The sequence below is a fragment of the Lycium ferocissimum genome, unplaced genomic scaffold (assembly GCF_029784015.1).
Source record: "Lycium ferocissimum isolate CSIRO_LF1 unplaced genomic scaffold, AGI_CSIRO_Lferr_CH_V1 ctg2184, whole genome shotgun sequence".
Taxonomy (NCBI): Eukaryota; Viridiplantae; Streptophyta; class Magnoliopsida; order Solanales; family Solanaceae; genus Lycium; species Lycium ferocissimum.
In genome coordinates this window covers 10,673-154,851 of record NW_026719958.1, presented here as the reverse complement: position 1 = coordinate 154,851, position 144,179 = coordinate 10,673, and the positions used below count along the sequence as shown (strand labels likewise).

Here is a 144,179-nt window from a genome sequence, read left to right as displayed (position 1 = left end):
CATCAATCCTTGTAAGAGGATACTTGTTCTTTATCGTCACCTCATTCAACTGCATATAATCGATGCACATTCGTAGGGAGCCATCTTTCTTTCTTACAAATAGGACGGGTGCTCCCCATGGTGATAAACTGGGTGTAATAAACCCCTTCTCAAGCAAATCTTTCAATTGTGCCTTTAGCTCTTTCAATTCAAATTCGTGAGCCATTCGGTAGAGAGGAATAGAAATAGGCTTGGTATCCGGCAACACATCAATAGCAAAGTCAATTTCTCTTTCCGGAGGAAGGCTTGAAAGTTCATTTGGAAATATATCTGGAAATTTATTCACTACCGGAACGGATTAGAAAGTTAGCGACTTTGCTTCGGTGTCATGAACTCGAACTAAGTGATAAATATAGCCCTTAGCTATCATCTTTCTTGCCTTAAGGTAAGAAATAAACCTACCTCTTGGAGATGCCGTATTAACCTTCCATTCAAGCACGGGCTCTCCCGTAAATTGAAATCGAACCACTTTTATTCGGCAATCAACATTAGCATAGCATGAGGCCAACCAATTCATACCCATAATCACATCGAAATCTAACATTTCTAGCTCAACTAAATTAGCTTTTGTCTGGGGGTCGCATATCACAATTATACAATCTTCACTTGTCTAGCTATCACGGGATCACCAACCGGAGTAGATACCTCAAAAGGTTTAATTGGCTCGGGTTTCACCCCAATACGACCAGCAACATATGGAGTACTATAAGATAGGGTAGAACTCGGATCTATCAATGCATAGACATCACGGGAAATATGGATAATATACCTGTAACCACATCTGGGGAGGACTCAAGATCCTGCTGTCAGGCTAAGGCATACATACGGGGCTGAGTGGCACCAGAAGTAGATACTCCCCCTCGCCTACCCGCCCCCACCGGAACTGGAAATACCGCCCCACGGTGCACCGAAGAAGAACCGCCGCCGATCCCGTGGACCGAACCCCAACTCTACCACTCACCGACGGGCAATCTCGCATCACGTGCCCAACCTGGCCACAGGTGTAGCAAGCATCCGAACCCTGGCGACACTGTCCGGAGTGTAATCTACCGCACTGGCTGCACCGCGGTACTGGGGGTCTTCTCTGGCTATAATCTCCCCCAAACTGAGAACCTGGGGCCCTCGAACTCTAACCCTGTCCTGAACGAAAGGAGCGATCAAATCTCCTGCCCATAAATCGTGGGGGTGCACTAGTCACCGACTGGCCTGAGTGTCTAGGATATGACTGCCTTGATCCCCCTCTATAATCACTACCTGCCCCCATGGATCTGGCCCTCTTGTTTTGCCCCTATCAATGTCACTATCACCCCTTTGCGGATGTTGTTGTCCTTCTAGATTCTGGGCATGGGCTTGAATACGGAAAATATCCATCCCATCTTGCAACGAAGCTGTCAAGCAGTCTTTGAACATATGTGGCCCTAAGCCACTCACAAATCTATGCACTTGATCTCCCATGTCAGCCACCATAGCCGGAGCGTACCTAGCCAAAGAATTAAATTGAAGGCTATACTCCCGGGCACTCATATTTCCTTGCTTTAGATTTAAGAACCTATCCGCTCTAGCTCGGTGAACCTCGAGTGGCAAATAGTGGCGGATGAAAGCATCTACGAATTCTTGCCAAACGGGAGGAGGCGCATTCTCTTTTCTTGATGCTATCCAGTTATTATACCACAAGACCGCCACATCCCAGAGTCTATACGATACCAACTCCACAGATTCAGTTTCGGAGGAACTGGAGGCATAAGAGCTGGAGCTGAAGCCCCTTCTTGTTCTTCTGTAATAGGCGAGGTGGAAGAAGCATTAGATGGAGCCTCATTATGTGATTCACCCTCATCTACATTCATGGGTGGCTCCCTTTCTACTCGGATTTTTCATCGTACTCTTGCCCTTCTGGGCGACTTTAGGTTTTCCCTTTGGCGGCATTTCTGAAATCATAGCACACTATTAGGGAGGAGAAAATTTTATAACACAGCTCTATCGCACGATCTCTTAAGATGAAAGATGGTCATTTTTCCTAAATGCCCTGTAGCCTCCTGTTTATTAGCGTGGTGCGCAACACACCATAAACAAGACTCTACTAGACACGGCTCGTAGACACTTCCTAGGACTGAACTGCTCTGATACCACTTTTGTCACGACCCGACTAGGGCCATGACGGGCACCCGGGGCTAACTACCGAGCACCACTCATTCTATTACTCATCCTACGTTCATGCATATTTCTTATGCTCATAATCATAGAAAAAAAACTATTTTCAATTGAAACACGTTCACTTTATATGCATAAGCCCTTCGGCTATTAAAATAATATATATATATATATATATATATATATATATATATATATAATGGGAAACTGTGAGACCATACTACCCACATCTACGAGCCTCTACTGAAGTGCTAGACATAGGGACGGGACAAGACCCCGTCATGGCCAAAACATATATATATATATATATATATATATATATATATATATATACACCAAAGGAATAATCAATAGCACCTCCGGGACAAAGGGGGTGCTCTCAAGTCAGCTAATAGCTCCTACGAGTCTGGATCACCTCCATGTCTACCTGTGGGCATGAACACAGCGTCCAAAGAAAACGGACGTCAGTATGAACATTGTACTGAGTATGTAAGGCATCAACAATAATAATACATCAATGAAATAGCGTAACATCAAATGAGGAGCAATCTGCAACTGACTGTCAATCATAAAAGAAATAATGCATGCTGGCTTACTTCATAATCATCATTATATCATGTATGCATATATGTTACCCGACCATATAGGTACGGTGTGATAATCATTAGCCTGCGTCTAGGCCTCCCGCGTCCGGGGTACCATCTCATGCCGCCCACTAGTGGTGTTTGCCCATGCCATCTAGACATGGTGTATACGCTGCCCGCCTTAGCGGTGTCTGCCCGGCCATATAGGCACGGTGTAATATCATCATCATATACTCATCATAATGCATGCATAGAAACTCAAAGACAACTGTACTTTATCGGGGTGACATAAGGTCGTGAACCCCCGATTCCATTATGTAGCATTCATAAGCATTCTGCCTCACCTTGAAGGAATTAGCATATAAGGTGAGTGTATATAATAAATAACATCAATTGATTATAGATAGCATCATTAGCTTTATAGGAACATCATATCATAGACTCTAGAATCTTTAGACTTAAGCTCATCATCATCATCGTACTCATAATGTATCTCTTATCTCATATGGCTATCTTTGAATATAGACTCTTAGTTTTCCGGAATATAGGAGATTCATGAAGAAGGAGGAAAATCATGCCATAAGATTCATGCCTTAGAAATAAAGGACTAGCCTCACATACCTTTTCCTTTAGCTATTCTATCACTTGATCGTTCTCCTTTAATGCTCACGTCTTTACCTTCAAGAGAATTCGCATTAACATTAGCTAAGCGATTATAAGAACGTGCTTACTAAAGCTGGAGAAAATTGGGCAGCATTATACAACTTCCTCCATATTCCATATCAACTCCCAACATTCGTAACAACAATCACAATATCATAAACAACAATCATCATTCATTTATATTATCCACATTTCACAATTTCACTTCAATTCCTCCATAATTATGACCATAGTTCACTATCACATTCTTTCACATATAATGCTTATCCCATGTTATAAATGTCATTCATAACATATTTACAATCACAACATATCAATATCCACAATTCAATCCAAGCTTCTATTCAAAAATGACACTATTCTTGCATTCATGACCCATTTCCTATTTCCTTCTACAATCCAAGTGTTTCAACTTTTCAATACCTCAAACATCATGAAAATACCATAAAACTCACCTTAGATATTGTAGGAACAAGCCTTGAGTGGAAATACTCTTCTTGCACCAAAACCCTAATTCCCTTCCAATAGGATTTCTTGACTTAGATGAACTTTAATGGGTTTCACACTCTTGATTTTGTTGGTTTGATGAAGTTGATCATCAATTTCCTTTGAATTCTTGTGGATGAAGAGTGGAGAATATTATAGAGGGTTCTTGACTTGTGGAGTGAAAATGAAATGAATTAAAATGAGAGAGAGGTCCTTATATGATTTTAAAATCTGTCCCGACCATGCTCTACGGACCAACATACGGTCCGTATAGTTTATACTGACCGTATGTCTGGCCGTAGATTTGGTCTAGAGAGATGTGCCATTATGGGCTGATTATATGGCCAGACATACGGCCAGTATAATTTATACCGCCAGTATGTTGGGCCGTATAATGCCAGTTCTTCCGAAATCATTCTCGTTGTCTCGTTTGATCTCCAATCCTTATGGAACCTTCTTGGCACTTGTTTAACACCTCAATACCAATCTAAGGGACGTTATAACTCTTCTCCAAAGCATCTTTAAAACATCATTAACTCGATACTCGTAAATCTTGCCCGACACACAACATATAACTTGCTTTCCTTAACAACTTTCTTCCCTTACCTTAAATGTCTTTGAAATCTCGATTAAGGTCATCAATTGTTATTCCTCACTTATCAAAACATCGTATACGCCGTACTCTTCATTAGTCTATTCACTGCACGTTAACGAGAAATTTTCCAAGGTGTAACAAATACATCAAGTATACCTAAATGTTTGGATTGTCGTTTTAGGGTTGTAAAGTGCCCCGAAGTAAGTTTTGTTTGGAAACTTGTTATCGTTAGGTTTAAGTGGTTTATTTTATAAGGATTTGACTTAAGTCTTTTATTATTTAGTCAAGGCATTACATTATTAAGGATATGTCGATATTTTTTTGAGTTTTTTTTTTTTGCCGTTCATAATTCAAGACAATTCGAATACATCAAGAAGAATTAAAATACATGGATAATTCAAGGCAATCTTCAACCACGAGAGGCTCTTTCATTATGAGAGGTTCTTTCACTACGAGAGGTACTTACACCACCACGGACCCGTTGGTTACACAAACGCTTATTATGTCCAAACTCCTTACACGTCGATAACCTTCGAGAGTATATCCTATCCGAAACATCCATTTGATTGGGAATTCGAGTTCGTGCGTTAACATGCATTTTACGGATATACTCCTTGTTAGCAATCGTTAAAAATGGCTTGTTTGGCCAATAAGATTGAGCACCAAGTGGGTAGAAACCTTCGGCATATGCTTTAATATAACTTTCGACATTGTATTCGGATGCCACATAAGTGGATACCATTTTTCCCATTGCCTCGAAACATTTGATGGCATGAGAACACGACATGTGGTATGATTGCCACTTACCACAGCTACACGTTATCGTTCTCTCATAAACGGTATGAAGGTTTCCTCTTCGACCTTGGTAATAACCTGTCCGGACTTCATACACACATTCAAAGATAGTTATGCTCTTCCATATTGTGTAGCTCACATTTTTTCCTATGATACTCGAACATTTGTGTAGGTTTTGGCATCAATTTCCTACCATCTTCTAATATGGCTTTGGCATGTCTTATTCTAGTGGCAAACCGCTCTACAACCTGCTTGAAAGTCATTCTCACGATTGCAATAACGGGCAATCCCCGAGCAGATTTTAGCAAGCCATTGACTGACTCCGAGCTGCTTGTTGTTAGCATCCCCCATCTCCTGCTTCCATCCGCATGTAATGTCCATTTCTTAACCTCGATATCCTTCAACCAATTATATGCTATTGGACTCACTGCCTTGATCATCTCCATCCGCATAAGAGACTTTTTTTTCTTGATGCTCCATTGCAGCCGCCCACATCAGTTTGTTTAGTGTGTTGTTTCTAATTTGTTTGGGAATTTGCCTTTATGTGCCTTAAACAAAAAGCGATGGTAAGCAAAGGGAGTGTTATAGGCTGTGCGCTCACCAAACAGTATATGAGAGACCTGATTGTGTATCAATTCCCTTAGGCAATGCAGTGAGGAAAGAAGGCATGATTTTACCGTGGAAAACCCCTTGCTCAAGGGATTAAAAATCACGACCTACCCTAGTAGGATTTCGACTCCACTACATGAGCAACTTCAGGTTACAACTCTATCGTAAGCTAGGAACTTCAGGTTACAACTATATCGTAAGCTAGGAATTAACTCTCATAATTCGTCACCCTTACAATAACACTTATGCAACTTAGGAACTAAACCGTTGTCCCTCCTCACTTGCAATGCTCCGATTGCAAGCACCTCCACTTGACTAATTCTACCCAAGGACCACTAATACACCTAGACTAACTCTAGCCTGGTGTACCACTTAAAAGCTTGTGGAAACACACTTCGAACAAGCACACTTTGAGAATTTAAGACACCTACAACCAGCTGCTAAATAAGAAGAGTAGGTTTACAGTTTAAGCACAAACGAACAAAGACTTACAACAACATAAAGAACTTAGACTAAATCTGTGTCTGGATCGGGTTCTTCAGTTTTGCAAGTGACTTGTTCTTAAGAGAACTTGAGAACTTGTGACAACAAAGATTTGCTCAATTTTGATTAGGTTTTCAAGTCTACTCAATATGTTTCATCATGTTGTATATATAGTAAGAGCATGTAGGATGGATAGAGACCACTTATTCACTTTGACCTAAAGCACGGACCAACTCACAACTGTACTTATATACAGCAAGTAGTTCGGCTTTATAGCTATCTCTGCCGACAGTGCAAGATGCACAGAGAGCAGATTACAGAACAGGTCTTTGTCTGGTTCTAAAACAGTTTGACAATCATCAAAACACGAATGCACTTGGGACTTATCAGGGAAGCCGCCAACCCATCAAATTAAAAAAATTGTTTAATATGCCTTGATATTGATCAGATAGCACACATATGTCCATACAATCCTTAATAACATATCGCCTTAAATGTGTCAAAAACATCCTCCATGTCTCATTGCTCTCGTTAGTGGCAATGGCGAAAGCAAAATGGAATATCGACCTATTGACATCCATCCCTACTGCAATTAGTAGCTTGATGTCGTATGCCCCGTACATATGCGTGCCATCTATGGATATGACTGGCCGACAATGAGCAAAACCATCAATGCATTGTTTGAATGTCCAAAACACAAAATTAAAAATATTACCGGCAACGAGTTTCCACTCTACAACAGTACCAGGATTGAATTTCTGTAGAGAGCGCCATATACCTCGGCAACTGCTGGAAAGAGCCCTCCCATGTAACATAAATCATCTCAAAAACCCTCCTATGCCCGAAATATCCCCATGCTTATCATTTTACGATATGTTTCCTTAACGTTTCTAATGCAATCTTTGATGGAATACCTGGATAATTTAGCAACGATATGATAATTTAATTTATGTCAAAATTATAATGAACTTGGTCAAATAGCTTACCTTGGGGTTTCGGCAACATGAATAGGTAACATTTGAGCAATCATATTTGTATCTAAATTGAAATGATCTTCTTGATTCTCTCCCATATTACAAGTGTGACGTGGATGGAATTTTGTGATAATCCACATACTATCATGCTTAACAACACCACGAAGCATCCATTCACAACCTTGATACTGTCCGTCTGCAAACTAGTCTCAATATCTTTCGAGTTGAATCATCAACCCTAAACTACCTCATTTCCTGGTAGTTATAAATTTTGACGGCCCTTTGCAATGCCTTTTTGGACTCGAACATCATGCCTTTTGCAAGGTGAACAACATTATTTACAAGATCGACTGGTTCTTTCCACAATTTATGGCGAATTGGATCATCTTCTCTGGTGGAGACAAAGGCATCAGGAAGACCTTGAAGATTGTCAAGATATGGAATCACGTCAGAATACCACTAAGTTGGGGTTTCGGCCATTGGTTCTCGTTGGTGAATTGGACTTTCGGCCATCAGTTCTTGCTGGTTTGACTGACTTTGCATCATTTCTACTAATTGTTGTTCCTGCATATGAGGATTAACATCAATCTCATCATCATCATCATCATCATCTTCGGACTCCTCTGTATTCGGTACATCATCGCTATCACTCGATGATGTCTCTATATGATTAGGATAATCGTCACCATCTAGTAAAGGCCTCTTCCTACATGAAAAATAGGTAACATATTTTAAATACCAACATCAAAATATATATAGATTATTTAATATCAAGGTGATGAGTGTTGACACCTAATTTTTGACCTCCCGTAATTTATTTTAATCACCCATAATCCTTGAATATCAAATGGAGTTGAAATACATATTTCTTGAAGCCAAAATGATTTTTATAAAAATATTCAGATAATATTTTACCATTGTCATTTGGTAAAATAATTTCTAAATATTATAGATTGCTTGGGAAATAATTTACATATTGTTATAAATATTAAAGGCAAGTTCTACAAAGTGGAGGGTAGACCGACTTTATTGTACGGAGCGGAGTGCTGGCCAGTCAAGAAACGCCACATTCAGAAGATGAAAGTCGCAGAAATACGAATGCTGCGGTGGATGTGTGAACACACTAGGAGAGATAGAATTAGGAATGAAGATATCCGAGACAAGGTAGGAGTGGCATCGGTGGAGGACAAGATGGCGAGGCTGAGATGGTTTGGGCATGTGAAGAGGAGAGACAGAGATGCTGCAGTGCGGACGTGTGAGAGGTAGGCTATGGATGGTTTTAGGAGAGGTAAAGGGAGGCCGAAGAAGTATTGGGGAGAGGTGATTAGACAGGATATGGCACAGTTTCAGCTCACCGAGGACATGACCTTAGATAGGAGGGTGTGGAGGGCTCAGATTAGGATAGAAGGCTAGGTGGCTTACGCTTTCCCCATAGTAGTTGCAGTTTCGCTCATTTGTTTATTACCTTTGGTTTATGCATCTGATTGCTGCTTATATTTGTTGGGCCGTTGGTACTTTGATTATTTTATTTATCTATAGTAGTTAATGCTCCTTTATTCCCGGACTGTTCTACCATGACTTTCTCGCTTTTGGTATTCGTGTTATCATATTGTTTTCGATATGCTTGGCCCTATCTGACCTTTTGTCTTGTTTTCCTCTTATCTTCCTCTCTCTCCTCTCTTGAGCCGAGGGTCTTTCGGAAGGGCTTGACACTTTACCTTTCAAGGTGGGGGTTAGGTCCTGCGTACACTCTACCCTCCCCAGACCCCACATGGTGGGATTATACTAGGCTTGTTGTTGTTGTTGTATTGTTATAAATATTAACCGCAAATTATAACACTTATCTTACTGCCTAAATTAGCAAGTATTTGTTTTACTCCATTTAATTCAAGGAAATTGGCTAATTAAAATAAATAACCATTTTACCCCTTAAACTTGGATTTCTGCATAACCAAGTTGTTTGTACAAGTTTCAAATTAATCGTAATTAATTTAAAATTTTGCCTATTGGTGTCTAATTACAACTATATTTGAAATAATCAATTAATTAGCCAATTAGGACCATAATTAAAATAGTTAAAATTCATTATTTAGTTAACTTGAGTCATTTGTTTTTTTATGGTTTAAATTTAATTAAGGCCATCTTTGCAAATTTAGTTTTTAATTGGGTCAATATGGCTATAATTGAAGTGTCCAGCAAATAGACATTTTAGCTATATGTTTAATATGCCCAATATCCTTCCCATATACATATATACACGAACAAACACTCATGTATACATATACATGTGTATACATGTATATTAGGCCCGCCCTTTTTTTTTTCAGACCAGGCCCAGTCCACTTAGGACCGACCCGGCCCAAAACCCCTAAATATAAAAAACCCTTTCAACGAAGGGAAACAGACCCTATAGGGTCATTTGCACTTTGTTTGCTAGGGTTTCTGTTGAAACCTTGCGCCACCAGGCGGCGACCTCTCTCTCTCCTCGTCATATTGCCATTTTCGGCAAGTTTGCAGGTGGACCAACCCTTCTCTAGGCCTGGTGTGACCAGATCGAGTAGAACATTTAATGCTCTACTCGTTTCTCACCAAACACCGCCCAAACAAGGTGTTATTCCTCTTTCTCTCTTACTTTTTTCACTTCAACGTCTCTAAAATTCTGTAAATCTTAATGGGTTTTGTTTGTATGTGTTTGAAATGCTTGGTTTTCATTGGTTCACGAGGAACCTCTAGGATCGAACAAGTTTGGGGTCAAATCTGGTCCTCTATATGTTTGTTGGATCGATTTACGGCCGTGCATACTTTTGAATGTTGAAATCGTGACCCTTGAAACGGTGTGAGGAAACCATTGTTGTTTGTCCCACATCGATTGAAAAAGCTAGGGTTTTGAGATTGGGGGTTCTACCAGATCACATTATTGACCAGTTCGCAACATTGAATATTATAATATGCACGAAAGAAACTCGGAACACTTAAGTTTTTGGCATATTTTGCTTTCAAAAAAACTTTAACCTTTCCTGAGTTAAGTTTAATTTTAAATATTTTTTCTTTTCTTTTGTCTGTGTGGCTGTGAGAAATGAAATTTGAGGTTTGAGGAGCAAGAGGCATCTTCCAAAGTCCATTCTCTACGATAGGCTGCACATCAAAAAGGTATGCTTAGTCCCTTTTAGTTTAATTTTTGTTATTTTCTGCATTTTTGTGACATGTGATTTATTGTTGTTATTTTCTGCATTTTTGGTTATGTATGATTTATTCCGGTCTTTTATGTGAATTTCTGTAAATTCAAATTTGCTTTTTTTTTTTTTAGATAATCTGTGTTTTGCTTAATGTTTATCCCTTTGTTTAGTTTTGGTTCTGATTTAGATTAGTAATTAATTATTTTTTGTATGATTAATTAAGTTTAAATATTCATACTTTGTTAAATCTTGTTTAGGGGATGATTTAACTTAATATGGCACATACATTACTCTTGTTTTAAAATGTATTGATTCTTTGTCAAGCAGTGTAGTATCATTTCATCTTTCCTTACTTATTTATCTGAGAAGTGGACACTCAGTTACGCATTGGAACTTGTTGGTACTTGACTGATTAATCTTGCTCCTATTTTCCTTAATGAGTCATTGACCTTGTTGTTCATCACCCCCTTAATAAAATACATCATTGTAAAACTAGAGTGATACCTATAGTCAATGTTTGATAATTTTGTCCCTGGATACTTTTAAAAGTGATACTTGCTCTACTTAATTTAAAATATGGAAAATGCGGTTCTTTATTCCTGTTTGGTACTGTTTGGTGTTGTTTGGTATATTGAAACATAATAATACCTAGATTCTCTTCCAACGTGTTTCCGCTATTTTGAGACTAAGTACTGCCTCTGAAAACTAAAAAAATGATTCTGTGTGTGTTCAGCCTTTTACTGTTTGTTGTTAGGACCTGCAATTCCTAGCTTGCTCTAGCTAACCTCAGTATATTAACTTTGGAGTTTACTTGTTTCAAACCTGGATTAGTATTCTGTTAAAGTGTTAACTTGTTGAAAAGAATGTATCCTCATCCACTTAGAACTTTGAAACACTGTAAGTTTAGGATACTTAAATATGTGATTAAGATTAAGTCATGTGTGAGAACCGAAGTTATAGTCCTAAGTCGTTATCAAAAATTTGTCACTTGAGGTTTGTTTGGATCATGAGTGTGACTTACCTAGGACTAGAAAGAGAGTGGACAAAGCTTGGAGTTTCTAGCCAAACTCGGCCCTAGTCATCCTCCTTTCAAGTTCTTGGGGTTCCCATGTAAGAACACACCTCATGGGACCCTGAGAGACTAAAATAAGTAGAAGTATGTGTAAAATTCATGATACAACTATCTGCTAATTGGTAAAAATTGCTTAGAGATACTACCTTAAAAATGGTGTTTTGTATGCTTAAAGTAATCTGTTTGGCTTAATCATATTATCACATAGGAGTTTGGTTTAGCACATCAACTTGTTTACGACTGTTTTATCACAATTAGAGTTAAGAAATTTAGTAAACAATAATTTAGGTTCTCAAACCATTCTTAGGATATAAGAGTATCTTCTTCAAATGATTTTAAAACTACTATGCCTTAGGGTATGGATAGCAGAATTTTAACTATGAGTGGTATATCCTATTTGAGTTGGAGTCTCTTTTTCCTGAAACTTTGTATTTTCCTGCTGCTATGTATTGCAAACAGTTACTATTATATGGGGAGTACATGGAATATACTTGTCTTGTATACATACACATACAAGAAGTATACCTCATATATTTCTTTGGGTTGGGTTCTGGCACTTGCTAGGAAAGCCTATGAGTTGGGCCTATTTTCTTTTCTTTCTTGTTCAAACATTTTATCATATGGACCAGTGTTTGAATGTGGTTTAAGTGGAAACTGGGTTTATATGGGCTTTGCTTTTACTGTTTCCAATCTTTGAATCACATTGATTTTCATTTGGAAACTTGTGACATTTGTTATGTGAAAAATATATGTTTCTCTATGTGATGTTTATGTAGGTTTACTTAAACATTCTTAGTAATTTAGACACCCTCTAATCTTTATCCTCTTTGTGTTCTATATGATTCAACGTCGGCCACTTGGGCCGTCTCATTGCATTAAAACCTGTGGGTCCAAAAGGCCCAACCCCATTCTTGATCGAGCCTGGAGGAGAACTAAAAAGGAAGCTGATATTTATGAAGGCCCATCCATGGGTGAAAATGGAGGCTAGTGGGCTTGGTAGGCACACCAGTTCAATCTTCTTCTTTCATTTACGTTTTATATATTGTTATGTATATGTAAACAAACTGTGTAAATAGTGAAACCCCTATGCAGGTGTAGAACCTAGGAAAATCACACTTAGTATTTTAGGAAGTCGCCTAAATCGAATTTCAAACTCGCTTAATTCTATATCCATGCATGAAACTGGTACTGTTTTTCACTATAAAACTGGTTCAACATAAGTGGATTTCGAAATGGTTAAAACGATAAGAATTTGGGCCTTCAGCCTCGCCTTTTTTAAATTCTGACCAAGATAAAACAAATGAATTTCTAGGTTAATTTTGGGCCTTAGGCCTAACCTCTGAATTTTTGTCTACTTAAACCAAATATAAAAATGGGCTTTTGACTCAGAGACGAACTGGATAACAAAATTGTTTTGGTTAAAACTTTTTTCGGGACTTGGAGCTATTTTTGATTTTTAGTTAATTCATAACTTTAAATTTTGCATGATACAAAAATGGACTGATTCTGATTTGGGCCTTGAAAAGATTTTCTGTAATAGTTAGGACGAAGTAAAGACCAAAGATTTGTAAACTGTTGGAGAAAGATATACTTTTGGGCCAGGAAGCCCAAACTTTACATGCGGACCATATCATGACTGATTTGGACTCATTTCTGGAAAAGATTTTGGGCTTGGAAGCCCAACACCTTATTGGACTGAAATAATGAGAGGAATAATTTAGACCAAAATGAAGTATGATGGACTTTGGGTGTAGAATATGATTTGACCTTTATGGGCTTCAAAGATGATGAAATTGGTATAAATAAAAGAAAAACTCTCCTTTTTTATATATATAAAACGTGTATATAGGAGAATACTCCATATTTGCATATAAATTAAAACCCCGTAAGAACTAAACTCATTTTATTAGGACTAGAATAGTAGCAACGCTACTTGGGAGAAATCCCAGGTATGTCCTAGTCCGGCAATAAAGTGAATTGAACACTTACATGGATTTTCAAACCCCCAAAACCCCTTTGGGGACCTTTTTGCCAAAAAAATTCTCGGATTAATGATATGAATAAATGACAACTTTGCAAGAAAAGAAACACTTTAGCAAATATTCACAATTAATCACACATTGAAGCACATCCTTACCTCGAACTTTGGTACTAAAAGATTTCTCTCTTGCTTGAAAAATCTTTTACCCGATTTTTCTAATCTTCCTTAATAAATTAGGTGGCGACTCTAAAAACTAAAATCCAATTTAGAGCACCAACAACCTCGAAGTAGCTTTTATGCACCCGCGTAAAAGTGAACTGTAACAATTAACCTACCGATAGTGTTCAATATTGTCAGGGTTTGAAGAAAGATCAACTGCACCGAAATCAACATTTGGTGCCACTGGCGAGTTTTGTGTGTAATTTTCACTACAGAGACAGTTCAAGTATTGTAAATACTAAACATCAAAACACTTATATTATTTAAATAATAAAAAGTATATCTACCGATAATAATCTGTTACACCTCGAAAAATTCCCCGTTGATGTACAGTGAATAGACTAACGAAGGACACGAAGTATACGGTGTTGCAATAAGTAAGGAATGACATTTGATGACCCTAAGTAAGATTTCAAAGACATTCGATGTTAGACGAGAAAGTTGCCAAGAGAAGGCAAGGCATACAATAAGTATCGAAAGAGAATTACGAGTAACAAGTTAATGATGATTTAACGATGCTTTGGAGAAGAGTTATAACGTCCCTTAAATTGTTAATGAGGTGATAAACAAGTGTTAAGAAGGTTCCATAAGGATTGGAGATCAAACGAAGTGACGAGCATAAGATCAGTGAACTGATAGGTTATACGGTTTGTATAATGTTATACGGTCCGTATAATGGATCGCAGAACCATCACAGTGAAGGTCCCTCACTGATGGAATTATACGGTCACTTATACGAACCGTACAATATGCCGTATAATGGTCACAGAGACAAGAGGCTGAAGGGTCGATTTCACGGTCACTTATACGGACCGTATAAGTGTCCGTATATTTTCCTGACAGATCAGATTTCTAAGTTATTAAAAAGGGGACCAAGTTCATTATTTCATTTTTATTTTTCACTCCTTCTCTCTAGAACTCTCTAGAACACTTCTCCCACAAAATTCAAGAGATATTAGTGATCATCTACATCAAACTAAGTAAATCAAGTGTAAGAAACCCATTAAGGTTCATCCAAGACAAAAAATCCAAGTGAAGGTGAAACTAGGGTTTTGCTCAAGTGAAGTGTTTGCACCCAAGGTTCATTCCTACACCATATAAGGTAAGTTTTATGGTATTTCCATGTTGTTTAAGGTATTTGAAAAGTTGAAACACTTGGATTATATAAGGAAATGAAACGGGTCAGCTAATGTGGGAATAGTGTCACTTTTGAGTAAATGTTTGGATTTAGTCATGATTCTTGATATGTTATGATTATAATCATGTTATAAATGATATTGAGAACATGGAATGTAGGTTGTGTGGCCAGCGAATGAACATAAATCGTGTGTTATGACCATGAATGTGGATGATGGGAAGTGAATTGAGAAGTAAGGTTACTGCAAAATAAAGGCTATTGTTATGATGTTGTGAATGTTATTATTGATGTTTGGGAGTTGATATATGAGATAGAGAAAGTCGTATAAATAAAGGAGATGCTGTCCAATTTTCTCTAGCTTTAGTCAAGTATGCTAAGCTAACGATTTTCTAATGTTAGTATGTACTCTAATGAAGGTAGAAACGTGAGCATTGAAGAAGAACATGCGAGTGATAGAATAGTTGAACGGAAAGGTATGTAAGGCTAACCCTTCTTCATAAGGTACGGTCTTTGTCCAAATACTTATTCTTCTATGAGCCCATGATATCCTCCAAATGATTCTATCTCTAAAAAGCTACTAAGCTCATGATCCTCGATATGTTACGATCAGTATAAATTCTTTATACCAGAGTAATCCTCTAGGATGTATGAAAATGAAAGACGATAGTAATGATGCTAAAGATGCTTATGAGCTTATATGTATATGTGCCTATGTATGGTTATGAAACCCCAAGCCATATGGCCGGTAGAATAAATATGTATATATACGTATATTACGCGCGCACCACCGTAACAGGGTACGGATAACCTCGAGCCTTGGTAGGGCTGGTATGTATAACACCGAGCCTAGAAGGCCGTGTATGAACAATCAACCTTCATGGTCAGGTATGCTATGTAAATGCTATGTATATGATATGAATACGAATATGCTATGAATACATAAATGCTATGAATATGAATACGTAGATGAATACGAGTATTAATGAAAATATGACTACGAATACGAAAATGGATACGTAAATGAGTACGGATACGACTACGGGTACGGACATGGATGTATGTACACGGATACGCAATAGAAATGGCGTGTCCCTATGAAAAGCAAGTAAGTGCTAGACGATGATACTATTATCTCCCATCCTATGTTATTTCATACGTTGTCTACTACGCTTTCATATTGATATTGATCATGCTTTACATACTCAGTACATTCTTCGTACCAGATCGCCCTTTTTGTTGTGACGCCGTCATGCCCCAGGTGGCTGTGAGACAGATTTGATCCATAGCTATATTTCGTGGACTACATGTGGAGCTCCATTTCATTCAGATACAACTTCTTACATTGATCTTTTGTATATATATTATGGGCACGGCGTCTTGTCCCGCCCTATATGATATAACATACTCTTAGAGGCTTGTAGACATGTATATGGTTAGATGTGTTCGGCTCATTTGTCGGCTATATTTTGGAATTTTATTTTCGCTAGCCTTGTCAGTTTTATGTACATCGATACGGGCATACCGAACGACGATATAAATGAATTGTCACCTAATGGGATTAGTATGATTAATGAATGAAAAGTATGATTTATCTATGTGGCTCACCTAGATGTAATGCGAAATTATGTTAAGAGGTGGCACGGGTTAGCACCGGTAAAGTTCGTCGCGTCCTGTTGGGTTCGACATACATCGCACCGAACCGAGATTTGCCCAATATTACTCATATCAGGTGTATAACCCCTAAAAAGATACAAAAAAATATCACTAGTACCATACGTATAATAAAATAAACATGTGCTACTACACAAAATTATAATTTAAAAATGAATATTTACCAATTTTCACTGTAATTTTGATTAAACCGTTTAGAGTTTTCACTGCACTTCGACCACTCAAAATGTCTCCATAAGAACTCAAGTCGTAAGAGGTGTTACCATGAGTAGGCTGGACTTGAGGGATTTCCTGACGACTGTGTCATGACCCAACCCGCCATGACTGGCACCCACACTAACTCCTAGTGGGCGAACCAACACACAAGTCATCTATTCATTCAAGTCCGATTTTAAATTAACCAAGTTAGTCAGTTATTACTCATTCAAGCATCAAACAAACGAAATAAGTGTTACACCCCGTATCTTAAAACTAAGGTTAGACTCGTATCATTAGATTTTATCGTGGAAAATCGAAGGTTTGAACGCTTGCGAAAAATGATTGATGTGCCTATTTCTAGGCAGCCGTAACCCTTGATTAGTTGGGAATTTGGGAAACTACCCTCAATGAAAGTTGTAGTACATAGAAATACCTTTCTAACGATATAAGGATTCTGTGTCAATCGCAGATCGGAGCAAGGATATATGACCGTCACAATATGGCTAATAGTAAGGCGCTTAAAATTCTATATAATCGGCTAAGTTTTCAATACGTCTGCCTTTCAGTCCAATTTAGTGAAAATCCGTTGAGAATTTGAGGAAACTTAAAACATGAAAGTTGTATCCCTTTGAAATATATTTCCAACGGTATATTATGGATCTTGAACAAAGCTATGTATAAGAAGTTATGCCCATTTTACTGAACACTGTGTAGAACCGACACAGGTCGCTTATGAAGGCGCGTGCGATGGCCCAGTATCGCGGGCCAATGGCACAAAAACACCTCTCCTCAATGCCGACCTACGGTGGGTTCTTGCAAAGGCATGTGGTTGCTAAGCATGGCCCGTCGCATATAAGGTCGAGTTTCGGGTCAAAAGTCGGGATTTCGCTTTAAGGGTTATATTTAAGCTTTCAGTTTATTTCCCTAACACCCCTAGTCACGAAAATCACCCTAAAGTCGAGGGAAAAAAAAAAAAAAAAAAAAGTTCCAAGCCTCAAGAACCCTCCAAGCTAAGTTTTATCACGATTCTAGGTTGAATTCAAGTCCCTAATCTCTTTCTAACTTGAGTAAACCCTTCTAATTGTTGGGCGTGGAAACCCTAGAACTCGAGTTCAAGAGGATTGAACGTCAAAAATGTAATGCTTCTACACTCTAATCATTCATAATAATGAATTGATGAGTTCTTGGGAGAATAGTAAATGGGTTTAGTAAAAGCAGAATACACGAACTATAAGAGGGTTTTGGATTGTTAACTTGAGATTCTTATAATCATATGGGTGATGGAGAATGATGTTAATTACACCTAATTGAGATTGTAAAATCATCTAGAAGTAATAGAATGGGAATTGGGTAAGAGAAACACCATTAAAGAAGTCAGGGCGCTTACGCCCATCATGTTTGATAAAATGCTCTGATATTCAAAGCATGGATTTTATTGCTAATATAGAATCTTTGACTTGTATTGATATAGATCAAACTTGAAAGGGTTGACGAACATTGTATTACGCCTCAACCGGAATTAAGGTATGTGAGGCTAACTATCTACGTTGTGAATATTCATGATTCTCCCTACGCCTCATTCTTCATACTTATCAAGAATTTGACCTTTTAATATAGTTTATCCCTAGTTTCATGATATGATATAGAAATGTTATCTTCTAGGGTTGCGTGCCATGCACTCCGGTTTCTGTTGTCACTTTGAACATCATGAACTCAACACGTAATCTTTATAGACTTACGCATTGTTATCATACATAGTCTCACGTTGTATAAACAATTATTTACATTTAGGTCCCATAATCGAAATGCTTATCATACTATCATCTATAGCCTCACTCTTTGTAAATTTTTAATGTTGAACACCGTAGATCTATATTTTTAAATTTAGGGGCATGCTTTTATGATACGTATTTCGCGGGCCCGAGGCCACGCTTTTTGTGCACATTATTCGGCCCTAGGCCGCGCTTATATTCACGCTTTGTGTGATTCTTCATCCGTAACAAGGAGTACTTCACTTTCGTTTTCGCTTAGTTCGGGCCAGCTTCGCCCATTATTTTATCGTTTGCGTTACATACCAAGACAATTCAAACGCGTCGATGTCCCTTTTATCGTCCTCGATCCGCGACGTATAACGATATACAATTGACGCCGATGACTCCAGAGTGCACGTATCGCCCATCGCGAGTCTTGCAAATTCCTTCGGCGCGTTGTCATCTATCCAGCTTATTTTAGTTTATAGACAGCTTTATTATTCAAGATTCTTAGAGTGCCTATAGACACAAATTTGTACCGATATTTATTATGTTAGCCTTGTCGTGCTTGTTTTGGTTTAAGCCATGTTGGCTACGTTAAGATATATTTCGCATTGTCTAAGTATTTTCGCATTATGATTTCAACAAACCTTTAGTATATATCAAGTACGTGTTTAGTTGTTTCCACATTCGCTATGTTTTGATATCACATGTTGATTCAAATGTACCATTGTTCGCTGTATTACACGCAAATGTGCATCGGGTGCCGTGTTATGTCCAAAGGCTGTGTCTGGGCGTGACAATAAGTCATGCCATAAAATACTGAAATAAGTATAAGTTCTAACTATTACAAAATCCCAAAAATTCGAAAGTCATCGTACCAGGACTCTAATCTAAAACATGTCTAAAGAATGAAATTTGTCTAATAAATATCCATAATGTCCGGAATAGAAAAAGAAATCATAAGAAGAAGATCTTCGGGCGGCCTGGCATGGATAGAAGCTCACCCTAAATCTGTCAGCAAACGTCCTCAATGCTAGATGTGAGGGCGGGTAGTAGTTTTTGTATCACAATCGCACTAAAGAATACAAAGAAGTGTAGTATCGACAAAACACTATGTACCTATGAGATATCATAGGCCGACTAAGATTAGTATCATGCATATCTCATAAATCAATAGAATAAATAAGCCAGCCAATGTATTACCGAATATAACTAAACCACAACAAGTCAACCAATGATAATCACAATCAAGTCACCAAGGTATCAAGAATCACAATCAACGGAAGCCACAACGGAAATAAGTTTACCACAATAACCATACTCACTGTATATACATGCTAACTGATGTCATTGCTCAGTAGTCATGACCTGCAGGGGACCCATGGTGTCCATGTACCACTTGTTTCGGATCCACTCCTCAACTCGAGCATAAACCTCCGCTCCGGAACGAGCTCATTTTCGAAACTAACCTCGGACCAAGAGCTCATAATATAGGTCACATTTGTGCCTTTCCATACCTCTTTACAGGACAGTATTTTTTACCTTTTCATTATCAATGCTCAAGTCATTATTTTATATCACAATATCGCCGAGAAGATTATATTAGCTTCTCATCACAAACACATCCGCCGCATTTAACACACAGAATAAGGCACAAAGCCTACACAATCACCCAATCAGATTACATAGGAATTCAACCACACAATATCATGCATGAAAACTAGACATGCTTTCTCCTAAAGAATTCACAAAACATACAATCAACTAACCAAAGTTTAACTCAAGTAGACCGTAACCTACCTCAAATGTAGAGCTGGAACAACGCAAGTCACTCCGCTACAGCTTTTCCTTTCCTGAAAGCCTCAGAACGCTCAAAGTCTAGAAATAGAAATGAGTCACAATTACTCAAATCACAAGTACCAATTCAAAAACACCCTTCACTTTACCCCATTTCAATGGGTGGATGATTTTCTAGGTGTAAAGCAACCTATCAAGGGCCTTAGCAATCATTAATCATCAAATCATAAAAATATGGTATCAACATTCCCACTACAAGCAGTTTTCATGGTCAAGATACCATTTTTATAGAACCCTAGGCCTCAATTCACTTTAGTTTATGGCTCTAAGGATTCAATTCATGATTAAGAGAAATTAACCCAAGCCTTTAGATGATAAATAAGTGATAATAATCATAACCTATCAAGTTTAGAAGGTTCATTAATTTTCTAGGGCTTCTATTACAATTCCACCATTAAAGACCCATAAAGTGGTGATAATCACGAAGATGATACGGAATGGTTAGAAGGAATAAATGGAACTTACCTCTCAAGAGTTTTCTTGCCCTAGCTTGAAATTTCACCCTAGGTGCTTGTGGGGAACTATGTTGGGGTATTATGAATAAAGAATGGGAGACTAATGTTACATCTCGTAGATTCGTATGTTGAGATTCGAGCTACCTTTCAGGAGATATGTGAGCTTATATGTGTTTAACTTATGGTTATAAGGGTTTAAGTGCATATAGTAAGATATGGAAGGATTGAAGGGCAAGTGAATTAAGGAAATTAAATTTGTTGATCTGGAAGAGAATATGAGGGGTAATTTAGCCCAACTTGAGAAAGAATATCTTTTAGTAGATGAGGTGTTTGAAGCAGTAAAAGCCTAAAATAAAGTTCGTGGTGTCTAGTTTCCGAACAAATCGCTCATCGATATGGCATCGAAGTGAAAAATTATGAACGTTTACAAGGTTAGCTGATAGAGCAAATGTCCGTTACAAGAATCGGGACAAAGAATCGGCATAATAATCGACTTGCTAAAGAATCGGCCATGTGCTGACCCGACCCCAAATTTGACCCACTATTTAAGGATCAATTCTGATCCTAAACCTCATTTTTCAGCCAAGAACATTCCAAATATTTCCCAAATTCTCTAGAAAACTCTCCCAACTTCCGTCCACTAAATTTTAACGCAAAGTGAAATCCCCGAATTTAAGTTTGGACAACACATGGCTGCGATTATAATATCGAATTGCGGCAAAACTTGGCTTGGATTCAAGGTGATAATCGAAGATATTGCAATTCTAGTGGGTGAAAGGTATGAATTTTTCCTTATTAGTATTGATTTAAGCTTATCTATGGAGGAAAAGTTACTAAATGAGCGTATAAGGAATTTATAGGTCGAAATTGATAAAACATCGTGTGGGATGTTTATGGAATATTTTGGTGTTGATAATATTGTTGTTGATGTTGGTATTGTTGTTGTTGTTGTTGTTTATTGGCCGAATTGAGATTTTGGGCTAGGCATATAAACAGAGGAGATGCTGCCGAAATTTCGGTAGATTCTAGAAAGATTTATTTTGAGGCTTAGGATGAGTATATAACAACGGGCCTAACAATAGTATGAATGGTTTTATATGTAGATTACGAGACTATAAATGATCTTGAGATTGTACAGGCAAGAAGTAAGTTGGAAAGTGAAATTTAAGCTTCCAGGTATGTAAGGCAAACCTCTCTTCCTTTGGCATGATCCTTGTTGCTATTCATTCTATATGTACCCCATATGATTCCATTCTTAGACAAGTAAGGTCTAAATGCTTTTTGTGATGGTTTATTGATATTGTACTCCTATTCTCATTCGAAGAACACCCATAAGGTGCCACGTTGAGTTGTGTATATGGTTCTACTAACTATTTCGAGGAAATGAGTTTTCTAAAGCGAAACATAAAAGTTTGATTTTCAAAATCACTCACGAAGAGGGTGTGCAAGATTTTACTACTTCATTTCATTTACGATTGATGTTTACATTCCATAGTATCATCCCTTTGTATTGATATGATCATTTATTCTTTGGGTAAGGCAATAAGATGAAATTGAGTAGAATATAGGTAGTAAGAATTTCATAACAATTCTACCCCTCAAACACCTGTATGTCGTTTTCCGAGTCTAGTGAGATACAAATTTGATAACTTTTATGAAAGACTAAGGCTAATAATTGGATTGTGATGAATGGATTAGTGACTTATGATATGATTGAAATTGATATTTGTGGATTGAGTTGTGTTGACATTATTGTGATATTAAGCCGGAAGTGGCTGCCTGAAGGGGCCATCATTATTATGGCTGAATGAAGGGGCCATCATTATTAAGCCGAAAGCGGCTGCCCGAAGGGTCCATCATTATTAAGCTGGAAGCGGCCGCCCGAAGGGGCCATCATTATTACACCAGAAGCGGCGGTCCGAAGGGACCATTCTGTTAACATGTCGGAAGCGGCATGTGTGTTGGATTGCATTATTTACTTAAAGATTGTGTTGAAACTTCGTGTGCACATTTATGTTTCTTCCAGCGAAGGCTGCAGGTGTTGAGTTAGATTGTGATTTCTTCTCTCCTAAGTCTGATTTCTTCTCTCCTAAGTCAAGTTATGATTATGACTTGTTACCACCTTACATACTCAGTACATTGTCCGTACTGACGTCCTTTTACCTGGGGACGCTGCGTCATGCCCGCACTGATTGTTTAGCGGTGTTAAGCGTATAGCTGGGGATGCTTGGACGTGCAAGTTCCACCTCATTCGGAGCCGTGCTGAGTCATGTATAGATATGTATGATTATAGGTATGTCGTGGCCCCGTCCCGACTCATAATGTTCGCCTTACTTCTTAGAGACTTCTGCAGACAGTGTCATGTGGCATGTTTGTCGAGATGTCGACAAAGTGATGTCAGTTGAGTCATTCGTGGACTTTAAAAGAATATGTATTTTAGATGATTTATATTTGAAAAAGTTTTATGTTCTTAAAAGTTTTTGAAATGACAGGTTTTGATAGAGCGAATGTCTGAGGGTTCGCTCGACTCTGATGAGAGTCGGGTGCCCGTCATGCCCTATCAGGATTGGGGTGTGACAACTAAGTCTTTAAAACACGGATTCTGTCCCCCGTCGACTGTTGCGGCGGTCCCGTTATAGCGGCCAAGTGACTGCTATAGGGACCCAAAGAAATTCGCTCACCGCTACAGCGGTCCATCCCCCGCTATAGCGGTATCGCCATAGCGGCCCATCACCCGCCACAGCGGCCACAGGAAAAATGGCTGGCTGCTGGAAGCGGTCAACCCACCTCTACAGCGGTACCGCCGCAGCGGTGCCATTTGGGTAGTAAGCTCGACTTTTTGTCCAATTTTCCCCCCTTCCACTCCATACTTCATCCGAGGCCTCACAGATACAAACAAAACATGCACACAGACATAAAAACATCATACGCATCCACCCATGGCCTCAGAATTTCCAACGGAGTTCTAATTTCCTACGTTACCCCCCGACGGACTCAATCAAAATTAAACAACAATCACAAGCAAGTCAAGTTTCAGCTCTTAAGCTTACAAAATCGAGTTCTACTGGCTCGTTCTACCCTTGGAAAGGTTCTATTTGGTGGGGTGACCCTACATTTTCCATAACGACCGGAAGGGTCGTTACAGACTGTGAGGTATCCTTTCAACATATATTTCAAAAATATTGATGGTGATTAACCCCCTATATTCTTTCGGCGCCTTCAAATAGTCCCTCAAAGAGTCATCATCATTGATAGTCCACTCACCATAAAGCACTAAACCTTGCGGTGCAATGGATGTTGGATATCTACCTATATAGATAATTCATACTCACGATTACTTTTCATTTTTCTATGTAAGGCATTGAGTAATGTTTCGTAATCGAACATAGACGGAAACTTAACATGGCATTGTGGTTTAATACTATAACTAATAGTATTATTATAATAAAGAATCTCTCTATCCCAAAATAAAGAAACCTTAACAGTTGAAGGAGGAGATGACATTTTTTTAAGAACTTTAAAGTTAAGTTTTTTTTTTTTTTCAAGAACTTGAAAAAAGATGACTTAAACTTATGACATGGATGAGTCTTTATGTCACGACCCAACCCGCCATGACTGGCACCCACACTAACTCCTTGTGGGTGAACCAATACGCTTGACTATCTGCTCATTCAAGTCCCTTTTTAGTTAACCAATTCATAACAGTTAAACACAAGATAAATCAATAATTAGTCATGCCATAAAATAATGTAAATGCGGAAGTCCTAACTATTACAACCCCAAAATCTGAAAGTCATCATACAAGGACTCTAATCCAAAACATGTCTAAGGAATGTATATTGTCTTAAATAAATAACCATCAATGTCTGGAATGGAAATAGACATTAGAAAAAGAAGATCTTCGGGTGGCTTGGCATGGATAAAAGCTCACCGTCAATCTGTCAACAAATGGCCTCAACGCTAAATATAAGGTCGGGTAGTAGTCTCTGGATCGCAATCTTCACTCAAAAGAATGCAGCAAGGTAGTATCAGTACAAACACTATGTACCGGTAGATATCATAGGCCGACTAAGATTAGTATCATGCATGAATCATAAAATCAATAAAATAGACAAACCAGTCAACAACACATAATCAAATATCCCAACAACAAGTCAACGAATGATATTAATAATCAAGTCACCCAATGATATCAAAAATCTAGTCAACGGAAGCAAACAACGGAAATAAGTTTACTGACAGCATTCTCAACACTCAGTCACTGACCACTCGTGTACACACATGCTAATTGGTGTCATTGCCCAATAGTCATGACATGCAGGGGACCCATGATGTCCATGTACCACTCGTTCCGGAACGAACCTCGGACCACGAGCTCACAACTAGGCCACATCCTCACCCCGGTCAAATGTGCCTGTTCATATCTAGGACTCATCCTCACCCCTGGTCAAATGATCCTTTCCATATATATACATATTTGTTGTCACATCGCTTTCAATAATCGATTTTTCATTTCGTACCTCAATTTCACCAAGAAGATCATATTAACTTCTCACCACAAATATCATCAACCTGTAGGTCGCAAAATGTCAAATAGTGGCACTAAGCCCGCATAATCACTGAATCAATAGCATATAGGAATTTCAACCACACACATTATGCCTGAAGACTAGACATGCTTTCTCCTATCAATTTCATAATGCATACGATCAACTAATCAAAATCTAACTCAAATAGACTGTAACTTACCTCAATTGTAGAGCTGGAACAATGTGAATCACTCTGCTATAGTCTTTCCCTTCCGTAAAGCCTCGAAACGCTCAAAGTCTAGCAATTAAGATGCTAAATAAGTCACAACATTCTAGTCACAAAATCAATTCAATGAAAGCCCTTCCCTTTTTCCCCATTCTAATGGGTGAATGATTACTAGGCATAAATCATCCTAACATAGGCCTTAGCAACCAAAACTATCAATTTGTAAGGTTATTCAGTCAAGTTATCTCTTACAAACAGTTTCTATGGTCAAGCTACTGTTTTTATAAAACCCTAAGTCTCAATTCACTTAGTTCATGTCTCTAATGGTTCAATTCTTGATTAGAAAGTGATAACCCAAGCCTTTAGATGATAACCCCACAACAATAATCATAACCCACCAACTATTGAAAGTTTATTAAGTTCTAGAGTTACTATTCATAATTCACCATTGTAGACCCATGAAGAAGATGATAATCTTAAAGATGAACGTGCAACGAAGGAAAGAATGGTTGAGACTTATCTCTCAAGAATATTCTTGCCCTATCTTAGAATTTCTCCCTGGGTGCTCCTTGAAAACTGTTTTGGAGTTTAATCGATAAAGAATTCGGAACTAAGTGTTTAAAAACAAGGATTCTGTTCGCGTCGACTGCTGCGGCGGTCCACCCATCGCTGCAGCGGTCCCGCTATAGCGGGAAAGTGCCCGTCATAGCGGAACACACCTAAATCGTCCCTCCGTTGTGGCGATCCTGGTCCCGCTACAGCGTCCAGTGCCCGCCATATCGGACACCCCATTTCCCGGTGACCACGGCGGCAAGAGGGCGGCCCGCCATAGTAGCCCCGGCTGGTACTTCTTCCCCACCGCGTAGCGGTACCCCGAGCCGCAGGGCTCGCTAATTTTCACATTTTTTCACTCTAGCATGCAACACTTCATCCGAGGCCTCACAAACAAAAACCAAACATGCACATTAATGTAAAAACATCATGCAAACTCACCTGTGGCCTCGGAATCCCCAACGGAGGTCTAATTTCCTACGTCACTCCCCAATGGACTCAACACAACCAAACAATAATCTTAAACAAGTCAAGTCTTCAGTTCTTAGACTTCTATATTTTAGTTTCTATTAGCTCGTTCTACCCTTGGAAAGGTTCTATTTGGTAGGGTGATCGTAGATATCCTATAACGATCGGGATGGTCGTTACACTTTACCTCATCCAAAATTCATATTAAATAGAAAAAACTTGAGCGTTTGAAATTGAGCATTTTGCGCATATAAATATTGTGCAATATAAGTGTGTCATATAAAGCATCTGAAATTGAGCATGGTGTTGTCAAATCAAGTATGTCAAAACTCATATTTTGTGCATATAAATGTTGCGCAATATAAGTGTGTCATATAAAGCGTCTGAAATTGAACATGGTGTTATCAAATCAAGTATGTCAATACTCATATTTTGTGCATATAAATGTTGCGCAATATAAGTGTGTCATATAAAGCGTCTGAAATTGAGCATGGTGTTATCAAATCAAAACTCATATTTTATGTATATAAATGTTGCGCAATATAAGTGTGTCATATAAAGCATCTGAAATTGAACATAGTGTTTTCAAATCAAGTATGTCAAAACTCATACTTTGCACATATAAATGTTGCACAATATAAGTGTGTCATATAAATCGTCTGAAATTGAGCATGGTGTTGTCAAATCAAGTATGTCAAAACTCATATTTTGCGCATATAAATGTTACGCAATATAAGTGTGTCATATAAAGCGTCTAAAATCGAGCATGGTGTTGTCAAATCAAGTATGTCAAAACTCATATTTTGCAGATGTAAATGTTGCGCAATATAAGTGTGTCATATAAAACTTCTGAAATTGAGCATGGTGTTGTCAAATCAAGTATGTCAAAAATCATATTTTGTGCATATAAATGTTGCGCAATATAAGTGTATCATATAAAGCGTCTGAAATTGAACATGGTATTGTCAAATCAAGTATGTCAAAACCCATATTTTGCGCATATAAATGTTGCGCAATATAAGTGTATCATATAAAGCGTCTGAATTGAGCATGGTGTTGTCAAATCAAGTATGTCAAAACTTATATTTTGCACATATAAATTTTGCGCAATATAAGTATGTCATATTAAGCATCTAAAATTGTGCATGGTGTCTTCAAATCAAGGAGTAGTATGTGTCATGAATGACGAACAACTAGCATTCACATTAAAACGAGTTATTATGTCATTTTGGATATGTCATTTTGGTACCAATTTTCTGATACTGTTTCTGTTACATAGTTTACCCCAGCAAACATATTCAAAGTAATGGGTAGGACACGGGAACTAGATGAGTATGATTTTTATTACTCAAATAACTCGAACAATGTATTCAATCAAGAATACAATAATAAAATGAGAGATGAGTGAAATTGGCGTGTTAGGAAGGTTGAAATGCTAGAACAAAACTTGAGGGCACTCGGACTCAAACGTCCAAAAAGTCGTGATACGTCAATGCCTCGTAGTACACCACAAGAGTTCAATTTTGCTCTTAACCGTTTTTGTGAACGGAACAATCGGATGAAAACACATTGCCTCAGGGTAGAATATAGTCAACAGGGTTACGTCAGATTCAAATCTAAGTAGGATTCCAAGATGTCCGACGAAGATGAATCCCCATGATCCTATTAATATTTTTTGTAATAAATTAAGTAGGTAGGGTCATAAGGAGGACCCCAAGGGTACTTGGGGTTTTGCAACTATATAAGTAGCCTTTCATTTGTTATTAAACTACAACATATTCAATGTCGAGTAGTAGAAATATAGATTGGTCGGTACTCCCTCCAAATGATTCGAATAACAGTGGTCATGATAGCTCAAATCATAGCAGCTATTCTGATGAATCGAGTTTTCTTGATAACAATGAATTCAAGATAGACGATTTGAAACCCCACCTTCTTATAGAGTGTAATGATGATTTTGCAACGTGAAATATTCAGATCCACGAGAATATTATTTCGGGTTATGCCGAGAATGGGCATATCGGCATGCCGAATCAGAACGTCTTGTTCGTGACTTGAAAAATCTCAACACTCAAATCCCACAAGGTTTTCAATGACCATGCCTCGAACTGATCCACATTCTTGAAAGGCTACCGTACAAAGGATTAGAAAAGAAAACAACAGAATGCTAGCAAGACGTTATAGATTTTACATGCTAAAGTTGGCCGAAGAACAAGTACCATCAACAGGTAGAGAACTAACATCTACAGAAAGAAGATATGTCTTAAGAAAATGAAAATATTGTACTGAGAACGATATTGAGGACTTCTATTCTGATGATGATTAGGGTTTATTTTAGTTCACTATCTTAATTTTGGATTTTTCAATTTTCGGACTCATGATTTAAATTTGTATTTTTAATTTATTATGAAGTCACCAATTTGAAAAAAATTTTTATGTTTTTAATTTGCTTTGATTTTACTAGTCTATATATAATTATATAAACTTCTTAGTATTGCCAATAATTTTTAAAACATGTTCAACAATTCACAATTTTAAAGAAATACAAATAAATTTTTTAAATAAAAGGCATTACATTATCATAATATGTTCCATACGTACAATAGAAAAATAAAATACATCAAAATAACAAAAAAATTAATCATAGAAATAATAAACTTAAAAAACAAAATACATAGAAATAATAAACAACAACAAGATAGCACAATGAATCTTCCAAAAACAATCCTGTTGAGTGTCTCTAAGATTAGTCTTGAAAAAACTTTATTTTTAGCTATACACATCCTAAAATTAGTTGGATTTTTTAGGTAAGACCTCCATTGGTCAATTTTTTCTTGAGCTTTCACATTTGCTTAAACTTGGTTAGTATTCAACTTCTTGAATCTCAATAATTGATAACGTGAGGTTTATTTCTATCAATAAGAGGCTTTTTAAACTTTACCGCCACCGTTTTATCTACGGGAATGCTATCTTCCCATCGAAAACATTTGCAACCATTCATATGAAAATCAGTTTTTGAAAGTAAAATATATAGATAATGTGAAAAAAAAAAAATTAAACCCTAAAAACTTGTAAAAACACTTACTTTGGGCACTTTACAACGCCAAAAACGATGATCCGGATTATCTTGGTTCTTTGATGTTTTTATTTACATATAATAACCGAGCTTCACAAACATCTTTGGGAACTATAGCAAAATCTCTTCTTTCTCTAAATCTTTGAGACATGATTTTGGAAGGGAGTGATTCACTATTTCCTCCAAATTTTAAAATTATGTTGAAAGAGTGAAATTTTTCCAAGTGTTGAGTTTGTATCTTTTCCTTTTAAAGTTTCCTTCAATGGAAAAGTTAACTATCTATTACGGTTATCTACCAATCTCTTTAATTCGAGTAAAATTTGATATTTGGTCACTTTTTTTAGTGGGTATTTATGTTCCAACCCACACTTTGTGGGTCAATTAAGTTGCGGACTCTAAGTTATTGTATCTACATGTGTGGAAATACCAAAGCCTAACAGAAAGTTGGTATTCGCGGCTTGTCCATCAACATTTACAAACATCAAACTTTAGTAATATTTGAAAAAAAAAATTAAAATTGATATGCATTCTAAATATAACAAGAGAAAAGACATCATTTAACCCCTGAACTTAGCACGAAAACTCAGTTTGGAAACTAAACTTAACTTCTATTTATTACCTTAATAACTTAGTTTTAAATATTTTTCCCTGAAATTATGGCCCGGACAACATCCTGAGGGCCCTCATGTTTAGACACGCGCGAGCTAATTGGTTCACGTCATTATCTTAATTCATCGAACTTATTTTTACTCGTCCCACATAAAAAAAGTGACACCTTGTAACACCTCGTACCTTTAACCTAAGCTTTGACCATGATCCTAGACTTAGAAAATAGGTAAAGGATGTGAGGATTGGAATTTTCCTATTCTTGTAAGATGGGAGTTTACGCCCATGAACGATGGAGGTTTACGGGTCGTAAATCAAGTCGTAAATCGTTACCACAGTTTCCGAACATTCCGTTTAACATTTGGGTGTTACATTGTTAAATACGGTTCGTATTTCAGTATACGGCCCGTATTTCAAAACGTAAATTGATACCAAGGATTTCTGAGCATTCTGAAATTTGACATTTGTTTGTTACATTGTTAAAAACGGACCGTATTTCAAAATACGGCCCGTATTTCAAAATGTATTTGGAATTTGGGAAAACTTCCTTGATGAAAGTTGTAGAGCTTTGAAATACCTTTCCAACGGTATATTATGGGGTCAAACGGACATCTGTGCAAAGAGTTATGGCCATTTTACTGAAGAGACGCAAAGTACGGGCCGTATTTCAAAATACGGACCGTATTTCAAAATACGGCCGTATTTCAAAATACGGCCGTGCTGGACGTAAAAATTTTTTTCCAACACTATATATTCGTCCATATCAGTTCAAATCATTATTTTTCATTCCTTCAAGCCCTAGAACGACCTCCTACCCTCCTCCATCATCAAGAACACCAAGGTAAGCCTACTCTAATTATTCCAAGTCAATTCTAATACATATCCTTGTAATCTAAACAAGAAATCATCATTCCTAAAACTAGGGTTTTCAAGAAAACCCATCTCAAGGTTCAAGAATTCAAGATTTTGAAAATCTTCTTCAAAGCTCAAGTCTTTAATTCAAGTTTTGGAGCGACTAAGGTATGTAGAGTTACTATCTACGTGTGGGAACATCATTGTTTCTTCCCCACGCCTCATAATCCATAAATTATGATTCTCTACTAAAACTAGGGTTTCTATACTATGCTCATGATAACCCTAGGTCCATGTCCATGATTATATTATGTATGAATTGTTATAATTCCATCATTGAGTTCTTAATATTTCTTTATGATTATTGAGAATCCATCCGTAATCCATGAAAACCCATATCTTGTATTCCATGGGTTCTTGCATGCATGTTTTTAAATAAAAATGATTATTTCATGAATATCCTACATGTCTACAAGTTTTCATGCAACTATATTATATAATTACTTTCATGCTATGATACAAGATACATACATGCTAAATACAAGTTATTTCATGAAACCATATTTACAAGTTATTTCATGAAACCATGTTTACAAGTTATTTCATGAAACCATGTTTACAAGTTATTTCGTGAAATCATGATTACAAGACAAGTACAAGTTAATTCACGAAAATCATGGGCTTCTTAGCCAACTATATTATGTTCATGTTTTTGGGAGTTGCACGAATTACCGAGAAGGCTCAGATAGCCTGAAACTACGTAGCCACCGTAGGACAAGGATCGCTCCGCCCAGTTAGGACGATACCTTAATTTTACACTGAATGGATCCATCGTACGATACCATCTTATACCCTGGCAAGGTATGAGGGCTCTGCCGGTCGCGGCGAGGACCAGACTCCACGTACCCACGTGGTGATATCACATGTCGGTTTATGAAATGCTCTCCCTACTTATCATGTTTTATATATATATATATATATATATATATATATATATATATATATATATATATATATGCTCATGCTCATGTTCATGTCCGTTTTCGGTTTCGATTCTTATCATGTTATTCCATGTCCCATGTTATTTCATTCGGTTGCTTTACATACCAAGACATTCAATGTCTTGACGTCCCCTTTTATTGCCGGGGGCCCGCATTTCACGATGCGGTACGATATACGGACGACACATACCGCTCGCAGGACAACATTCGTATCAGCTTATTGGTGAGCCCCATCTCATTCGGGGTTTGGTCAACTTTTGTTTTATGATTAGTTATGCATCTAAGGTATGTTGGGGGCCTTGTCCCAGTAAGTATGTTTTCCAGTCAGACTCATGATAGAGGTTTCATAGACTAGACAAGTCAGTTATGTTATGTTAGACATTCGGAGTCGTATAGCCATTTTGGCTCATTCATGTTATTTCCGCACTCATGTTTAAACAAGTATTTTTATTAAGTATTATGACTTATTGCATTTTATAAAGGCTCATCATGCATTCACGTTATATTTCGCTCATGTTATGCCTCATGATGATTCAGCAAGCCATGTGGTTCACTCGGTCACATACAATAAGGCACCGAGTGCCGTGTTTCGCCCGAATGGTTCGGGGTGACAAAACTTGGTATCAGAGCCTAGGTTCAAGTGTCTTAGGGAGTCTATGAAACCGTGTCCAGTGGGGTCACTTTTATATGTGTGTGCGCGCCACACATATAAACAATTGACCACCAAGACATTTAAGATTGTCTCACTTCTTTCAACTCTAGATCGTGCAATAGAGCTGTGTTCTCAGAAATCACTCGAACTCGTGTGTTGTTCCCCATTCTACCAAATACGCCTCATCTCAGTGGATGAGGAAGATGTAAAACTAATCATTACCGATGTGTTGCTTTCGGATATGTGTTATTTTGCTTGCGCATTGCATTCTTTCGAGTCTACTAAGAGAAAGGCATTTCTAACTACGTTGATGCGACCCTGAACGAACTCTCGACTCGAGAATTCTAATTTTTCACATTCTCTTTCCAAGTACCACTAATGTCCCGGCTCGACCAATGTGAGGAAGAAGGTTTTCATAATCCTATTTGCTGCAAGTGTAATAAGAGACATCAAGGGGTGTGCCGCTAGGCACCCAAGTTTTGGGTGTGGCCGGCGGTGGTCACTATATGCGAAAGATTGCCGTGGTGAAACGGATAACAAAGGTTTTTCGCACCCCATTTGCAGTACGTGTGGAAAAAGACATGCAAGAGTGTGTAGGATGGGTTTGGATGTGTGTTATAATTGTGGTCTCCAAGGCCACATGCAAAGAGAATGCCCTTACCAACAATAGTGCATGGTGGTTTGCATCGTTCCCCCGATAATACCAATTCAAAAACAAGTTTTTAGTACTCGGCATGACGGGCACACATATTAGGTTATATCAAGCACGTTATCATGATATAAGTTTATTTGGTCATTATGCCAATAATTTTCCCTCCTTGTCACATATGAGATATTATGCCCTAGATCTATTATGTCTTATGTGGTTAGGATGATAGTTCGATTTAAGACCCTACAAGGTAACATGTTAGAAAGTTAATTGCGGCGAATCATAAATTGTCCATGGTAGTTTTAAGCAGGAAATAGCCTAAGAGCCAACCACCAGTAATACTAGAAAGTCTCGACTTTTTTAGGATATATATATATATTCTTGCCATATGATCTATGTACATGACTAGGAAGGGACTGATGCGATAAGAAAACCACGAGCAGACGATATTGAATTTTTTTTTTTTAGTTAGTTTTAAATTATTTAAGCTTATTCGGATCGTAGACCTAGAGAGTATGATGTTAGTAGTTACTACAAGAAGCGAGATATTACTATGAGATAAAAGATATGACAATTCCCTCTTAGGTTATGTGATTAAGTATTTATCCCCGATATGTATAGTATAATATAATTTTGAACTTGTATAGGGAGTTTGGGATTGGTTGTTTCAATTTCTCATTTGAGAATTTGAGACAGATGAAATTTCCTTAAGTGTGATCCATGTCTATAGTTCGAAAGATAGTATACAACCCCGAATAGAGTCAGATAAAGAGGAAAAGTTAGAAATAACCTTATGCTTCACTTTAGCACTCAGAGAAGAATTAGAGAATATGATGCTAGCAAGAGGTTAACAGAAGCATAGTGAGTAAGTTTGAATAGACACAGTGAATTAGAAATTTTAGCAGAGTTAGTAGAAGTACGATTTGAGTTACTTAGTCAAGTTAGCACTACTAAGGTAACTGTCTGAATACACTGAAGGCGTGTTAGAACCCAGAGGGTTTAAGTTAAATTTGAGGTGTAGACATGGGTGAAAGAAGAAAACCATCTAAGCAGTAAGAGATCAAGCTACAGAAGAAGAGCCTTTAAGAATTATCAGAAAAGAGTTTTCCCCAAGACTGACAAAGCCAAGTTATACCAGTTATGTACATTAGAAACCCGTTCATTTAAGTAATCCAGTTTTCCCAGTAAGTAAGACTTGCTTGAAGTAAGCCGAAAAAAATGAGTCATCAGTATGTTAGAGGAACTTAGCAGAATCACTAGATGACCACTTATCGCTAACTCAAGGGATCCACAGGCTTTAAACGTCAGCTTTTGAACTAAGGGGGAGATCGTGCGATAAGGTTCCGATATAAACTATGTGTTTTGTAAGTTGATAGGTGTTAAGGAGATTATGTCAAAGGATCACAGTTTCATGTAGCTAAGATAAAGTGTGTGGAATTCGTCTTTTGTCATGTCGTTGAGATCAAGTTTTAGGGCGAATAAAAGGTTTAAGAGTGTAACGTTTCCAATTTCGAATAATTCATGCACTATGTAGTACCAATGCCCAAACGTACTCTACACATGCAAAGCATACCTATCTTATGCCCTTGTTAAAGCTTTACACTCCATGTTTAAGATACAAGAATTAAGTCTCCATACGATAGTAAGCTATGCGAGGGAATGTTCTTTCATGTTTCTCACATCGGGTTGTACTCATGTCCAAGGTTAAAGACCGCATTCATGTCTCACGTATCTATCGTGCTTTTATACCCATGACCACGTTCTAGCTTCTAAGTGCTTTCCGAATATGATGTTGATTTTGATAATGATTGAGGAGAAGGTAACACAATAGTTTAAAGACTAAGAATCCTATGGAATGCCCACCGGTCCTTGAACAAGGGAAAAATGCCTTAGGTAAATGATTTATTTCAACTCCAAAGATATGCTACCTACGTTCTCACGTACTCGTGCCCACGACCGACTTCTTTGAGCATCCACATATAGAAATAGCATAACAGTGGGGTTGGTAGGTAATGATAAGAGTAAGTCAAGATGGATGTCCTACCCACGATTCTACGTAACTCATGCTTATGTTCCTCTGAGTTCCTGTTTTAAAGCAGCTCGTAGCTTGGCACAAAGGATGCCATTTTCTTTTCCGAAGTACTTATGCCCTGTTTAAGTTCAAGATGACTTTCTACTTATGCCTTAGGTGCTTGACGAACGAAGCATTTATGCCTATGATCCTTGCCTTCATGAGTCTTATTTTATAATGAGGGTGTCGACTTACAGTAATAAGAGTAAACTATGTTGAACCATGTCCCATTCTGTAAGTATAGCTAAGTTCCAAAAGTGATATCTTATCCATCCCCATGTACGTCTATGAGTACCCAAGAGTGAGCCTACAATTGTACTCCACGCAAATCACGCTTATGTCTTATTAATAGCTCAATACTCATGAAATTAGGTCCAGACGCCACGATATGCATCCATGATGTACTCATGTAAATGTCGGTTGCTCATGGTCCCATGCCCCATGTCATGCTATTCACGTTTCATGCCATATGAATCACGTTCCCATGTACGCATGTTCCACGTTACGTCCTCCATGTATAATGCACCATGTCATGTCTGTTCTCTTAAGTAAAGTATCTTATATGAATAGTACCAATAATTCCTTTTCTCTCAGTCCTCTATAATTCGCTCACGAGAATGAGCAAGATGAGCTAAGGTATTCATAATCATGATTAACAACTAACAAGATAATCAGAAGTAAGGTGCATTCCTATATTCAAATAGATATCTTTTCATGTACCCTATGGTACTTATCTCGGGAGTATTCTACTCAGATTCGACGTATTCATGTCATGCCTATGCTAGAGATTTATGAACACCTATGTTAGGATCATATTCTTGTTATACGACTCAAGTCTGTCGCATTCACATCGAGTTGCGCTTACATTCAAAGCCTAAGTCATACTCCTATCTCATATTACCATGGTGACATACGAACGTCTGTGATTAAGTCTCTAAGTATCCAAATCCTACCCGCGCTTAGTATTCAACCCTCATGTTGTAACAATCATGTTTTCGACATTCAGATCCCATGTTACGATATCCATTTTCACACGTATTCGTATCTCATGACATTTTAGCACTCATGTATTCATGTCATCCAGTCTTCGTGTATTTATGTCCCACGTCATGCATCTCACGCCCAGGTAATCATGTCATGTTCGTGCCTATTTCCAGTACTCATGTCATTCGTGCCTACGTATTTTTTTTTCCAAACCCCATGTATAGTAATCATGTAATCATTCAGCCAATATCCGTGTGTTCAAGCCAGCTCAGTATTTATGTTAGATACATTCAAGATTCAGTAATCACGTTATGTCACATCATGCGTATTAAGATTCTATGTAAGTTGTGTGTTGGTACTTTAGTTAGTTGTCAGGCGTTTGAGAAATGTCGTGAGGATCTGAATTATGAAGGAAGTCTTGTCATAAATTTTGTAGATTCCAGAGTTAGTAGCGATTCTTAACCACTAGTCATAAATCGAGGACAAATGTTTCATGATTCTCATTCATGTAGGCGCTACTCAGTTTCATGTTCCCCATGTACATGTTTCCATGTAATCACGTATTCAGTTCTCATGATCCATGACCATGTTCCCACGTAACCATGTCAAGCTCTTATGTTTTACGTCATGTTTCTTTCATGTTCATGTATTCAAGCCATGTCCAGCCATGTTCTTAACCATGACCCATCATTCGAGGACGAATGATCCCAAGGGGGAGATATTGTAACACCTCGTACCTTTAACCTAAGGTTTGACCATGATCCTAGACTTAGAAAAGTAGATAAAGGATGTGAGGATTGGAATTTTCCTGTTCAGTTGTAAGATGGGAGTTTACGCCCATGAACAGTGACCGTATTTCAGTTTACGGGTCGTAAATCAAGTCGTAAACCGTTACCACAGATACGGGAATTTAACATTCGGGTGTTACATTGTTAAAAGGACGTAAACCGGCCCGTACCAAAACGTAAGATACCAAGGATTTCTCGAGCATTCTGGAATTTGACATTTGTTTGTTACATTGTTAAATACGGACTGTATTTCAAAATACAGCCCTATTTCAAAACATATTTGGAATTTGGAAAAACTTCCTTGATGAAAGTTGTAGAGCTTTGAAATACCTTTCCAACGGTATATTATGGGGGTCAAACGGACATCTGTGCAAAGAGTTATGGCCATTTTACTGAAGAGTCACAATGCGCAGTCCTTTCGGAATACGGACCGTATTTCAAAATACGGCCGATTTCAAAATACGGCCAAGATCTTGTGCTGGACGTAAACCGCAATTTCCCGAACACTATATATTCGTCCATATCAGTTCAAATCATTATTTTTCATTCCTTCAAGCCCTAGAACGACCTCCTACCCTCTTCCATCATCAAGAACACCAAGGTAAGCCTACTCTAATTATTCCAAGTCAATTCTAATACATATCCTTGTAATCTAAACAAGAAATCATCATTCCTAAAACTAGGGTTTTCAAGAAAACCCATCTCAAGGTTCAAGAATTCAAGATTTTGAAAATCTTCTTCAAAGCTCAAGTCTTTAATTCAAGTTTTGGAGCGACTAAGGTATGTAGAGTTACTATCTACGTGTGGGAACATCATTGTTTCTTCCCCACGCCTCATAATCCATAAATTATGATTCTCTACTAAAACTAGGGTTTCTATACCATGCTCATGATAACCCTAGGTCCATGTCCATGATTATATTATGTATGAATTGTTATAATTCCATCATTGAGTTCTTAATATTTCTTTATGATTATTGAGAATCCATCCGTAATCCATGAAAACCCATATCTTGTATTCCATGGGTTCTTGCATGCATGTTTTTAAATAAAAATGATTATTTCATGAATATCCTACATGTCTACAAGTTTTCATGCAACTATATTATATAATTATTTTCATGCTATGATACAAGATACATACATGCTAAATACAAGTTATTTCATGAAACCATATTTACAAGTTATTTCATGAAACCATGCTTACACGTTATTTCATGAAACCATGTTTACAAGTTATTTCGTGAAATCATGATTACAAGACAAGTACAAGTTAATTCACGAAAATCATGGGCTTCTTAGCCAACTATATTATGTTCATGTTTTTGGGAGTTGCACGAATTACCGAGAAGGCTCAGATAGCCTGAAACTACGTAGCCACCGTAGGACAAGGATCGCTCCGCCCAGATAGGACGATACCTTAATTTTACACTGAATGGATCCATCAGGCACGTTACCATCTTATACCCTGGCAAGGTATGAGGGCTCTGCTGGTCGCGGCGAGGACCAGACTCCACGTACCCACGTGGTGATATCACATGTCGGTTTATGAAATGCTCTCCCTACTTATCATGTTTTACTTATGTTATATATATATATATACTCATGCTCATGCTCATGTTCATATCCAGGTTTTCAGTTTCAGTTCTTATCATGTTATTCCATATCCCATGTTATTTCTTTCGGTTGCTTTATATACCAAGTACATTCAATGTCTTTGACGTCCCCTTTTATTGCCGGGGGCTGCATTTCACGATGCGGTACGGATATACGGACGACACATACGCTCGGTGGGGACGGCATTCGTATCAGCTTATTGGTGAGCCCCATCTCATTCGGGGTTTAGTCAACTTTTGTTTTATGATTAGTTATGCATCTAAGGTATGCTGGGGGCCTTGTCCCATTAAGTATGTTTTCCAGTCAGACTCATGATAGAGGTTTCATAGACTAGACAAGTCAGTTATATTATGTTAGACATTCGGAGTCGTATAGCCATTTTGGCTCATTCATGCTATTTTCGCACTCATGTTTAAACAAGTATTTTGATCAAGTATTATGACTTATTGCATTTTATAAAGGCTCATCATACATTCACGTTATATTCCGCTCATGTTATGCCTCGTGATGATTCGACAAGCCATGTGGTTCGCTCGGTCACATACGGTAAGGCACCGAGTGCCGTGTTAAATGGTAACTGAATCTTGTAATTTTTCATTTGTTTTCAATTTTAGGTTTTGTGAAGAAAATGGACGATGTGTTTGTGACTTTCAGGTTTAACCACGGAGGTAATTTAGAAAAAAACCCTCGTATTAAGTATGTTGGAGGTAGTGTGACAGATTATTTTGATGTTGATCTTGATAAATTCTCTTATTTTGAGCTTGTTTACTATGTTAAAGAAATCGGTTATAATGTTTCATCTTGTTGTGTATATATTAGACCACCTAAATGTCGATTTGTAGTAGAAGTTAAAAGTGATAGGGACATTCTTGGTATTGCACCTCAATTAAAAAATGTAGATATTGTTGTAATTTTTGTGACTCATCTTGTTGAGGAACCTATTGTGGTCCCCCACCTTTCTTCACCTATTACCCCCGTGGGTGGGGAATCTTTCTTTGCTTTTGATAACCCCACATGTGAAGATATAAATGAAAAGGTAGGGGCGGTGAGGGTAGTCAAACTTTTGGGGGTAGTGAAGGCTTAGGGTTTGAAGAGGCTTTTGGTCTTGATGAACCCTTGGGTGGGCCTTCGGTACTACTCTGCAGCCTACTACTACTTCGACGGTGATGATGATGATGATTCGACTTAGAAAGTGAGAGTGAATGCGAGGTCGATAATGTAGTGGTAAAGGAAGGTGAAGAAGAAGAATTTGATAGTGATGTCCATGAGGAGGATAGGAATCTAAGGAAAGATAGGGTGGCTGTAAAATCAAAAAAGAAGAAAGAAAAGGCTAAGAGATTTGAAGGGATAGATTTAGGGCCAAAGGGTGTAGATATGGGACATGATGAATATTTATCTAGGAGTAAGAGTACATTTGAAGGAAAATTGGGTGGGGATGAGCCATTTTATGACTCAGATGAACCCAGTAGCTTTGAAATAGAGGAAGATGATGAAGCTGATGACGAAGGTGTGGTTGAAAAGCCTACCGAAAAGTCAAGGAGACCAAAAAGAATTAGAAATAGGGTTATTTTTTATCCTAAGTGTAAAGAAATAGTTTGTGAGACTAGTCTTGCATTTGAAAGTGCTAAACAGTTTAGGAAAGCACTTACTAGGTATGCAGTTCAAGAACATGTAGAGTTGGATAAATATGTCAATGAACCAACTAGGGTGAGGGTAAAGTGTCTTCTTTGTCCATGGTTATTGTTTGCCGATTCTGATTCTAGAACAAATGATTTTGTTGTGAAGAATTATAATCACATTCACAAGTGCAATGGCACAACAAAGAACAAGTTGGTAAATTCTTTGTATATTTCGAGAAAGGTACAAGGATAGAATTATTTACGAACCGGCATTAGAATTTTTGAGCTTCAAAATTTGGTAAGAAAGGAATTGGAGGTGTATATTGGTAGGAATTTGTGGCAAGGAAAGCCGGAAGCATTGTTTTGCAACAAATCATGAGTGACAATGTAGAGGAATTCAAAAGAATTTTGGATTATAGGGATGAGCTTTTAAGGACTAATCCGGGTAGCACATGTGTGGTTAAGTTTGAGTGAAGAAACTTTTGAAGGTGGAATCAAAAGGTTTCGTTCCTTTTATATATGTTTTGATGCCATGAAGAAGGCATTCAAGGCTAGTTGTAGAAGAGAAATTGGGTTGGATGGGTGTTTTTTAAAAGGTGTTAGTAAAAGGCAATTGCTTGTGGTACATTTGTAAGAATGGGAACAACCGGATGCTACCACCTGGCTTGGCGATGGTTGAAGTTGAGAATACTTTTACTTGGAGATGGTTTGTCAACATTCTAAGGCATGATCTTGAGCTTGGAGATGGGACCGATTTGACAACTCTTTCGGATATGCAAAAGGTAATGTATTCTTGGTTATTGATTTACGAATTTTTTTCATTCTCTTTAACTTATCTTTGCTCTCTTGTCACCTAATATTTTTTTTACATGTTATTGTAGGGTCTGGATATAGCCATTAAGGATCTGTTGCCAAATGCAGAACAAAGAATGTGTGCAAGACATGTGCTTGCCAATTTTTCCAAAAAATGGAAAGGCATAGAGATTAGAAAGCGCCGGAGATGTGCTAAGTCCACATATGAGCAGGAGTTGCAAAAAAATTTGGATCATATGGAGAAGTTAGGTGATGGAATAAATGGAGATTTGTTGTATTACAACATAGATAGGTGGTCTAAGGTCTACTTTAAATACCTCAGGTTTGTTGTGATAGTGTTGACAACAACATGGCCGAGAGTTTTAATTCTGGATTTTGGGGCCAAGGCACAAGACCATTATCATAATGCTTGAGGAAATTAGAGTCAAAATGATGAGAAGGGTAGGACAACTAAGAGAGTTTTCTGAGACTTGGATAACAAACATCAGCCCAATGGCTTTGAAGGTATTGCAAGAGAACACATCAAAGTCAATGAAGTGTACTCTTGAATGGAATGGTGAATATGGCTTTGAGGTCAGGGCAGTGGGGTAATAAATTCATAGTAAATGCGAACAGTTAATACTTGCACTTATAGATCTTGGATCTTTGAAAAAGGTATTCCTGTTTGTCATGCCATAGGCATGTACTTCATTTCGAGAAAATTGGAACCTATTGACTATGTTGCACATTGGTACACTAAGGACACTTACCTCAAAACATACAACTCATTCATTCAACTTTGTTACTAATATGGCAATGTGGCCAAATTCAACCAATCCTCACCGTCCTCCCACGAGATTAAAAGGCACCGGCAGGCCAAGGAAGTGTAGAAGAAAGGAGCGGACGAGAAAACAAGACAAGGAAGGCATTGTCAAAAAGAGGTGTTGAGATGACCTGCACGACTTGTGCCATGCAAAGGGTCACAATAAGAAGGGTTGTCCTATGAATCCACAATCTGTGAGAGAGCGAGAGGAAGGGCAAGGGAGAGGACAAGTACTAGTTCAACAAGGTCAAGTGTTGGTTCTTCTACGGTGCCAAGTAATTCCCAACCAAGTAGAGGAAGGGGAAGACCAAGAGGTTACGCAAACGGGTAAAAACTTTCCTTGTTATTTACTACTTGATTAAATATTACGATCTTACATTGAGTCTAACTACTTAAATATGAATTAGGCCATGGGCTGTTTGCACATTTCAATCTGGAAGGAGTACAGGACAGTCGTTTATATCACAGGTATTACTTAGCTTGTTAAATTACCACTTAATCAATTTTACAATTCTAAGTGTTTGACACCTTAAATGTGACTTAGGCTTCTGATGCAAGTGCATCGATTCTTGGAAGAGGGCACCTTTAAGAGGCCAAGAGTTGTGGGAATGGGAGTGCTTCAGACCCAAAGTGGTTTCAAAATTGTCAATTTAAGTTTGCAGCCTCATTAACCATTTACTGTAAACAATCTAGCCTAATGGAGATCTATTTAGCCTAATGGAGATCTATTTTGTTAATATAGCCTGGAATGGCAAATCAGTCTTCAACCATGCCTATGAATTCAGCAGTAGTCACTGGTAGTCTTGGACATCACAAACCAAGACCAGGAGGACTAAAATGGAAAAGTAGTCCAGCTATAACACAACAAGGTCTTCAACAAATGAGTGGACAAAAGAGAATGAGAACAAGGGCCAAAACTGCTGAGTTGAACTCTTTAAGTCAAACGAGTTCATCAACTGCCCAGAAATGAAATGGAAAAAATGAAGTTGAATTAGTTTAGTCCTGTATGTGTATGTCTTTGAAACTGACTGTTATGCAGCAGTGACTGCAGATTTTAATGTTATTTTTGTGAAACAATTATGGTAGATGATGTACATTTGTCAAACAAATATGCACTTAGACTTTATCAATTTTGAAGCTGTGACTGCAATTTTGCCCTGTAGTGACATTCTATTGTTGCAATATTAAGCAGCTGTGACTGCAATTTTGCCCTGTATTGACATTCTATTCTTGCAATATTAAGCAGCTGTGACTGCAATTTTGCTGTATATTTCCTGGTTTTGTGACAGTTCAGTCTTACAATGTTGTGTATGACATTAAATGCATAAAGAAGCTGCCCAGCTGTGACTGCAATTTTGTGTATAACACTAAATGCGATATGATTTGAGCGGTGTTTACACATTTGAGCGATTAATACGTTGAGCGATGTAATACGATTTGAGCGATCACATTGAATGGATGCAAGTAAATACATTATACAGATTTGAGCAGTCAAACACATTGAATCCGAGTTAGTAAATGATGGTAGTTGGTACTTGGGAGTGATGATCAAAACCAATGAATCCGAGACATCATTAACTACTTGATCACACTAACACTATAACTCAACTCAACTATAAATAGGCCTTCTTTCCATCTCACTTTCACTCGACTCAAATAACTCTTAAAACATATAGTGACATTAAAGAGCGGCCTTCATCTAAGATGGATGACATGAAAATGGCCGCATGTTTTGACAAAGAATTGACGAAATCGTACGTCGAAAAAGACGATTTCGTAAGTGTTGTCGTATTATATATTTTCAATTGTTCTTTTACCTCTTTTGGTAATAACATGTTTTTTTTTTGCAGATCCTTCCAACTGACATACTGGAATTTCTTCCAAACACCGACAAGGACGCTGTTGTTCATTACGACGATCATGAGTATAATATGAAATACAAGGTTGGTGTATACACGTGCCTCGCTCAAGGCTGGAAAGCCTTCATTGATCTTCTTAGCCGGATTAGGGATAGGAGATGTGTTGTGTTTTAAGGCATGTTTAGATGAGAACCGCATAGTGTTTTTTGTTCGTAAAAGGAGGATCCGGAGATCGTAATGATGGATTAGGTCTCCAGATTCTCTATGTAAAGTAATTTATAAAATTTCTCGACTTTTGCTATCATTTTCAAGGTAATATTTTCCATAACAACAAAATTCTTCAACAAGAGCATAAAGTTCTTCCATGACATTTACATTACAACAAAAGCATAAAGTTCTTACATTACCTACTACGCGATTACAACATACAATAACATAAATTCAGTTGATTAAGGAAGCCGCCAAAAAGCCAATAAATATTCCCCACGAAATCAAAAGCAACATCCTTGTATTTGCAAGTTTCTCCTCCAAGTTTAGAATTTTTTTCAAGTCAAATTGTTGTTTACTCTTCAAGCCAATTAATTCCTCCTTCATTTTGTTCACTTCAATTAGATGTCTAGCCTCAATGGCAATTAATTCTTCTTGCAATTTGTGCCTTTTGATCTTGACCGCATCTAACGACGACGTCAAATTTTGAACATTATTCCACTGAATCTCAAGGAACAATTCATCTTCCCATTCCCAAAATCCACAAGAATTGCCCTTAGGCCTCGGACATTTGTAGAATTTCCGTCCAGGATTACTAGGATTCGATGAAGTGAGGTGTTTTGCAATGGTTTCACAATTACATTTTACGTGAGATGAACATCTACCTTGAGACATTTATAAACCCACAAAATTTTCGAATTAAAACAGAGAGTGATTATGGACAGAAATTTGGAGGAGAAATTTGATGGAGAAATTTCGTGGAGGAAGAATACATATATGAAGGAGCAATGGTGTGAGCAAGAGGAATTTCATGAATGGAGGAAAAAAAAAATATGGCTGATTGAAGGTGTGATGAAGATGAAGATAAAGTTGAAGAACAACTTAGGGTTCTAAAGGGTGGTGGGTCAGGTTGGGATTAGAAGGGGGAACGGTATTATAACCGTTACCCCCGTCGATTTCTATTAAAAAAAACGTTAACAAAAATTAATTAACGCGCGGGTCAGGCGCTGTCAAACACGCGCCCAGGTTTGGGCCACTAGAGGGGGAAAATAATTAAAACGTAAGTTGTTAAGGGGGGTAAATAAATAGAAGTTAAGTTTAGTTTCCAAACTGAGTTTTCGTGCCAAGTTTAGGAGTTAAATGATGTCTTTTCTCATATAATAATGATATTCTCTTACAAGTTCTTAAAAATAAAATTTATGTCTAACTACAATTTTAACTTTCATTTTTTCCTGCAAATTTAACCAAGTATTGTCCATTGCCTACTTAATGTTAGCAGTTATTAGTATTCCTCTGTCAATTTATGTTATGCACTTTCCTTTTTAGTCTGTCCCAAAAAGAATGGTGCATTTCCATATTTTAAAATAATTTAATTGAAACTTTCCCGTTTACCCTTAATAAAATGATTTACAGCCACACAAATAGTTATGATTTATTTTAAATCACAAATTTGAAAAGTCTTTTTTTTTTAATTTATATTCAGTCAAATTATATCACATAAATTGAGATCAAGGGAGTAACTCTTTTTTCCGGACCACAACTAAGCATTCGAAAGGGTGTAAACATTATTCAAATAGTAAAGAAAAGAAAGTTGAAAAGAGTGATTTACTTGACAAGTTGCATCAAGGCTGAGTCAGAATGGGGCCATTTCACTGACAATTGGGCCTTCAGAAAGATGCTACAGATTATGACGATGGTCTGAGAGAGGGCCCATCCCGACTCACTTGCCACCAAGTTCTAAGATACCTCGAACATTTTCAAACTTTTCCCTTTCTATTAGTAAGAGATTTGAACATTTTTATTTAATCATTTTTTATGTTTTCATATAATACAGGAGAATTGGATCACAAATATAATGGGGAAAGTGCACAAATACTCAATTTTGAAATTACTATTTAGGTTGTGCCTTTGAGTTTAATTTTTTACAAATTTATCCACTTTGAACATACGTGACTGAAGCACATACGTGTGCATTTGAAGTGCAGGTTCAGTTGAACTTGTTTTTAGCCTAGAAATAAAAGTTTATTTTTCGAAGTTTAACAATCCAACACATAATTTGACGTCCGAATCTACGTTAAATGAGCTCAATTTGAAACATAAATTCCAAATATTATAAAAAACAAACCCGAATAATCAATTTATCAATACAAAAACAAATAAACAAACTATTTTACAACAGTGGTGATTTGCTAATGTTTTCAAGTTTTTTTAACAACACAAAACTTACTTTTCCAAATTCAAAATTCAAGACTCACTTCTTCAAAGCATTATACTTCAATTTCTATAAATTCGAAAATACGATTATACATCAGCTGAGAAAAAGAAGAGGAGGAAAGTCATAGAACAAGCAACTTGTCTGAAGTTACATATACTTTAGATACCAATTAAACTTTTCTTTTTAGAAGTGGTACAAATTAAATGGGTGTAACTAAATAGGACACCCAGTGTAACTTTTAGGGAAATTCGCACAAATGCCCTTATACGAGGGTGGTCTTTAATTTTTGTCCCTTAAATTGCTGGTCTTTAATGTTAGTCTTTCGGCACTTTAAGTGGCCGCAAATACCTCTAAGATTCTGGGTTCGAACTCCAGCAAAGTTGTCTTATAAGGCCTAACTTAGAACTACAACATAATTAAGTTAGGCCTTATAAGACCTAACTTTCGAGAAACCTTGCCTTGCGATTTTTTTTTTTTTTTTTTTTTTTTGTGCCAGTGTTTAAACCCAGAACCTTGGGATATTTTCGGCGACTTTTTAGGCGAAAGACAAAACTTAAAGACCAGCAATTTGAGGGACAAAAATTAAAGATCGGCGCATTTGAAGAACAATCCGCGCCAAAAAAATGAGAGAAACATTTACACATATAATTGGTAGAAGTCAAGGCCCAATAAGGATAAACTACCTCATAGTGAAATAATCGGGCAATTTGTAGGATTGTCCTTCGCTGGGGGTGTTCTTTAATTTTTGTCCCTCAAATTGGTGGTCTTTAACTTTTGCCCTTCGCTAAAAATTCCTTGATTTCGGATTCGAACCCCCGCTCAGTCAAAAAAATTTTAAAAAAATCGCAAGGTAGAGTTTGGATTCGCAAGACAGGATTCTGTCGCCTTGCGATTCTAAACATCTGCTTTGCGAATAATTTTTTTTTTTTTTACTGGGCTGGGATCCGAAGCTATAATCTCGAGATATTAGGCGAAGGGCAAAACTTAAAGACCATCAATTTGAAGGGTAAAAATTAAAGACCACCCCAAATGATGGACAATCCGCGCTAAAAAAAACTTTTGCTGCAGCCCAAATAGCAAAGTTGGTGGAGGCGGGGCATTACGTGTGTGTCCATGAGGCCCAATCCAAAGAATACTCATTTATAAAATATTACCTATTCATGAATTCTTTTTACCAAATATCTAGCAGGTATGTACGTTGTATACCTTCAGAGTATACAATTTACATTTTGTATACCTTAACGGTATGCAATAGCTTGATTCAACTATTTGTATCATATGTTGTATACCTCTGTCTCCATTTATGTAAATCACATCTGCTCGTGATTCTGCAGTAATATAATTTGACAATATACCACATATAGTACTTTGAATTACACTTAATTTCAATTCTGAATTGCTCTTAATTTGAATTGGAAGTATATTTTAATTCATTAATAACTAAAATAAATACAATGAGAAAGAAAGAGGAGTAAAAATGGCTGAATCAAGGGAAATGGGGTTGAGCAACCAATCACTCTCATCTTTGGCAATAGTAGAAGTGAAAGTTGGGAACCTCACAAGATCAGCCTTTATCAAAATTCAAATTTGTGTAAATTACGAAATGGGTTTCTATTACAACCCAGCCCCTCATTTTTAGTATTTGCTTTTCATTTTGTATGGGTTAGAATATAAAATAAAAAATGGAGATGGACTTTCCATCCAATAGTGGTTCGTATATTAATGGTATATATTAAAGGTATTTTAAGAATATGGTACAAAATATGTGAATACATTGTATACCTAAATATATTATTATATGCATAATATACATTAATATACCAGTAATTTGCATCAATATACTAGTAATATACAATCATCAAAAATCATTGTCCATTTCTTTTTACTAAAAAATTCCACTACTAATATCAGAATACTTTTCCGTGAAATAAGAAGTAATTATAGTACCAACTACAATCACAAAAATAACAAAGGTAAAGTAAACCGAAGGTAAGATATTAATTGCTTTTGATGGGTGCTCATGGACGAGTCCGGAACCTAAATGACCCAAAAAAAGAAAAAATGAATCAAAATACCCCAAGAAAAAAAAAGCGATACCAAAGTACCCTTAACGCAGTAAATTACTGCGTTAAAGGACTTAACTGTAATGGCTTAGTTAAGTCCTTTACCGCAGTAAATTACTGCGCTAGACTGACTTGTATAACGCAGGAAATGAATTTACTGCATTATACAAGTCAATAATTTCACTGATTTTTAGTAGATTCTACTGCCCATCCGTACTTGATTTAACATAAAGTTGCATGGCGCAATAATTTGTTGCGTTAGATGGTACCTTTAAACTCATTCAAACCTTATATAAAGCGGATTTTGGACGAAAGGAAAACACAAAAATTCATCCAACTTCTAAATTAGTAAAAAATGGAGGATGTTCCAACTGTTAGGGTTTCTTTTTTTTTTTTGAACGGAAAAATTATTTATGAATCTAATAGTTTGCGTTATGATATTCCCCCAAAATACCATGTTAGTTTTCCACTCGACCTAAAATACTCAAGACTACTCGAAGCCTTGTATAGTAAGCTTAAAGTTAGTAGGCGAGAATTTGATTTAACTGCAATAGGGAGATATCCCATATCTTTTTTACCGCAAGGATTAGTTAGTTTTGGCATGTGGAATATCGTAGATGATGTCTCTTTGACTGATTATTTGAAGGCGCAGGATGATTATAGGGAATGTATCACTTTGAATGTCCTTGAGATGTATATCTAGAAGGTCCCCATAAATTGTCTTGAAGTCCCGGCTAGAGCTCCTCTAGAAGCCCCAAATAGAACACGTCGGGAAGCCCCGTCTAGAATTCGCCGGGAAGTTCAACCTGAAGTCACTGATGCGAAGCCTACTCATGTTAACACTTATCCTGACATGGGTACTTATGAAGGCGTTTTGAGGAGTCAAATGTCTCTAGAAGTTTTAAGCCAGCAATTTGATGGAAAATGGTAAATTTTCATTATTATTATTAATATTATTGACACTCAATTTTTGCCCTCCAAAAATTTAAATTAACTAATCAAGTTTCTTGAATTTAAAACAGAGTATAAGAATTATTCAGAAAATCAAAAATACTTTCTAAAACAACATCTGGTGATATTTCTCCATTTCATTGGCAAAATATCCTAATATATGTTACGTATATCTTAAATATTAATTATGTCTATTTTATTGAGTTGAAAATTAATTTACGACCAAAACAAGTGTTTAATTTAGTACATATTTTTAATTGTCAACTTAAACTCATTTATAACTTAATTACCATGATTAATCAATTCTGCAAATAGTTATTTTACTTTGTTAAGTCAAAAAGCTTAATTAGTTAATTGAATAATTAATTCATCTCAGTCTCTTAATTATTTGGTTATTTTATTAACCATTGAAGTACAAGAAGGGCTATGTTCTAAACCTAAAATTTGGCCACAAAGCCGCCCCCTCAACAGATCACATTTTTCAGCCCAATTATTCAACCCGGCCCATTCCATCTTTAAACAGCCAAACCCCCATTCTCATTTTTATTTCCTCAACGAACAAAACCAACCAAACAAACCCTATCCCAAGCACGAAAATGCCATTCTCAACAAAGTTTCTCATTTCCTTTCGGCCACATCAGGAGCCCGTTTGGATTGGCTTATAAGTTGCTTATAAGCTGTTTTTAGCTTTTTTGAGTGTTTGACTGGCCAGCTTAAAGTCATTTTGTGCTTAAAATAAGCTCAAAAAAATAATTGGACCCATTTAACTTAGCTTATCTAAAGCAGCTTATAAGCTGAAAACAGCTTGTAAGCCAAAAAAAATAAGTTAGACTACCCAACTTATTTTTTTTAGCGCTTATAGGCATAAGCCTATCCAAACAGGCTCCAGGTTTTGTTAAGCCAAAATAGCAATCCTTTAATGGCATTTGTCCGCTAGCTCGGGTGAATTGAATTTCAAACGGTAACCTATTCCTTTTTTTATTCTTCTTTTCAATTCTACTTGGCTTCCCCTGTAAGATTCGGATTTCAAATGCATTCAAAATGAATTTCAACTTCAATAGCTGTAGCACATCGATTTTGGACACAAGAAAACCCTAGAATTGGCCTCCTATAAAGAGAGAACCATTTCGTCATTCTGGGGAGGGTTTTTGGGATACCTACAAGATAGGTTTTCTCACAACCACAAAGGATTTTTACACCCTCAAGAGTGAGAACACTCAGAAACTCGGCTAAGCCTTAAGTTTCGAGGAAGTTCTCGCTCATTGTTTAATTTTTGAAGTCTTCCGATTCATTGGAATAGTTGGTTCAGGTGAAATAGTGATCGACTTAACTCTCGTCGCCCCCGTCGCTGCCCGAAGAAAAGGTAAATCTCCTAACTCTTGTGTTTCTTTCTAATTTTCAGTTTCTGTTCGACCAATGTTTATATATTTAACTAAGTTTGGTTTTAGTTTCTTTAAATATTCGATCTCTGTTTGTTTGGTAGTTAGTCTAAATCACAAGTGGCAGGCTTATGACTGTTAGCATGAATATAGTTTTAGTTAGTTATCAATAATCAGCTATGTCCTCCACTTGTTTCTGCTATTAGCTTCGATATGATTGATTCTCGGATGATGTTTTTAGTTAGTTATTATTGTTAGCGAGCTAATCACAATTAGTTAAGATTATGGGGCTTAAGGAAATGATCATTTGGACCATAAGGTGTTCATTTCTTTTTGGTTTGAGTTTTGTATGGAGAATGAGTCAACTCCACACTCATATGCACTCATAAAACTAAATGGACATGACATTAAAGCTTGAAGGTTATGTGTGTTGTTTCCCAATGTTTGGATGGGTTCATGTTTGAAAAACGAGTTGTTGAAGTATATATTTTATCCTTTTTTTTTTAAGAATCTTAATCTGATTTAGATCTGTCAGTAAGTTATTTCCATTGTGTGTTCTAAGTTTGAGTTTTCTTTTGTTTAGTCTTAATAGTGTTTATCAAATATTTTGGAAGGTTATTTTCCCTATGTGTGGTTGATTTTTCCAGAATGGTAGTCCCTTATGAGATTTGCAGGTTAACTAAAGTACGTATTTAGATGTGTTAAGATAACTTGGCATGAAGCATATCTCAAACATCTTGAATTGACCCTTATTTGCTTGAAATACATAGGCTAAAAAAAATCTGGATGCTGAAATGTTTCTCCTGCACTATCTAGGCTCCAAAGTCTGAGATATTTAAAAGATAGTTCAATTATGCCATTTGTCTTAACAGTAACTTCCAGTCCTAGTACTTTTAGATTAATCTGAGTTTTGGTTGCTAAAAGAAGTGGCAGACAAAATGATCTTTTAAGGGCTTATTATGTGATTTTTTAGAGTGTTAGTTTATATTTTCAAAGGGGCTTGAACCTGCTTACTTTCAAATTTGAAGTGTAGTAAAGTAATGATTCAATGTTGAATAAGAATATATCATGTGCTCCCCTGTTCTCTCAAAGTAAGTTGTGGCTGGATTTTGTGTTAACTGAATTTCTTAAAAAGAATGTTGGCTTGGATTCAAGTTTGTTGCTCTCCCCTGTCTTTAATGGATTGAGTTTGTTTTGGCAAAACTTACCGTTTGAAGGCTTAAAGGGGGTGAATATCCAGTTTATCAGTTTCTTGTCTTAGACTATTTATTGAGGCATGGTGAATGATCAAAGTCATAAGGATTTGGTGGTCAGCTCTCGTCCTGATAAGAATAAGTATTAATTGTTGTGTTGAGGATTCTTTAGAAGACTTGCTTCAAATGTGTGTTTATGTATATCCAACACCTCTGTTTTGGAAGACGACCTTAGGATTAGTGCCTTGAGAACTTTAATAGAGAAAAAATGCATCTTTCTAAACATTTGAATTCAATATTGAGTACCATTAGTATGGATGATTTTTTTTTTTTTTGAATAATTAAATGTCTGATTGGTTAATTGAAGAGCAGAATGACTCAAATTTGAGTGATAAGAAATTTCCAATAGCTGAACCTGTTGCCTAAGTTTTCTGTCATCTGAAGACTACTATCTGAACAAGTATGCGTATGTGCCCATCTACTCTTAATATCTGAACTTTATTCTTTATTTGATATGCTAATCATGGCTAAATCATGACAATATTTCAAGAAGTCGAATGTTTTATATTCTATTTATGTTTATTTAAAATATGCTACTGTGTCCTCATTCTTCACCCCTCTTCTTTCTTGCATGAACTGGGGAGTTTACATCCCAAACCTCTTTGAACTTCTGTCTTGATTGTTGCTGCTTTGAGGAGTGTTTTGCTTCATTTTGAGCTGAGTTCTTGCTGTATTTTGAGTCTGCTTTCTGCTGCATTTTGAGGCTGAAAGATATGGCATTCTGAGACAGTTAGAGGCAAAATACTTGCTGTTATGATTATTGCCATGAGTTGCTACCTTGGTTGCTACACTTGATGAGCTCACTGCCATGGCTTGTTGTTTTGCTGCTGAACTTTAAAAAGGACAGAGCATATACCCGACTAAAGAATGGCTTTTGTTTGGTATATGAAAATTTGTTGCCTTTGATGAGAATTAGTTATTGCTCTTTTAAAAGGCTGGTCTCCATTTGTTTCTTATAACAGCTGATGTCTATTGTTGCTGCTTGACTGCACCAGTTGCTACTGGTTGTGCTTTCCAATAGTTCTGACTAGTTGGTGCATTCTCATACCTAAATAAAAGTGCCATGCCTTGCTACCTTGTTCTGTTGCAAGCTGTTTTTTTTGACACAAGTGCTGCTTATTATTTCTGCTTTGTAAGCGTTGCACCTTAGTTTCTGTGGCATTTTGCTAATCTCTAAACATATGCTGATGTTTTTTTTTTCCCTTAAAACAAAACAGATTACTACACTTGGTTAAGGCTCACTGATTGAATATGATACTACGCATGGGCCGATGAGAACATTTAATTTGAGGCCATGCCTTGTCCGAAAAGGTTATCCCTCGGTTTAGGCTATGGTGACCTCATAGTAGTATCACAAGGTAGGGACGAACATGCATTTGGCTAGGCAACTAGAATGGCCACTAGTCTGCAGCCAAGACATGTTTCGGATTCCTTTGCCACATTCAGAAACATAAGTCTGAGCCTCCATAATCAAAGCTCTCAAAGTTTGATACGAGTCCGAGGGATACTATTATTATGTTCATACACGTCACCCTATGGGGTGGCGTGCCATTTTGACTAACTACTCTTCTCTTCATTGTGCGAGGTACAAATAAAACAAGTACGGAGAGCTAAGCTTAAAGACGAAGTAAAAAGGATCGGATGCTTAGAGCTTCGGACGAAGCACTAGAAGAGCATGGGATTTGGGCCCAAGGCCGAAAAAACTAAATTTTCTTCCCTTTCCTTTATTTTGTATAAACATGCCTGCCTATTTTATATGTTTACATTCATTTTGTATGAACATGTATATACTTGCAAATACTTGTGTATAATTGAAACCCTTTAGAACTTAGTTAAAACCTTGCATAAGAAAAAATGATTCAAGTTGTTTTCAAAAATAGTTTTGGGCCTTGACTCACATAGAGATAACAAAACAAAAGAAATCCTACTTAAACCCAAGTTGGGGAAGATGGCTTTGGTATGGAATATGGTTGACCTTAAATGAGCTAAAATGGTTAAATAAGTGAAATTCTTTTCTTTATTTATACTTATAATATTTATGCTATTTTCTAAAAAGGGGAGATGTACTCCATCTTTTTTTCCTAAATACATATGTATATAAATTTATAAGGATAGAATCATGACATTGGACCAAATTAGTGAAAAACTCTACTTAAGAAAAATCTTAAGTGTGTTTTGGTCCGGAAATGAAGTGAATTTAATCAATTATAAACATTTTCTCAAAGAAAAATCAATTTTTTCTTCCTTAAAAGATAATTTTTCCAAGAAGTGGAGTTTTATGATTAGCATGACAGTTTTAGCAATAAAGTAAATATTTTTAGAAAATAATCACATTAATCATATATTAAAGCTCGTCGGTCAATCGTATTCTACGGATCCTTAATACTATGGTGCTTAAAACCTTTCCTAGGGGATCACAAGAACCCTTACCTCAAACTCTGACTTAAAAAGGATTTTTCTCTTGTTTGACAAAATCTTTTTAACTCCGTTTTCCTAATTTTTTTTATAAAATGAGGTGGCGACTCTAAAAATACTAAAATTCAATTTAGAGCACCAATTATAATATTTATGCTATTTTCTAAAAAGGGGAGATATACTCCATCTTTTTCTCCTAAATATATATAAATGTATATAAACTTATAAGGATAGAATCATGACGTTGGACCAAATTAGTGGAAACTCTACTTAAGAAAAATCTTAAGTGTGTTTTGGTCCGGACATGAAGTGAAGTTAATCAATTATAAATATTTTCTCAAAGAAAAACTAACTTTTTCTTCCTTAAAAGATAATTTTGCCAAAAAGTGGAGTTTTATGATTAGCATGACAGTTTTAGCAATAAAGTAAACATTTTTAGCAAATAATCACATTAATCACACATTGAAGCTCGTCGGTCAACCGTATTCTACGAATCCTTAATACTATGGTGCTTAAAATCTTCCTTAGGGGATCACTAGAACCCTTACCTCGAACTCTGGCTTAAAAATGATTTTTCTCTTATTTGATAAAACCCTTTTAACTCCATTTTCTAATTTCCTTTATAAAATGAGGTGGCGACTTTAAAAATACTAAAATCCAATTTAGAGCACCAACAACCTCTTAGTAACTTTTATGCACCACGTAAAAGTGAACCGTAATAATAATAATAATAATAATAATAATAATAATAATAATAATATAATAATTATTATTAATTATTATTATGTGTAGTAGCATATGTTTATTATTTGTATGGTAATAGTGCTGTTGGTTATAATTTTTAGGGGTTATACACCTTATATGAATAATATCAAGCAGTCCTCTCAATCAGGATGGATGAATCAGGATGGACCATCCTCAGCCTATCCAACTATTTAAAACGATGCTCCTTCCTCAAGTTTCGGTGCAATTGATTACTATCGGTAGGTCTGCTTTTTAAACATCAATAGTCTTATATTTTATGTTTAGTAGTTAAAATACTCTATTTTCTTGTGTAGGGAAAATTTTACACAAAATGAGCTCGTTGCACCAAATGTGGATCATTCCTCTAACCCATGCAATTTTTATCGGTTGGTCCATTATTTTTACATTAAATAATCTATATATTTTGATGTTTGGTAGTTAACATATTTTACTTATTTTTTGTAGGAAAAAACTTTTACTGGATGGTGTTGATTATCAGAATTATATAGAATCATTATCGAGTGATAGTGATGACATACCTAATGCGGAGGAATCAGAGGATGAAGTCCCTTTTTCAGTGATTGAAAGTGAGGATGATATTAATCCTCAAAGTCAAGTACCACTGTTAGAAGCGATGATGTAAAGTCCGTCACACCAGGAAGAACTGAATTCGCAGCACCCAGTTCACCAGTAAGAGTCGATGTTGCAAAGCCAATTTCGGTAGCAAGAACCGATGCTGGAAGAAATTTCGATTCAATGGCATTCCTAATATTCACCTCGAAATAGTCAAAGATTGTGGAAAGAGCAAAACAATCTTGTAAAAGGGATGTTCATATTGACAAAGGCATGATATTCACCTAAAAAGTCATTGCATCATTAAGATTTTTTGCATCGGAGGAGTTCAAAGTTGATGATTCCACTCGAAAATATTGGCTACTGGTCTGCAAGCGAAAATATCAAGTTTGTCGATGGATGCTCCATGTTAAGGAGACTAATGATCATATATGGACTATTTCAAAGTACCACCCAATTCACACTTGTGATAGGTGTGAATGCCGAGCAAATCACTTTAATCTAGATATCAATATGATTGATGATGTACTAGTTAATGACATTGGAAAAATCCCCAGGTACCCCTTCACCCAAGTTCAATTTAATTTTGATGTTAATATGAGGCTCCTCGTTGCTAAATGCTGATATTGAAACTTCTCCGGGTTCTCCATTAAAGACTGCATTACAGTCGTTGTGAAAGTATATCTCAAGGCGAAAGGCATATCTTAGGTGTAGGTGTACTTTCAAGATTATCTAAAACAATTGGGAGGGCTCTTTCAAGAGGTTGCCGAGATACATGGCATATCTACAGCACTACCCTACTGGTATTGTTGTTGAATGGAAGCTCAAATCGAAACCTGGTGTGGGCGGTAATAATTTTAATTTTGTGTTTTGGATATTCAAACCATGCATTGATGGTTTTGCTCATTATCGGCCAGTAATATCAATAGACGGCACGCATATATACGGGTTATATGACACCAAGCTACTAATTGTAGTAGGAATGGATGTGAATGGGTCGATGTTCCCTCTGGCTTTTTCCATTGCAGCTAATGAGAGCACAGATACATAGGGTATGTTTTTGACTAACTTGAGGCAACAAATTATTAAGGATCGAATGGGTATATGCATCATATCAGACAGAATTGCTGGCATATTGAACAATATGTTTGGGTTCCATGGGTAGCAGCCGCTTTTGCCCGCCATCGTTATTGTTTAAGGCATTTGAAGGCAAATTTTCGAAGGGCATATAAAATCTGTCCACTGAATAATTGGATGTGGGCGGCTGCAATAGAGCATCAAGAGAAGAAGCTTCTTATGTGGATGGAGTTGATTATGGAGGCAGATGAGGAAGACTACCACTGGTTGAATGCACTGGATGTCAAAAAATAGACATTACACAAGGATGAAGGTAGAAGATGGGGGATGCTAACAAACAGCTCTGAGTCATTTAATGTCTTGTTAAAATTTGCACAGGGACTACCTGTTACTGCAATGGTGAGAATGACTTTTATGCAAGTTGTGGAGCGGTTCGTAAGTAGATCAAAGGAGGCAAAAGGATTTTTGGCAGACGATATGAAATGGATGCGAAAACCAACACAACTATTCGAGTATCACATATTTAAGTGTGAGCAACACTCAATGACTGAATACAACCCAGCACAGCATATATTTGAAGTCACAACAAGTGTGCACCAAGGTCGTGGAGGTAACACTCACAATATTTGTGAGATATCAAGAACATGCACATGTGGCAAGTGAAAATCATACCACATGCCATGTTCTCATGCCCTCAAATGTTTTCAGACAATTTGAAAGAATGCCTCGCAATATGTGGCTTCGAAATATACCGTGAAAAATTATGCAAAAGTGTATGTCGGTCGGTTCTACCCACTTGGTGATGAAATTTATTGGCCACCAGAGCCATTTTCTATGGTTGCTAACAAATAATTTATTCGTAAATTACATGAGCGAGCAACCACCCGTATTCCCAATTAAATGGATGTTCCAGAGGGGAGATACCCTCAGAAATAATCAATTTGCAATGAATTTTGCCATGATAAGCGTAAGAATCTTCTACGGGGTTGTGGTGGAAGTACCTCTCGTGGTGGAAGAACCTCTTGCAGTGGCAGAACATCTCGTGGTGGTTGCACATTTAGTGGTGGCGGAACCTCTAGTCATGGTGATGAACTTATGAATCTTTTTAAGTATTTCTTGGATGATGTATTTTAAGTACTTTCGCTTTGTTATGAATGATGTACTTTAAGTATTTCCAGTTTGTTATAAATGCTTTATTTTAAGTATTTTCAGTTTGTTATGATGATGTATTTTAGGTATTTTCAGATTGTTATGAATGATTCAATTCAGAAATAACTTATCTTAAAAAAAGGATAAAGACTTAACAATGATAAAGTCTCGTAAAATACAATGATTAACTTTCGTCACTTTCTGGGACGACCTCGTCATCATCGTCCTCTTTACTTTCTTTCTCTTATTCATGGGCTTCCCCTGCTTCATCTTCATCATCGTCATTGTAGTCTAGATCCCAACTATCATCATTAGGAGCACTTGCTTGGTTTACGCACTAATATGGCACTCCACAATCTAATGTTTGTGGTAAATATTTTGGAAGGCCTATCCATTTGTGAATAATTGGAAAAACTGGATAAGAAGAATCTCGATAAAGGTTTTTATTTTCTAACAGTTTCCAATGCTCTTCTTCATCCGCTCCACGAAAGTTAAGATCATCCAAAGCATGATACACGTATAGTGCTTTTTGCATTTCTAAAATTTCTTTCATCAAGTGTTGGATGACTAGTGGTTCATCCTTGAATTTGGAGGTTTGAAATGTAGCCAACAATGCTTGTGGCAGGTTTAAATTATGCCAATGATATAATACCTCATAATCACACTTTTCGAATATAATTCAACCCATTGAAGCTTTTCACCCCAAATTTTAACTCCCTGGGGTTTTTAGGAGGTGCATCACCCTCAATGATGTGTCCATCAACTTTTAAATCAACATTGATACAAATAGGTCGATTTTCAAAGGGACGAGCAACACCATACCATTTTTCATTTGATAAATCTGTGAAACATGCTAATATATCTTTTCAAAATAAGAATCAATTGTGTGTGTTTCTGTCCTACCATAAGGCTTTCTTGAGCTACCCTTACTGTTTTGTCTAATTTCTGAACCAACTATTCAATGTAATATGTCAAGGCATTCTGAAAATGCAGGTTTTTTACCGCAATGAATACAATTGTCGTTGTGTTTATAGCGTCATAAATTCACTATGCATAATGCATATAAAATTAGTGTTATATAAGTGTGTCGTATAAAGTGGTCAAACACGTGCATTTTGTTGTCAAAATTAGAGTTGTCATTCAGAAACGTCAAAAATTCACCATGCCTAACGAATATAAAATTAGCGTTATAAGTTTTTCACATATAGTGGTTAAACGCGTGCATTGTGTTGTCAATCAGAGTTGAAATTCAAAAACGTCATAAATTCACCAAGCATAACGCATGTAAAATCAGCGTTATATACAAATAAAGTGCTAGCGAGTATTATATAAGTAATTGACGAATAACTAGCAACCACACAAAATTGAGTTATTATGTCATTTTTTAACCAATTTGAAAATATCACTCGTGTTACATCATTCTGTCCAAGAGACATATTCGAAGCAATGGGTATGACATGGGAATTGGGTGAAGATTTTGAATACTCAAATAACCCGAATGAGAGATACAATCAACGTTACAACAATAAAATGACAGATGAGTGGAATTGGCGTGTTAGGGAGGATACAGCACTGGAACAAAACTTGAAGGCATTTGAACTTAACGCCCAAAAATTTGTGCTACGTCAATGCCTGGTAGTACACGACAAGAGCTGAATTTTGCTCTGAATCGTTTTCGCGAAGAGAACAACCGGATGAAAATACGTTCCATTAGGGCTGAATATAATCTAAATGGACGTCACATCCAAGTGGGACTCGGACTATGAGATGTCCAATGACGATGATTCCCTATGATCTTATAATACAAATTCAATGTCGAAGAGTAGAAATGTAGATTGGTCGGTATTCTTTCCAAAGGATCCAAATCATAGCAGCTATTCCGGTGATTCCTCAACCGATAACAGCGAATTCGTATTACACGATTTGAAGCCCTAACTTTTAATAGAGCATAATGATAATTTTTGAGAGCTGGAATATTCAGATCCATGTGAATATTATTATGGTTTACGTCGCGAATGGACATACCGGTACGCCGAATCACAACGTCTTGTTCGTGACTTGCAAAATCTTAGCACTCCAATCCCAACAAGATTATCAATGAGCATGCCTCGAACTGATCAAGATTCTTGCGAGGTTGTGGTACCGAGAATTAGGAAAGAGAACAACCACATGCTAGCACGGAGTTGTAGATTTTACATGCTCAAGTTGGCCGAAGAACAAGCATCGGCAACCGGTAAGGAACTAACATCTACAAAAAGAAGATTTGTCTTAAGAAACCCAAGATATTTATCTGAGGACGATATTGACAACTTCAATTCTGATGATTAAGGATATTGTGATTTTAATTATATTTTTAATTTATGATGATGTCATTAATTTGCAGAAAATTAGTATGTTTTAGTTTTGCATTTATTCTTATATTTTATTGTTTACTTACTTAAGCGTGTTAGAATTGACACACATTATATACATAAAATTACATACAAAGTGCAACAATTCAAATTTTTATAGAAAAGGCAAAGAAAATAGTACATAAAATGTGTTGGTTACATAATACATTAAAAAGCCATAAAAAATACATAATACATAAACTACTAAAAACAAAAACAAAATACATAGGAAATAATAAATCTAACCGACAGTGCAACATATTAAAATTACAAACAACAACAAGAGACCACAAATCATCTTCCAAATTTCAGTTTCTCTTTCAAAGCATTTGTCTCGCGTTGAGTATCTCTAAGATTATCCTTGAAAAAACTCTTTTTTTTTTCTTCCGATTCTTTTAGCAACAACTCAAGAAGTTCAATTTTTTCTTTCTTCAGCTTCCCTAAATTTACACTAAAAATCAAACTTCACGGTATCTACATTACTTCGTGAAGTCGCGGTATCTCTATCAACCGGTGGCTTTTTAAACTTCACTACCACCGTTTTATTCATGGGAACTTCATCTTCCCACCGAAAATATTTGCACCCACCATTTTCCTAATAAAATAACAAATAAAAATTAAGTTTTTTAAAGTATAATATGTGGACAATGTGATTAAACTTTATAAAAAGTTGCAAAAAAAACTTACTCGGTTGCTTTTACAACTCCAAAAACGACAGCCCGGATTGTCTGGGGTCCTTGATGTTTTGAGCTGACAATAATAACCGCACTTACAAACGTCGGGTTCTACAGCATAAAATGACTTTCCGGAGTTTTGAGACATGACTTATGGGGGGCTAAAGTATGGAAATAGAGTGAAATGGAGGAGGAGATGAAGGAATGGAGAAGTGTGGAAAATGGAGGTTCTGCCCTAATTTTAGTGGCTACCTTAACGCAGGAAATTCCTACGTTAAACAATGACCTTTAGCACAGGATCCTGCGTTAAAGTACTTAATTGAGCCATTACAGTTAAGTTCTTTAACGCAGGAAATTCCTGCTTTAAGGGAACTTCGGAAATTTTTATTTGTGTTCATTTCGTTTTTCTTAGGTCATTTAGGTTCCGGACTCCCGGGGGGGGGGTGGTTAGATCTCGAGATGCATGAGGAAAGGGCTGTAAATCGAGTAAGAAAAATGAAAAAACTGCTATATCAAGTAAGGACGGAAAATATAGGTTAAATGATGATATAATTATACTGGCATTGACATAGGGTGTAAAAATCCAAAAAGATAAGCCGAAGAGGTTATAGATATTTCTTGATAGCTACAAAAGAAAGTGAACTGGGACATCTAACAAAAGTAAATAAATATATAAATTAATCCCCCGACCTCGCCCCACACCCACAAAAAAAAAACACACACACACACACCCCTACCTTGGAACACATTTCAGGTACAAAGCAATGTCAAACAGTGGCAAGTAGACCAACTTTTTCTCTTTATACTAGACAGCGTATGCCCGTGCGCACACACACCTACCTTGGAACACATTTCAGGTACAAAGCAACGTCAAACAATGGCAAGTAGACCAACTTTTTCTCTTTATACTAGACGGCGTATGCCCGTGCGCCCAACACTTTGGATTATAGTGTATCTATGTGTATGTAGTTGTGTTTGGATAGTGATAATATATATATATATATATATATATATATATATATATATATATATATATATATATATATATATATATATATATATATTTTATATTGCTAATAAACATACATAAGTTTATACTGTTTTTATGCATATATATATATACTATGCTCAAAACACGATTAATATAACATTTTAGTTTGTGCTCCGTATCTAAAACTTTATTATATTAGTGTTTGCTATGAATACAAAGTCAACAAAAATTTATTAATACTTTTTAAAAGAGAAGACTTGTTTAAAAAGCAACTATTTTTCTCTTTTTGAAATAAAATAATAACAATATTTAAGCATCGGTTGATACTTTAAATTTTAATTCAGTTAATTTAAAGGTGTAAAATACTTATTATTTTTTATTAAATTTTGATTTGGATAATTCTAATTCAAATTATTAAATTAATTTTACATGTTTAAAACGAAATAAAGTAGATATTTGATTTTCAATTTAACCGAAGAAATACTATTTTTTGGTTCTGGTAAATATTCTCGATTTAGCTCATTTTACTTGTCATGTTGTCTTTTGCATGATTTTTTAAGGAAACGCCAACTAATTCATTTGATATTATTTTTTCTTTTACGACATTAATTTCTTTTCACATTTATTAGAGTGAGAATAAAAATAAAAAAGTAATTAAATTCTATCTTATTTTAAAATATAAATATTTTAAGCATATTTATTTTAGTAAACGTAACAAATAAATGACATGGCTGAATAAAGAAATATAAAAGTTCAATATCTAGATTAAATCTCAGGCTAATATAAAAAATAAAATAAAAAATTGTATGGTTTGGCTACTTAACGTTTTGAAGAAAAATAATAATATAGGGTCCATTTTTTTTTGTACAATAATTTCATTTGCTCCCACTAATGGGTTAATACGCATGTGGCAATGAATCTATCATTATTGACTTAATGGGATACTTTAAAAATTACACGAATATTATTTGATTTTTTAATATGGGGTGCACTTTTTTTTTTGACATTATTTATTTTTTAATATGGGATTCACTTTTTTTTTTTATATTGCTTTATTTTGTTAATATGGGCGGAGATGATGGGTTTTTTTTTTAATTGCTTGGTGTTTAGTACGGGGCTCAACTTTTTTTTTTTTTTGGGGAACGGACGACGATCTTAATAACAAAGCGGTAGCCCCTAACTTTTTACTTACTCTTTGCTCTCTTCTTACTCAACCACTTCACCCAAAAAAAAATCACTCTTCTTGTTTTTCTTGCCAAATTTTTTTATATTTTCCATAAGAGTGAGAGAAGACTGCTCTATTTTCCTACCACCCCAAAAAAAACTGATTTGTTTTTTCTTCTTATTTTTGTGTTCTTGATCAGCTGAGAGCAAATTCTTGATAAATATTTTTTTTGGGGGTTCTGAAAATTTTCCATTTTTTTTTGTGGTGTAATTGGGAAGAGGGAGTAAAAATAAATATGTTAGGAAGGGAGTGTTGGTGTTGGGACTGGGAAAATATCTCTGATTATTACCCTGAAGTTGAACCAAAGAAATTTTCTTTACCTTCACCTCTTCCTAAATGGCCTCAAGGTATGTCTTCTTAGAATTTCTTGTTTTTGTGATGAAAATTTTGTTTTTTGTATTTTTGTCATCTTATTTTTTCTCTTTCTTAGAAGCTATATTGACCTTTCTCTCTCCTCTCCCTAATGGAACATATTAGGAAAAAACTCTCTGCTGAGAAATTTCAAGAAAATATTGGATGTGATGATTGATCATTTATTTGAAGATTGCCGCTTTTTAACCGGATCATGTTTGATTGGGTATAAAACATGCGGTTAAATAAGTTTATTATTTGTAAAAAATGAGTGCTTTAATGACACGGCATGCAAACAGAGAGAGAAGAAGGCTTTTGAAGTGTTTAGTATCTCAATTGACTGACTTTAATGTACTAAAAGAAACCAAAGTGGTTTTTGAAGGAAATTTTCTAAACTTGGGTGACCAGAGAATGAACTCCTCAATTCTTTATGTTATGCTCATTTATTATCAACTGGATCAAGAAAATGAAATTATGACTTCTAACTAACAATATTTCTGCTTCATGGAGCTCTATTTTTCTTTTTCTTTTTTCTTTTTTTTTTCTTTTTTCCCCTCTTAAAATCCTAATTGGGAAGAAGATTCAGTTTGGATAAAGGAAGTTTAGTTCATTTCTTGATAATTCTCTGATAAGACTTGGTCAAAACCATGGGGAAAATATGATATTTTACTATAGGAAATTAATGAACTTGGTCAACTATGGGAGCTGTGACTGTTTCAATGTTCAAATTTGCACGCTCTAGAATTAGATGTTTAAACTTTGGAGTAAACAGAAACAATTTGTCCCTTCTAAATGCTTTAAGACAAAAAATACTTTCTGATTATTTGTTACAAATAAAAAAAGGATAGAGCTATTGCAGATAAGAAAGCAAAATAGTAATGGGTTGCAGTAGCTGAGAGCTTTCAAGTTTAACTAAATTTTGCTGCTTTTAATTGAAATTTATAGTTGAGAATGAACATCTATTTGATTCATCCTTCTTGTTTGATTTTTGTTCCTTTTTGATTCAGCTGGTTTATAGGGACGGGGTCGATTTCTTTTTTCTTATTTATTTTTTAAAAATCGACAGCTGGTTCTTTATTTTTGTGGAAGAAGATCAAAATTACAGTCCAATACCTTTAGGTGATCTAGTTTGCAAAATGTGTACAACATGTACAGGTTGTGTATACTTATATTAAAATATACATAGTGTATATGTTGCAGTGTATACGTTGTGTATATTCGGCCAGGTTGGTAAGCTAGTTGGCCGAACTGTACATATCCGTAACTTTCCCAATAAATATTAATAAAAATATTAGAAGTGCTGCAATAGAAGCTCAGTTTGCTAATGGGCATATGTTGTTTTTGTAGGCAAAGGTTTTGCTACAGGAAGAATATGTTTAGGGGAAATTGAAGTTGTTCAAATCACCAAATTTAATACAATTTGGGGTTGCAGCCCATCATTTGGCAAATCGAACTGTGTTTCCTTTTATAAGCCAGATGAAATTCCAAAAGGATATTATATTCTTGGTCACTACTGTCAGCCAGATGGTGAGAAACACTTAATTGGCTATGTTCTTGCTGCCAAAGACCTATCCGCTAACCAAAACCAGAAAGACACTGTCCGCGATTCAGTTTCTAAGCTTCCTGCTCTTCAAAAGCCTCTGAACTACACTTTAATTTGGAGTTCAGACTCAATATACAATGGAAGTGCTTATATTTGGATGCCAAATGCACCAGTTGGTTATAAGTCTATGGGATTTTTGGCTTCCGTTGAGCCTAATGAACCTGATCCTGATGAAGTTAGATGTGTTCGAGCTGACCTGACGGAAAATTGTGAAGCCTCTGAGATGATGTTTAGTTCGGATTCCATTTTCCTGAAGAACCAATTTCAAGTTTGGACAACTAGACCTTGCAAAAGGGGCATGCTATGTAAAGGGGTTCCTGTGGGGACGTTCTTCTGTAGTACAACAACCTTTAGTTCCGGAGATGAACTCGATAGTGCATGCTTGAAAAACCTCGACTCTTCTCTACATGCAATGCCCAATCTCGAGCAGATCCATGCCCTCATCAAGCACTATGGACCGACTGTTTATCTCCATCCAGATGAGAATTATTTGCCTTCCTCGGTTCCATGGTTCTTCAATAATGGAGCTCTCCTTTACAAAGATGGAAAGAACAGTGGTACAGCCATCAACTCAAAAGGCTCAAACTTGCCTGCAGGAGGAATAAACGATGGTGAATATTGGCTCGATTTGCCAAAAAAAGATGATGCAAATAGAACCAATGTCAAATGTGGGAATATCGAGAGTGCAGAGCTCTATGTTCATGTTAAACCAGCTTTAGGTGGAACCTTCACAGATATTGCAATGTGGATATTCTGTCCTTTCAATGGACCGGCTACCGTCAAGATTGGGTTGTTGAGTATTGCTTTGAATAAAGTTGGAGAGCATGTTGGTGATTGGGAGCATTATACACTCCGTGTCAGCAACTTTTCTGGTGAGCTTTGGAGTGTGTATTTCTCGGAGCATAGTGGTGGTGAATGGGTAGACGCTTGCAACTTGGAGTTCATCGAGGGTAACAAGTCAGTTGTATATGCATCAAGAAATGGCCACGCGAGTTTCCCACATCCTGGCTGCTATGTTCAAGGGTCTAGTAAACTCGGGGTAGGACTGAGAAACGATTGTGCCCGCAGCAAATACTACGTGGACTCTAGCAGCAAATATCAAATTGTAGCTGTTGAGTACCTTGGAGAGGGAGTTGTTGCAGAACCACCATGGTTGCAGTATATGAGGGAATGGGGTCCAACCATCATATACGACGGGCGATCAGAAATGGAAAAAATTATCAAACATCTTCCTTTTTTCATGAGATTTTCGGTGGAGAGTCTCATTGAGTTATTTCCAACAGAACTTTATGGTGAAGCAGGGCCAACAGGACCAAAAGAAAAGGATAATTGGTTGGGGGATGAAAGATGGTAGGTGGTTTGGCAATGTGTTTTGGTACCCCTAGCATAGTTGCTCATGTTCCAAATATATTTGATTTGAGAAAGCTGCTAGTAGCCGTACTGCAATAGGGTTCAAATGAAAAAACCTTCTTTGGTAGCTCCCTCAAGCCTCTAAAAGTATTGTTTGGATTAATTGATTATCCAATTCTATGTAAATTGTAACAGCAATCATAAATTTGCATGATTAGTCAATTTCATGATCAATAAACTAATAGCCAATCTCTCGAGTTACCTCTCAAGATTTATTTAAACATAAACCAGTAACCCTGAAGGCTGAAATTAGAATAAGAAGTCTCCCTTTCTATAAAACAAAAAATATGCACAACTAATCAGTTCTGGATAGACTTAAGAGAACATAAAGAAGCCAACAATAACACAATAGTAATCTTGGACAAAATGTGATATGCATCACATCCTGAAGGGCTACAAGTGCTAGCAGAAAAAGAGGGATTTTCTTTCTTCTAAGCAATATATATATATAGCAGTTCAGACAAAAGAGACATTTCTCCTCTGCAATTCAAAATACAATGGATGACGACAGTTTCACTTTACAAAGAGCCAAGTCTCAGAAGGGCAATTTCCATCTCTACCCTACCCCCACAAAGAATATGTTTTTCTCAAGTCATGGCTGAAACCTAAAACTGAATGTTTACTAAGCCCCTCACAGTATATTGAATCCCCACAAGAGTAAGAACCAAAAAAGAACTGAACTAATATAAATACAAGGACAGCATCACTTTGCTGATTTGCTGTTAAGTCCCTCCCAACTTATCTCTTGAGCACACTCCCCACAAACAGTGCTGCAACCCCATTTTGTGCCTTGACTTCTAAGTGTAAGCAAATGTGATAGGTTCGTGCACTTCCTTGGCACAAAACGGCATCTTGAACTACCCATTGAAAATACAAGATTACTGTCCTCTGGCGGCCAAATGGTGGCACTGGAAACTACTGGCTTTTGCTTTGGCAACGATTCAGTGATAGAGACATGCTGATGCTCAACTACAGGTTCATCAGGCGAAACTCGCCTCTCTTCCCATTCAATAGATCTCCGGTACACTTCCCATGCCATTTCCTGCTCTTCTTTTGATAGTTTTTCGTCCTCGTTCTCTTGCAAGAGACTCTCATGTTCATGATAATTCGCAATCCACCTGAAGAAATGATTAACTTATTAAAAACATTGTTCTTCTATTGATGAAGGAACTGATGATTTATCATCTGAAAATGGGTTGCCCCAACGAAAGTATACCCAGAAAAAGATCTAAAGTTTGAATTCTTCGTTGCAAAAGACCATCCAGACAAATATACAAGTAGGGATGTCTTGATGACGTTGCAGGTTATGATTTTAACTAACAACCACTACATTAACAAAAAAAGAGCACCTAAAGAAAGTAAAAACGGAAAAGAGGAGAAGCAGCAGCACATCATACAAACACAAGTCAAAAATATGGTGCACTCTCTAAAAGGTGGTGTACTTGGTACCAGAGGAAATATATATATTGAGACTATAAATAAGAAATAAACGTGTGCTCTCTCTAAAGCTTAAGCTTTTAGATGAGATGGTCACACACTTCAACATGGTAACAGAGCAGGCAGGTGTAATGGGATCGAATCTTACTGCCACCATTATCAAAACAATTCCACGTGCTTGGCCCATGAAAAAAAAAAATCAGGCCTACACGTGAGGGCACATATTGAGAATATAATTAAGAAAATAAACGTCTGCTCTCTCTACTGCTTAAGTATGTAGATGAGATGGTCACACACTTCAACAATATATACAGTCAACTTGTCAGCATCAGTAATGAAGGAAGAACTGCAAAAATTAGTGCGTAAAAGATAGAAGTATGGAGGAGATCAAACTTAACTGTATTAAGCTTTTTTCTTTTTGGTGTAACCAGATCTACCCAGAGGATACTATATCTATCCTAGACTCATTAGGTTCCTGTTAGAACTGTAGACTGGTTTACTCTCTTCTGCTCACTTGTAAATATGGTTTCAGTACAACCCATGTACTGTTTTGTGTTTAATACATACAACATGTTACCTTCTCAAAAAAAAAAAGATAGAAGTATGGAGAATTGCTGAAAACAAAAGGCACTTGCTCAAAAACTTCTAGAGCACTATGAGCTCAAAATATGAGAAGTAGGTGCTGCCTAGAACTCTTAATTTTTTTTTCCATAGGTTAAGCAGGGGCATTATGTCTAGGGGGGCCTATCAGACACTAAATTAGGAATAAAGTGACCTAGATGAGCCAGGAAATTAGTTGTTCAATGGTTTTTTCACTTCAGAAAGATGGACATTGTAACAAGGTAGGTGAAGTCTGATAAGAGCATGATGACACCTTCACCCTTTCCTCAACGCCTTTTCATCTCCAAAACTCTTCTACTGAAAAACTTAAGAACAGATTTACAAGAGGATAGTTCATCCGAATCCGAGAAAAGAGACTTCTGCTGAACGTAGTCTGAAAACGGTCTTCCATGGCTAATCCCAAATTACTCCATCGGTGGAAGACCTAAACAAAGTACACTCATCTAGTCCCCTCACCCCTAATCCTTTCATCCATCGGTTAGAAGAAACCCTGATTCTTTTTTCTTTTTTTTTTGTTTTTTTCCTTAGAAGAAACCCTGATTTTTTCCTCCATAAAAATCTCAAGATGCAACCAAATGTGGGATTCTTACACGGCAGCCATAAGGAAAACCCTCTCACTCTCACCTTTTATTTCCGAGAACCACTGCCAGAGTCCACGCTGGAAACATCTTTTACAATAAAACACACTCCTCTTAACCCCTCATTCAACTCCTTTCCTATTCAAAGCATCTGCCACCACATTTGCTTTTTCCCGGGTGGTATAAGATACTGATGTTATATTCTTTAAGTAACTCAAAACCATCTCCGCTGTCTAAAATTCGGGTGGATTGCCTCCTCTGAATGACGGATGTTGTTCACTGAAATACATTAGCAGCCATTACATATTCTCTGGTAAAACTCTTGGCCTCCTTTCCAGCTGAGCATTCTCCCTTCCACTCAAATTAGGACTAGAGATATTTTTCACCCATCCCTTTTAGGCTATATAATCACGGTTAACATCCAAAAGCACTCTAAACATGTGTTTTAGCCAATTACATGTTCTTCATGGGGAAATCACGAAGTTAGTGGACAACTCTACAAAATCATATGAGCAAAAGTGTCAATTTGTGTATAAAGACCAATGTTTATATTGAAGCTTACCTTAATGATGTTTTTGGTGTTTTTTTAAGATGAGTAGAGTAAGTTCGCACAGTGGGGGTACTGCTCACAGCTCGGGCTTGAATCATGAGTCTCATGACACTAAAGAACTTAACTATTTACGAATTTGAAAAAATAAAAGAGCCACGAGTTGACAATTGGATATTTGACGTATCACAATAGGTCATTACATGTCATAAAAATTCGAAAACGCCAAGTAAAGATGAGCCGGTAACACTTATATTACTCCCTCCGGATCAAAGAAAAGTGTCCACTTAGCCATTTGCACCCCTTAAGAAACTACTAACTCCTAGATAAAAATAAGTAATTTGACTAGAATACCCCTAATTAAACAGGCATTGGGATTTGATCATATAACACTTAATAGGGGCAAATTTGGAAAAACAAGGTTAATTGTTTCTTGATTTGATAAGTGGACACTTTTTCTGACCCAAGGAAAAAAAGCTAAGTGGACACTTTTTTTTTATCCGGAGGGAGTACCATTTTTGCATAAAATCAATCTAACTGGGAAAAGGACAATTTTGTTTCCAATCCTAATTAAGTAGTTAACTTAAACACATAAACAAAGCTCATTAAATAAAAAAACATTTCCACAAAAAATAATGAAAAGACAAATTAAATTTCTATAATTATATCCAATACTTAAAAATCTAAAACTAAACAAGAGCAGGAGATAGAAATATTATTTATGGGATGACAAATAGAGTCAGTTTTTAAAAGTTCAAAGTAATTGAGCTTTTAAAAGTGATGACAGTCCTATCCACTTACTCCACCTGATGGATCGTTTTCCTTAGTTCCTGATTCAGCTGGTGCAAGGCTGACATCAGACAACAACACCCGACTTGATTACAGAAACTGACGGTCTCATTCAACGTTGATATATCAAGAAGTTGATTTTAAGAACGATGAAGAAAAGGAATCTCAACCACAGAACCTCTAACTGTGGTCTGTTCCTGGAAACTCATTTAGAAGACTAAAATCCCCCCTAAGGTGTCCTGTTTTGTCTGGCTGGTACCCAAGAAAGCATGCCAAACACAGGATAATCTACAAAGAAGAGGCCTCCAGATTTGCTCAAGATGCCTTCTCTGTGGTATGGATGGGAAGAGTACGGATCATCTGTTCATCCATTGCAAGACACAGCAAATCTGTGACACATGTTGCTTTTGTATTTAGGAATCAGTTGGGCCATGCCTAGAACTACTTTTGATTTGCTCACTGACTGGAAAGAGTGGCAACAGAAATGGAGATGAAGACTGGTGGCGAGCCATCCCAGCTTGCATATGGTGGGTAGTCTGGAAGGAGAGAAACTCTAGACAATTTGAAGACAAGAGCAGCCCCCTACAGAAGATCAAGATGAACTGCCTTAGTCTTTTCTAGTTTTGGTGTAAACAAACTTTTATGGGGGACATAGGTGATCTGATAAATCTGATAGGCAACACTTTGTTTGTTCATAAGTTTTTGTTCATAGTCTCCCCCTACTTTTGCTCTCATGAATCTGAGATTGTAATTACAGCACTGCCCAACACCTTTTGGTGCTGAGTGTTCTTTATATATACAAATGGTTACCTATTTTTTTAAAAAAAAAAAAAAAAAAAAAAAAAAAAAAAGAAGAAGAAGAAGAAGAAGAGAGAGAGAGAGGAAGAAAAGGAAACTACGAAGAACTTCCAGAAACCCAGTTTCTCTAAGCGAATAGTCTGTTGATATGGGAAGAATCATGTATAAAAAGGAAAAAAGAAACAGGAATGAAGTATACTTAAACTGAGCTAGACAAATAACAACAATTGGGCTTTTCTAATTAAAACGAATCACCCACCCCCACAGGTTCTGGATATTATCTCCTACGAAGTATAAAGAACACAAACCATTACACTATTAATCAGAAAGGTAAAAGATAAGGGAAATTTATTTTAAAACACACATAGGTGAAAACGTAAATTTCAAAAATCTCAGCACACAAACTCATTGCACAAGACTCCCAAAGCACATCGAAAACGACAGAATTTATGTTCTGAAGAAATTTGTTAAAAAGACGAAGTAAGATAAGAACGTCCTACCGCGGATGATGCCTGTCAATCAAACTTTGCATTAGCTTGTCAGAAGAACTTCCATTTGGAAGAGTTGATTTTTGTTTCGGAACACTTCCAACGTCTACAGTTGTGTTTGCTTCACCGGCATGCTCTCTTACTTGCTTCAATTCCAGAGGTATATCTTCATCATCTCCAAATTCAAAAAGATGCAACATTTCCTCTTTGGATATAGTTCTATGCACTTGTTGCCGATCAACCACCCGTGCCGCAAGGCCTTCCTTCGTTACCTGCTTAAATCACCCACTTAAATCATTCAAGAAATAAAAGCTATTCTGACATGATCTGTTCATGGATTCTTCTTTTACCTGACGCTTGTAAATCTTTTCCTCCATCGTTCCATGTGCCAGTAAACGGTAAGCAAAAACAGGTTTTGTTTGACCATACCTAAAATGATACAAGCATTCAGGCTAACATATATTCTAATGGTACCTGGGTGTTCTACAATGAACAAATTTGAAAGACATACCTCCAAGCTCGATATATAGCTTGAAGATCATGAGTTGGATTCCAAGAGCCATCGACTATAATTACACGGTTGGCAGCATAAAGGTTGATACCCAGAGATCCAGCTCTAGTAGATATCAAAACGCATTTAACCCTTCTATTCAATGGGTCGTTAAAACAGTCAACAAGTCTCTGCCTTTCAGATGACTCCGTTTTCCCATCAATCCTATTGTCCAAAAATTGGATATGAAAATCTTTCAATGACACGAGCAGTGAAAGCAAGAAAACAAAGACAACAAACCAAATCCTCGGAAACAATGGAGCAAACTAACATTCACCACTAGATCCCATAATCATAACCTCCTTCATCTCTTCAAAACAACGATAGTGATATTGGGCTTCCTGACCATCAAAACTGGACAAACTCTGACAAAAATGTTGAGAACAATATTCCACATTATAAAAATCTATATTTAATAAGACTATTTGATAAAAAGCGACCTTAGGTCTAACTCAACCCTAATAATTAGGTTGTGAAGTGAGGATTGACCAATACTATATAAGGAAACGATCAATTTCCTCTACCAATGTGGGCACATAACATCCCCGACACGTCAAAGACTGGAAATGTGGAGTGCAGAGCAGAATATGAGTTTGTTCTAATATCATTATAAGAAATGGACCTTGAGCTAACTCAACCCCAAAAGCTACCTCGTGAGATGCGGATTGCCCAAAACCATACACGGGGACCACAACCCATCTCCTCCACCGATGTGAAACACTTCACTTTACTCATTTCTAAATCAGAGGTTTACCTTTTTTCTAAAGGAGACGTGCAAGGAAAAAGGAAATCTTGGCAATTCTGGTTTGAAATGGAATTTGAGGATAAATTCAACAAGACAACATCCTTCAGAACAAATCTACTTTATTTAATTGGTGTTCAGTGTACCCCATTATCTTATGTTCCATTTTACCATAATCAAAAGGAAGAGATCCGGCCCCTAAATAGCTCCTGTCATGAAAAAGAAAAGCTAAACTAATAAGTAAAACTAGCAAGACGACCATATCTACTTCTTTGAGCCTTCGCTAGGATAGCTAGTAATTATGAGGACAGTCCCCTGAAAAGATGTAGAGGTGTGTGCCAAATAATATGTGCATCAATGGCTTGTTTTCTTTTTCTTGTCAACTGGGCAAAGGTTCCTTTTTTGCTTTGACTAGATGATTGGGACCCTTATCACTCTAAAAAATAGGTCAAATGTTCTTTTGAAGACGATCAAATTCTGCAAGAATTGTATCTTCTTTCAAATGACATATTGTAACATATTCGCAAGAAATGCAACAACAAAGATGGCTTCCACATCAATGCTGTTAGATGTTTTTTAGTAAATAAAAGTATGCTCTCTCTAACATGTCAAGCTTTTAGATAAGATGATCACACACTTCAACATGGTACTAAAGCATCTTGAGATCCTACATCGGTATTGGGCAATCCTCACCTCATGAGCTAACTTTTGAGTTGAAGTAGGATCAAAGTCCATTTTCTTTACATGGTATCAAAGGCCGAACCATACATGTTATTGTATTTCCCAATGTTGGGCCTTGTATTATGTTAGCCACACTCCAATTGACAGGCCTGAGTATTCGATATGATGTTAATTGTCCCACATTGATTGGAGAGTGGACTGTTGTATCTTTATATGGTTTTGGGCAATCCTCACCTCATGAACCGGCTTTTGAGTTGGTTAAGCCTAAGATTCATTTTCTTGGTATAATATCTAAACTGGCAGAGACCAAGAGTTTGACTTTCATCTCCACCCATTATCAAAAACGAATTTCCAATGACCAATAAAAATCAAGCCCATATGTGAAGGGGTGTGTTGAAAACATAATTAAGTAAATAAGAATGTGCTCCCTCTAACAGCTCAAGTGTTTAAATGAGATGGTCACACACTTCAATATGGTACTAGAGCAGGCAGAGGTCTTGGGTAAGAATCTCACTGTCACCCTATGTTAGAAGATATTTCACAAGTTTGCCCCATAAAAAAAGAACCAGGCTCACACGTAAGGGAACATGTTGATACTATCATTCAGTAAAAAAAGTATTTGTAACAGCCTAAACCTTTAGATGAGATAGTCACAGTTCAACAAACGTCAAAGAGAATCAGTAAAATCAAGTACTGTAGTATTAACAGTAACAATAATGAGGTAATTTTCATCATCGTCGCAAATAGTTAAAACAAGGTATACACACCTGTACCAATCTTTCCGCCGCTTCCAATACTTCCCCTTTTTCCCTGGGCGCGGTAGTTTTGAAAGATATAGTTCAATGAGATCCAGGGTAAACAAGCTCTGACTAAACACAAGTGCTTTGTCACCAGCATTAGAGCTCATAGTCAGGATGTCGAGTAGCAGAACCATTTTGCCGCTGTAATCAACTTCTTTGCAATTTTTTTCTAGAAGATCGCTCCACCAATCCTGTAAAACAGGAACAATGAGCTGGGAAGTTAATAATGACATTTCAAAAAACAAATGGAACTATGGAAACAAAATGGAACACCCTCCACATTATAACATGAATTGAAGATCCAAAACAAAACGTAAATTGCAGACTATGGCAAGAGTTTCCTGCACATTCATTGATTAACCATACTAACAAAATTACGGAAGTTAGCAAATAGGAAGCAAGAAGTATACCCCATGGAGGAAGCCATTATGATTTTTTCTGAGAGCTTCATTGTTGCTACTTGGCTTCTCTGCAAGGATTGACAAACAGATATTTATATGTGATGAAAGAGGCTAATTTTCATTTCGATAACATATTAATGGAAGTGCTTAATACACCCTCAGGTCATTTATTATCCTGAACTCACTGAATTCAGGCTACAGAAAATGGATACAGAAGCCAGACATGGCTCCCGGTATCAGAACAGGAGCTGGGGAAATATTTCCATAACTGTTAATCAACAATTGCAGACACCGTATGTGAATTCAACACATCATGCAGAACAGCCAATGCATGTACTTAATTAACACTGCTACAGTATCATAGAGATATTATTTGCTCAACTCAAAGATTCCTCTGGATGCCTCAAGAGACACACACACACACACACATATATATATATAATATATAGTTAATCAACAATTGCAGACACCTTATGTGAATTCAACACATCATGCAGAACAGCCAATACATATACTTAATTAACACTGCTGCAGTATCATAGAGATATTATTATCCAACTGCACGGTAGCTCAACTCAAAGATTCCTCTGGATGCCTCAAGACACACACACACACACATACACATATATGCATATATATATGTCAAAATGCTATTGTTTCTGCCCAAAAATAAAACTTATACTGAATCTGTAACTAACAAAAGAAAACAAATCGTTAGTTGGTACTTTATACCCAGAGAGAGGGAAAACAAAAGGTACCTCCAGGAACCATATTATAATCTGTGTTCTCATCACTTGAGCAATCATCAGCAAGAAGGATCTCAACAGGATCTTCAGGCCGACTACAGGCTCTGTTTTCTCGAATCAGTTGCAAAATCCCGGGATGGTTCCATATCTATAATCAATAACACTTCTTATTAGCAGACAGAATCAATGAGAGAGCCATTATAAGCGTTAGGAACATATCCAAACTCCTAACAAATGCACCCCCGAAACACACACATACATTTATCTATCTTTCTATCACTGTGCGTGCACGCACACATAACTAAACCTATGGTTATATATACATATATAGAAGAGCCATTGCAACCATTGTAAGTAAATAAAAACACCAAAGACTTTAATTTTCCAACAAACTCTGCGTTATTCATTAACAAAATGATATCATCAAGGCTTCCCACTACAAGAAACAAAGAGAAGAAAATGGAATTTCTATATTTCCAACTTTTTTTTTTTAATAAAAAGATCTATTTATAAAGAAAATGAATCAAAAAACAGGACGACAGCGGCTACAAACCAACAATCAATCAAGTACAGCTCAACCCCAAAAAAGTTGAGGTTGACTATATTAATCCTAGGTATTCCTCTGTTTTATCCAGGCCCGGGCCAGCTTGCACAGTCCTCGACTAATTCCACAGGATACCTACCACCTTCCACTAGCAACAGGTACCAGGTAACTCTATCCACCAGGGCTAGAACAGATGGGAAGAATCCCCTAGTGTTTTGTCTCTACTGGGAATTGAACCTGAGACCCCATGGTACTCTACCCACTTCATTGACCACTAGGCCATACCCGGTGCTCGTTGCCTTCTTTTTCTTCTCATTTCTTTTTACTTATTATCTAATAGTCTTATTTTATTCTTTACCCTACTTTTTATTGTAGCTCTACCCCGTACCCTACTTTTCTTACAGGTTTATCCTTCAAATTGATGTTGTGTGACATTATGTAAGCACGGAAAAAGAACCAATCTATCCAAACGTTGTATCTATCAAAACAATACAGTACAATACAATACAATACAAAACAATACAATATCATACAATATATTATGAAAAAATATGTAACAACCATCCAAATAGTGTTACATGACAAGCTTCTGAGATGGAAAGTGATCAAAATTTTGAAATCTCTCGACTTATTCAATAAAGACTTGTTACTTATGATAATTACCTAGTGAAGTTATCATTTAGTCTGCCATCCAGGCTCCATGGCAAACGAAATGACAATCCTCCATTGTCGTTGATCGGTGGCTAGAAGTACACGTTTTTAGCTAACTTTCACCACATAGTTAAATCGCTTTTCTTGTGTATAAGTACATTTCATTCACTTTATCCTTAATGTTCTTATTTTGTTGTGTAGGAAATGAATGGTGAAAAGCTGAAGATTTGGTGCTTAAAATGATGAAAACGGGCTTTGAAGTCTGACCAGCAGTTTGAGGCATGAAGCGATCAAGTTAGAACCTGAACCTCAAGCTCCGATGAAGAAAATGAGAAGTGACGGACGAAACAATGGGTTGGCACGCTGTCCAAAGTACCATAAGGGCCGGAGCATCAACGGAAAAATGATCCGGAATGAGAAGAGCAAAAGTAACTGAAAAAATGGGTTGGTGCGCCGCATACCCCAGCAGGGCGTGCACCGCACCACGCTCTGTCATGCGGATTTTCAGCTCTCTGAAGTTGACTTGGTGCCCCGTGCCCCCTAGTAACCCTTGCGCCACAGCAAGGCAAACTTCTGTGATTTACCAAAAACGGCTTGGTACGTCATGCACCCTCCTAGGGAGTGCGGTGCACATGCACAAATTTTGGGCATTCCAATTTTCACTTGGATCATTAAAGGCGTTTCCGCCAAGGACTTTCCTACACAGTATAATTATGACTTGAACACGTTTTTGAGGGGGAATCAATTAGAGAAGGATCCAGAAACGGCTAGAGAGCGTTCAAAGAGGAGATTCATTGACTTTCTCTTCACTTTATCTCTTTTCTATAGTATGTTATCAACAATTAGAGATTTGTATACCACGAGCATGAGTGGCTAATTTCCTTGTTTCTAAGGTTGCGGGAATTCACGAATGTTGTAGTTGAGATTCTATTTAATGTTTTGATTGTCATCCTCTGTTGGTTTAATTAGTTTGCTTACTCAATCTTGCTCTGATTATCTCTGTGAGTAACTAACATAGAGGAACTATCTATGGATTTGGGTCTACCTCGGGAGAGAGGACTTGAATTGCACAGGGGATTGGGTAGAGCTTGTTCTAAACTCCGGGGTGCTCCGGTTATGGATTAGCGGCTAGGATAGGAATATACCTACTCGTGTTGCTTACTCAAATACAGGAAATACAAATGTGTTCTTATTATTTGTGATGACCGTAGGAATATAGGCATTGCAGTAGTAGGAATAGGCAAAGGGGTATTAGGGATGATTCCACTGGCAAATATCAACCTTGTGATTAACAAACTAGATTCTCAAACATTACTTTAAATAGATACTTGACAGGATTGACATTCACCCGTAACTCTGGAATCTCATCTCACTGAATTCTCCATAACGCCTTAAAATTCGTAGTAATTCGTAATAACTTTCACTTTTGGATAACCATTTTCGAGTAAACAATAGATATTAGTTTGATCTAAACGATTTTTAATCACAAGTCCTCGTTGGGACGGTACTTTACTTATCATATATTACTTGTTGATCACGTAAACTTGCGTGAGCGCCTGAGCGGTGGACCCGACAAGTCGTCATCGCCATAGAAAATTATCTGAATTGACCTTAACATCTCGCTTTATGAGTATTCGATAAATTTAGAATCTGTAAAAATAGTAAATATAACAACACTAACATGTGCACTAGGCATATATTCATATTGCTTGAAGAGATTTTGTTTTGCATCTCTTTGATACGGTAAACCACGTCCCCCACCCCCCTCCAATCCCACCTCAACCAGGTACTCAAACGGTGGCCTTTTCACTGGGCAACAGGTACTCAGACAGTGGCCCTTTCCCTAGGTCAACAAATGCATTAAACAATGGCAACTTAATACATCCCGCAGGTAGCTTCCTGCTTTTGTTTTTCTTTTTCTTTTCTTTTTTTTTTCCCCCATTGTGTCTCAGTGGTGGATGAATTTGTGGTAGTGGCTGTGTCCTGTGTGTTAATAAGCTCTTCCCAAGGAGAAAAGCTGGCTCTGTCAGTTGCAGTTTTTTCTTCTTTTTTATATCATTTGCTACTTTTTACAAGTACTCTAATAAACTTTGGGGCTCTTATCATACATTATATTCATCCGAGAAAAACAGTAAACTAAGAAACATGCCACAAGAAAGTACCTGAGCCAAGGCTTGGTACCCGGCAAAAAAGGATCTCTTCATTATCTTTTCACCAGAAACCTTGTCCTTCGTGAAGCCATGAACATCTAAAAATCTTTTATACAATTTTCTCTGTAAAGGAGAAAGTTTTACAGACATCACATAGACAGTTTTTGGCGGCAAATCCATCTTTACGACATTCATGTCCATTCTTTGAACAAATCCTTTTAATTGTTCATAGAGAATATGAGATCGCTGATTCATAATCTTAACATCATCAGCTGTAGAATTGGTGTGTTGACCATTTTCTATCGGATTCTGAAAGCTGCATAGGGAGATAATATCGTCAAAATACATCGAGAGTAAAAAGAAAAATGCAGTAAAGATGACTTGCCGGTTTCTAAATTCATGGCTGCTGCCAAGAAATCCTTCTCTTACAAAATCAACCATCTGCGATTAAATCAAAATAATAAGACTAGATTCCACATAAAATTCTGTGCAAAATAAACAACTTCATCATAGCCTTACACAATAGTACTCCATCAAATTGTTTTGAAGAGGAGATCCAGTTAATGCAATCCTTCTCTGGCTCTTGACTTGTTTCAAGGCTTGAGTTACATCAGCTCTGGTATTCTTGATAATATGAGCCTCATCGCAAACAAGTATGTCAGGCCCGTCCTAGCAAATGGATCATATTTGAATGAGATGAGAAAATTTAGCTAGTTCAACCAAAAAAAAAAAAAAAAAAAAAAAAAAAAAAACTCAACCAAAAGAAAGGGAATGGAGAGGACTATAAAACTGTAGCCCCAAAGGCATGGAGAAGCATTCACAAATCTAAGTTAATAAATCTTAAGAATCAACTACATTCATTTTATTTTTATTTTTTGAGAATGGTAATGTTAAATCAACTACATGTCTACATTCATTTCAAACAGAAAAAGAAGAATCCACTGACACGTACTTCCAGAGGACGAGTAGTAGTTTATACGCATTACCAACATTTCAAATTCAAGTGGGTTCATTGAGAATGAAATATATTTATGTTTGACTTCAACTGGAAACATCCATACACTGGTTTTACCTTTAATTTTACTTGTCAAAAAAAAAAAAATAGATGCAGGGGAGTAAAGACGTAAAAAAATATTGAGAATGGTAACAGCTAAAAGACGTAAAATTCTTATCAAGGTGGTAATGCTGATGGTCATGGTGACATTAACTATAACTATACTGACCACAGTAACAATGACTGACATGGAAAATTGGGGTTGAAATCGATCTAAAGGGCTGAGGTATTGGTTATTATGCCCAAGGGGTGGAAGGGAGATGGTGTGATATCCTCACGTCAGTTTGCCATCCAGAAGCCAGCCTTAAATTCAATCAAATGAGTTGAACTTAAGGTCAGATTTGCAAAAAGATAAAGAGGAAGGGAAGCTACTCAAATAAAGGAGTTGAGTCAGGCCCATGGCAGAATAATAACATGGATAAAAAATATTAAAACAGAGGACCACAAGGAAAAAATTAGAAGAAAGCATCAACGGTAAAGGGGACAGTCCACTAATGGTCCCATTGACCCACGCTAAAACAACTACCAGTCATTAGAGATCCGTGCTCAAAAAAAATGCAGCAGGCAGATAATCTGAATGGACCAGACATGATCCTTTACATCCCCAACTCAAATTGTTCCAGAAAGCACAAATGCTTAATTGTTTCATACCAGATTAGAGGACTCCAGAAGCCACGGGGATTTAAAAAAGACAGGGACTAGTCAGAACAGACGAGAAAGAACAAGACCAGACTCTTGTTTCAGGACTTTTGGGACCATTTATGGGAAGCTGCCATTTGGATAAAAAATACTACAGCATCACCAGTTCTCTAATTATGTCTAATATAAATAAGTTAAACATCTAAATTCCAAAATTACATATATAAGAAAGAGAAGAAATACTACATACACAATCATTACAAGAAAAAAGGGTAAAAATACATAAAATCCCCCTGAACTACATGCTTTGCAACTTCTATACTTGAATTATGAGTGTTGCAATTACCCCAAACCACAATATTCTGTATTTGAAACCCCCTAGAATGCCAAGTGCCAGAGAGATTGGGCTCACTTTCGAAGGGGCACGTGGTAGCTTAAAAAGGGTAAAAAAAAAAAAAATATCCACGTGGCATTTCTTCTTCATATTTTCTTATTGATTTATTACTATTCCTTGTTCTTTTTGCTAATTTCTTTCTTCTTTCTTATCAAATTCTCTTGATTTCCTTTTTCTTCTTCAAACTCAACAGCTTTTGTGGATGTTGAAAACCCATAACCCAAAATTAACAGTAACACTAAAAAGAAATTAATTAATAATAATATAATAAGTTAATTAAGACAGAATTTAATAGATAACAGTAAACTCAGCTGAAATACAATTACCCTAAAATAACAGTAGCACCAAAAAGCAATTAATCTATAACTATACAAAAAAGAAATGGCAAATTACGACAAAATTTAATAAATAAGAGTAAACCTAGTAACCCTCAATTAATAGTAACACCTAATAATTAACATTTAAAAAAAATGAATATTAAAACGTCGAATGTAATTTCTTATTTGTTCTTTATTTTTCCCTTTCCAACTTTCTTGATTTCTTTTTCTTCTTCAACCTAACAGTTTTTGTTGATTACAGTAAATACAATTGAAAGCATACGCCCACTCAATGACAGCAAACCCAGTTGCAAATTACAAAAACAATATAAGCAATAACAATACACCGCGTTGAAAATCCATAACCCTAAAATAACAAAAACACCAAAAAAGTAACTTGATATAAACAAAAATCGGAATATTACAACATAGAACCAAGCAATAATTCAAGAAAACCTTATTCTTTAAAAATCCCAATTTTTAATAATCCATAGTTTATCAAAAGCAGCATATTTTAATTTATTTTTCAAAAAATGTACACTTTATTTTTTCAGTAATCAATTTTTTTAAATAAATCCATCCCTTCAACCAATCTAGCCCTAGAAGCTGGTTTATCATGGTTTCTTTGTTTGGTTTAATTTTTAGAATCTTCTTCCAGGGTAATAAATAGGAAATCTTGAAGATCAAGGGGTAATAGAAACACCCAATAGTACCAGGTGTCATGCCACTTGGGTTAAAAACATACCAGCTTGAAGATCAATGAGCGAAATGCCCGCAATAACTAAGTATCATCCAAATGAATTTTAACAAAGAAATATAGTGGTTCAGGGAGGTAACAGCAACACCTTAACATTAACTTTGGAAGTTGCAAAAAGTGGGTTCAGGAGGATTTTTATGTATTAACCCTAAAAGTTACAGGAAAAAAAAATATCACTAGCAATTTTTCAATACTGGATATGTAAAATCACAAGGTTTCTTTTCTCATTATAGAGAAATAATAACACAATTTTCATTTGTCATCACCGTCATTGGCAAAGCACATGCATACAAACTTGCCATACCTGATAGAGCTTCCTAGTACAAGGGAAACCCCCCCCCCCCACCCCACCGCACCCCACTCCCCATCAAAGCATTTCCTATGCCCTAACAGGGGGAATTCAAACAAAGCTTGGCATGAAAGAGAGATTAAGTCAGGCTAGCAACCCCGTTAAGTGACACACAGGCCTTAGCCATTGTAAGGCAACAGGATATATTACAATAATCACCACGACTTCTAACACAAATTCATACCCCAAAAGTGATCCCTACCTCAACCCACGACTAGCCGAAAAGAGACCATAAACATTAAACCGAAAGGACATGAAAAATGAAGTAACTGGAGGAGAATTTTTCCCTCTCATCTCCATCACAAATTCACAATTATCAATCCTAAAGGTAAACAAACACTACCTGAAGGACCTGACAAATTTCTCTGGCCACGTGACGATCCTTTATATGCTTCCCAAATGACAAATTTCTGAAAGCTGTATAGCCAATTAAGAAAACACCACCTTTTAATCTCCATTTTTGGAGATACTCAGCCCTTCTCTCCCTGAAAAAAAAGAGGTAAAGTAAAGTTGTACTCCAATAAGAAAAATCCTGACAGCCTACCGGCTGAAAAACAGTACATGCAAAGAAAAGACATAAAAAAAAAAAAAAAATAGCCAAAGGTGGGGCCCCTTTGACATAAACACGTTTACCTATATGCCTAAAAAACCCTAAAGTGACATGATAAAAACAATAGCCTGATATTATAAAAATAGTTCTGCACCCGAAATTTTCTAGTAATATATATAACACTAGATGAGGTGGAAGCACCACTGCCAAGAAAACAAGACAGGAATCTTCAACTCAATCTGATGCTCATGGAAACAAGGAAATCTAATGGCTCCAGTAACCTCATTCCGGTGACTAAACAGAGCATCATTTAGTAGAACAGATTGTAAAAAACTACCCCTAGAAAATAGCATTATTTTTGTTGTACATTAATTGAATCCACTGTATCCTTCAAGTCAATGTGATAACTAATGGAAAAAGAATAGGTAATGCCTCTGTACATCACATTTGGTGGCAAAATTTAGAAAATATGACACAGAATCACTATGATGAGCAGACTGCAGACTTACAAGTGTAAAAGAGTGTAAAAAAAGGTTCCCTAGAATATACAGCCACAGTGTTCAAGGATAAACCAAAATATAGCAGGTGACATTAAAATGAGACAAAGGGGAAAGATTGCCTGTCCTATTCTTCTTCTTTTCTTTTTGTCCTAGTTAAATTCGCTAAAAACACTCAAGGAAGACTTATATTTTGCAGCAGAATCACTGACTCCTAACCATCAATCATTTTTTTGATAAGGTAAATAATTTATTAACAAATGGGGAAATCCCTGTATACAAGCCGTATAACAAAAGAAGAGAATCTACACCAAAACCCATCAATCATAAACAGCACATTTCTGCCAGAGCACTGAATATCCATCTTACCCTCAAGTCATGATCAAAAGGTAATCCACATATGCCGGGAATCTTTTGCTTTCTCAGGAAGAGATTATACAACAAACTTGATTTTAGAGCAGAATTGAAATGCATGGTAACCAAAAAAATGAATATTTTGTTCAAGAAGATATTTTATTGGAACAGTCAACAACATGATTTTAGACAAGAACAGGTATGCGAAGTCGTCTCCTTGATTTAATGAAGTCAAATGTCTCTCGCGTTCAAGTCCAATGGAGGCAAAAACACTAGGTGATTCCTTCCATTGAAGTTTGCGACCATCTCATCTAAAAGCTTAGGTTGTTTGTTTTATCAAGTAACAAAAATGTTTAAACAAAGGGCTTAAAACTCCCGCATACAGGGAGTATACCAAAGAGTAAAAAGTCTTATAAGAAGTTACTCCCTCCGTTTCAATTTGTTTGTCTGGTTTTGACTTGGCATGAAGTTTAAGAAAGTAGACTTTTGAATCTTGTGGTCATAAACTAAAGCTATGTTAAATGTACCAAAATGTCCTTTAATCTTGTGGTCTTAAACATGTCATGTGGAAAGTTGGAATTAAAGAGTTTCCGAAAAAGGAAAGAGGCATTCTTTTTTAAACGGGCTAAAAAGGAAAGTAGGACAAACAAATTGAAATGGAGGGAGTATGATTTTCTATGAAAGACACCCAATCCTCTATGCCTACAGGGATCACATGGGTGCACCAAAAGGAAATCAGTTCCTGAAATGTACGTAGTCCTATGTACTATCAAAAGCTCTACTATTTCTCTCTCCAAATAATCCACATAATCACTAGTGGAGCACTGGAGCAACATCCATGCCCTGCAACTTCTCTTCCGATCTCTAAAGGTCCAGCTAACCAATACTTCTTTGACCGTGTCTGGCATCGCGTATTGAAGACCAAATCAATTGAGTACTTCCTGCCACATACTAGATACGACGGGGCAACGTCTAAAAAGCTTAAATTGTTGGAGAGAGCACACTTTTATTTACTTAATTATATTCTCAACACGTCCCCTCACGTGCGGGGCTTGAATATCTTTTATGAGCCAAGCATGTGAAGGTTTTTTTTTGATAAAGCGTGGCGGTGAAGCTCAAACTCAGGACCACTATCTGCTGTGTTACCATGTTGAAGTGTGTGGCCACCTAATCTAAAAAGCTTAAGTTGTTACAGAGAGCACATTTTTATTTACTTAATTATATTTTCAACACTTCCCATCTGTCAAGCCTTGGTAGATAGAGTTACCTAGTAGGTAACCAATGGAATTAGTCGAGGGCACGCAAAGTTGGTGTGGACACCATGGTTATCAAAAAAAAATGAAGTCAAATTTGCCCTGTTTTAGGCATCGGGAAATTGTTGATATAAATTTACCACCATAAAGGGAAACACGAGTTCCCATATGAAGATACTTGGTGCAGTGGATGTTCTTTTGTTCATAACAACTGTTGTATTTCTTTTTATGGAACTAGTATTAGTACCTGCGCGAAAATATTGAAGAATATTATTCCTAATCATTTTAGTTTGCGATATATTTTGTCCAAGCATGTTAAATTATATTGCCTTAAAAAGTTCAACTGTCATATTGTTTCTCAATAAAATCTAATCCCCCCCCCCGAAAACACCCCCAAACGATAACCAAATCTATATGAAGTAAAGATATCGAATCATATAATTAGCAGTAACTTTTATGTTTCATATTTTTCTTTATTACATTGTTCTCTGTTTAAAATTATTAAATTGTTAATATGGATTGTTACTAGCTTATTATTTGGGTTAATATACTTATCGAGTGCTCCTCTTATTAATATAAGATAGATAACTATATATATATATATATATATATATATATATTGCTTACTCATGAACTTTTTTTAGTTTTGAATGTTTATTCTATTGTTCACATATCTTCAATTTTTTAAAATTTATGAACTATAATTTGTGTATTATTTAACTACTTCACTATATTCTTAAAACAAGTTCAAAATATAAATATCCTAACGTATCTCTACCCCATCCCCCACCCCCTCTCTGTACAATTTGCTACTGTATTTTAATTAATTTTACCGATAAGCAAAATGTTATCATATTTAAAACTAAAACATGACTTTGATTCAACCAAAATATAAATATAGAAAGTTATTTTATTATTTTATCATAAAATCTACTGACATTTTAATAATTATTATTTTTTGTACTATGCGCCATAGGCAATTGATTTTTCTTCTCCTTTATTTTAAAATATAGAATGATGAGTTTAAATTTTAATTATTTAGATTTCTATATTTTAATGTTTTACTGTGTTTATTGAATTCGTTCATTATTGAATATTTTGGCCTTTGACTTTATCTATTGAGATTTTAGTTACATGGTATTATATAATTAATGGCTTTTCTCGTTCTACTTAAAAAACACTTTCTTAAAGTAACCAGTTCAAAAAAATTAAAAATACTTTCTCATCTAAAATGGTCGCAACCTTCTATATTTTTACACTATACTTTATATAGCATCTTCAAAAACCCCGTACATATCTCCAGAAGATGCCTGTGCCCAATTATCCAACCAGGTGTGCTTAAGACTATATCGCAAACAAACATAGGGTTGACGCAACCAGAGAACTCACTCCATCTTTCAAACATCAAAAATTCCATTAGTCCATCTTCAGCCTTCAGAGAGTAACGAACTAGCATATTGACCACCTATAGACAGCTACAGGAAGAAGTGGCCCAACAAGAAGAGAGCAACAAATAGAAATGATCAGACAAATTGACCAACAATACACACACCATCCATGAGCTACTTACAGTAATCTGCTGCTATGTGTAATTCGAAGATATTAGCACTGAGGATTTAACAAGCCTGAACAATCATATGACTTGAATTAAGGACAAAACAACCCTATATGAGCCTAATAACAGTTAAGATGATGAGAAACCTTGGAACATCTTCAAGCATAAAGACACGAAGAGGCTTCATTTCTGATGGTCTCCATTTTACAAATTCCTGCCGCCAGTTATGCAGAACACTTACAGGCGTGACTATGAGAGCAGTTTTCAATCCTAAATCCACACTTCTCATAGCGGCATACAAGAGAGAAATCACCTGTAGAAACAATTCACATGAAAGATTAACCACCCAAGGTTAACAGAATGATAAACTCTTCCAGTTTCTTCAAAAAGCATCAGTTTAAAAAATCAAAAATCTGAAGAGAATACAGCCCCTAATTTATCCATATTTCAAGTGAAAGTCAATCTGATATGTCGAATTTTTAGGTGGCTGACTACTGTTTGAAAACCTTAACTGTCGCCAATCCGTCAAACTTAACTGCCAGCATAAAACAAGTAAAATGAATGCAACACATAGTTCACAGAAACAGTGTTTTGTCAGTGTCTCTCCCCCTTTTTTACCGAGTAAAACCATGTGGGACCAGGCAGTGTTAAGAGTCATATACAATCACACAGAAGATGAGAACTTCTAAATGTTTAGTACTGTTAGGAAACAAAATGATAATTTAGTCACAATCAGACCAAAAAGTGGAAATAGGTCACAGAAATGTGATAATGTACTTCAGCCAAATGATACCTGAAACGTTTTACCAAGACCCATAGTATGAGCTAGGATGCAACCAAGACCTTTATCCCCAGACTTGACTTTCCTGATAGATTGAATAATATTTTCCCACATAAATCGAATCCCAGCAACCTACAATGACAAAGGTGAGGCGCCAATACTTACATTATCAGAAATTTCTACAGTACATGTAACACTATCTACACAACCAAGAGCCAAATAATGAGTTCGGCTGATAACAGACCAATACTGAATTTCGCGTAAGCTATATAATGCAATCAACAAGATTCTACTCACATTAAATTAGTAAAGCAAGAATAGATCTTAGTTTGTATTTCCATTGAATCTTTCCATTGATTCATAATATGAATTAGGGAAAAATCTATTACCTGTATATGTAAGATTTAACTCAAGTCAACATCCACCATGCTGTCTATCTATAGGCATCAATGTATAATCTAGCAGTGAGCACTTAACACAAAGTAAACAGGCTGTCCTAGTTCTATGTTTAAAACTATGTTGCTCGGACTCTCCAAAAATGATGCTGCACCCGTGTCGGATCCTTCAAAAATGCACTACTTTTGGAGGATCAGGCACGCACCCGTGTCCATTTTTGAAGAGTCCGAGTAACATAGGTTTAAAACAACATATATACCACGTTGGCAGATGTTGAGTAAATATAGAAGTGACAGAGTGGGAACTGAACTCAAAGAAGAAAACTGAAACAATGTATTGGAAAACTCTTCTGGTTCCATGCAGAAACCTGCAGCTAGTTGATTGATTGATTTCTGTTGGATTACCATACCGAAGAAGCAAAAAAAACAAGAAAAGGAATGGCTCAGAAAAACTGTAACTTATTATCCACTTTTTACATATCTTTACTTTTATCCTACGGACTTGGCTGGTAATGTCAAATTATGATTTTCTCTTTTTTTAATGAAAAATGTCAAATTATGATCCTAGTTGAGATGTCAGATTTGGTCACAAAAATTCAGGGTATATAGCAAGTACAGGATAAGGGTACAAAATATTTGCCTATGCAAATGATATGAATTTAGTTGAGTTTACTTGGGTAGAATCTATATTATATTAAAAACACGAAGGGCAATCGAAATGTTGATTGGACTTTTTGCCCTGCATTAAAAGACTCTACAATAGACAAAATTGTCATTTAATAATATTTAGGACTTTAAAATCAACTAAATTTATTTATTAAATATTTCCTTATTTGACTAAAAGTCTCAATATAAATGTATAAGTTGTATTAAATCCTTTAAAATCGGCGCTTACTAAATAACAACTTTCCATGCATCCTTTTTTCCTAAAACTGCATGGTACTCTTCCTTCTTCTTTTTTCGTATAGAGTTCGATCACTTAAATCCTTTTAGGCATAGGACTCTTCCTTGTTTTTTTTCCTCCCATAACTTACAGATTTTTTCCTCAAATTACAATGTAAAAAATTATATAAATACTTGGTGTTTTCTTGATAACAATTGCAAATTGAAAAATTGTCGCGGTGATCTTTATTTACAATGTCTTATATATGATTATCAATTTAAAATTGACTTCTTTACATATTTAAAATCTATTTACCCTTTAAAAACACTGGATAAAATTGTCATTTATTTATTTTTTCAATATATAGGGCTTTGAAATCAATTAAATCATTTATTTATTTTTTCAATATATAGGGCTTTGAAATCAATTAAAATTTTACTTATTAAATTCCTCCTTCTACAACAACAACAACAACGACAACATACCCAATGTAATCCCACAAGTGGGGTCTGGGGAGGGTAAGATGTAGGCAGACCTTACCTCTACCTTTATGGGGTAGAGAGGTTGTTTCCGATAGACCCTCGGCTCAAAAGAAACATAGTCAATGCAGTAAATTCTTCCTTCTGTGAATTAATAATAATTACAAGTTAGGATATCAATCTCGGAAACTAAAATCTACCATTTAAAAATAGATTTCACACTGGACAAAATTGTCATTTAATTATTTTTCCTAATATATAAGTTTTTGAAATCAAATAAAATTTTACTTATTAAATTCTTCCTACTGTGAACTAATAATAATTACAAGTTAGGATATCAATCTTGGACTCTAAAACCTATATGAAGTAATATTACGTACTATAGTAATTAATTTAGCCATGTTCCCTTTACTTCATCTTTCCTTGTTTAGAAGATGCTCTAACTTTCAATTAAATCATATTTTGGTTCCCTTAATGAGTATAGTATCTAAGTTCATTGTTTTAAAACAAACAAATACGGAAAAAGGAACATGAAAAAATACTCCTAAATATTAGGATTGAGCAAAAATAATTTTGAAGGATTATAATTATGTTAAATTGTTCAAATAAGAAAGATTCTATAAAATAAAATTATACTTAATTTTGAAGTTCTAAATATTAAAATTTCTTTCATAGTTTAAATAAAAAAAGATTTGATATTCAGAATTTAATTACGTGTTAGATACTTCAAATAAGAAAAAATTCCATATAAACAGAATAATTCATAACAAACAAAATATAATAAAATGCTAACATTAACATAAGAATGAAGTAATAGAAGAAAAAATGTATTGCTCCTACAAATGATAACTTCCTGTATTTTTTATATCTTAAGTTATTTTTCTCATATTTTTTATATATTAAATAATTTTGTAATAAATTAATTCAACATTAGTCAATTTAGACTTCATATTATCACTTGTCGACTCATTATTCTTATGTCTTTGCTCCCACAGATGATAACTTCCTGTATTTTTTATATCTTAAGTTATTTTTCTTATATTTTATGTATTAAGTAATTTTTGTAATAAATATTAATTCAACATTAGTCAATTTAGACTTTATATTATCACTTGTCGACTTTTTTCTGTAGTGTTTCTTGTCAAATGACGTAGGCGCTTTGATCACGAGCAAAGCACATACAATGAAATAGTTAGTATAACTAATGGAGACACCGCTTTTTCTAATTAACTGGGAAAACAAAAAAAAAAACACTCTTTTCCTAGTTAAAATTGAACTTCAAACCAGTTAATTGAAAATGGGGTTGTAATATTGAAAGATATCCGGCCACAATGCAGTATACCCCAACATTCCACTCCAAAATAGCAAAATCTTTCAGTTTCTTTGGTTTAGGGATTTCACATTCAAAGTAGTCTCTCTATCTCTCCCAACTCCCCCTACCACCATAAGATGATTTAGTTGCTAACCTTTGCCATGGATCTTTTCAATCTTGGCTATAATGTCAAGTAAAGGTCTTCTATGCCAAAAGTATGAATGATTTGCCAGAGATTAACTAGTTGTAGACAAGATAGGAAAATAGGTATAATACTTTCTTACCATCTATTCTAGGCGTGACCAACAGTTAAAGGATCAAACTCTCCGAGACCTTGACTGAATCAAACACAAAATCCATACCAGTACTAGGATCTGATAACGATCCCATACTGGCACTAGGATCATGTCACGAGTGCTCCTCATCAAAGTGAAGGGTCTAGATAATGAAGCATTTAGCTGGTAAAGAACAGAGGACAAAAAAGGACTTTCGTCTTTTGTTTGCTATTCAATATAAATTGGGTGTCCTACGTTACATGAACTTCAGCACAGGTCTACTTGCAGCTAAGTGTAAGCAACTATCAAGTACGGTTAAAAAAAAAAAAAAAAAAGATACCCACCACGTACCTTGAATATATAACAAGTTTTTCAGCATATTTTGAAATGATACGCTTGCTAAGCACGAGTACTTCAAGACAAATGAAGAGTTTGTGTAACACAGTGGTGGCCGGGGATTTCCAATTGGAATGCTATTTCTGGCATTACTAGGAGGGCAATTTGTTGTCGATAAGTGACATATGATACTGTGTTGCTTCAAAAGTAACTGTTGTGGGTTTATTGGTGAAGACAAAGGAACCGGAGGCTCACAGCGCCGCTCAGTAATTATGAACAGAAGGTTATGCTAAACAGAAGTTTGTTCAATAAATAACAGTGAAATCCAGTTAATTCAGTTTAACAAAACAAACAACCCTTGTTCCTCGAGTGCAACATCCTAAGAAGCATATTCTTTTCACGGCCTAGAATCATAAAAGAGGAAGATGACTATAAGAGATGCTCAGAATACTTAACTGCCCTTAGGGTGACATGTCGAAAAGCCATGTAACCTTTAGATGTATAAGCTAGGTACAATGCCAAAAGTTGAATGTCATCTTCTTTATGTAAGGAAATGACAGAAAGAAGACATGAGACAAAAGATCATAGTCATGAAGGAAAAGGGAAAAAGAGAGTAAACTTTCTCATTCTTGCAAGTTCCAACATACCAAAGTGCTATTCAATGATTTAAAACTTCAAAATATCAAATGTCATACTGTGAAATCAGTTACTACTTGAGAGGGCAAGATGTTAACACACACAAGACCAACAACTAATATTAGACCTGGTGAGATTTCAGTTTTGATGAGATGCTGGGCGGAATCCTGACAGCCTCTTCTCCCTCCTCCCTCACCACATTAACTATGTAACCAGTTTCAACATCACCAAGCATTTCTAGGCTACCACTTTCATACGAGCTTTTGCAACAATCCGCAGAATCCATGAACATAGTCTTGCTCGAAAATTTTGCCCCCAGAGATTTGAGGCGTTCTTGGCGTTCCTGCAAGTATGCGGGCATTAATAGATGCCTTGAGAAGCAAGCAATGACAGGAACATGTGATCGCTTGGACTTTTACCTTTTCGATGGCAATTTTCCTTTTTGTCTCCTCCCCTAACTCAGTATCATCAAGGATTCTTCTAATTTTCTTTTTACGTCTTCTCTTGGTGCTGCTTCAAGAAAACATGGTCCTTCCATTATTTTATTTTATTTTTATAAGAAACATAGTCATTCCATTATTCTCAGTCTATTTTTTTTTTGTAATACAGAGATGAAAATCATGAACACACTGGAAAATAAGGAGGCTCACCAAACATTACAGAGCATAGACACAAATATAAAACTTTTAAGTCCATATGGGTGCAACAGATTTAGACTTTCATACGTGAGGCAGGAAATGCCGTTCTTTTTCAAACTAACCCTGCTACAACATGCTTCAGAAAAACTTTCATTTGCGTCATCAAAAACCCATGAGAAAAAGTGAGTAGGAGAACAGGAAACACATCAAGCATTAATACTCCCTCTCACAACACTAATCACTTAGCAAGAGACACAGCATATTCCAAGACCTCTGTGAAACTGCTAAAAATAAAATCTATTGATCTAGAGTATGCAAACTTCTTTTGTAAGACCAATATGCTACATGATAGAGTTGATGAAATCACGAAACTAGAGTAGCTTGCTCAGGCACAAATTTTGCATGAGCTTAATTGATTGATTGATTGCCTTATCATGATATAGAAAAAATTAAGGATCAAATCCTAAAGATATGCAACTTAACGGATGTCGGATACACAGTTTACATGATTATCAACCATATGATGTACCTTTTATGCCCATTGACATCAGCATCTGAAGCATCTGAGTTATCTGAATCCGTGTCCGTACTAGAATCTACCAAACCTTGAGATTCCATGATCTTCTCCAACACTGAAACCAACGGATGCAGGATACTTGGGGAGCAACAGCAGCATTGCCAACCAGATGTTTTAATTCCCAATAAAATTTCTTCACCAAGGTTCCTCCTTATACACACACTACAAAATAACCTTTTGCATGATTTACAACTTAACAGATCACTGCAACGCCCACACCATCTGCAGTAGCATTCTGAGCAATCAACATCCTGTACAATGTTAACAAGAAATAGAGTGAGAGAAAACAGACCACTGTGAATCATTACATCTTGTTATTGGACAGAATTTAAAGTCAAAGAACATTAGTTTAAAATAATAAGAAAAGACGTGCATAGCCATGATTACAAACAGCCAACACTACAGCAATCTCTTAACACATCTAAACATAACTTTGAAACTATCTTCAATATAACTTAGCAAGAATGGTTATATTTTACCTGCATCTTTGCTTTCATTGAAGTTTTGCAGTCCAGGCAAACTATAACTTTCAAAAGAGGATGTGCGCGTACTTCAACTGCCACTTTATCACAAGCAGTGCAGCGAAAATTTTGCTTCTCATTGCACGCGGGAAGGGAACTAACCGGAAGCACATTATCTCCATCCTTTTGTGGATTTGACTGATCTCCTGTCTCACTCAAACTGCATGCAGGAGACAACCTTTCCCCAGGATGATCCTCCTCATCACTATCTAGTGTAGTGATCCGAGACTTCTTACTCTGCGGCTCCATTTCTTCAGAGTTGTGAAAACGTTTCAACCCTTTGGCCTCATCATCAATTTCATGTAGACATTTCGAAGTGGCATCGATAACCAATTTGACTTCATTGCTTTTTGGTGCATCCTCATCATCTTGAGACAAGGAACCATTGATGTCATCTGTTGTTTCTTTCTGTATCTCCTCCTGGTTGAACATAAGAAGTGTACCAAATGAAGTAGAATATAAAAGAGGAAAAGCAAAAAACTATGAATGGATCAAAGAAAATCAAACAGCCAAGCTTATGTAATCAACTATTTTTCCAATTTGATTGAAGATTTTGCATAGCAGTTTGTTACCTTCATCAATATCACTGCCTGAAGGAGAAGGCTTAAGGTACAGAGTGAACGAGTGAACCTCAATAACTTGTTTTGTACCGTAGTCATATGTAATCACAACAATGCAATTTAGGATAGCACACCCACTTAGGTACATTTCTGTACAAACTAAAATGAGTAACACAAAGTTCAGGTTAACTTTCAACCTTTTTTCTTTTCCAATTTTGAAGGGTGTATAACGCTAGCTACTCTTCAGAACTCTTATCTTCTCATTCTTCAGCCTTACTTTTAAGAGAGAAAACGCTAGCCCCCAAGCCTTTGGTTTATTGGTAAGAGCACAGCTCGTGATGTATAGATTAGGCGCAAGTCAAGGGCTCACATCTCACCGCAAACAAAAGCCTAGTGTTTATGTGGATACAGGTAGATGCCCAATTTCCCCCGAGTTTCGGACCCTGCGTCACTGGCCCTCGGGGATTTCTCGGTTATCAAAAGAAAGAGATAGAGAGAGAGAACTAAGAGTTATCCCCTTGCATGCCTTTTATAATCCGAACCATCACATCGACAATGGGAACCTTTAGGATTTGGAAAGGGGATTCCACCATTGGAAATTCTCTCTTCTTCAAATTTCAACCTTTGGGAAGAAGCTCAATAGCAAGACTTTTCTCTGTTAAGTCTGTTTACTGGAACCTGAACTATAGAACAACCTTGATGGGGATTTGGCCCTGGAAGCTCATTTGGAAAGTAAAAATCCTTTCAAGGTCTCTTGTTTTGTTTGGTTGGTTGCAAGGAGAAATTACAAAGAAGAGTTTTTCAGATTTGTTCAAGATGTTCCTTATGTGGTCAAGATGGGGAAACCAATAAACACCTTTTCTTACACTGCAAGACAACTACAAATCTGTGGAACACGTTCTTTTGTATCCTTGGTATCAATTGGACTATGCCTAATACTACTGTGGAGTATCTCAGATGCTGGAAGAGTGTAGGGAAGAGAGGTGGAGAAGAAGACTGGTGGCAGATCATCCCAGCTTGTGTTTGGTGGACAATATGGAAGGAAAGGAAAGCTAGAATTTTTTAGGGCACTAGTAGCTCTATCCAGAAAGTTAGGATGAATTGTCTAAATCTCTTCTATTTTGGTGTAAACAAAATTTGTGGGGGGAGATACGAGACCTAGTAGATTTAATAGGACAAGTGTAAGTGTAAGTTTTTGTTGGGTGCTCCTTATACTTTTGCTGTAAAGATTTCAATTCAGCTTCAATTGGAGCTGAATTTTACTGTGAATACAAGTCATTACCAATTTCAAAAAAAAAAAAAGGAGGTAAATCCTAATCCAAAACTAGTGGTTTCATTATTCAATTGATATGAGTAAACTAAATTATGGATTGAATCATTGACAATTGGAGTTGATGAAATTAGGAGAATTCATGGAAATTCTTGAATGAGGTAAGGATGTGTGAATAGCAATTGGTGGATTAATGCCAATTGTAACAACCTTGGGCAGTTAGCCCTAATTGAATATAAGGTGAAACAATTGGGAATTTGAATATAGCTTGTCCCAAGAAGATAGTTACGATATTTTATTTTACTTTTTGAAACTGATAGTTCCGATAATTTTCAAATAAATAACACTTAAAATTGATATTGATTGATTCTAAATTGCTGAACAAGCAAATGGTTAACCCATGGGCAAGGAAGCTAGTAATGTGAGAGGTGGCTCTTCTTTAGCTTGCTTTTTTTGAAAAATAACATGCTTTGGAGATTGTTTTCCTGCATTAAAGTCAATTATTGCATTGTAACTAGTAATACTAATGATATGTTAATTAACAAAAAAAAAAAACATGAGTTCAGTTATAATGTAGAACTGTTGAATATTCACACGAAAAATGATTTATGGTTATTCGACGTTATTATGCTATGACCAAGTGATTGATGTATGTGTTTGTATCATGTGTGTATATTGAGATAGATATAATGGTAGCAACATTACCCGAATACCATTATGTAACAAAGGGAATGTTAGGCCTAGTGCACCTCGTATAGTGATGATACAATGTTGTGCGTCCAGTTTTAACTTTAAGAGGAAAAGAACTAGCAAGTAGCAACAAGTGTCATATACACTAAGGGGTCGTTTGGTTGGAAACAAGTTATCCCAGGATAAGTTATCCTGGGATTAGTTATTCCACTCTCCCACAGGGATAAAATAACACTACAATCCCGAGATTAGTTATACCGCGATTTTTTTATAATCCCAGGATTTTTTTATCCTTATCCCTCGTACCAAACGAGCCCTAAGACTTAACTAGACAGCCACATTGACGACTATAGTGACAGTTTGATATCGATTCTAGCCTTGGCTTGTAACTTGAGATGTAAAACTATTTTAATGAAACAGCAAGTATTACTTGTGTTAATTAATATGTAATGTTGACTTTTTAACCCATGTTACTTTGATTTCATGTTGTATGTGTATGCATATACTAGTCCCTGATAAAACGGCTATGGTTGAGTTATCCACTCATCAGTCGGCGTGACTAACCTCTTCTCATTATTTACAGATTCGCTAGCTGACATGGGTGCTACTACCCCAAACGTGTGACCGCTAGTAGAGAGTTCATCAGAGTAAGCCTCGCACTTCCTACTAGGGGTGTTCATGGTTCGGTTTGGGTCGGTTATTGGTTAAAACCATAACCAAACCTATTTTGTCGGTTTTTAAATGTCTAAAACCATAACCAAACCAAGTAAAATAATAACCACCGGTTTGGTTATTGTCAGTTTGGTTCGGTTTTTCAATTTATGACTAGCCGTGACAATTCAAATATTCTCTCTCTACATTCTTCAAATTTCTTATGAAGCTATTTTTTTTCCTCACGGCCCACAAGGCGAACTTTGCTGCATATTGAGGGAAAGACATGCTGATGGCAATGTAAAATGAAAAGAGATAGTAGGATTTTTACTTTTTACCCTTATGCTTACGACTTATTAGAGTTGGGCTTGGATTGTTGGACTTGGACATATTCTTTTAAGACGTGGGCCTTAAAAATAAGTAGACCAAAATTAAATTAATAATTAAAAGGTATAAAATATCTTTAATTATTTATGAAAAGTTAATATTATACATATAAATAATTATAAATTTTATGTATATAATTATCGGTTTGGTTCGGTTATTTATTCGGTTATTTTTACTATAACCATAACCAAACCAAATATTATCGGTTTTTCAAATTTAAAACCAAACCAAACCAAACCAAACCAAATGTCGGTTTTTTTATTCGGTTTGGTTAAATTTTCGGTTTGGTTTTGGTTTTAACCAAAACTGTGAACAGCCCTACTTCCTACGCATGGGCAGTATCTTTTTATTGTTTGGTTAGACCTTTTCATTATGATGTTTTGAACATATTCCTGGAGTTATACTCCCCTAGTCAGTCTTGAAGATTGTAGAACTGATTTTATGAGTCACGTGTAGGTTGACAATTGAAAATTAATTGTTAGTGCCATTGATTTGTGGTTGGTGATATTGGTACATATTATTTGTGCCGTGGTGATTGATTCGCTGATAACATGATTGGAACTCTGGGTACAAAGGAGACTATCGGATTTTTGTTGTGAACATGGGTAGGCTGTCTAGGTGAACCAAGCTAGGCCGATCACGACCCCAAATTGGGCCTCAATGTAAAGTCCCTCTGATTCCTCCATAGAAGTAGTGTTTTTCCAGAGGTCATATTTTTAGCTCATAATAGTTCACCCTCAAGTGCAATGGTCCCCCCACTTTTCGGAACTTATTACTCTAACAAAGATACTTTAAAGCATGCTAATTACCAATGTCTGTCTGTTCCTGTGTCTTCTCTGTTTTAAACGTCTCTGAAGCTTCAGATCAGCTTTTAGATCATCTTCCTCTTTAACCTGGAAGACATAGAAGAAGAAAAACTGTCAAACTTTGAATCAACAGCGCAGAAACAACACCAGAAGTTACCTTTCATCAGCAGAAAAATTGAAATAAGACACAAACAAACATTGTGCTCTTTAAAAGAAAAAGAAAAGAATGTGTTGAGGGGAAAAAAACAAAAAAGTGCAATGAACATCTCACCCGGCTCCATATTTTCAAGAAATGAACTATCAATGTCAAATAAAAGAACTAGAATATACCATCCACAGACCTTCTTAAACTTCCTCTTCTGCTCTTCAGAAAGTCTTAGCTCTCTTTCATTTGCAATGGCATCTGCAACAAATGGATCAACAGAACTGTCTTCAATATCATCAATCTCCTCAACCTGCAGTTGGATTGCATATCAGCCCAATGAAACTTTTTAAGTAGTTTCCCAGATGAATTAAATAAAAACGAACTAAATAGAAGTAAACAAAGGCATGCAGGAAACACAGAACTGTTATAATTGTAACACCTCATACCTTTAACTTAAGCTATGACCATGATCCTAGACTTAGAAAATCAGATGGAGAATGTTGGAGTTGAAATTTTGCTGCAGTTCAGGAGACCAAGTTTTACATCCAAAGTTACGGACTGTAAAACAAATTACGGACCGTATCCCGGTCCGTAAAAAGGCATCAAATCCACTTTGGATTCGGGAAATTTGACATGGAAAATTACGACCAGAATTACGGACCGTAAAATGAATTACGGCCCGCACCAGTGACCGTAATTAAGGAGGTGTTTTACTGGACATTCTGGAAATTGACATTGTTAATTACGGTCCGATTTTTACGGACCGTATAATGAATTACGGACTGTAGTTTGGTCCGTAAAACTCAATCCGCACCAGAACCTATAAATACCTGGTTTCAGTTCTAATTTTTATTTTTACAAGTCCCTAAACCCTAGAACGACCTGTTCTTCTCCTCCATCACCAAGAACACTAAGGTAAGTCCGTTCTAATCATCCCAAGTGAATTCTAACATACGTTATCGATTATTAAGCATGAATTCAATGTTCTTAACCTAGGGTTTTCAAGAAAACCCACCTCAAGGTTCAAGACTCAAGATTTTGGGAATTCTTCTTCAAAGATTCAAACTTTCTCAAGTCTTTGGAGCAAACAAGGTATGTAGGGCTTCTATCCACGTGTGGAAACATCTTTGTTCTTCCCCACACCACGTTCCCCCATGATTATACAAGAGTTCACCAAAAAATAGGGTTTTAGACATGTTCGTGATAGCCCTAAGTCTATATATCATGATGTACCATGTTTCTATACGTAGTTCGTTATTGTGTTCTTGATATTCCATTTTGGTTATTGAGAATCTGTCCGTAATCCATGAGAAACCCATCCTTTGTATTCCATGGGTTCTTACATGCAAGTTATTAATTACTATGTTTATTTCATAAACACTCTACATGTTTACACGTTTTTCACCTGTATATTATGTAACTACATCCATGTATAATGCAAGTCACGTTTTATGAAAAACCATGGCTCAGATGCCACCTATATTATGTTCATGCTTTTGGGAGTGGCATAGATGACCGTAGGATAAGGATCGCTCCGCCCATGTTTACAACGATTCCTTCATGCTTTATTAATTGGATCCTTTCATGCCATGTTTATATCTTATACCCCTGGCAAGGTATGAGAGCTCTGCTGGTCGGGTCAGGTACCAGACTCCACGTACCCACGTGGTGATTCATGTTGTCGGTTATATTTATGCGCTCCCCACTTAAAATGTTTTTACTCATGTTATATATATATATATAGATACGTATTCATGTTCATGATCAGGTTTCAGTTTCAGTTTCAGCTCTCATCCTGATATTTCATGTACCATGTTTATTTCATTCAGTTGTTTTACATACCAGTACATTCAACGTGCTGACGTCCCCTTTTTATTGCCCGGGGCCCTGCATTTCACAATGCAGGTACGGAGTTACAAGATGACGCATCTGCTCAGTAAGATCACCCACGTATCAGCTTTTGGTGAGCCCCATCTTCTTCGGGGTTTAGTCATTATTTACATTTATGTCAGTTATGCAGTTAAGGTATGTCCAGCAAGTATGTTCTACAGTTCAGATTCATGATAGAGGCTTCATAGACTAGTCAATTATGTTATGTCAGATATTCAGAGTCGTCTAGCCATTTTGGCTCGTTATTATTATGTTTATTCAGACTATTCCGCATTATGATATTATGATATTTTCAGACTTATGATTTATGGTTCCACGCTTTACTTAAATTATGCATGTTTATCGGATTCCGCATCAGTTCATGCCCATGTTGAGTCAGCAAGCCATGTGGTTCACTCGATCACATGCAGTCAGGTATCGAGTGTCGTGTTACGCCCAGGCCATGGTTCGGGGCGTGACAATAATGCCTCAAAAGGTTTCTACAATTTAGAACACCATGTAAGTTTACAGTAATACTTGCCGTAATGCTGGTATAAATCAGGAAATAATTTCATAAAATGCCCACTTGACAATTATGAAAAACAAAAGCACACTAGCACCAAGCCTCAATCCCAAAATAAATAGAATAACTTCAAAGAAAGAATACAAATTTTAGAAATTTGACAGATTAAATGGAAATCATTTGCCTCGTTATAAATGAGCTTTCTTTATTCTTTTACGGGTCGTGGTATTGGTGAACCAGTCATACTAGGATTATAATGTCGGGATATCAAACAATGGCGGGATTATTTAGTGGATACACTTTTATGGGTAGAAGTTTGGTTCATTGGACTAGAATTGGATATACAGGATATAATATAAAACATGTGTTTGGTTTTACAGTAGATAAACTGGATAAACTCTTATTTCAATTTTAACCTTGGCTTTCTTAACAGACTTTGTGAGAAGAACTTTGGAGAAGAGCAATGTTGTTATTTTTTGTTGTTTTATCACAGACTAGGTCAACAATTGTTATTCCACATTAAGTGCGGTATAAAAATAATATCACAATAGTGGTATACTGGGAATAAAAGATTTTAACCAAACGCGCGACAAAAATAATACCATAAACCGGAATTGTTATCTCTTGTCCTTATAATCAAATGACCCTTAGCTTTCAATCTTTACTTTGTGATAAAAAGTGAACGACCTTTTGGAGTTTTATTTTAGTCCTATTCTCCAATATATTACCCTGTTTTCTACACCAATATCTTTCTGGGACTCTCAAGTTTAGAAGTATATTACCTTATCAAAAAAAGTCTAGAGGTATATTACAACAAAACAGCTACTCCCTCGGTTTCAATTTGTTTGTCCTAGCTCGACTCACACAGAGTTTAAGAAAATAAAGAAGACTTTTGAATCTTGTGGTCTCAAACTAAAGATGTGTAATATACCAAAATGCCCTTTGAATTTTGTGGTCTTAAATATGTCCTGTAGGATGTTGGGTGTAAAGAGTTACTAAGTATGCAAAGTGGCATTCTTTTTTAAAGAGACTAAGAAAGGAAGTAAGACAAACAAATTGAAACAGAGGGAGTATTACTACACCTCAATACCAAGCAAGTTAGGGTTGCTATATGAATTCTTCCTGTTTTTGTCGCTAAAAAAAATAAGCTAGCCAGGTCCATCGTAAAAATTTAGTTTCTCTAACACGAAAAGTTCTCAATATTTTGAATAAGCATATACAACTCAGACCGTACCAAAAGGCTCCAAGTAAACATTGGACCTAAAGTAAACGTACTAACATGACTGGACTAAAGTAAACGTACTAACAGTGAACATTGGACCTAAAGTAAACGAACTAACATGACTGGACTAAAAGACTCCAAGTGAACATTGGAGCTAAAGTAAATGTACTAACATAACTAAAATGTAATCCCAATTAATTAGAATCGCCAATATAGATCTTTTACTTCCATTATGCCTAATCTTAGCTAGATCCACATGAGCTACAAGAGATTGAAGGTCTTTCATGACAACTTGTGTTATCTTAGGTCTACCCCGTCCCTTTCTAACACATTCAGTTTCCATTGTTTCACCCCTCCAAAACCGATGCATCTAGGTCGATGTTACACATGACCAACCCAATTTAAGCAACACTTTCTCATTTTATCCTCTATATGCTACTAACTATAGGTCATGGAAGGGGAGCCTTGGAGGGCAAGCAAAAAAAGTTGTCTCCGTGTGACCTATAGATCACGGTTCGCGCCATAGAAGCAGCCACTAATACTTGCATTAGGGTAGACGGTTTATACACACCTCTTGGGGTGAGGTCCTTCCCCGGATCCTGCTAACGCAGGATGCTTTGTGCATCGGGCTGCCCTTTATATGTGCTACTTACACTTGTTGCGTAAATGTGGTCATTTTGAATCTTATCTAATCTTACATGACCATACGTCTATCTTAATATCCACAATTATGTGACGCTCATCTTGAGGATATTTTGGACTTTATAAGACCATTATTCACTATCATGTAACATTGTTGGTCTTATCCGTTATCACATAGCACTCGGGTAGCATTTCTCCATTTTTTTCTGAGTTAAAATTTTATTAGGAAAAAACAGCATCAGTGGAAGTACAAAGATAATGCTGGCTAAACAACATTACAAATCTAAGCATGTCCGGCATGTTCAGTATATTCAATATAACATTTCCATCTGCCCGATAATATAAATAATGCAAACAGCTATATTTCACCAACTGAATGTGCTCCTTTTTTGCCTTCAAAACACCCCTTATTTCTTTCTTTCCATATAGTCCAGGCTATGGTAAGAGGAATAGCTCTCCAGATCCTTTTTTGGTATGCTTCTGGAGATGCAGTTTCCCAACATTAACATTTCTTGAACTTCATCGGACTTGTCCAGAAAATGTCAAAGGTAGCGGTAAGCATGGACCAACACCTGCCAAGTAAACTAACAATGAATAAAACTGTGATCCACAGATTCACAGAGTTTCTCACATAAATAGCATCTCTTATACATGATCCAGCCTCTTCTCACCAGGTTTTCATGAGTTAGACATGCTTCATGGGACACTAGCCAACCAAAACATGCCCCTTTTGTTGGGACTATACTCTTCCAAATCACCTTCAAAGGCCACTTTGCGACCATCTTATTTTGCTTCTGTAACATCTTCATTTATCACATTCTCTTAGAACATCAAGCCTGGAGATCTGAATTGTTTGCATTAGGCACCCCAATTCCAACCTAGTCTCACCTCAAATCACTTTCCTTATCAAGATAATTAGTCTTACTTCTACCTATTCTAAAACCTTTAGTCTCTAGAGTACATCTCCATAGTTCAAGTTGTTGGTTAACAATCTTGCTATTTTTGCCAATTAGCACAATATTTTTTTCATTTTTTTAATAACCATGGTGTCCATGCCAGCTTGCGCGCACCTCAACTAATTCCACATTATACCTGCCACCTCCCGCCAACATCAGGTACCATGTAACTCTATCCACCAAGGCTAGGACAGATGAAAAGAAATCACCTAGTGTTTTTGTCTCTATTGGATTTGAACCTAGGACCTCATGGTTCTCAACCCACTTCATTGACCACTAGTCACACCCTTGGGTGCTTATTAGCAGAATATTGTTCGAAAATAGCACGCAATGGAACCTCATCTTGTATATTATTAGTTAACTCATCCATAACCAGGGTAAACAAATAGGAGCTAAATGCCAGCAGCCTTGCTAGCTTCGTCAATTAGCACAATATTATCAGCAAGGACCATATACCATGAAATGTCATAATATATAGTTTTAGTTAGCTCAACCATAACTAGGACAAAAAAGAACAAGATGATCCCTAGTGTAAAACCACTGTTATGGGAATTCACTGATACCTTCTACCACCGTTCTCTACACTAGAGATGGTTCCTTCATACATATCTTTTTTGACATTTCTATATCTATTACAAATTCCTTCCAAGAAAGTATATTCATTTTGAAAATTTCTGAACTTAATTGAACTCTTAGAAAAAAGAGGGGCTAGCTAACTTTTAACTTTCAGTAACTTTTTGTTAATTTAATGACAAGCCTACAATTACTTTGTCATATTTTTCATTACTAGAGATCGCTCAATAAGTTTTTTTTTTTAAAAAAAAGGTGAGGTAAAGATCGCTCAACAAGGTTTTTTCCAGTTTGTGCTCTTTTAAAAATAATCATTTCCTTCCTTTATTGTTCTTTTACATATCATGTCTTAAATCATTTTCATATTAACAAACTCTCCACTATCCCTTCAAGGAATCTGTTCATACTTCATATTAGGGGTGTAAATCGCGAAAGTCGGGTCGCGGGCTGCTCAGGCTTGCTCGACACATAAGGTTTCAAGCTTGAACTGCTAGAATATGGATACAACAATCTCGAGCCTCAAAATACCCAGCTTGAAGTTGAATGACATATAGGCCAATTTGACTTTAAATTTTTGTTCAATTACAATCTTTCTTCTATATCACAATCAAGAACCCCTCGATCACTATCCCAATACATAAAATATAAGGAATTCCATAAATAAGAAAATATAAAGCACTTGGTTAGTTCTATACACTCAACACACTCCAAACTTCAGGCATCAGCTGTTTCATCGGTTCATCTTAAAACTCCTCACCTCTTACAATAATAGTCACCCCATTTCTACTCAACTTCCTAGTCTCACTCAAAGCTTCATTGCATCCTTTTTTTTTTTTTTTTAATAAAGATAGTATCTAGGCTAGCTTGGCACCAGTATAGATATATAATAACTCTGTCCACTTAGGATTAGGCAAAACGAAAAAAAAATCACGTTAACATTTTTTTCTCAGAGTACCATTATCTCCTCCTCCCTTTGCACGTCATGACAACTCCACGCACTAGCTTCTCATGGCTCCACTCACTAAATGCCTTATTTGTTGATGCTAAGTCCCCTCCTAGCATTATCTCACTTTCTTCTCCATCTCTGAAACCTCTTAGAAGGTAGCTCTTTGAATTAGAGAAGTGTCGCTATCTATATTGAGACTTTTCTTTTTTGAGTAGCTGATCGGAGGATATTTAGTTTTGGTCTTTGTTATACCATGGCTGATTGAAGAAATTGATATACCTTGGTACCAATGATGGTGTTCTGTTTTTTGTGTCTTGAGAATGAGTTGCTCAAATATAGCACCAAGTCAAGCTCAAACCTTACAAGAATTGGCACAGTCAAGCTCAAGCCAACTAAATCTTTTTCTTGCTTTTTTCTTACTCGGCTCAGCTTGTATACACCCCTAGATGGGAAATCCGCGTCAAATCCTCCCTACACCAACGATTTTGGAGAACTTTAAATTTCTCACTCTAACTGCCCAAATTATTCCAAACATTTATTTTCCTTTCTCCCTCGCTTCTTTTGGCTGCGGGAGATTAATGAGTCCCATCTATTCATAGATCCTCGCTCAAATACCTCTGTGCTCAGGAGACACAATTTTCTTACATTGCTCATTGGCAAGGGAATGTGGTCAATGTTCTTTCGGCCATGTGGTGTTAAGTGGAAAGGGCCACTGTCTGTAATGGAGCTTGTAAGATATTGGGCAGCGAGGGAATGAAAGAATGTAAGTCATGTTTCTGAGACGGCTTACGTGAGATAGAGTGGTATTAAAATAATCACTGCGAGAGGGTAAGGAAGAGTGAAGGTCAAGTTTCAGATGCAACCTCACTGAGATATAGCGGTTGCAACTGAGGCATGCAAGGCTAAATTAAATGAAAGAATGTTATCGGTGAATTAAAATGAAAAAACATGCAATGAGGGTATGTCTCCCAAGATCATTAAAAAAATACATAAAATTGATTCACCTCGTCAACTCCAGGGAATTTTAGTCCCAGTTCAGCAGCTTGCTGTGGTGTACTAGCGAGGTAAACAGAGGCCCAATCTTTGCTGCCAAATGAAATAGTACCCATAGATGAAGATGGGTTATCAGAGCATAATTTGCTGAAAGAGCCCCAATCTACATCGTTGCTCCCTCCCTGAGCCTCACTGCCATCATCTCCAGCAAGTTTTTTTGCCAAGAAACCACTGGCACCCTCCTCCAAGACTTTTCCATGTCGCCTGCCCCATAATAAAGCCAGTGGCCAAAGTCAGAGAACACAACTTGGTTACCACTGAGTTAGTAACTGGAGAGAGATAGGTGGAGTCACTTGCCTTCTTACAGGTCTGTGGATTTGAAGATACTTCTCAGCATCAGCAATTGCTCCAGTGACGTCATTTGTCAACTCAGAACCAACCCACTGAGTCCTGTTTTTCCATGCTTCAGTGCAGCAACCATGAGGAGCCTGACTCTCTATCCACTTAAAGAGATTTGGGAGTTCAATTCCAGCACCATCCAGTTGTTCCTAATCATATCAGCATGTAAAAATAATTAAGTAGGACTAGGAACTTAGAGCTACAAACATCAAGCATACTAACAAGAACACAACATAACAGTAAGAAATTAAATCACATAGTAAAAAAGAAAAACAAAGTGGAGTTATGACCAACATAACAGTTCAAAGAGGCTCCAGTTAATTTATGGAGAACATACCTACCAAGTGAATGTTGAATGACATTTTTGGTTAAGCAAGTTGCTTGGAGACACTATAAGCAAGAGCAATTAAATTTAAAAATCCTCCGCAATAGGAAAAAGATAGCAGAGAGGAGCTACACAGTCTATTAACATGGACAAAGAAAACAGAAACGGTCAAAAGGAGTAACCTGGACACCCAATGCAAAAGCAATCCCACGATGGGCCCGCATAAAATTGCATGTTTTTACTCTATCAATAAATCAGTCTTCTTTTTTTTTTTTTGATAAGGTAAAAGTTATCAACAATTCAGTCTCTTCTCTTTTATTTTCCTTTTGAAGGGCCTGTATCTACGACCAAAACCAGTGGTTTTACTAGCGAAAAGTACAAAAAAGCGACAAGGTCCATAGGGCTTGAAGCAGAAAGCAAGAAGTGAAGCGCATAATTACATATATGAATTTAGTACTATTATAATAGAAGTGCAATTAAAAAACTAATGTGAGCATCCAACATACAATAATGTCGATACTAATAAAATTCCTCAAAATTGATTCAACGAGCAATTGCTTTTCTTTGGGATCACTTTGTGCAACATTTTTTGTCATTACTATGCAAAACTTCATCCTTAATGGTTATTTCTTTTCCAATATGATAAAGCCAAATGAAGGTGCACCACAGCTTAATAGTCAACAGCATATGGGACAACGGACATGAAAAGTTAGAGTAATATAGGTAGCATGGAAGTGAATCCATGTGTGATGAGCAAAACCAGTGTACTGGGTAGCTTGAGATTCTAACACAGGGTACAACAAAGTCCGTACATTTCATATCTTAGCTTTGGCCCTTCCAATCAGTGAATGATGAGCCAAACAGTGTCTACTCGGTAATCTGAAATTCTAAAAAGGCCCATCAAACATCATTAAGTAATTAACTCTAGCTTCTATGCTTTTTCAGCTTATAGTTAAGTAAAAGATGCGTGGAAAATTAAATGTAAGGTCAGTTGGGTGTTATCGTGTCACATAAATAGCAAGAAAACTGCAATTGATAAAGGACCTTTTACTGACCAATTAATTGTGGAGATTGACAGTCAAACTAATGCAAATATTCAACACATAAACAATGATTGGAAATACTCTCTTCCGGTGGGACAGTTACCGGTTTCCGGAAAAAAAGGCTCTCTTCTGGTGGGTTCATATGTTCTCATCTACTGTCTTCACCAGTTCTTTTATATGTGGAAAAAATTTGAAATGACTTAACCAGTTTTATATGCCTTGTGCTTCTCAAAAAATTTCATATGCCTTATGAAGCAGTTTCGTCAAGAGTTACTCCTGTAAGAATTAGTCTCTTTTGCCTTTTACACAAATATGTTTCAAGCTACTGTTATCTAATTTTGGAAACCATCCAAATCAATGTGCAACCCCAAAACTTGGGGCTACAGCCTACAGTAAATCTACCCAAACCAGTTGCATCTCCTAAACCTCCCAGCATTAACCATGTTTAACTTCAGCATGAAATTCATAAATAATATACCAAGTGCCATTTCCGGTTAGTTGAGAAATTAATCGACTGCCTCCAAAAGGGGTGGTCTAACGGACGGACAGAGATTTGAATTTAGTAAAATAGCATTAGGTGAATTCTTCCTATTTACCTAAGCATTGTGGGCAAAGTTAGTCGACACCTATGCAGGCAGATTCAAATTTAATAGAAGAGGTACTAGGTGAATTCTTCCTAATTGCCTAAGCATTGTGGGCAAAGTAACTTGTGCTATGCTAGTGGGAGGTACGAGGTACCTCACCTCTCTACCCCTACCCCTACCCCTACCCCTCAACCTCTCTACCGCTACCTCTACTACTACTGCTACTACTATTATTATTGTTATTACAAGAAAACTGTTGCAACGTCTCCCTATCAATTTAACTAAAAGCAAACGCTATCCTCCTTGTTTTCATGTACTTTGACCCTAAGTACATTGCCCAATACATAACTGGTGTAAACTAAACATCCTCAAGCATCCTTTTATCAAAAACTAGCAACAAAAAGATATCCCTTTTTTGTTCATTCAGAGCTTCCAAATAACAAAGCAGGTAAAGTTCCTTTTGTGTTTCCAGTCGTCTCTCGGGGCTGATTTAATTTGTAATGATAAAATCAACAAACCCATTTGACAGATAAAGAATAAAGCATACCCACAAATGAGCACTCTCAGTCTCCAGTTCATCGAGAGCACCTTCCCAATCTTCTTTGAAGGTTGCCATTTCATCAGCTACGGCATTTTCCAACTGAAATGACCAAATTCCAAAGCAAACAATACGGGGGTTAAGAGTTTTATACACTTGAGAAAAATCAAATAAAATATCAAAAAAAAAATGTAGGTGTTTGGCCATAGATTATAAATATTTTTTTACTTTATTTGAAATTTATGGAGTTGTGGTTTGTTATACTTTTTGCAACAAATATTTGGAATAATGTTCGTGCTTAAATGTACTTAAATACAACTTGAAAAGTGAAAAGTGAGTCGGAAAAGAGGTTATAAGCTGTTTTCCAAATTTGGAATACAACTTCAGCTGGATTTGGAATTTCATGGCCAAACACTGATTTTCAAATAAAGTGAAAAATTATTCCAGAAAAAAAAAATGTGAATAATTTTTATGGCCAAAGGGGGCCAAAAAACGAGGGAAGCCCAAAATGTACCTCATCTCCTGTAAGAGATTGTGCCAACTCTTCCCTAACATCAGCCTCCACTTTAGATAATGACTCTTCTTCTAAAGCCTCTTGAGCCTCTGCAGCCTGTAACAATCATAACTCAAAAGCTAAAAGACAACCGCACCCACAAAATTCAAAAAAAGGGAAGCCCGATGCACAAAGCATCCCGCATTAGCAAAATGCAGGGAAGGGCCACAGCCTATCCTTATGTGAGCATTAATGGCTTCTTCCACATATCGAACTCGTGACCTATAAGCCACACGGAGAGGAGACAACTTTACCGTTGCTCAAGGCTTCCCTTTGACCCAAAAAATTCAAATTAAAAAAAGCAGCAGCCCGGTGTACAAAGCATCACGCGATAACAGGGTACGAGGACGGGCCGCACCACAAAGGATGCGATGTACACAGCTTAACCTAATGCAAGCATTAATGGCTACTTCTGCGGCTCGAACCCCTGACCTATAGGTCACACAGAGACAACTTTACCGTTGCTCCAAGGCTACCTTTCAACCCACAAAAGGGACAGCCCGGAGCACTAAGCTCCCACTATGAGCGTGATCCGAAAGAGGGCCGGACCCCACAGGTCTATTGTATGCAGCCATATCCTACATTTCTGCAAGAGACTGTTTCAACGGCTCAAACTCTTGACCTCCCAGTCACATGGCAGCAACTTTACCAGTTACGCTAAGGCTCCCTTCTCAAACCCACAATATTCAATTTTTAACCCAAAAAAAAAAAGGAATGAAATTACAAACCTTACTCTCAACTTCTATTAGCTCAGAAACGAGCTCCTCAATTTCCTTCTCAGTTAATGGTTCCTACAATCCAAATCAGCACATAAATAACCAAAAAGTATCACTCGTCCAACAAAAAATGAGACGGGAAATAGGTGGGGTAATGTTTAACCTCAGGAAGAGAATGTTGATCATCATCATCATCATCAATGAAAGAATCATCAGAAGAAGTCTTTTCTACATGTTGTTGTTGTTCCATTTCAATGGGTATTTTTTCCTCTTCATCTTCCATCTCTTTTCTTGATTTTCAAATTCAAAGGGAAAGGACAGTACAGTTGTTGGATACTGGGATTTGGGGGAACCTTAAAAGCAGTGTAAACAACTCAGAAAACAAAGGGGTTTTTAATTAGGACTTGCACGACGCCGTTTGCTCGATATCTTTGAGGTTCTTTCTGCCACTCTAGTTACATTTACATTAATTGTCCGCTTGTCCAATAGTTTATGGTCAAATACTCATTAAATTTGGCCAAGATTATTAGTACCCGTTTGGCCAAAAGAATTTTTCACTTTTTTGGGGAAAACGTTTTCTTGGCTATGGAAATTTTAAGTGGAATTTGAAAAGCCTCTAAAAACCATTTTTTTGCACGGATTGCCCTTCTTTTGGGGTGGTCTTTAAATTTTGCCCCTCATATTTGTGTTCTTTAAGTTTTTCGTCTTGATACTGAGGTTACGGTTCGAACCCCGCTCGAGATAAAATAAAAAAATAATTTCGCAAGACGGTCGGGAGAGTGTATGCGGATCCAAAGATACAATCCTTATAAAAACCAAAGTTATGCGGAGGGGCGACTTTGCCTTGAGACATTTTTTTTTTTTTTTTTTTAACTTTTCAAGGCACACTTTTAGTTAAGGCATACTTTTGGTTATGCATTAATTAAAAAGATGCCTATAAGCGCATAGTTCCTAAGAAAAATTTTGCCCCATAAGGCAAAACTAAATTATGCCTTGAGGAAAAGTTATGCCCCTCCCAAGATAACTTTAGTTTTCATTAAGGAAGTTATCTTGGAGGGGGCGGACTTTGCCTTGAGACATTTTTTTTTTTTTTTTAACTTTTCAAGGCACACTTTTAGTTAAGGCATACTTTTGGTTATACCTTAATTAAAAGTCGCCCCCCCATAAGCATAATTCCTTAAGAAAAGTTTTGCCCATAAGGCAAAAAAACTAAATTATGCCTCGAGGAAAGTTATGCCCTCCTCGCATAACTTTAGTTTTTCCTTAAGGAAGTTTGCCGAGGCGGACTTTGCATTGAGACATTTTTTTAAAAAAACTTTTCAAGGCACACTTTTAGTTAAGGCATACTTTTGGTTATACCTTAATTAAAAGTCTGCCCCATAAGGTATAATTCCTTAAGGAAAAGTTTTGCCCCATAAGGCAAAACTAAATTATGCCTTGAGAAAAAGTTATGCCCTCGCATAACTTTAGTTTTTCCTTAAGGAAGTTATGCGGAGGTACTTTGCCTTGAGACATTTTTTTTTTTTAAACTTTTCAAGGCACACTTTTAGTTAAGGCATACTTTTGGTTATGCCTTAATTAAAAGTCTGCCCCATAAGGCATAGTTCCTTAAGGAAAAGTTTTGCTCCATAAGGCATAACTAAACTATGTCTTGAGGAAAAAGTTATGCCCCTCGGCATAACTTTAGTTTCCTTAAGGAAGTTATCTTAGGGGGGACACTCCTCCGGCCCCGCCTTGCGAAATTATTTCTTTATTTTATGCTTGAGCGGGGGTTCGAACCCAAAACCTCGGTATCCAAGCTAAGGGCAAAACTTAAAGACCACAAATATGAGGGGCAAAATTTAAAGACCGCAAATATGAGGGGCAAAATTTAAAGACCACCCCAAAAGAAAGGCAATTCTGCGAATTGCCCCCTAAAAACCTATTCTCACTTTTTCAAACAATCAAATATTCTTTGCATAAACAATAACCAAACGCTACTCCATCTTCAACTACAACTTCAAAATCCCAAATAAACTGAAAAATATTTGATTTTCATGGCCAAACGCCTACTTAATTATTCCCTCAGTCTTATATTATTTGTCGCTTTTTTGATTTACACGCTCCTTAAGAAATATTCCTTCTGTCCTAAAAGAAGTGTCATTTTAGCAAACAGAATTTGTCTTAATATAAGTGTCACCTTAGGATTTCAAGACAAAAATTAGCATGTATTTGAAACTACGCTCTTAGAATTAAAGAAGTATTCCTCTTTAATAATGTTTAATTCTAAAGAAATATCTAATAAATAGGGGTAGTTTAGTAAACTTCACATGGTATTTATTGATTTCTTAATGGGCGTGATTTTTGGGGGCAATTTGCAGGATTGCCCTTCGCTGGGGATGGTCTTTAATTTTTGCTCTGAAATTGGTAGTCTTTAAGTTTTGCCCTTCGCTAAAAATTTCTTGGTTTCGGGTTCGAACCGCCGCTCTAAAAAATTTAAAAAAAAATCGCAAGGAAGAATTTTTGCCTTAAGGCAAAATTTAATCCAAACATCTACCTTGCAAATTTTTTTTTTTTTTTTTACCGAGCTGGAGTTCGAACCCATTTCCTCAGGGTATTAGGCGAAGGGCAAAAATTAAAGACCACCCCAAATGAAGGGTAATTCGGGCAAAAAAAATGAATTTTTGGTAAGATGACACTTATTTTAGGACGGATGGAGTATTAATTACGAAGGGTATTTGATTAACTTTACCCTTATTTATATTTAAGTTATAATCTCTCTCCATTAAATGTTTACTCTATTTATATGTCATCTCCATTAATGATAAAATTCAATTACGGGTAAAATAGGGGAAAAAAAATAATTAAATGTGCCTTGAATCCCTAAAACGACAAATAATTTGAGACAACTATTTTTCATAAACACGACAAATAATTTAAGACGGAGGGAGTAACACCTTAATTAAGATAAGTATTTATTGAACATATTTCTGAATGTGAATAAACATTTGAATATGAAGTTGTTGTCTGGACGATGAAATCTTATAAAAATTTAAATTCGCAAGAAATTCGAATTATATCAAACAATCAAATATTCTTTGCATAAACAATAACCAAACGCAACTCCATCTTCAACTACAACTTCAAAATCCCAAATAAACTGAAAAATATTTGATTTTCATGGCCGAACGCCTACTTAATTATTCCCTCAGTCTCATATTATTTGTCGCTTTTTTTATTACACGCTCCTTAAGAAATACTCCTTCTGTCCTAAAAGAAGTGTCATTTTAGCAAACAGAATTTGTCCTAATATAAGTGTCACCTTAGGAATTCAAGACAAAAATTAGCATGTATTTGAAACTACGCTCTTAGAAAAGTAGTCCTCTTTAATAATGTTTAATTCTAAAGAAATATCTAATAAATAGGGGTAGTTTAGAAAACTTCACATGGTATTTATTGATTTCTTAATGGGCGTGATTTTTGGGGGCAATTTGCACGATTGCACTTCGCTGGGGATGGTCTTTAATTTTTGCTCCTGAAATTGGTGGTCTTTAAGTTTTGCCCTTCGCTAAAAATTCCTTGGTTTCGGGTTCGAACCGCCGCTCTAAAAAATTTTAAAAAAAAAAATTGCAAGGAAGAATTTTTGCCTTAAGGTAAAATTTAATCCAAACATCTACCGTGCAAATTTTTTTTTTTTTTTTTACCGAGTTGGAGTTCGAACCCATAACCTCGGGGTATTAGGCGAAGGGCAAAGTTTAAAGACCACCCCAAATGAGGGTAATTCGCGCAAAAAAAATGGATTTTTGGTAAGATGACACTTGTTTTAGGACGGATGGAGTATTAATTACAAAGGGTATTTGATTAACTTTACCCTTATTTATATTTAAGTTATAATCTCTCCATTAAATGTTTACTCTATTTATATGTCATCTCCATTAATGATAAAATTCTATTACGGGTAAAATAGGGAAAAAATTAATTAAATGTGCCTTGAATCCCTAAAATGACAAATAATTTGAGACAACCATTTTTAATAAACATGACAAATAATTTGAGACGGAGGGAGTAACACCTTAATTAAGATAAGTATTTATTGAACATATTTCTGAATGTGAATAAACATTTGAATATGAAGTTGTTGTCTGGACAATGAAATCTTATAAAAATTTAAATTCGCAAGAAATTCGAATTATATTAAACTCAAGATATATTAGTCAAAATAAAAATATTTTGGACTGATATAATTTGATTAATTATTTAAGTCCAATTAATATGAATTTAATTAATGACCCGTTTCGTCGTTACTGTGAATTTCGAGGGAAGATGACGACTATGGCCCTTAACAGTGCCTCCACCTATTCGCGTCCAGAAAACCTTTCAAGCCAAACCAAGATCGTCGTGCGCATCGCGTAAGCAATAGAAGCATGGGCAAACAGATAGAGTGGCGGTCGCATTGACGCTACAGCGGTGACGCTGTGGCAGTATACTAACTGTCGTACTGGTAACCGCCTATGATTGCGTAGCGGCCATATTAACTACTCGGTGGTACCGTAGCGTATTACACTTATCACTGGTCGTTTTCGCACGGTGAATTTCCCTATTTAAGGGATCATTTCGGGAATTGTCTCATTTTTCATAACCCTAAGTTCCAGCCGCCCAGCTCGGTGAGAAAACTCAAAAATGAGATTTTTAGTCCAAATAAGTCCTTCTAACACCCTCCAACCCTCCTTCTACCTAAGAAATTACTCCTAAACATACTCACCTAGAGAATTATCAAGTGGGTTTCAAGTTATCTAGAATTGGAAGAGTGATGAGGTAGCAACATTTTCTCTCTAAAATTCCTTCTAAGCCACCTCCCATGTTCTTCACCAAAGAAATGAGCTAATAACCTAGATCTCTACACTCCTTGCCCTTTGGAAATAGATTCTTATATGGATCTTGAAAATGGGTTCTTTCCAAATATAAGCTTGAAAATGGGAATTGATATAGAAGAAAACTAGAGGTGGGTTAAGACCCCCAAACCTCCCTATTAATCCAAATCCCTTATGGAGGATTCAAGTGGAAAGCATTAATCTTGGGAAACATGGTTGTTTCCAAACTATTTCACACGGATTATGATGTAGCGATCGATTTAAAGGAATCAATGGATGTTCGTGACACCCGCTCGGCCATAAGGTAGGTTATAGTTTCCTTTCGGTAGACTCCGGTTAGTTTTCCGCATTGTTGTGTAGAAGAAACGGAGAATGCATGTGTAGGAAATTGGAGATTTGGGATGGAACTTTAGGATGGTATTGTTATGTGTGACTTGTTTGTTCGGGCTTGTGGCCTGTAGACTCCTTAGGTATTGATATGGCTTGTTGATTATCGATGGATTTATGTAACTTGGGAGTAGTGGACGGAATCTAATTATGCTTATCGATGAAATTATTGTATTGAATCTAAATGCTGGGTGGGAAGATAAAATGTACCATGGTAGTGAATGATGTCCTAGTTAAATAGTGACGAATGACTCGAGTGCAGGGTGAGATTCTTATCCTAAACAAATATGCTGATTTAGGGAAAACGGTAATACCGTATGTCAAATGATTGACTTGATGTGTGTTGGGACTAGCCACCCCGTTATGTGTGCTTTGATTGTGCAATTGTGTTGGCTTGATGCCACGTGTAGTTAGTAGATATCGAATTCGGTTTTGTTGTCTCGATTTGGATAGAATCGACATACCACTGTTGGTATTTGCACTTGGATATATTGTTGGCGTACCCACTGTTGGTACTTGAGTTATAGATATATGTTGGCGTACCCACTGTTGGTACATGACTTATTGATATATGTTGGCATACCCACTGTTGGTAATGTGATGTGATACGTTGTTGGCGTACCCCGTTGAGGTACTTGTGATATTGAACTTGATTGTTGATGATTGACATATGCCTTTGCGCAATTTTTCTCATATTTATCATGCATGGCCGATACCCGGTGATGATCCGGTATCATTGATTGAGCGAAACTGATATTGGATAAACTCTTTTACTTGAATGATTATGAAAAGGCCGACGTCCGAAGACCTATCCCGGAATCGTTGATTTTATGAAACTGGTATTTGATAAACTCTTTTACTTGAGTGATTGTGAGGAGGCCGATGTCCGAGGTTCAATTCCGGAATCGTTGATTTATGAAACTAATATTTGACAGACTCTTTTATTTGAGTGATTGTGAGGAGGCCGATGTCCGATGGTTATATTCGGGCATCGTTGTTGGATGGCCGATTCCGATGTTATCCCGGAATCGTTGTTAGTGCATGGACTCCGCGGGTCCCCCAGGGTGGTGCCGGTGAGACTCCCCTGTAAGCAATTAGTCAGGGTCCCGTCTGTCTGTTGGGCAAAGATCCGGGACGGGTGGCACTTGGACTTTGCGAGTCACGCTGGGTTGTACTACCGAGACATCGATATTTTCGTCCGGAGTACATGTGTACACCTCATTTGCATGGCATCGCATCGCATTCATACCGTTATTGCACCGCATTGCATTATGACTTGATTGAGTTGTTGTGATGATTGAATTATAATGAATCTATTGTGGTGATTGGATTGGGTCGGATATACTCAGACTTGTCTTATTTGGGTTTAGATGCTATACATAGGCAATGACGAACATTTGGACTCGATGATTGTGAATTATATTGTTGATTTGTGCCTGTTAAATTAACCCAAAACTAGTAGTAAATGGTTTAAAGCAAGGTAGGATAAAAAGGTGTCGTAACGACGAGCTCGCCCCTAAAACACAAATGAGCGACTTGGGAATTGCCAAGATGTTGAGAACCTGTGTAAGTGATTAGCCAACTTATAACCCATTAGAGAGTAGTTGTGTCTTAAGTTATATTGATGTTGTGATGTACTGTATATGGATATGTGATTCGATTTAGTGATTGTCATCATTGTTCGTGGATTCTCTACCAATATGTATTACTAACCATTGTCGACCTATGATACTTACTCGGTATGCGTGGTTGTACTGATATTGCACTTGCTACACCCTTTTTGGGATGTAGATTGTTTTAGGTATTTGTTTGATATGGAGAGGACCTCACGGTGCCTATCTGGAAGACCTCCTCCCATTTCATCCGGGACGGAGGATGTGTCGTAGAATATAACGGTAATCTGAGTCAATAGTCGCTTTTGTACTAGTCTAGACTAGGTCATGGGAAATCGTATCAAGTCTGTCAATTGGTGTTGTTGTAACATATGAACTTGTGCTTATTGAACTTTTATAAATGGAATTCCGCTGTATTTCTTAATTATCAAATGCTTTTAAATGGAATGTTGTGTGATTGAAACGTTTTATAATGAGAGGGTTCGCCTACCAAGGTGGGAAGGTAGGTGCCACCACGAGCCCGAATTTGGGTCGTGACAGATCCAATTTTGTCAAGCTAGTCCAATGAATTGAGCTATAAATAATGAGCTTACTTTGTCAAGCTCAAGATGTCATCTTCTTAGAGGCCTAAATTGGTTTCACGTGTCAAATGACGTGGCACGTCAAGTCAAATAAAGGAGCCAATAGGATCATGCCACACATCACAAATGACACAGCATGTCTAGTCAAGTCAAAGGCCAATGACGATACTTCATGTGTACAAGTGACATGATTTGACCAATCGAATATTGTCATGACAACTTCAATCTCATTGGTCGAAACTAATTCGTCCTTATCTTAACTCATTTATCCAACAACTAGAAATATGCGTTCTCATAATTCAGAAAAGGGACCACAGTTCTAACAAAAAGTCAGAGAGAGCTTGTGGATTAAACGCCGCATTCTTAACCTGAGGAAGAAATTATTGATTGTCATCATCTGAATCATCATCATTAATAAAAGAACGGATCATCTGATGCATCTTGTTCTTGTTCCATTTCAATGGGTTTTCCTCTTCATTTTCCATTTATTTTTCAAAATGAAGGGAAAGGGAAGGAGAGTTCTTCGTTACTGAGATTTAGGGGGGAACCTTGAAAGAAATGTAAGAATTAAGAAAATACAGGGTTTTATTGGTAAAGATATATTTGGACAACGCTGTTTCACTTGGGATTCTACCACTATAGTTCTACTCTACACGCCTTACATTTATTTGTATGAAGTACATTTTAAGGTCAAATACACAGTGGGTGCATTAAATTTGGCTTCGATTTTTAATTAACACCTTCATTAAGACCAATATTTATTGAACATATTTCATGGAATCAGAAGGAGAAGAAGCCTTTTCTATTCAAATTTCATCTTTTTGTGTGTGTAGCAAGATTTTTTTTTTCAAAATGAAGGGAAGGACAGTTCAGTTCTCAGATATTGGAATTTGGGGGAGCCTTGAAAGCAGTGTAAAGAATTGAGAAACGTGGTATTTTTTATGACGTCGTTTTGCTCGATATCTTTGAGGTTGTTGTTGTGGAAATGAAATTTTATTAAAATTTAAATCCGTGAGATATTCGAATTATTTTAAATTCAAGATATATTAGTCAAAATAACGATTATGGACTAATATAATTGGATTGATTATTTAATTTTAATTAATATGAATTTAATTAACGATCCAATTCTGTCGGGCTAGTCCATTGATTTGAGCTACAAATAATAAGCCCACTTTGTCAAGCTTCCTAGAGGCCCAAATTGGTTTCACGTTTCAAATGACGTGACACGCCAGGTCAAATGAAGGAGTCAATAGGATTATGCCACATGTTAAAATGACACAAAGATACCTAGTCAAATCAAAGGTCAATAACATGTGTCAAGTGTACAACTGATATGTTTTGACCAATTGAATATTGTCATGTCAACTTTAATCTCATTGGTCGAACGGAGTTCGTCTTATCTCAACTCCTCCATCCTACAACTAGAAATTAGGGATCCTCATAATTTAGAAAAGGGACCGCAATTCTAACAAGAAGAAAGAGAGAGCTCGTGGATAAATGGCGCATTTTTAGGCTGAGGAAGAGATAGTTGATTGTCATCGTTTGAATCATCATCATCGTTAACAAAAAAAAATCATCGGTAGCATCTGGTACTTGTTCTATTTCAATGTGTTTTTCCTCTTCATCTTCCATCTCGTCTTTATATTTTCAAAATGAAAGGAAAGGAAATGAGAGTTCTTAGTTACTAAGATTTTGGTGGAGCCAAGAAGAAAGAGAGAGAGCTCGTGGATAAATGGCGCATTTTTAGCCTGAGGAAGAGATAGCTGATTCTCATCGTCTGAATCATCATCATCGTTAACAAAAAAATCTGTAGCATCTGGTACTCGTTTTATTTCAATGTGTTTTTCCTCTTCATCTTCTATCTCGTCTTTATATTTTCAAAATGAAAGGAAAGGAAATGAGAGTTCTTGGTTACTGAGATTTTGGGGGAGCCTTGAAAGTAGTGTAAGAATTGAGAAAACACGGAGTTTTACTGGTAAAGATATGTTTGGACTATGACGACGTCGTTCCATTTGGGGTTCTACCGCTGTAGTTCTACTCTACACGCCATCTACTAGTGCCTTTCCAGATTCATTTACCTTTATTTGTATGAGGTACATTTTAAGGTCAAAATACATAGACGGTGCATTACATTTTGCTTCGATTTTTAATTAACACCTTATATATATACACACACACACATATACACACACACTAGAAGGTCATGGCCCGTGCTCACGGGCCCAACATTTTACATTTTATTCACAACTACAAACATTTGTGGCTATATTGATGCCAAAGTATGTTGAAATAAGCATACATCATCGGTAAAATAGACATATTATATCTCCAAAACAAAATAACATCAGCAATGTCTAATAAAACTATTTATCTAATCCTTAGATCTTAAACTCAAGTAATCCAAGAATTGAACAACTTTTTGACTGTGTTATATCTGCGTAAATCATCTCCTTCTGACTCATGTTAGGTACCTTGAATAAGAAAAGTATTGTCACGACCCAACTAGGGGCCATGGCGGGTACCCGGAGCTACCCTACCTAGCACCACCCATCATACTTGTCATCAAACTCTTCCTGAATATACATTACTCTCATCACGGAACTTGTCATAATACAATCAGTATCATTTCCAAAATATATCTACCTTTGTGCACATAAGCCTACGAGGCTATCAAAATGACATACAAATATACACTGTAGTAATCATGCGACATCTACTACCCACGCATAAGTATCTATGAGCCTCTACAAGAATACCGAGACATAAGGACGGGACAGGACCCCGCCATACCCAATAAATGTACACAAAAGGATATACCCAAAATATGCAACTCCGGAGTAGTGGAGTGCTCCTATATATATATATATGGCGCCTAGGAATCCTGTCTGTTTCCCTGTCTACCTGTGGGCATGAACACAACGTCCAAAAAGAAGAAGGACGTCAGTATGAACAATGTACTGAGTACGTAAGGCATGAATAACAACATAATAAAGAAATAATGAAACATGAGGCAAAGATATAACCTGTACGTCAATTGCCTCTTAAGGCGAATATTATGCCTGCTTAACTTTTAAAGAAAACACATGTCATGCATATCAAATGTACCATCATAGTTAACCCGCGTTCGGGTAACTATCGCACGCCGCCCACTAGTGGTGTCATGTCTGGCCAAATAGGCACGGTGTTATCATAAGCCGCCCGCCTTAGCGGTGTCATGTCCGACCAACTAGGCACGGTGTCATCATAAGCCGCCCGCCTTAGCGGTGTCATGTCCGGCCAACTAGGCACGGTGTTATCATACATATATACTTATCATAAGGCATGCATAAGAACTCAAGTAAAAGCTACGAATCTATCGGGGTGACGTAAGGTTGAGAACCCCCGATTCCATTATGGAGTAGTCATGATCATCATGTCCTACCTTGAAGGAACTAGCGTCATAAGGTGATGAATAACACCAAGGAATCATATAAGGATCATTAGCTTCATAAAGCTATCATATCATAAGCTTTGGAATCTCTAGACATAGATTCATCATCATTATTATCATATTCATAACATATCTCTTATCTTTATCTCAAGAGAAGCTCTTAATAATCATAGACTTGTAGCTTTTGGAATGAAGGAAAGTCATGGAAATCATAAATAGAGATAGTAATAAATGAGTCACGCCTTTTAAAAGAAAGGGGGACTAGCCTTACATACCTTGACGTCTCCTCAACAACTAGCGTTCTCCTTCCAGGAAGGCGATTCTACATTCAAGAGAACTCGTACGAGGATTAGATAACCGGGAACATACTTAGGCCTCAACTAAAACAACTAAGGGCTAACGAAAATTAGGCAGCGTTTCCTTTGTTTCAACAACCTTCTCTATGTAATAAACAACTCCCAAACGTCTATAATAACACCCACGATACTACAATCGATAAACTTTATCAAGTTCAACATTATTCAATCCTTACAATGCCCTTCCAATGTCATCCATAACCAAAACTATGACATAATACCATATATATTCTCATATAATACTCCTTTAACATCATTTGTATTATTCACTACAAGATTACACTCATGGCATGTCAAAACTATGATTCAAGTCAAGTTACCATTCAAGAATTCCATTATTTCCATATTTGAACTTCGCACTCTACTTTCTTCCATAATCCAAGCCTTTGAACTACTCAATATTCTTAGTAACATGAATTAAATGTGAAACTCACCTTTGATCACATAGGAATGGGCTTTGGATGAAATTACTCCACTTGAGAGAAAACCCTACTTCAATACCAAAAAGATTCTTGGTTTCCACAAGCCCTAGTGAATATCCTTGCACTTGATTCTACTAATTTCTTGGTGCTTACCCCTTAATTCCTCTTGGATTTGTGGTAATATGCTATTGAGAGTATTCTAGAGTTTTCAGGACTTGGAGAGAAGTGAAATCTGAAAAATAAGAGCATGGCTCGTCTATTTATAGCTGACACCAGAAAATTCCAGAGAGGTGGTTCGACGAGCGGGTCGACGACCCGTCGACTGGCTCTGTCGACTCGCGCCTGCAAATACCTGATCGCAGGGATGGTACACATCGATGGTCCGTCGACATGTCGACGGCCCGTCGACCGTGACTGGTGCCTGCAGACTTTTCCCGATTCAGTTCAGATTTCGCCGATTAGATCCGTTCAACCTATAGTCCTGTAAATTACCAGGAATACCTGCTGGTACACTTGTACACAAGGTAAGGCACTTTCTGCCTTAGCTTTCTCCAACGAGCTTTCTTCTCTCGCCTCAAATGTCTTTGGAATCTTAATTAGAATCATTAAGTAACCCTTCTCACAGGTAGGGTATCATATACACCTTAACTTGCGTTAGTTTATTCACCGCATAGCAACCTGAAATTTCGAGGTGTAACAAGTACAAAGAGATAGAAGTAGCACAATTTTCTTAGACACTTGTCAACACAAATAATAGGAACACCACTTTGAGTTTGTTGTCTAACTTCATGCACCACAGACCATTTTTTATTTCTCCTCCATCTTAAAAGTTGCAGAGCATTATGTTCTATTAATTTTATAGCTTCAAAATTTCTTACATTGTAGCCGCGCACTATAGTCCAAGCCTCTAAGATCTGCATAACCAAAATCACATTATTACATATATACACACACTTGTAGGCAATATATATAGCAGACTACTCAATTTTCAAGTCCAAAATCTGAATAAAATGATACTTGTAAGTTGTAACTCATTGACATTACAACCTACTGAATGTGTTGGCAATATTTTCAGCTCCTTGAGCAGTGGATATTCAACCACAAGATCACCAAACCTGCTGACACTTGCAATGCGAATGTGATTTGTTTAGCATCAGCAACTAAAAAACTTGCAGAAAAATAACAATTAAATATGATGTCTAGTAAGTATGCTTTTACTTGAAGAGTAATACAAATTTGATATGAATAGTATAAGCACCATGTACAAATATGTGTCTGAGTATTTACTAACATTATCAACACTCAACAGTCTACTTACCCGTTTCAGAAAAAAAAAAAAAAAAAACATTGTCAACACTCTGCTGTAACTATGAGACACAACATAAATATTAAGCTTTAGTCACTTTTACTAAATGAAATTTGGGGCAAACTCCTAAAAAGAAAACCAGTTAAGAGTTTGAGATAATTCTTGCTTTTTACCTCAGCTATAATCTACTAATGTCATAGCACATAGCAAATAGTAAATACTCCCAACAAATAGCAAAGTAGAAATGTTGGTGACACTTCTAGTCTAGCAAGAGAATCAAAATGCAGTTACCAAATGAATCATCGAACTGGGACATGTAATCTACTGCAAAATTTATGTAGCATTCTTATGATTCAAAATGGACAGCCTCAAGCAAATTTATTCACTATACCACTTAACAACTACCATCTATCAAACTCATGCCAAAATGGTAAAAAAATACTTTTAAAAACTATCTAATTTGAAAAAAGGGGAATTAGTCTTATATCATTGAAGAGGACAACCACGTTTTCATCAAAAACTTGAACCCAATAAATTTTTCAAATTTATACGATCGAGAGTTAGGCAAACTGATTTCTCCCAAGGCAATGAACATAATCATACTCACGATTAACTAAATTACTCACATTTAGTCCATAAATTGTTAAAGCTGCCATAAAAGCTAGACTAAGCAATAGCGCACCACGTATTTTTCCCTCTGCCTTAGGCTGTCTCACAATACTATCTGCAGCTTGACCCACAACAGTCCCTTGGCCAACTCCAGGTCCAATAGAAGCATGCGTCTCTTTTTCATCCACTATTTTCTTGTTCAGGGTCAATGATCCTTTAGAATTGAATTTTAAAGCTGAATCATACCACAACTAAAATAATATATCCTGAGATCAAAAAAGATTTGTATCAACTTTTAAAGAAAGTAACTAAGTACTGACTTCGTTTAATTGGACGAATATAAATGCTTAAATGCGAGCAAGACATTCTGCTGTTAAAGAATGCATGTTATTCCTTAAAATGAGCTTCTTTCAATTCTAACAATGACTTTTCATGTCCTAATATTAGTGTCAGAGATGAAAAGCTACGACAATGAATACATATGGTCTCATGTAAAATGAAACGAAAAAAGACTGTGAAATTCATCATATTACTGTTGAAACAGAGATGGTACAAATATGTGGATATCAAATATGCATATGAAGCATAGTGTAGAAGGTAAAAGAAATAGCAACTCACAAGCAACATCCAAACTGCTTACTATCCTTTTTGCCTGTGGAAACTACTGAACCTTCACAAGTGAAGGCAAAGAGCATCAATGCCTAATCTAAAAATTAATTAAGCAAAATTATGTATAGCGGAATCTAAGATAAGCAATGTAGAGCATTAAGAGGTTACCTTAACATATCAACAACCCAGAGAATGCTTTGAGTAAAGCACATACCTGCAGTCATTTGGCAGACCACTGAAGCAAATATAAAACACACTCATGAGCTTTCAGATTTTCATATCCTAGAGAGGAACCATGATTTTAATGTGCAAAACTATCACTTCAAATTTCGACATAACATGCGGTACTAGTTTTTTGGTCTTAACCATAAATCATAGGAAAAGGATATATACTGACGTTGTCATTTTAATTATGGAAATTTAATTTAGCCTGTCTTTAAAACAATGGCAATTTAACTTTATAAGTTAAATGGCCAGCATACATTCCCCAACAACATTTTTGTTGAGTTCCTAACGTTCATATATACGCAACTTGCATACCATTTCTGCTATTTCTATTTATGTCTTTGAAAGAACAAACCACAAATTGTTGTATAATCTACCACTCTATTGACTAATGGTCTAGAATACATGTTTTCTCTATTTCCCACATGAATTATTTGAATTTTTTTTTTTTTTAGCATTTCCCTGTTGTTTCTTATCTCAAATTGAAATAAATTATATATACACAATAATTGTGAAAAGAGAGGGATTACCTCTCCAGCACTGAAACCAAATGCCACACTTAATCTGATCTCATATTTAAGCCACAAGGCACTGCCGCACCTGCAGTCATCAGTAAGCCAAATCAACCTGAAAAATGAGTGTGTCAATCCATTAACTACACCTCACTATCAACTCAACTAATTAAAATAGTAAAATCGAATTCGGCAAAGCGAAATAATTAGCTTCAAGTTGTAGAGCATCAATCAAAAGAGATAAGTTTTTTTTAAAAAAAAAGTAGTATTCAATTATTTTAGGCATATTATCAAGCACCCTCGTTGCATACAAATCAGACACATATACAAAGATGAATGTAGAAATTCCAGTAAGACACATTCAAAAGAACAGAGAATTACTACAAATTAAATGTCCACCAAATTACATTAGCAATAACTGTGTGCATTAAATAAACAAAGAATAGAGTACACCAGAATTGATTGAGGTAAATGGAGCACACACCTGAGCCAACTTCGAACTCAAATTGAGATTTGAAAAGAAGAAAAAACTGCTAAGCCCACAAAGAACAACAAAACGAAGGAAATGAATACGTGAATGGTAGTTGTCGATTCTACTGAAATAATTAACCCAATCAAGTCTATAAGAGGAGGTTTCAGTTAATGTTTTCACAATGCTAGCGAGTTTCCTAAAGATTTTTTTTTTTTTTAAGGTTATACATCCATGTATTGCGATGACCAAATGAGGCAGAAACTCTGGATTAATGCATGCAGTATCTAATCTAGCTAGAAATGACCAAGTAAAGGCAAAAAAAAAAAAATAGAAGAGAATTCAAACAAAATAGAGCAAGAAACCACACCAGCCCAAACAAAATTATAAATTCGAGATGAAAGATAAGGAAAAAAAAAGAACAAATAAAAGAAAGCAGAGCAGAGAGAAGATAGTACCGTGTAACCCCAATGGAGAAGGCAAAGTAGAGAATCTAGAAGTGACAGATGGTTTAACATGTGTCACCGAATAAATGGCCGTGCTAGCCGCAACATGATATCAAAGTGTAGGCTATAGTCAAAGATTTACTGTTTCCTTTCTCCTGGTAAAGTAACCGTAGATTTTAAGATACAAATACATTTTAAACTTCTCATGAAGAATGCTAAATAATCCATTTTAATGTATTTTTTCAACCTTAAGGTTTTGAACTTTGGAAATGTCTTGTATTGTGTACAAAAACTAAGAGATTTTTTTCAAAACAACACAACCTTCAATTGAAAAGTATTAGCCAAACTATTTTCTATCAAGGAACAATATTATGAAATAAAATCTTTGCATTACCTTTTAGACAGTGCCCAACTGAGGAAGAGAACATGAAAAAAGCAGTTGGTTTTCGATTATCAACCTGCCACTGCAGGCAACAGAACACCATCAATTATGTCTGGACAAATATACAATAATACAATGATAAGTAGAACTGCACCTGACTTCTTATACTTGTCAAAGCTCTTTAATGATAAATATGTAGATTAAGCAGCATCCATATAATTGCTTGTCTGTGGAGTGTAGCACGAATTTCTTTTCGTAGGAAAAACAACTTCATACTACTTTGCACTTATGCGTAGCAAATGTACCACCTGAGAATATTCATGTATGATCAATCAAACACAGTCAGGTTCCATAAGTATTAATGAGCATCTCTCTAACAAAATTTTACTTGATCAACACTAAATACCAAAAATACGTATTTTAGCAACGAAATAAGGGTTATTGCCCAGAAGATCAACTATAATGCAACAAGCATAATTTAAACCTAAGCATTTCCCAAGCTCCTATAGCTCTAAGCACCAACTTAGCAGTAATAAGTTGCAACTACTTCGAAAAGCAAAATTAGATGAGGGAGGAAAAGCACATGTGAAGTGGAGAAGTTACCTTCCAGCAAAAATGGAGCCCATTCATTATATGGATCAAAGGTAGCCTTCGCATGCTAGGAGAAGCAATTGACATAATAACACTAAATAAACATGTGTTTATACATCAATCATCACATATTATGAAGATTAATAATACCACTCTAACACTAAAAATTCAAATAGCACTAATACAATATTGAAAGAATGAGAGTTAAAAAATCAAATAGCGCCTCCCAAAAGGTTTCCTTTTCATCAAACACCTTAGGTGCATCATGGTGCGAGTCATTTATGATCACATATCACATATTACATAAAGTAATCACGGTAGATCTTTTTACGAGGAAGCAACGCACCTTTAAAGAACAAAAGTTTCACATTAAAACACCATTTTACCCCAAAATCAGAAACAAAAAGGCATGCACCTAGTCATTTACAAATCTAGCTAGAAATCATTCTTAAGAATTGAAAACAAACACAATTAATGCTAGAAGATTAATAGCAACCAGATTGTGAAATCAGAAAGAGACAAATTCTATACCTGGAAAGAGGAGAAATTCAAAGATATAGATTCGAAACTAAAAGAGGGAAGAAAAATGGGAAGCCAAGAGAATTGAAAAATTCAGCAAAAGATAATGACGTCTTGAACTTGAACTCTTGATGAAGAGAATTGCAAAGCAATGAAGCAGGAAAATTGTCAATTTTGCACCAACTTGCACTAAATGGAGAGCATGGAAGAAGAAGGAAAGTGGACTATAGATAGATAGTAAAATCGAAATTACCAAAATACCCCTATTCGTCCCCCTGTTCGTACACCCCAACTCCCATTTCTAATATAAAAGTACTAGACGTCCGGGCATATGCCTGTCCTTATTGTTTATGTTAGTAATTACTGAAAGGTCCCAATACAAAGAAAATACTTCTATTTGTTTAAAGTTTTTAACACTTACTAATATTTACACGTTGTAAAAGATTAGAAAATAGTGCATTCTTCATCCTCAATGAGAGAACCCAATTACATAATAGACAAAAGAAGAAGATTCCCTCTGAGATGTCACCACTCCATAAATCTTTGTCGTCATAAGTACTTTCCCCGATTTGACAAAAATATCCAAACCTGCATTACAAAACATAGCCATGCGATAAAATATGCAATTATCCACGAAAATGAAAGGAAGAATTTGGTAAATATAAGAAATGAGGAAGACACAATGTGAAGCCGTAACTTGGTAAGAAAGTGTTATTTAAATTTATGCAACACACACAAAAATCATAGAAAATTCTAAATTCTGATTCACCGGATTGAAGTGCCATTGCAAACCCAATGGTTCTAATGTAAGCGAGCTTCAAGCTTCCCCTTGGCTAATTCCGTCTTTTTAGTTTATTAAAGTCTTAAAATCCCATCTATATAATAAAGTAACATTTTTTACTACACCAAAATCTCCCCAACAAAAGAAAAAGGCAGTGTATGCAGTAAGCTTGAAACACACAAACAGGAAACAAAATGCTCATGCTAAGTTTCAGCTTAATTAGCAGCCTCTATGTATTGCGAAGTTCAATAACCAAAGCATGGCTAAAAGCAATAAAGCAGAATCATCGTGCTTGAAGTAACAAGAAGCAAAAGAGTGTGTAAGATAAGGAAACAGTACAAAAGAAACATCATTATAACAAATGCCTAATTAAGGAAAAAAGATATGCATTTTGATTTCTCTCTCTCTCTCACACACACACACACACGCGCGCACACACACTAACAATATCAAATAATGCAGTTCACCTGGAGTTCGTTAAAACTCTTCGCTAAAAGAGGTCCGATCAATGAGATATCCCTAACAGTATCTCTATAGCTCGAAACAGACAGAAAGAGAACAACCAACAGCTTCTCAAAACTCCTCTCTGAATATGGGGAACATTTGACTAACCGCCGAGACAAAATTAGAGAAAATTAATATACATAACAAATTTAAATATAAAAAGGACAGAAAAAATGAATCACAAGAACAAACTTAAGCATAGAAAGTACTCTTCACTTAATAAACTATAATAACATTATCAATTTACCATTTTAATAAAGTAAGAACTAAAAAACAAAATAAACACCCAGATCATGAAAAAAAAATCACATGCTAAAGGCTCATATGTAACTTCCTGTACATTGGTCGACATATGACAATTGATTCAATAGTGCCTCCTAAATGAAAGACAATGGGGACAAAAGCAGAGGTAGAAATGGACTCTGAAGTGAAATATGAGCAGAATTATAGCCTCTGTACTCCAAACATCTCAAACAATTGAAGGAGAACTTCAAGAATGTAGCGTCTCTTTCTCGTGACTGTAATTAAAGTACACAAATTAGAAATGCACATTATAAAACAATATGAAGGAGGAAGCAAATAAGTTGGAAGATTGAAAAACAAACTCAATAAGAATGAAACTCACCAGAAGATAACCGAAGATGAGAAAAAGAGAAAGAAGACTAACGACATCAGAAGAATAAAAAATCCTTCCACAGTACAATGAAAAAAACCAACATAATGCATGAAAAGTGATGTCACGGAGGTGTGTGTGTAATTGAACACACAAACCTGTGTGGGAATGCTGGAGACATACATTACACGTGTTTGCAATTTGAGGCTGCTGGGATACGATTGTACCTGATTAGCATGTCTTTTTTGTGCATTTATTCTCACCTATTTTACTAAACAACAAAAAATGTCATTTTTCGAAGTGGAAGATAGAACTTTGAAAACAAAGTTGAACAATAGTCTCCACGGCGGAAATTCACGGAAGAGATGCACCAATATATTTTTAATTATTTGCATAACAAAGGACAATCGGTAAGAAGTGACAACTATGGCAGACAAAGAAGACCATTTGCCAGAAGTTGATTACATTAAAGGTGGCATTTTTTCCTAGATGTTGAAGTAGGCTATGCACCTACGGTATTTGATGATATGCCTGGCTCATCTTATTTGGTGCTATCTACCATATCTTGAAAGTTTAGTGCTCGGTATAATAATTTGTTATGTTATTGTGCTTACTGATAAGAATGTGTTGATGCAGGGTACAAAATCATTTATTATGGGGGTGACCCGATTGAAGCGTAATGATAAGGTGGGAACTACGCATTAGAACTTGGTAAGCATTTCAACGCGTCTGGCTCTCAAAGTCTCAATATCATAGTTAGGTATCTTTGCAAATTAGTCCAGTATTAGTATCTGAATTGGTCGAATAAAATTCTAATATAATAGAGTTAGTAATGTGTGATACAAATGAATGTCAGTGGAGATAAAAAAGATGGTTCTGGTCATGTTTGAAATAGTACGTGGGCTAGAGCAACCTAATAAATTTCATAACAAAAAAAGGACTGTAGAAGGAATATTTAGAAACAACCCGACAAACTGATTGTAACAGAGCCAATTTGTCTATTGTCTAAATCATGCCCTGGCAGTTCAATATGAGAAAGAAGTTAAAAGTGCATTCTTTCCTTCTCCATCTTCTCGAAAGCACTCTTTGAGCATACTGACACAATGATTGGGGGTCACATCTCTCTCATTCTTATTTTTAGTGATTCCACAATCATCAAGAAAACACTTCTAATCATGCAAATGATGGAATGAGCAAAATTGTACACCAAAAGAAGTTATCTTGGGGTACAAATGATTCACGTTCAGAGAGGTCCTGTTTAGGATCCGCTAAAAATCAATAACTATGACTAATTAATGATCATGCAGAAGAAGACAGATATTTAAAAAAACAAAAAATGACGCATCTGGCAATAGTGTTGGTTTTTCAACAGATGGCGCACTACTTAAAAATTGCACTAACTATGCTTTTTTTCTTCAAAATCTGTAACTTCTCAACTGCACTGTTTCTTTTATTGTTATCAGATGGTTCATTTCCTTTATTGCTTGGTTTCCAATTTTTTTTTTTAAAAACTTATGAAAGTTAGAATAAAGTGGAGAACTCTGGTTATAGTTGATCATAACTCCATCTTCCTCCTCTTTCGAGAACCAATTTGGATGAATTACACAAAGAACCCAACAAAAAAGGAGATCGCAGAATATTAACCTTAAAATATTTCGAGCCGCAACACATATAAGTGCTTCGAAAATCTGTCACATCTAGAGCCTAGAATTCTTTGGGTTGGCTTTTCAAAGTACCATAAAAGATTTCACATGTGTCATTAATCATATATCAATAATAATTCAGAATTATTCAGTCTAACAATAACATAGTGCATGAATATCTATCCTCGTATGGTATTTTGACTTAGAAAACTATATCATAACATAATATTCAGTGTCTAATTAAACAATGAAAAAGCTAGCTTTGACTAATCAAGAAAGGCTGGCACTCCAACACTCATCAAGGAAAAAACATCGAACAATGTATTAAGGAATGTGAAGTAATAGGTCTTTAGATCTTCACCTTTGGCATAAAACTTTTCTTTTGAGAGCATTATTTCTGAAGTTAATGGACATCTAAGAATGATAACTTGGCATTCCTATTTCAAACTCTAAATGACAAAGCATCATTATGTCATTTTATGCACTTAAATTTATAGCTTCAAAAGTACCTTAAAGATAATTACTTCAATCCAAAGAAATGAGGTAAAGAGAACTATCGAAAGAGAGAAGCCATACTTATATGTAAGCTAGAGAAGCATTTTATCCTCAGGGATCTCACTAAATTGAATTGTAGTCGGACATAAGTTACTTGTTATATAGTTCGCAGTGGCTTCAAATGGGAAAAATAGGAACCTGCAGAAAACCATTTATAAACTGAAACATTGTAAAAAGGAAGTGAATATTTTAGTCATGGAAAAGAAAAGGGGGACCTAGTAACAACCTGGTTCAAAGCCATACTAAACCAAGCTTTATGTTGTATGCAGTTATTGCGCGCACACAAAAAGAAATCTTTAAATGATGGAAACTTCGAATTTCATATCTTTATTATTTATAAAAAATAAAAATTGAGTTGATCTACTATTCTCCAGCTCACTAGCAAGTATAAAGAACACATGCATGTTCTCACAGTATGAAAGTATCATTAACGCTCTATTTAGAAGATTTAGTGACCAAGGTTACTTGCTGCTTTTATTAGCACCTCAGCGCCTGCCACGATAGATGTGAACACTCACTTTTCCAGATACGTACACTTCAGTTTCATCTAATTCTCAACGACCACTTGATAATAGATCTAGAAGTACTTATTTAATGTGAATAATGGTAGATGTACCTTCTTATTGGCATTTTCCTTTTTGTATTTTAAACTTTATTTGGCATGTCGCGCCTACAAAGTAAATTTCTTCCCTACAGTTCCTCAGAAACAATAAAAACCTTAATTGGCATGCCATACATCAAGTTTAGAATATGTGATGCGGGTGAACTATGGAACATGAACGTCATAGAGTGCAATATTTCTATTAGTTATTAGAAAATGATCCATTACTTCATAGAAATGACATTTAAAGCAGCTAGAGTTTTTCTAGCTGAAAATACATATGTATTTTATTTTTGACGACTATTCAAATAAATTTTAGGTTAGGAACATTCAAAGTTTCCAAAACTTAGACATATTTAGCTGCTAGAAACTCAACTGGCCTAAAAATAAAATCCAACTTGCCACTATAGTTTCCAAGATTTGGAAAATAATAGATAGGAGGATATTATCCTATTTGATCCTAAAGATTGTGCTATGGTAAAGGCATTTCTATGAATCCCTATATGTGGAGAATGTGAGTGTTACCTTTCATGAGGAAGTATGTTTTCTGCTTGCGTGAGGCCGAAATTTTTTCAGTAAAGTAACTGATTTTAGATGCCTAACAAAAGAAGTGCAAAGGTGAGCGTTCAGAAATTAAAAAAAAATTACAGGTACGCAACACACAAAATTCAGAGATAAAAGCAATATGCTGGCAAAATTGTCAAAAAAGAAATTTAAAGTAGTTAGCTCAGCAACTGGAAGAACTCCAGGCAAGAATTACTTTCATGTCACTAAGAAAATTCACTTCATATTGTAAAGTCATTCACAATCATATAAAAAAACAGAATTTTATGTTAGAACATTGGGAAAACCCAAAAAGAAAAAAAAGATCTTGTTCTTTTTTTAATGTTTTCTTTCCCTATTGCATTAGCAACAAATGTGTCAAACTGAGTAGACTAATAGAAGAACAATAACAAAGGCATGTTACTGTGAAATAATGTTGTAGGATATCTGGGGAAAAAGAAAAACTAATGCTTAAGATATTGTCCAATTGTTTCAGGCATGTCATCAAAGTTTTTTGGGTGAATCAATCTGCAGAGTGAGAGTCATTTATATGAAGCTCATATCACACAGAATATGCAAAAAAGAACATATAACAAGCACAGATAAAGAAAACAACATAACTTTGAAAAGAAACCACAAGGTTGGGACTAAATTTAAATCTTGATCTTCAAACTCGAAAAACCCAATTCCAGCTCATGAAAGCAAAATTCCATATGAACTACCAACTGTTAAAGTTACAAATTCATCAAAGTCATAGAATAAGATAACACACACAAAAAAAAAATTATGTATTTTATTCATCGAGGCTTTTACTAATTCAAATGTACTCACCAAATCATAGTACTGTAGATGCAGGGAAAGGCAGTAAGATATTCGTAATGAAGATTTTATCGAGCTCTTTATGGGCATCATTAGTCTTACAAGGGGATTACATGGATGTAGATGATTAACCAAGTGAAACAACCATCCAAACAGAAGGTAAAGAACAGAACAGTAATATATATCCAACAAAAAGATGAAAAAAGAACTTACAACAAATAAACGTAGACCATGCAATGCTTATGCACAAAGTTAAAAAGTTACAAGACAAATAAAGAGACAGACAAATTCATGAGCAGCAAACAAAGAGACAGGAAAATCCTAGAAGTTAAGGGATGATAATCAAAGCAAGCGGAAAAGCGACACTTACCAATGTGAAGGACGTTGAACACACGCAAGAACACTATTTACAACAACACAGGCTGAAGCCTGAAACAAAACAAAGCAATGAGAATTAAAATATTGGTTTACACAATCATATAAAACTTTGACAAAAATAGATCTGAACAATGTTTACTTAAACCCAGAAATGAATTTCGCAAAGTGCAATAAAATTTGAAATCCAACAAAACAGCGATACTCAAATATATAATAATAAATTGTGTTCTCCTAATGTATTTACATATTCAGGGGAAAAAATCATCCATTGAATTTTTGCACTAATCAAAGACCTAGTGTTACTTTTCTTCTTAATGAGATGGATCTACTTTCTCATTTGCCATAATTTTTTTCCGTTTATTCCCTCTGTTTTCCCCTTATTCTACGCCCAATATAAAAGTATTAATATCTATGAACTACAATATCAACTCCCAAAAACAACTTAGGTTTCACAATTTGAGGAAATGGCTAACCAAATGGAAAGCAAACATGGATTTTAGAGCTTCAAAGCAAAGAAGAATAAAAAAACCATCACCTATCTTCTTTTTCCCCTTTGCTTACAGCAATCCCTTTTTGAGCCAAAACATAGAAAAGATTAAAACTTCATGAACCCATAGAATCAAATCTGGGAGTAATATAGAATGTTGAACAGAATAGGCATATAAATGGACTACCATAACACACCAAAAAGTGAAAGAATTGAAGCCAGAAGCAAAGCAACAAAGGAAGAAAATTCAAGAAAATTTTAATTTCATATTTGCCCTTGTTCTCCTTGTTGGTCCTTCCCCACTCCCATTTCTAAAAATAGTGCGATTGTGAGATGAGATAATAGATAGATTAGTAGTATAAGTAGTAGTAGATGGAAGAAAATAGTAGAAGCTTCTAAAAGCAGTAGGAAAATAGAATGAAAGGGTAATTACTATTTTACCTTTGTTCGTCCATGTTGATCCTCCCAACTGCCGTTTCTAATATATTAGAGAAATATATATACATATATATACATTGATATATTATATATATACTGATTACATATACATATTGTGAGCGCACATACAATGTTATGACTTGTAATTGAATTATAAATGTGACACAAATTGTAATAGAGAATGGGAATTTTTATTGATACGTAAATAAAATACAGTTCCTAGCTATTACAAGATTAGCAAGCTCAAGAACTGTCTTCAACAATGGTGAAACCTATAGTAGAAAGAAGATGACGTAAGGAGAAGAAGAGAGTAGAGATTAGAAGAAGAAAGAAGAACTTAGGAAGAAGTTAGAAATTATCATAATCTAGACAATGAAAAATGATTCCCAGCTATGTTCAATATATTCCTCTAACAACTTGTAACTGCTCCTTTAATCTGGGCCTTTGGATCCATTTAAGTTCCATTTAATCTTCACCGTCTATCCTTACGTGGCATGTGAGCTGCACATGCGTTCACTAATGACTAAGGCCTCATTTGTTTGCACTTATTGGAGGTCTGAATCCGAATGGTTCAGACCTTAAGCCATTAAGTGCATTTGTTTGCATTAAGATCTACGCACTTATCGAATAGGTGCCTTAATCATTAAGATCTTAGAACAAAGTCTTAATACCATTAAGAGGCATTTTTGTATGGAACTTTTTTTATCGCACTCTCCAATCCCAACCCCACCCCACCCACTCTCCACTCCAACCCCACCCCACCACTCACCCACCCTCCACTCCAACCCCCCACTCCCACGACCCCACTCTAACACTCATCCCACCCCACCCCACCCACTCTCACTCCCCACCACCAATCTCTACCCCACAAAAGACCATGTTACGCGCTTGGAAAATTTCGCGTTATCAAGACTCGTGGACGGCTTTTGTACGAGCTCGGGGAGAAAGGCAGTTACACAAGGATTATGGATAAAGATTATGTTATCTCGAGCATAAGAACATATATATGAACTTTTTGGAGAGTGTGGAGTAAATCGGCGAACATGATCACTCGATGATAGCCTCGAAACCATGAGTTAAGGTGGGGCCCACACGTCGGGATTTTATAAAGGACATAAGAAGAGATATATAGGTAGTACATGTGAAGTTGAGCAAGTCCTAAGAAGGACCCATAAGCCAAAAATAGTGTAAGCCTCCAAAGGACGATTTAAGAAAACGTTTTTCGGGTGATGCGACTTCGAGGGCCAAAATAAGATATGAGTTTGGAATTTGAAAAAACCAAGAATAAAAGTTGTAGATAATTGAAAGATATTTCCAACCGTAGGTCATGGCTCCTCATACGATGTCGAATCAAGAAGTTATGACCATTTAAGAAGCGAGACCTCAAGTCCGCCCAACGGTTCCGCGGGCCCCACATGAATAAGTCGGTGGAACTGACCTAGGGGGCTATAAATACCCCATCAGCCCGGTTTTTCAAAGATATTAACATTCCAAAAGAGTCATAGAAGCCTCTCAAAACATCTCCCAAATATTAGAGTCCGATAAATCAAGAATTTGACAAGATTACGCCAACTAGTCCGTGAAGGTGATTGTTCTTGCTTCTACTTAAGCTTGGTGTTGGAAAAGGTTGATGTGGCTGAGTTTTTTGAGTATAAGGTATGTTATTTATCCCATCTTTTATGTTGAGTTTATTTGAAGGTCGCAAAGCCCAAAAATGAAACTAGTTATGGAGAAAAGGTCATAGAGTGTTGTGTTGTAGTTGTTGTGTTCATGGGCTGTTTGAACATGTTGTGGCCATGTGGATGGACTGATTTATGCGTATAAAAATGGTATCTAACATTGTTGGTGTGTTGATGAGATTATACTCCTTGATTGGGATGGAAGGAAGTGTATGTTGTTGTTGTATGTTGAAAAACATTGTGTGGGATGTTTATGGAATAATTTGATATGGGAAATGATGTTATTAATGTTGGTATTATTATTGTGCTTGTTGGTTGTTGAATTGAGAATTTGGGCTAGGCATATAAACAGGGGAGATCTTTGCCGATTTTCGGCGAGAATATAGAGTAGTTTGATTTGAAATTTGGAACAAGTGTGCGATAAAGAGTCTAACGTTAGTATGAATCCTTTTAAGTGTAGGCTTACGAGCTTGGACGAATAAGGCTTACGAGCTTGGACGAATAAGCGTAGCTAATAAGAGGTGGAACGGTATGTAAAGCTTACCCTTTCTTTTCTTTTGGCATGTCTTAGATGTAAGTAAGATATGATACGAGCCTTGGGGTAACTACTATTCATAAGATCGACATGTCTACGATTCTTATTCACTTCTTGATGTTAGCATTCCTACTATAGTCGAGCTATGGTCCTTGTGTCCTTTGTATGATTGGATAAGGTCCCTAACTTTCATAAATGGGCTCGAATCGCTTTGATACGTCCGTAGAGGGTCCTAAAGCGAATAATGCCCGTAACTTTCATGGGCGGGCTCGGATTGTCTTGATACATGTCTACGATCCTCAATATAGTTCTAATGACACTTAGAAAGAACTCATTATGACTAATGTTTTAACCCTCGAGCGTTGATTAGTACAACATCTATCGAGTCCACACGATGATTTATGTGTGCGTTTGCTCACCTACTCGCTCGTCTTTATTCGTTATTACTTCTTTCACCGAGTCCGGGCCGGTATGTATTCGTGCGCGGTTCCACCGCATTGTTCATCGAGTCCCCTCGCTAGAGGGCGGGCCGGTATACGTATATGATGATATGATGGTACGATGATGGCGGCGGAGCCCACGGGATGGGCGGTATGGTATATATGTGGAGAGCAGATCTCCTCCACCGAGTCCCTCATTAGAGGGCCGGGACACGTTATTCACCGAGTCCCTCACTAGAGAGCCGGGTACGGTATATATATATATATATGATAATATGATGATTTTACTTACCGAGTCCCTCACTAGAGGGCCGGGGCACGTTATATATATACATATGTGCATGATGACTATTTACTTATGACCCTCAGTCCCATAATGGGCTGGATATGATATTGATACGATGATTTATGTTTGTAGGTAAGCCTTACGAGTTTAATACTCCCTTATTTCGATATGAATCACGTTTCTTGTATCTCATGCTTTACATACCTCAAAGACATATTAAAATCGACCCACTTTCTTCGGGCTACGTTTCATGCCGCGGTGCGTACGACGAGGCAGAGGATACTAGTAGAGATGTTCTAGCCGGATTAGCGAGCTCCATTTCCTTCCGGAGGATCCGAGTCGAGTATCTATGTTATGGTATCTTGATTTATGTTAGAGACTTTTCTGCGTACGAGTGGCCTATATAACATGTCGGTTTTGTAAGTCGTTCCGTAAGCCGAATGTGTCATTATACATTATGTTGCGGATTTTATATGATTACGGATATGTTACTTGATTTGAGAAGGACGAAAAGCATGTTTTTTTTTAAAAGGTTTACATTATGCATTCATTTCATGATTTAAGAGTCCGGTAAGATTATGCGTATTATGTATCGACGAGGATCGGCGAGTTCGCTCGGCCACCAAAGTAAGGGTCGGGTGCCCATCACGCCCTATCAAAAGTTGGGGTGTGACAACCCACCCCCACCACCAATCCCTACCCCACACTACCCACCCCCACTCCTCACTATCGCTACCTCCCACCACCAACCTCACCCCCACTACCTCCCACCCCTCACCGAACCACCCACTCACCCCTCCACCCCCACTCACCACCCACCACGACTATAAAACATCTCCATCATTACTAGTGAATATAAATGTTTCATTTTTTTTATCAAATAATATTTTATTTTATTAAATTTGAATTTATTTTCTATTATTTAGTTATCTTTTAATTTGAATTATATATTTATTATGTTTAAATAAATATATTATGCACATTCAAATATTGAAAAACAAACAGTCTTAATCATTCAGTGTTCAGACCTAGAGACAACATTTTAATTATTCAGACGTGTATTCAGATTCAGACGTCTTAATCTTAATGAAAACAAATGAGGCCTAAAAATGACTCTTTTTTCCAAATCCGTTCATTTCAATCGAATCCCAATCCTTAACCCTAATTTCCCCCCCAATTCTCCTCTTAGCTCTTCGATCATAACACCACCCCTCCAATCAAACTGACCTTGACCTCAAGGTCATTGTTGAGCAGCAAAATCGGGAAATTGGCTCCTGATAAAGCCCCAGTCTTCCCGGGTAGCATCGTCGGGGCTGAGGTTCGACCATTGAACGAGTACCTTTATGGAAGCTGCATTGTTGACTCGCACCATTCTGCGTTGCAATATAGCTACTGGCTGAGCAAGGACACGACCATCGACCCCGCAAAGTGAATGTTGTGGCTGGGTTGGTACGTTGGGCCCAATACGCCTCTTGAGCTGAGACACGTGGAACACGGGGTGGACTTGCGACCCTAGTGGTAGGTCCAACTGATACGCGACAGCACCCATACGCTTGCTAATACAGTAAGGACCATAGAACTTGGCACTCAATTTCAAATTTTTTCGCACACACATGCTTGCTGATATTTTATGGTCATAGCTTGATTTCGACCCGACTAAGTCCCCCGACCCTTAATTCTCGTTACGAACGATTCCCCGGCTCCGCAAAAGTACTTTATCCTACCTTGAGCTTGTAGTAAATTTTCTCTCAAAGTTTGTAGAAGGTGTTGTCTTTGAGCCAAACTAGCACCTACAACCGTGTTAGTCGAGTGAGGCATAGATCCCATAGGAACTTGAGGTGGTCGGTAACCGTATAAGGCTTGAAATGGTGTAGTTTTAAGAGAGCTATGGTGGTTAGTATTGTACCACCACTCGGCTAAGGAAAGCCACTGAACCTAGTGTTTAGGATTGGAGAAGACCATGGCCCTTAGGTATGTTTCTAGACACCTATTCAATCTCTCTGTTTGCCCATCAGATTAGGGGTGGTAGGAGGTGGACATATTCAATTTGGTACCCATAGTTTTGAACAGCTTCTGCCACAACTGGCTTGTAAAAATAGTGTCTCTATCTGAAATAGTGGTTTTAGGTAAGCCATGTAACTTGTTAACATCCTTCATACTTCAGCAGCATCTTTAGCATTGTAAGGGTGCTTAAGGGCCAAGAAGTGCCCATAATTGGTTAGCCTGTCTATAATCACTAATATAGTATTCTTGTGGCCAGAGAAGGGTAATCCCTCGAAATCCATGGCTATGTCCTGCCATGGTGCCTCAGGAATGGGCAATGGTTGCAATAACCCAGGGTATTGCACATTCTCATTCTTCACTCTCTGGCAAATATCAAGCTCAGACACCCACTTAATCACCTTTGCTTTCATACCAGGCCAAGAAAAACCATTTGGATTCTTTTGTATGTGCGCTGCTGTCCAGAATGACCACCCAGTGGTGATTGGTGCATGACCTCAAAAATTTTCAACCTCCAACCAGCACTCCTACCCACAAAGATCTTCATCTTGTATCTAATTATCCCCTGATACAAGTCGCAATCGGGGCAAAGATCAGGATTAACTCAGAATCGGGCTTTGAGCAATGGGATCATACTCATAACTACTTACTATCTCCATCATCCAAGTAGGTTCAGCTGTGGATATGGCATTCAATTCATGTGTATCCTCTTCACCCCTCCTAGATAAAGCATCAGCTACCCTGTTTTCAGTCCCTTTTTTGTATTGCACCTCATAGTCTAGACCAAGTAGTTTAACTAAGCCCCTTTGTTGTAAGGCAGTAGTTACCCTTTGTTCCAATAAATACTTGAGACTGCGAACGGTCAGTTCTAATGATGAAATGACCACCTTGTAGATAATGTTTCCACCTGTCAATAGCTGACAACACTGTCAAATACTCCTTCTCATAAGTGGACAGATCCAAGTTCCTAGTACCCAAAGCCTTGCTAAAAAAGGCTAATGGTCTCCCTTCCTGCATCAAAACTGCCCCAATCCCCTTTGAACATGCATCTGTTTCAATAATGAATGGTTTATTGAAATCAGCTAGAGCCAAAACTAGAATTGTTGTCATAGCTTTTTTGAGTTTCTCAAAATCAACCTCTGCTTCATCACACCACTGAAAGGCATTTTTTATCAACATGTTTGTCAATGGTCTACCAATGACCCTATAAGACTGCACAAATCTTCTATAGTACCCAGTCAAGCCTAAGAATCCCCTCAATGCCTTGATAGATTTAGGTTTTGGCCAGTTCACCATGGCCTCAATCTTGGCAGGATCTGTTGATACACCTGCACCAGTTATGACATGACCTAGACACTCCACCTTAGGTTTCCCAAAGGAGCATTTAGACAGCTTAGCAAAAAGATGTTCACCCCTCAACAATTCTAATACCCTTTTGAGATGTACTTGATGCTCAGTCAGGGAAGTGCTGTAAACTAGGATATCATCAAAGAATATGAGCACAAATTTCGTCAAATATTCCCTAAAAACATGATTCATAAGGCTTTGGAAGGTGGCAGGGGCATTTGTGAGTCCAAAGGGCATGACCCTAAACTCATAGTGGCCTAAATGAGTCACAAAACCAGTCTTATGTATGTCCTTCTCTCCCATTCTAATTTGGTGATACCCTGCCCTTAAGTCAATCTTTGAAAAAATACAAGAACCATACAACTTATCCATTAAATCCTCTACTAATGGGATAAGGAATTTATCCTTGATAGTCATCTTATTAAGTTCCCTATAATTAATGCAAAACCTCCAGCTACCATCCTTCTTTTTAACTAACAAAACTGGGGAAGAAAATGGGGAATGACTGGGTTGTATTATTCCATTTTTTAACATCTTAGTTACTTGTGTTACACCTTGGGTTTTCGTGTTGCCCGCATTATGAACATGTCAATGTAAAACTAAAGTGGACATGAAGCCCTTGTAAGGTTGAAAAGGATGATTGGTGATTCTAATTAAGATTCCAAAGGCATTTAAGGTAAAAGAAGTAAGTTCGTCGGAAAAGTCGTTAAACCATGTTTTGGAAATTTCGTATCATTTGAGATATGCTTTGCCTAGAATCACCTTGAGGGAGACATATAAGGCCCCTTATATGGTTAATGAAGTTCTATACAAGTGCCAAGAAGGTTCCATAAGGATTGGAGATCAAACGAATCGAAAAGATCGCATTTTCGCGAAACCGGGGGAAAATAGGCAGTGTCGGTCACACAATCCATGTGCTGACCCGCACACTAGGCGCCAACTTGCCAAAATGGCTGGCCTTTCTTCCCAAGATACTCCCCAAGCCAAGGGAGGAGTGTGCGGCCGCACACTCAAGGTGCTAAGCCGCATACTCTTCGCCAAGTTGGTCGGGGTGTATTTTGGCCACCTTTTTAAAACCCAAACGGCCCCAAATTCATTTCCACCTTCTCTCACTTATTTCCTTACCTTTCTAGAGTCCTCTTGAGAGCTTTTTAAGGTTCTAAAACCCTTCCCACCTTTCCATATCATCAAGAGAGAAGATCAACATCAAGAGCTTAAGGTAATCCATGGAAGGTGAAGTTTCTTGCTCCTTTTCAAAGTTGTGTTGAATGTGAGCTTGGAGGAAGTTGAGTGAAGTGAAGTTCTTTGATTATAAGGTATGTTCTTCATCTTATTCTTATGGTTGAGTTGATATAAAGGTTTAGTACCCCTTAGAAAGGAAAAGAATGAAAGTGGAGAAGCCATGGATGGTGTAATGAAGAAGATGACTATGAGTGAACTTAAAAAGGGGATTTTGGCTAGACTTGGGATTTAATTGAATATAACTTCTTGATTGTGATATATTGGATGTTATTATTGTTTTTTGGGAGTTGTTTCATCATTTGGTGGAAGTTGATGATATAGGGGAAGTGCTGTCCAAATTTCGTTAACTCGTTAACTATGCTAGTGTGAGCTTAAGAGTGTTTCTTCAAGACTTGACTTTAGTGTAATTCCTCTTGAATGTAGACTTTGCGAATTGGAAGGAGAACGTTAAGCGATTAAGGAAACGATAAGGTATGTTAAGGCTATTCCTTCTTCATTTGGGCATGATCTTATGATATGAACCAACAAACGGGTAAGTGAGCTTCCATATTACTTTACTCTTAGCAGCATTAGGAGTACCTCAGTCTTTGATATTCATGTACCCCGCTTGTGTTGTTCCTATTCATGTGTCCGTTCTATGTATCAGCATTATGTAATTATATATATATATATATATATATATATATATATATATATATATATATATATATATATATATATTGACCCGTGACCGAAAGGCATTATATATATCGAGTATTATATTTATATTGGGTATGAGGAAAGGGAATGGCATTATATACGCATTACCATGTGATCATCTAGTGCACCAAAATGATGATATAAGGATCGGGCTGCATGTATCGCAGCAATATATATGATGATGATGGCCGCCGAGAGGCCGATATGATATGATGGGATGCCCAAAGAGGCTTGACAGGCGTTATATACGCATATATACGTATGACCTACATTGATAGGCATGAGTATGATTATCGTTGAGAGCATGCATATTATGCGCCCACAAAGGCATTGTCAGTTATACAGATTTATGCACATGCTTACAGATACTGGTTCATACAAATCTATGTAGACAGTCAGTGATATTTGAGTTCCAGATTCAGTTCATGATTCTTATGCTTATGCTACTCTTATGTTTTACATACTTAGTACATTTTCCGTACTGACTCCCCTATTGCTCGGGTGGTGGGGGCTGCGTTCATGCCCGCAGTTCGGTAGACAAGAGTGATCCGGTCGGTCCAGTTGGACCTCTATATCCAGCAGTGGTCAGTGCACTCCATTTTATCCGGAGCTGCAGTCTATTTTGGTATGCTATTCTATGAGATGTATATGCATATGAGTATGACGGGGCCCTGTCCCGTCCTTTCTACAGCTTTATTCTAGTAGAGGTCTCTAGACAGTTATTTGTATATGTCAGATTATGTAGCCTTGTCGGCTTCTATTCTTTTGTGTACAATATGTAGCGGCCTAGTTGTCTTGCACTATTCTTTCAAAGATGTATGTATATATACAAATTGTACAAAGTTCTTAATGTCACCCTTTCTTGAGGCAGTATGAGTTCAGTTTAAGTTATATATGGGCCCTTGATGTGCAATATTGTCCAAATATAAGTATAGGGGTGTTTGGTAACTAGAGGTCAGACACTCATCACGACTCATTGGCTTGGATCGTGACAAAAGTGGTATCAGAGCAGTTCCGTCCTAGGGTTTTCTACAGACTGTGTCTAGTAGAGTCCTATTTATGGGTGTGTTGTGCACCACACTTAT

The 144,179-nt window shown here is 36.6% G+C and overlaps 2 protein-coding genes and 2 long non-coding RNA genes across 28 annotated transcripts; 2 read left to right on the top strand and 2 right to left on the bottom strand.

Moving 5' to 3' along the window:
• Positions 1-50,387: 50,387 nt before the first annotated feature.
• LOC132043172 (uncharacterized) lies at positions 50,388-56,052 on the top strand. Of its 3 annotated transcripts, none has more exons than XR_009411699.1 (5): positions 50,388-50,859; positions 53,346-53,728; positions 53,803-55,507; positions 55,602-55,673; positions 55,753-56,052. It is a non-coding gene; the product is annotated as an uncharacterized LOC132043172 (long non-coding RNA). The 3 variants fall into 3 exon arrangements; XR_009411698.1 differs by having other exon boundaries at positions 53,803-55,530; XR_009411697.1 differs by having other exon boundaries at positions 53,803-55,673.
• Positions 56,053-63,459: 7,407 nt separating this feature from the next.
• LOC132043175 (hypothetical protein At1g04090-like) lies at positions 63,460-66,931 on the top strand. The gene is made up of 2 exons (XM_059433659.1): positions 63,460-63,713; positions 65,065-66,931. Exons 1-2 carry the CDS (start codon positions 63,602-63,604, stop codon positions 66,672-66,674), a joined length of 1,722 nt encoding a protein of 573 aa, XP_059289642.1. The 5' UTR covers positions 63,460-63,601; the 3' UTR covers positions 66,675-66,931.
• Positions 66,932-67,133: 202 nt separating this feature from the next.
• LOC132043174 (protein CHROMATIN REMODELING 20) lies at positions 67,134-110,607 on the bottom strand. Of its 2 annotated transcripts, none has more exons than XM_059433657.1 (25): positions 110,357-110,607; positions 110,206-110,268; positions 109,439-109,534; positions 108,934-109,026; positions 106,393-106,583; positions 106,047-106,299; positions 98,511-98,624; positions 98,173-98,256; positions 93,764-94,225; positions 93,237-93,535; positions 92,489-92,582; positions 92,197-92,412; positions 87,766-87,885; positions 87,119-87,285; positions 83,107-83,248; positions 79,773-79,922; positions 79,639-79,694; positions 79,266-79,569; positions 75,921-76,056; positions 75,172-75,230; positions 74,729-74,952; positions 72,500-72,703; positions 72,339-72,417; positions 72,001-72,260; positions 67,134-67,848 (listed from the first exon to the last, which is right to left on the bottom strand). In XM_059433657.1, exons 1-25 carry the CDS (start codon positions 110,474-110,476, stop codon positions 67,434-67,436), a joined length of 4,401 nt encoding a protein of 1,466 aa, XP_059289640.1. In that variant the 5' UTR covers positions 110,477-110,607; the 3' UTR covers positions 67,134-67,433. The 2 variants fall into 2 exon arrangements, with proteins under 2 accessions (XP_059289640.1, XP_059289641.1); XM_059433658.1 differs by having other exon boundaries at positions 92,489-92,579.
• A 9,576-nt stretch (positions 110,608-120,183) lies between these two features.
• LOC132043176 (uncharacterized) lies at positions 120,184-127,986 on the bottom strand. 22 transcript variants are annotated; one of them, XR_009411704.1, is made up of 10 exons: positions 126,406-127,985; positions 126,024-126,166; positions 125,115-125,184; positions 124,528-124,594; positions 124,369-124,420; positions 123,768-123,964; positions 122,883-122,959; positions 121,848-122,740; positions 121,333-121,379; positions 120,184-120,528 (listed from the first exon to the last, which is right to left on the bottom strand). It is a non-coding gene; the product is annotated as an uncharacterized LOC132043176 (long non-coding RNA). The 22 variants fall into 22 exon arrangements; XR_009411703.1 differs by having other exon boundaries at positions 121,333-122,740; positions 126,406-127,986; XR_009411701.1 differs by lacking the exon at positions 120,184-120,528 and having other exon boundaries at positions 120,535-122,256; positions 122,337-122,740; positions 126,406-127,982.
• Between the last annotated feature and the right edge of the window lie 16,193 nt (positions 127,987-144,179).

Bases quoted from the DNA above. Each gene is read 5' to 3' on its own strand.
- LOC132043174 (XM_059433657.1), bottom strand. From the start codon at position 110,476: ATGGAAGATGAAGAGGAAAAAATACCCATTGAAATGGAACAACAACAA. The intron at 98,625-106,046 runs GTGAATCAATTT...ATCCAACTGCAG, and splicing joins AATTCCCTGGAGTTGACGAG to GTTGAGGAGATTGATGATAT. The intron at 92,583-93,236 runs GTACATCATATG...GTTTTCTTGAAG, and splicing joins GATGTCAATGGGCATAAAAG to CAGCACCAAGAGAAGACGTA.
- LOC132043175 (XM_059433659.1), top strand. From the start codon at position 63,602: ATGTTAGGAAGGGAGTGTTGGTGTTGGGACTGGGAAAATATCTCTGAT. The intron at 63,714-65,064 runs GTATGTCTTCTT...TTGTTTTTGTAG, and splicing joins TCTTCCTAAATGGCCTCAAG to GCAAAGGTTTTGCTACAGGA.